General features: G+C 49.2%; 6 protein-coding genes and 1 pseudogene across 16 annotated transcripts; 4 read left to right on the top strand and 3 right to left on the bottom strand.

Moving 5' to 3' along the window:
• Positions 1-1,482: 1,482 nt before the first annotated feature.
• Positions 1,483-3,226, top strand: LOC120367142 (all-trans-retinol 13,14-reductase-like). Its single transcript, XM_039477096.2, has 4 exons — positions 1,483-1,702; positions 1,793-1,959; positions 2,169-2,328; positions 2,584-3,226. Exons 1-4 carry the CDS (start codon positions 1,594-1,596, stop codon positions 2,721-2,723), a joined length of 576 nt encoding a protein of 191 aa, XP_039333030.1. The 5' UTR covers positions 1,483-1,593; the 3' UTR covers positions 2,724-3,226.
• A 2,206-nt stretch (positions 3,227-5,432) lies between these two features.
• LOC120362330 (U2 spliceosomal RNA) lies at positions 5,433-5,561 on the bottom strand (annotated as a pseudogene).
• A 6,667-nt stretch (positions 5,562-12,228) lies between these two features.
• TGOLN2 (trans-golgi network protein 2) lies at positions 12,229-22,052 on the top strand. Of its 2 annotated transcripts, none has more exons than XM_039477101.2 (4): positions 12,229-12,340; positions 12,572-13,908; positions 15,697-15,781; positions 17,533-22,052. In XM_039477101.2, the coding sequence occupies exons 1-4, from the start codon at positions 12,295-12,297 to the stop codon at positions 17,586-17,588; spliced, it is 1,524 nt and encodes a 507-aa protein (XP_039333035.1). In that variant the 5' UTR covers positions 12,229-12,294; the 3' UTR covers positions 17,589-22,052. The 2 variants fall into 2 exon arrangements, with proteins under 2 accessions (XP_039333035.1, XP_039333034.1); XM_039477100.2 differs by having other exon boundaries at positions 12,230-12,340; positions 15,697-15,780; positions 17,552-22,052.
• A 540-nt stretch (positions 22,053-22,592) lies between these two features.
• Positions 22,593-36,382, bottom strand: RETSAT (retinol saturase). The gene is made up of 11 exons (XM_039463807.2): positions 36,124-36,382; positions 32,833-33,015; positions 32,255-32,496; positions 31,511-31,712; positions 30,869-31,066; positions 27,287-27,406; positions 24,968-25,106; positions 24,563-24,672; positions 24,305-24,471; positions 23,936-24,095; positions 22,593-23,680 (listed from the first exon to the last, which is right to left on the bottom strand). The coding sequence occupies exons 1-11, from the start codon at positions 36,293-36,295 to the stop codon at positions 23,541-23,543; spliced, it is 1,833 nt and encodes a 610-aa protein (XP_039319741.1). The 5' UTR covers positions 36,296-36,382; the 3' UTR covers positions 22,593-23,540.
• A 2-nt stretch (positions 36,383-36,384) lies between these two features.
• On the top strand, positions 36,385-69,030 carry ELMOD3 (ELMO domain containing 3). Of its 4 annotated transcripts, none has more exons than XM_039463815.2 (13): positions 36,385-36,620; positions 37,300-37,451; positions 38,733-39,018; positions 44,317-44,394; positions 45,336-45,405; positions 52,236-52,304; positions 53,257-53,348; positions 54,623-54,746; positions 54,983-55,105; positions 60,150-60,280; positions 67,041-67,117; positions 67,427-67,554; positions 68,053-69,030. In XM_039463815.2, exons 3-13 carry the CDS (start codon positions 38,965-38,967, stop codon positions 68,247-68,249), a joined length of 1,143 nt encoding a protein of 380 aa, XP_039319749.1. In that variant the 5' UTR covers positions 36,385-36,620; positions 37,300-37,451; positions 38,733-38,964; the 3' UTR covers positions 68,250-69,030. The 4 variants fall into 4 exon arrangements, with proteins under 4 accessions (XP_039319749.1, XP_074253669.1, XP_074253665.1 ...); XM_074397568.1 differs by lacking the exon at positions 68,053-69,030 and adding an exon at positions 36,833-36,920 and having other exon boundaries at positions 67,427-68,045; XM_074397564.1 differs by lacking the exon at positions 68,053-69,030 and adding an exon at positions 36,830-36,920 and having other exon boundaries at positions 67,427-68,045.
• Positions 65,812-89,716, bottom strand: CAPG (capping actin protein, gelsolin like). 5 transcript variants are annotated; one of them, XM_074397576.1, is made up of 11 exons: positions 86,872-86,954; positions 78,995-79,030; positions 78,659-78,831; positions 78,403-78,557; positions 78,039-78,203; positions 76,350-76,499; positions 75,906-75,998; positions 75,234-75,366; positions 72,786-72,874; positions 72,134-72,201; positions 65,812-67,504 (listed from the first exon to the last, which is right to left on the bottom strand). In XM_074397576.1, the coding sequence occupies exons 2-10, from the start codon at positions 79,015-79,017 to the stop codon at positions 72,136-72,138; spliced, it is 1,047 nt and encodes a 348-aa protein (XP_074253677.1). In that variant the 5' UTR covers positions 79,018-79,030; positions 86,872-86,954; the 3' UTR covers positions 65,812-67,504; positions 72,134-72,135. The 5 variants fall into 5 exon arrangements, with proteins under 5 accessions (XP_074253677.1, XP_003942178.1, XP_010328283.1 ...); XM_003942129.4 differs by lacking the exons at positions 65,812-67,504; positions 86,872-86,954 and adding an exon at positions 89,660-89,716 and having other exon boundaries at positions 72,011-72,201; XM_010329981.3 differs by lacking the exon at positions 65,812-67,504 and having other exon boundaries at positions 72,011-72,201.
• Positions 89,717-110,916: 21,200 nt separating this feature from the next.
• SH2D6 (SH2 domain containing 6) lies at positions 110,917-119,494 on the top strand. Of its 3 annotated transcripts, none has more exons than XM_039460723.2 (16): positions 110,917-111,059; positions 111,421-111,455; positions 111,812-111,882; positions 111,985-112,099; positions 112,660-112,712; positions 113,360-113,420; positions 115,406-115,428; positions 115,883-115,943; positions 116,345-116,423; positions 116,683-116,710; positions 116,835-116,859; positions 117,707-117,762; positions 118,054-118,137; positions 118,307-118,465; positions 119,075-119,203; positions 119,409-119,494. In XM_039460723.2, exons 1-15 carry the CDS (start codon positions 110,968-110,970, stop codon positions 119,189-119,191), a joined length of 1,059 nt encoding a protein of 352 aa, XP_039316657.2. In that variant the 5' UTR covers positions 110,917-110,967; the 3' UTR covers positions 119,192-119,203; positions 119,409-119,494. The 3 variants fall into 3 exon arrangements, with proteins under 3 accessions (XP_039316657.2, XP_074253618.1, XP_074253633.1); XM_074397517.1 differs by having other exon boundaries at positions 115,382-115,428; XM_074397532.1 differs by lacking the exon at positions 118,054-118,137 and having other exon boundaries at positions 115,382-115,428.
• Positions 119,495-121,896: the final 2,402 nt, after the last annotated feature.

The raw sequence follows: 121,896 nt of genomic DNA, 5'->3' as shown, positions 1-121,896 counted from the left end.
TTCGAGACCAGCCTGGTCAACATGGTGAAACCCTGTCTCTATCAAAAATACAAAAATTAGCCAGGCATGGTGGCGCACGCCTGTAATCCCAGCTACTCAGGAGGCTGAGGCATGAGAATCGCTTGAACTCAGGAGGCAGAGTTTGCAGCAAGCAGAGAGCACGCCACTGCATTCCAGGCTGGGTGACAGAGTTTAAAAAAAAAAAAAATAGACAAGGTGTAGTAAAATCTGGTGTATAGGGCCCTTCCCAGGCATGCAGCGTGCAGGACTGGGAGTGGGTCTGAGTGCATCAGTGAGTGGGGAGAGACCGTGACACTGTACACTTAGGCAACACTAATTTTTTTTTTTTTTTTGAGACGGAGTTTCACTCTTGTTACCCAGGCTGGAGTGCAATGACACAATCTCGGCTCACCGCAACCTCCACCTCCTGGGTTCAAGCAATTCTCCTGCCTCAGCCTCCTGAGTAGCTGCGATTACAGGCACGCACCACCACGCCCGGCTAATTTTTGTATTTTTAGTAGAGACGGGGTTTCACCTTGTTGACCAAGATGGTCTCGATCTCTTGACCTCGTGATCCACCCGCCTCGGCCTCCCAAAGTGCTGGGATTATAGGCGTGAGCCACTGCGCCCGGCCCAAGCAACACTAATTTTATAAAGAAATATTTTTTCTGGCCAGGCACAGCGGCTCACACCTGTAATCCCAGCACCTGGGAGGCCGAGGCAGGCAGATCACAAGTCTGGGAGTTCAAGACCAGCCTGACCAATATACTGAAACCCCATCTCTACAAAAAGAAAAAGAAAAAAAAAAAGAAAAGAAATCTTTTTCTTTCCAGCCGGATGCAGTGGCTCACGTCTGTAATCCCACTACTGTGGGAGGCTGAGGCAGGCAGATCACGGGGTCAGGAGATCAAGACCATCCTGGCCAACATGGTGAAACCCTGCCTCTATTTTTAAAAATACACATATATATTTTTCTTTCCTCAAGAATAAATTAACCTTGGTTTACTTTAACTTTTCTTTTTATAAACTTAAACACTTTTTGACTCTTGTAATAACACCTAGCTTAAAACACAAATACTTTGTACAGCTGCGCAAAAATATTTTCTTTATATCCTTATTCTGGGAGCAGGGTGGCCGTCTCTGGCCTCAGTCCACACAGGCAGGTGTGAAGCAGCAGCTGGGGCTGGTGCAGCCCGGCTTGAGTATGATCTCTGAATTCATCTGCCCGCGAGGGACGAAGGAGGACTTGCGTCTGCTGTCCACCAACTACTATGATTACAATGACATGGAGATGGACCAGGCGTAAGGCGAGGGCACACCTCTGTGTGTGTGTGTGTATGTGTGTGTGTGTGTGCATGCGTGCACACGCATGTGTGACCGGTGCCTCCCTGCTTGACTCAGAGACTGAGCAGAGGATATGGAATGGGAGGAAGGAGGCAATTTCCAATTGGCGCCTAGAAGTTTGCCATCCCAAGGCTGTGGCTCAGCTTCACCCATTTGGGGAGTCCCTAGGGATAAGCAGTCCTTGCAGTGATGCTGGGGTTTTGAGGACAAAAGCCTGGAGATCACGGCCACGTTCCTCTCCCACGCAGGATGGAGCGCTATGTCTCAGTGCCCAGGGAAGAGGCTGCACAACACATCCCTTTTTTCTTCATCTCTTCCCCATCAGCCAAGGACCCGACCTGGGAGAACCGATTCCCAGGTAGGGCTGTAGGTCCCGGTGGAGCCTGGAGTTGGGGTGAGGGGGTGGAAGGAAGAGCTGGGCAGCAGTAATACTGGCCCTGATCCCCAGACCGCTCCAACATGATCGTGCTCATACCCAGCACCTACGAGTGGTTTGAGGAGTGGCAAGCGGAGCTGAAGGGAAAGCGAGGCAGTGACTATGAGACCTTCAAAAGCTCATTTGTGGAAGCCTCTATGTCAGCGGTCATGAAACTGTTCCCACAGCTGGAGGGAAAGGTAGGGGGTAAAGTATTTGGGGTGGTGAAGGACCTCATGCTGCCATTTCCGCACTTTCCTTGACACGGGGGAATCAGGCCCCAAGACACCTGAGCCCCAGGGAAGGACGAGGCACCCACCCCTGCAGTCAGCACATGGGAGAGAGAAGAGGGAGGGGAGCCGGGATCTCACATTCCCGCCCACCCTTTGGCTGCCCTCTGTGCCCTCAGGTGGAGAGTGTGACTGCAGGATCTCCACTCACCAACCAGTTCTATCTGGCTGCTCCCCGAGGTGCCTGCTACGGGGCTGGCCATGACCTGGGCCGCCTGCACCCTCGTGTGATGGCCTCCTTGAGGGCCCAGAGCCCCATCCCCAACCTCTACCTGACAGGTACTCACTGCCCCATGTTGTCAGGACCTGAGACCCCGAGCCTCTGTTGCCCAGTGTCCTCTGTTCCTGTCCTCAGGCCCTGCTGTCCCCTGCAGCCTCCCATCCCCTGAGCAGGGCTGCCTGGGCAGGCTATGGCCCTGGTCCTGATCGGAGCCAGCTCTGGGGGTCCCTCATGAGGAGGGAGGAGCACCAGGGCCCCACCCTGGCCTGGGCCTGCCTGGGTGCACACTCAGGGCCTCTGCTCTTGCCTCCTAGGCCAGGATATCTTCACCTGTGGGCTGGCCGGGGCTCTGCAAGGTGCCCTGCTGTGCAGCAGCGCCATCCTGAAGCGGAATTTGTACTCAGACCTTAAGGATCTTGGCTCTAGGATCCAGGAACTGAAGAAGAAGAATTAGTTCTATCAGAGAGGAGTCGGAGGAATTTGCCCAGTGGCTGGGGCATCTCCCTTGACTTACCCGCAATGTCTGTCTGCATTAAATCCTTGCACTCACAAAGCACTCTAATTTGGTTCCGATTCCTCAGGAGAGACCTAGTTTAAATCACAGTTCTGAATCTGGGGCAATGAAACCATTGCTTCCAGCTGGGGCAGGTGACAATCTGTATGCATTTTGTAACATGCTGTCCCTACTAATAGGCTATTGACCTGGATAGGGTGATGTCTCATGATGAGCAGTGCTCTGAATCCCTCACCAGTGATCAAAGAGAATATTCCATGGATCAGGTGGATTGAACCCCTGGCAGCGCTGTTAGCTCAAGCCGGTGGGTTCAGTTCTGTCCTGAGGCTTCTGCTCTCATTCACTTGGTGCTGTGCTGCAGAGTTCTACACTGTCAAGGAAAAGGGAGACTCATGAGGCTTAACTCAAAACCTGGGCATGCTTTTGGTTGCCGTTCCATAGGTTCAGAGTTGTGCTGGGTCCAGTGGCTCTTCAGAGGACAGGAAATGCCTGTGTCTGGCCCTGCGTAGTTCTAGAGCATTAGGGTAACAACAGGATCCATTAATAGTGTGCATGTCAGAAGACCATATCCAATTCATATGGAAGTCCTGGGTCTGTCTTCCTTATGATCAGGGTGGCATCTGGTTCTTGATGTGCCAGCGTCAAGACACCTTCAGAGAGCTCAGGACCTGAGCCTCAATCAAGCCTAATCCTCCAAACACACAAGGAAGGGTGACATCAGGAGTCAGGGTATCGGCTGGTAAGATCAATACTTTGCTGGGCTGAAGCTGGCTTCAGGGCATTCCAGGCAAGGGCACAACAGGGGACAGCTCTGGGAGGTGTGGGGTAAGGAAGTCACATCAGAAAGAGGAAAGCCACAGAATATGTGTAAAGTCCAGAAATGGCACTTGTAGTTAATTAGCACGTGTGAGGGTTAGACAGCTGAATGAAAGCTTAAGATCTGGAAAAATGACTTTTCATTTATGTCTTTGGTATCAAACATACCAAAGGTCTTACTGTAGTTTGTGTTAATGTAACATTAATACATTTATTGATTCCATTTCTTTAACATTTGAAATTTATTTTGGTTTCTGCTCAACAATACTATATTGCAATGGTATTTCCAGAAGCTCAGTGAAATACTATGCACTGAAAAATACCAAAATAAGCCTTAAAAAATAAAATAAAGTAATTAAAAAGTTACAAAAAGTGGCCATCTACTGACTGGGCAAACGAAAAAGGAGAACAGTTTCAACACTCTGTCATTTATTGCACATGGAATCTGATGAATTAAAGGAATACCAACCAGGGTGTGGGGGCTGGCATACTGGCAGTTTGATGTACCATACAGTTCAGGGCTGGGTGCGTTGGCTCACACCTGTAATCCTAGCATTGTGGGAGACCAAGGTGGGTGGATTGCTTGAGCTCAGGAGTTCCAGACCAGCCTGAGCAACATGGCAAAACCCTGTTCCTATAAAAAATATTCACCCCTCCCCCCCAAAAAAATTAACTGGACATGGTGGTGTACCCCTGTAGTCTCAGCTATTCATGAAGCTGAGGTGGGAGGATCACTTGAGCCCAGGAGGTAGAGGTTTCAGTGAGCCAAGACTGTGACACTGCACTCCAGCCTGAGCAACAGAGTAAGACCCCATCTCAAAACAAACAAACAAACAAACAAACAAAAAAACCATGCAGCTCAGGCTCAAATGCTTTACAGAAGAGTTTCTAAATTGACAGATTTGGCCAAGTACAATGGCTCATATCTGTAATCCCAGCATTCTGAGAGGCTGAGGTGGGAGGATTGTTTGAACCCAAGAGTTTGAGGCCGCAGTGAGCTATGATCACGCCACTACACTCTAGCCAGGGTGACAGAACGAGACCCTCTCTCTCTCTAAAAAATAAAATAAAATAGCCGGGCGCGGTGGCTCAAGCCTGTAATCCCAGCACTTTGGGAGGCCGAGGCGGGTGGATCACAAGGTCAAGAGATCGAGACCATCCTGGTCAACATGGTGAAACCCCGTCTCTACTAAAAATACAAAAAATTAGCTGGGCATGGTGGCATGTGCCTGTAATCCCAGCTACTCAGGAGGCTGAGGCAGGAGAATTGCCTGAACCCAGGAGGCGGAGGTTGCAGTGAGCCGAGATCGCGCCATTGCACTCCAACCTGGGTAACAAGAGTGAAACTCCGCCTCAAAAAAATAAATAAATAAATAAATAAAATAAAATAAAATAAATGGGAGCTTTAGTAAACTCATATCTGACCTGTAGAACCACCTGAGTTGAGAGTCACCCTTGGCTCTGGATGTACCGTTTAATTAAAGCTGAAAATCTCTCCCCGGGATTCCTACTGGAGCAAGTCACACCAAGCCCAGCCTTCCTAGCAAGAGTTCTCACAGCGTTCTAGCTCTCCAGACCTGTAGCATTCTGCATCAGGTTACCCTGTACAATTAAGGATAAGAGAAGACACCAGCATCACCAGGAGGGGAATTCCAGAGGTTTAGAATTCTGTCAGCACGTGTCACTGGAATTTATCATGGGGGGAATATGCCAGAGCTTATGTAACTAGCTGTCAGGTCTTCCCCTGCTGCCTCAGCCTCTCTACATAGACTTGTCTTCAACGTCGCCTAAGTCCAGAAGTGGACTCTTTATTTTTCTATTTTTCCTTTTTTTAAAAATTTTTCTTTTTCCCTGCTCCAAAAATCCATTTAATATATTGTCCTTGGATAGAGGACGTATCAGATATTAAACTGATAAGAATGGATACTACATTTGATCATAGCCAAGGGGCTGAGAAGCCATCAGAAGTGGACTCTTTAGCAATTCTACTCAGGAATCTGCAGCAGGAAAACAGGTTCCTCTATTAACTCCATGACTGAAGCACAGATTCATCTAATAGAAATCACCCGTCAACCAAAAGCTGGGTACAGGATCATGCCTGTAATCCTAGCACTTTGGGAGGCCCAGGCAACTAAGGTTGGGAGTTCGAGACTAGCTTAGCCAACATGAAAACCTGTCTCTACTAAAAGTACAAAAATTAGCTGGGTGTGGTGGCGGGTGCCTGTAATCCCATCTACTCAGGAGACTGAGGCAGGAGAATCACTTAAAACAGGGAGGCAGAGGTGGCAGTGAGCTGAAATAGCACCACTGCACTCCAGCCTGGGCAACAAGAGCCAGACTCTGTCTCCAAAAAAAAAAAAAAATTGCCGGGCACAGGGAGGGAGGCCCTTAGCTGACTACAGGAGGTGGCTCTTGTGGCTCCACATGCTCCTTACACACCACCCCTAGCTTCAGCTATGCCTCAGCCAGCTCACCCTCATCTACACAATCTCTAGGAAACATGCTTCAAATATTCTGTCTTTGAAAAGACAACCATGCAGAAAATAAGCTTTCATTTACCGTATAGTATTTTCTTCAGTGCAGTTTCTAAAGGCAAACTTGAATTCAATTGTACCCTTTCTGTACAAGAAATGAAACTTCTCAGAGGCTCAAAAGATGAGCTCTGTGGACTCCATGACAAAATGTACACACCCTCTGCCAACGATCTTGGTTTCTAAAACCAACCTTTCTTCTTGCTCTCCTTTTTAAGAGCAAAACCCAACGTGTATAAGGTCATAGCAAATAGTAGCCGGGAAAAGCTGGGAGACCCCAGTCATATCCAGAGGGCATGAAGAAAGAAAACATCTCCTCTGCCAAAGGCAAAATGGAGTTTGTGAACCAGGCATGGTGGCTCACGCCTGCAATCCCAGCATTTTGGGAGGCCAAGGCGGCTGATCATCTGAGGTCAGGACTTTGAAGCCCGCTTGGCTAACACAGTGAAAACCTGTCTCTACCAAAAATACAAAAATTAGCTGGGCATTGTGGTGGGCACCTCTAATCTCAGCTACTTGGGAGGCTGGGGCAGGAGAATTGCTTGAACCCAGGAAGAGGAGGTTGCAGTGAGCCAAGAACACACCATGGCACTGCAGCCTAGGCGCCAGAGCAAGACTCTTGCAGACCAAAACCAAGACCCTCCTTCATGTTTTCTTGCATAAAGCATGAGCCTGTCCTATTTCAAAAAGTTCCTACTAAGTATGATTGTGTGAAAGATCACATTGTTTCGGCCAAGTACGGTGGCTCATGCCTGTAATCCCAGCCTTTTGGGAGGCTGAGGTGGGCGGATCACAAGGTCAGAAGATGAGACCATCCTGGCTAACATGGTGAAACCCCATCTCTACTAAAAATACAAAAAATTAGCCGGGCATGGTGATGCACGCCTGTAGTCCCAGCTATTTGGGAGGCTGAGGCAGGAGAATTGCTTGAACCCCAGGAGGCGGAAGTTGCAGTGAGCCAAGATTGAGCCACTGTACTCCAGACCGGGCAAGAGGGCAAAACTCGGTCTCGAAAAAATAAAAAATAAAAAGAAAGATCACACTGTTTTAAATCATATTTATTTTAAAAATCTGTGATGGGATAGTGGCCTCACTGCCAGGAAGCCCAAGTTCTGTTTTACGCTGTTTTATACAACCAAGTGGAAGTTGATTCACTTTGTCTCAATTCTGATTCTATCTTTCCCCTACTTAAAATTCTAGCGATATCATTATTGTTAACATAAAATATAAAACCCTGGGCATGGCCCAAGAGTTCTGCATGATTTGGACTCCTTTCCTCTATTGTCTAGTAGTTTGGACACCAGGTCAGGCTTAATAATTTACCATTCCCCTCAGCAGGCACACACCCCCTTGATAAGCCAATATCTTTAAATGTTAGTTAAACAATAATTTACGGGAGATAGAAAGAATTTTCTTTTCTTTTCTTTTTTTTTTTTTTTTTTTTTTGAGAGTCTCACTCTGTCGCCTAAGCTGGAGTGCAGTGGTGCAGTCTCAACTCCCTGCAACCTCTGCTTCCCAAGTTCAATTGATTCTCCTGCCTCAGACTCCTGAGTAGCTGAGATTACAGGCATGCACTAACAGGCCCAGCTAATTTTTTTTTTTGTATTTTTAGTAGAGATGGGGTTTCACCATGTTGGTCATGCTGGTCTCGAACTCCTGATCAAATGATCTGCGTGCCTTGGTCTCCCAAAGTGCTGGAATTACAGGCTTGAGACACCATACCTGGCCACCAAGATTTTCTCTTTTCTTTCCTCTCCTTTCTCTCTCTCTCTCTCTCTCTCTCGCTCTCTCTCTCTCTCTCTCTCTCTCTCTCTCTCCCCCCGCACTCCCGTTTCTCTCTTTTCATTGTTTGGGGCAGAGTCTTGCTCTGTGGGCTAGGTTGGAGTGCAATGTGACCTGATCATACCTCACTGCAGCCTCCACCTACCAACACTCAAGCAATTCTCCCATCTCAGTGCTCCTGGGACTACAGGTGCACACCACCGTGCCCAGCTAATTTTTAAAATTATTTGTAGAGATGAGGTTTCACCATGTTGCCCAGGCTGGTCTTGAACTCCTGGCCTCAAACAATCAGCTGGCCTAGGCCTCCCAACCAAAGTGCTGGGATTACAGGCGTGAGCTACTGCACCTGGCCAGAGTTTTCTTTTAGAAAAAATTAATTTACCAATTCATTTCCTTTAGCCAAGGCGGAGTCAAGGTTCTGAAATAATCTGGTAAAAGATTTCTCACTTCCTGTAATTCTTATTCTCTCTTCAATAATGAGTGTATGTGTGAGAGACATTTTCTTACAACAGGTAAACATACTGAGAAGCATATTAATTGTTTTTTAAATTAAAAAATATCCAACCTGGGCGAGAGACCCTGTCTCAAAAAAATAAAAATAAAAATAAAGCACTTGTTCCTGAAAACTATATGCTGCATACTATTCCTCGTAATTCTGAAGAATTATAATTGATTAGAACTGCATATCATGTAAGCCAAATATTGCACTCAGTAGACTATAGAGGAGTTACTTCCCTTGGCAGCTATAGTTCTTTCTGGCAGGAGTGGGACTAGTTTACATTTCAAGCAAAGTTAACTGACACATGGCCGGGTGTGGTGGCTCACACCTGTAATCCCAGTACTTTGGGAGGCCAAAGTGGGTGGATCACTTGAGGTCAGGAGTTCAAGACCAGCCTGGCCAACGTGGTGAAACACGGTCTCTACTGAAAATACAAAAATCATCCGGGGATGGTGGTGGGTGCCTGTAATCTCACCTATGCGGGAGGCTGAGGCAGGAGAATCATTTGAACCTGGGAGGCGGAGGGTACAGCAAGCTGAGATCATGCCACTGAACTCTAGCCTGGGCGACAGAGGGAGACTGTCTCAACAACAACGAAAACCCACAAAGTTAACTGGCATATTTTCTGTTGTACTTTTTGTGCTTAGTAGATTCATGTTCTCGACAATTCTCAGATCATTTGCTCTTTAAGCTGGCTCTGCTCCAGCCTCATTCCTGCCTTTGTCCCTGTTCTCTATTATCTGGCAATGATAGTCTTTAGATTTACACAAAATACTAGGTCCCTACCTGTCTGCAGGCCATCGTATTAGGTTGGTGCAAAAGTAAACGCTGTTTTTGTCACATGGCAAAACTGCAATTGCTTTTGCATCAACCTAATACATGCTGTAAACTCAGCCACGAACGCCCATCTTCCCCTTCCCTTCATCTTCACCTGGGACATAGCTACAACCTTTGGTCCTCGGCTTACGAGTCGCTTCCTCAATTGATCTCATAGTTTCTGCACTTTTCTTTCTGGCAGTTCTTGGAATGTGCATGCACGCATGCACATTTGTGTAGATATTTAATATTTATGTAACCCACTAGATTACATGCTCCATGAAGTTAATACCTACTTTAAAAATTCGATATAACGTAGTTGTACATACTTATGGGATACATGTGGCATTTTCTTTTCTTTTTTTTTTTTTTTTTTTGAGACGGAGTTTCGCTCTTGTTACCCAGGCTGGAGTGCAATGGCGCGATCTCGGCTCACCGCAACCTCCGCCTCCTGGGTTCAGGCAATTCTCCTGCCTCAGCCTCCTAAGTAGCTGGGATTACAGGCACGCGCCACCATGCCCAGCTAATTTTTTGTATTTTTAGTAGAGACGGGGTTTCACCATGTTGACCAGGTTGGTCTCGATCTCTCGACCTCGTGATCCACCCGCCTCGGCCTCCCAAAGTGCTGGGATTACAGGCTTGAGCCACCGCGCCCGGCTAGACATGTGGCATTTTCATACAGGTATACGATATGTAATGACCAAATCAGGGTAACTGGAATATCCATGACCTCAAACATTTGTGTTGGGAACATTACAATTCTTCTAACTATTTTGAAATTTACAATGTTATTGTTAACTATAATTTTCCTACTGTGGTGTTGACTCCAGGGCTTACTCTTCTTATGTATCTGTATTTTTGTACCCACTAAACAACTTCTCTTTATTGTCCCTCTCCCCTCTTCCCTTCTCAGCCTCTGGTAACCACCATTGTACTCTCTACTTTCATGAGATCCACCAGTCTCAGCTACTTGCAAGGCTGAGGTGGGAGATCACTTGGGCCCACGAAGCGGAGATTGCAGTGAGCTGAGATTGTGCCACTGCACTCAAGCCTAGGTGATAGAGCGAGATTCTGACTCAAAAAAGAAAAGAAAAGAAAAGAGATGGGGTTTTGCCATGTTGCCCAGGCTGGTCTGCAACTTCTGGGCTCAGGTGATCCTCCTGTTTCAGCCTTCCAAAGTACTAAGATTACAGAAGTAGATATCTCTTCGATATACTTATTTCCTTTCTTTTGGATATATACCCAGCAGTGGGAATACTGGATCATATGGCAGCTCTATTTTCAGTTTTTTGAGAAACTCTATGTGTTGTTTTCCTTTATTTTTTTATAGAGACAGGGTCTTGCTATGTTGCCCAGGCTGATCTCGAACTCCTGGGCTCAAGCCTTCTGCCTGCTTCAGCCTCCCAAGGTGCTGGGGCTACAGGTGTGAGCCTCCATGCTCCGCTAATACTGTATTCCATAATGGCTATCCTAATCTACATTCCCACCAACAGGATATGAGCATTCCCTTTTCTTCTCATCCTTGTATTTTTTTTTTTCTTTTGATAACAGCCATTCGAACTGGGGCTGAGATGATCTCTTACTGTGGTTTGGATTTGCATTTCCCTGATTAGTGATAATGAGCATTTTAAAATATATGTGTTGGCCATTTGCATGTCATCTTTTGAGATGTATCTATTCAGTAGGTCTTTGGCTTACTTCTTTTTCTTTTTTTGAGACGGGTTCTCACTCTGTTTCCTAGCCTGTAGTGCCTTGGTAAGATCTTGGCTCACTCACTGCAACCTCTGCCTCCAGGTAGAAGCACTTCTCTCATCCTCAGCCTTCTGAGTAGCTGGGATCACATGCACAGGCCACCATGCCCTGCTAATTTTTTGTTTTTGTATTTTGGTAGACACGGGGTTTCATCATGTTGCCCCGGCTGGTGCCCATTTTTTAATCAGATTTTTTTCCTTCAGTTTCTTATGTTTCTTCCACTGTGTAGGGGGTTTCTTCACTTTGTTTCCTTTGCTGTGCAGAAGTTTTTAACTTGATGTAATCCCATTTCTTACATTGTCTTCAAAGCACCTAGCCTAGCAAACGTTCATAAAGTGATTTCAAACATTTAATGTATAAACATAACAGTAACTGTAAACTGTGGGATATAAAACTGTTTACCTGATTATCCCAGTATGGGGAGAAAATAAATATGTATGGAAAAAAAGGGAAATATACTAAGAAGAGAACACACCTTTTTTTTTTTTTTTTAACAAAACTAGATGGAAACATAATAAACTAATGTAAGCGATAACCTGTGGAAGAGTAGGGAGGAAGACTTTTCTAAAGTCTATTTACTTTAAAATCTGGTTTTGATTTCTGAAACATTGTATTATCTAATCAAAACATTGAATGTTTACCGGGCAGACAATACACTAAAACATTAATAGTGATTATCCCAGAAGGGTGGGAGTCAGATTTTGTTTTCCGCTTCTCTACATTTAAGATTGGAAAAAAGGGACACTTTTTGGAAAAGATGTCTGGCAACCTCGGAGGACTCCGTCTCCGTGGAGTCGGGAAGGAGGAGGACCGGGATGCGAAGGCAGCGCTTTGTAGGTCATCGAACAGATTTGTTCCCACATGGCAGCGACCAGAGCACAGCATGTTTGCGTACTGCGAGGAGGGAACCACGAAAAAGGCAGAGCTTAGAAACGCAAGCACTGGATGGTAGTGGCCCAGAGGTGCCTGGCCCCAGCGACTTCACTCCCGCGGCCAGCAGGCGAGGCGAGGGCGCTCCTGCTCGGCCTGTAAGGTCTAGGAAGTACGAGGCGGAGAGGACGAAAAACGGAGGGCCAGTCTGTCGTGGCTGCGGTGAAGAGAAACAGGAAGAGGCTCGCGCTCCACTCGGGGACCTTAAGCTCCGCAACGGAAGACGGACACAGGCAACCGCAGCAGCCGCTTCCCCGAGTCCCCGCCCCTTGACCCGGCGGAAGCGGGAGGCGGAGAAGCGCGCGCAGCAGGGGCGGGGCTGGAGAGGGACCCCACCCGCGGATCTCGCGGGAGCGTTAGAGGACGGAAGCGCTGTCTGAGCAGGATGCGGGTCGTGGTTGCGTTGGTCCTCCTGAGCATCTCAGCGGCGGGTAAGACCCTCCACCCCGCATCCCACTCTTGCCCCCAGCCCCCCAGTCTCACCTCGGGCGGTCACCATGTAGGCTCGCTTCTTCCCTGCCCGACCCACCTCTCCGCTAGCCATCGGCTCCCGCCCCACCCCGCAATCCCCGTTCGCCCTCTGCCCCCGATCTCTTCCAGCTCTGAGGAGTTCCTTGTTCCGGCCTGCCCTTCTCCGGTGCTAATTTGTTTTTCTATTTCAGGAGCCGCTCCGCTCCCAAAGTCTCAAACTCCCAAGAAAGAAGAAGGTGCAGTTCGGCCTTCTACAGGAGGCGACTCCAACCACCCCACCTCGAGCCAGCTGCTTGGAGGCTCTACCAAGTCGGAACAGGAGCCGCAGACTCCAAAAGACAGCTCTAGCAAGCCGAATTCAGGGGCGCAGACCCAAAAAGACAGCCCCGGCAGGTCAGGTGCGGACACGCAGACCCCAGAACACGGTACCAGCCAGTCTGGTGTGGACACGCAGACCCCAGAACACGGTACCGGCCGATCGGGTGCGGACGGGCAGACCCCTGAACAAGGCACCAGCCAGTCGAGTGCGGACACGCAGACCCCAAAACACGGCCCCAGCCAGTCTGGTGTGGACACGCAGACCCCAGAACACGGTACCGGCCGATCGGGTGCGGACGGGCAGACCCCTGAACACGGCACCAGCCAGTCAGGTGCGGACGGGCAGACCCCAGAACACGGCACCAGCCAGTCGGGTGCGGACGCGCAGACCCCAAAACACGGTCCCAGCAAGTCGGGTGCGGAGTCACAGGCCCCAAAAGACGGATCTAGCAAGTCGGGTGCGGAGGCCCAGACCCCAGAACACGGCAAGTCGGGTGTGGAGGAGCAGACCCCAGAACATGGCAAGTCGGGTGTGGAGGAGCACACCCCAGAACACGGCAAGTCGGGTGCGGAGTCACAGGCCCCGAAAGACGGATCTAGCAAGTTGGGTGCGGAGGCCCAGACCCCAGAACACGGCAAGTCGGGTGTGGAGGAGCAGACCCCAGAACATGGCAAGTCGGGTGTGGAGGAGCACACCCCAGAACACGGCAAGTCGGGTGTGGAGGAGCAGACCCCAAAAGACGGCTCTAGCAAGGTGGTTTCAGAGCAGCCTTCCAGGAAAGACCACGCCAAGCCCATCTCCAACCCCTCTGACAAGGAGCTCCCCAAGGCTAACACAAACCAGCTAGCTGACAAAGGGAATCCTTCTCGGCCTGCTTTCAAAACCGAATCTGGGGAGGACACTGACCTCGTCTCTCCTCCTCAGGAGGAAGAAGGTAAGTCTTCAGAGCGTACTGAGGATGTGGAGCCCAAAGAGGCTGAAGATGATGATACAGGACCTGAGGAGATCTCACCGCCCAAAGAAGAAAAAGAAAAGGTGTCCGGTTCTGCCTCCAATGAGAACCCTGATGGGACACTTTTGGGGAAGGATGACCCTTATAAGGACAGCTCTGAAAGTGCCAGCGCGGAGAGCAGCCACTTCTTTGCATATCTGGTGACTGCAGCCATTCTTGTGGCTGTCCTCTATATCGCTTATCACAACAAGCGGAAGGTAAGTCGAGAGTGGCCTTCAGGAGGGGAGTGGGATTTCCTGCACTCTGGAAGCTTGGGTGTGGGTGAGTAACCCGTCACTTACCTGCCCGTGAGCATTGGGGATTTTAAGACGAACTTGTTTTCCTTAGGCACCGCTAGGCCTCTGTACTCTTGTTTGATGAATCATGTTTTCAACCTGTCACCTGTCCTCTGAGTGTTCTCTGCCGCTGCATTAGGAGCCAAGTTAGGACATTATTAGGATGTGGCATCTCCTCCCGTAACTGAATTTAGGCCCTTCACAGCCTCAGGGGACCTGAGTACTGGACAGTTATAGCACGTACCTTCCATCCTGTTTCCATTCTTGAGGCTGTGCGTCATTGCTAGCTTCCTTTCCCCACATTCTGTCTTCCATCAGCAGTGGCACAAAGAATGGTTTCTATTACTCTGTCTTTGATACCAGCAGCAAAGAACCCAGGGACTTTTCTGCAATCAATAATAATTAGAAGAAAAGCCAGAAAGTGCACAGACATGTACACCTTTTACTTTTTCAGCAGGGTTTGGTCTGTTTCTTAGCAACCACTCTAATGACAAAATGATTGGATTTCTTATTGAGCCCCCAAAATTTAGAAGATAGTTTCTGTGGCTGGGCGCGGTGGCTCACGCCTGTAATCCCAGCACTTTGGGAGGCCGAGGCAGGTGGATCACGAGGTCAAGAGATCGAGACCATCCTGGTCAACATGGTGAAACCCCGTCTCTACTAAAAATACAAAACATTAGCTGGGCATGGTGGCGCGTGCCCGTAATCCCAGCTACTCAGGAGGCTGAGGCAGGAGAATTGCCTGAACCCAGGAGGCGGAGGTTGCGGTGAGCCAAGATCGCGCCATTGCACTCCAGCCTGGGTAACAAGAGCGAAACTCCGTCTCAAAAAAAAAAAAAAAAAAGATAGTTTCTGTAACCTGCTTAAAGTTGGAGAGTTCAATTAATGCTGCCATAAGGCCTGTGGCTATAAAGAATAGAGGGGAAGACCTTTAGTAAAAATGGACGTTCTTGGCCAGGTGCAGTGGCTCATGCTTGTAATCCCAGCACTTTGGGAGGCCGAGGTGGGAGAATTGCTTGAGCCCAGGAGTTTGAGACCAGCCTGGCCAACATAGCAAGAACTCATCTCTACACATAGTAAAAAATTTAGCCAGATGTAGTGGTGCACATGTGTCGTCCCAGCTGGGAGTATGGCTTGACTGTGGGAGGTTGAGGCTTGAGTGGGCCGTGATCATGCCATTGCACTCCAGCCTGAGTGAGACCTTGTCTCAAAAAAAAAAAAAAAAAAAAAAAAAGCATTTCTTATTCTACCTCCAAGTGTTCATTATGCAGGGTAACCTTGGGTGTGAAATGAGAGTGATAAAGAGTATAGCTGTTGATGTAGCAGCGTGGGGTGAAAGAGTACATTTGTAGATAGGAAATTCTGATTATGATTTTTTTTAAAGAAATGTCCTATCCTAGACTTCTCTGGGAAGGAGTTGATAGATCTTTGACTATGTACCTTTGAGTAAATCATACAGACTCCCTCCATATGCTAGAGCTCAGAAAGCTTTTTATTTGTTATCTCCTATTAAGCAATACAAAGGATTCTGATGTAATTAGATTCTTTCTTAAAATTGCTACAGTTTAAATAGACTTCTGTGAGTGTACTGGTCTTTCTGCAGTCAAGGTCATTAACAAATATACTACCAGGTAACAGCCTCTTTTTTCAGAGGCTGAACTGTGTCATTACAGAACCACCTGTTAATCATTTTCTTTTTCCTGTCCTCAGATCATTGCTTTTGTCCTGGAAGGAAAAAGATCTAAAGTCACCCGGCGGCCAAAGGCCAGTGACTACCAACGTTTGGACCAGAAGGTAAGGAAGGAGGACCAGGTCCATGGGAGGGATAGGCAACCTCAGATGGACCCAGTAGTGGGCTTGCATTTGCCATGGCAGCAACAGCCAATTCTGGGGATGCTGTTGCTATTGCATTCGCCCTTTTTAGACCACAAACTAGAAATATCTATATACACATATCTATGACTAGAGCTAGAAGAGACCTTCAAATACTCTCCAGCAGCTCCCTCCCTTGACTGATGAAGAAATAAACCCACCCAGAAACACTCATTTTTTTTTTTTACTGCAAGTTAGTGGCAAAATCAGGACCTGATAGCAACTCCCTAGTCTCCCAGTCCTGAGCTTTCTGCATTCTACCAGAGCTCCATAAACTTTTAACAGGCAATTTGAATCACCTTGGGAATTTTGATCTTGGCTCACTACAACCTCCACCTTCCAGGTTCAAGCAATTCTCCTGCCTCAGCCTCCCAAGTAGCTGGGATTACAGGTGCCACCACCATGCCCAGCTAATTTGGTATTTTTAGTAAAGATGGGGTTTCTCCATCTTGGTCAGGCTGGTCTCGAACTCCCAGCCTCAGGTGATCCGCCTGCCTCAGCCTCCCAAAGTGCTTGGATTACAGGTGTGAGCCACCATGCCCAGCCTATTTCTACATTCTTAAGATTCCCAGGTGAAGCCAAATGCCATTGGATCCACACTTTCTGTGGTAAAGCGCTGGATTACGGTCCCTGGAAACAGACAAGCCCAGAAGCACATAGGCCTCCAGCTCCCACATCAGCCTGGCTTAAGCACTGTGGGCTGGAGTTCTGAGTACCACCAATCCATTACTCTGCCAGGGAGATAAGCCCTCCTTCCACCCCATGGCAGCAGAGCTGAACAAGGCAAAGACAACCTGTCTAAGCAGGAAGACTACTCTCACTGAGTTGCTACCAGCATGCACCCTTCCTTCTGCCTTCAGCATAACAACAGGGAGGACATTAGCAAAGAACCATTGGTGACTCAACTATGAATTGTTCCCAGACTACCTACAGGGAACACAATTCTCTTGTACAATTCATGATTAGCTACAGAACGAGCCACTGAGCTCAGAACATCTTTGCTAACTAGTCCAGTAGGCCAGCTTCGCAATTTAGCTCTGGTCTACTAGCTTTTCAGATAATTGGCTTTAAGGATTTCCTCCTTTTATGATTTTTAAAAAAATAAACATGTGGCTGGGCACAGTGGTTCATGCCTGTAATCTGAAAACTTTGGGAGTCCGAGGCAGGTGGATCACCTGAGGTCAGGAGTTGGAGACCAGCCTGGCCAACATGATGAAACCCCATCTCTACTACAAATAGAAAAATTAGCTGGATGTGGTAATGCACACTTGTAATCCCAGCTACTACACAGGAGGTCGAGGTAGGAGAATCGCTTGAACTTGGTAGGCGAAGGTTTCAGTGAGCCAAGATCACACCACTGCACTCCAGTCTGGGTGACAGAGCATGACTCTGTCTCAAAAAAAAAAAAAAAAACAAAAAACCACCAACCAAAAAACACGTCTAAGTAATTCACAACACTGTAGAAGAGTGTGAAGCTGCAGAAGCCAGGATACCTGTCTCTCTCTCCATCAAGTGTATATCTTTCTAGTGTATGTTTGATCTCAAACTAACTTTAAAAATCATTTTGTGTTATTATTCATTATTAATTATTCTTTTAATTAATTGCTGTTTCTGTGGTGGTGGGTCAGTATATCTTAATTCTGAACGTTTTCCCTGCAGCTCCTAAAAGATCTTTTTTTTTCCCCCCCCAAAGTCTTAACAGTATGGTATATTCCTCTGGAAAAAGATGAACGTCACCAATGGATTGTGCTGCTCTTGTTTCAGCTTTGATTTTTTTGTCCTTGAGAACTTTGTCCTCCCTGCTGATTTGTTTCTAAATCAAAAGAAATGAAGAAAAAAGTACTGTGACCTAAGAGACACCCTCCTCTGGGGTTTGGTGGCAAGTCTGGGCTGACAGAGGTAGGGGGTTGCTTTGGGGTTTGCACCTGCACTTTGGTGACATTGTTCTCCTGTGCTCCCTTTATTTGTGCTGGTGGCTTCCATCCGTTCCTCCTCTGAGTGTGAGCGGAGGGACATGTGGAAACACAGCTATGACCAAAGGGAGATCCTAGCCTAGGCAGGTTGAGCTGCTGGCCGCCCTCCCTGGGGCCTGGGCTCTGTAGGAAAGCTGGCCCTTGACTGTGGGGTTATACTTTCCACTGTTTCTGCAGACCTAGGGGAAAACTGCAGGTAGACGTGATTTTCTACTAAGGCCTCTTACTTTAGGGGGATGTGCCTACAAAAGACATAGAAGGTGGGGAAATGCCAATAGGCAAAGGGCTGCTTTGAACACCTACTTCTCTTCAGAGACTTCAGCAGTGAACGGAAACAGCAGGTTAAAAAAAAGTGCTTTTTTGTGTATGCAAGTCTAAGCTGTCTAGCATGAGTTCTTCTTGGCTTTCTGATTATTTTATGTAGCTTGAGACAAATTGAATCACCTTCTGCTTGGTTGTACTGAGCATAAAACAGAACTTGGGCTTCCTGGCAGTGAGACCACTGTCCCATCACAGATTTTTAAAATAAATATGATTTGAAATAGTGTGATCTTTCACACAATCATATTCAGTAGGAACTTTTTGAAATAGGGCAAGTTCATGTTTCATGTGAGAAAACATGAAGGAGGGTTTTGGTTCTGGTCTGCAGTTTTTCCAAAGGGCTTTTATGAGATACATTTTCCACATTTCCCAAAACTCCATTTTGCCCTTGTTGCCTAAAACAGACAAAATAGACTTACTTTATTAATAGAAACTAACCATACTCTCTGCCCATTTTACCTCAGTGTATTTAATGGTCCTTTCCTCTAAGATGCCAAGGGTAATTGTTAAAAATTCTCCTTCCATGCCATGTCAGGAGTTAATACAATTTAAGAAATTCTGCGGGTTTCCCTGGGATAAGTGAGGGTAGTGTCTTGGACCACGCTATTGTTTGAAGGTTCATCTCTTCTAGTCATGCTCTACCACACTGTAGAGAGCCTAAAGAGAGTTGTTTCAGAGCTGATCTCAGGGAAATACAAATAACTTGGGAGGTGAGAGAAATAAGATTAATTCTGTGCTGTCAAGGCAGTCTGAAGAGAGGACCATGCTTCTTATATTATCTTCCACCTTGTGTAAAACAGCCCATAGCTTTGAGTTGGCATTTTCATTTTTGATAGGTGGCCTACTTTATGGAGGTAAGGAATGAACACCTACCCTTTTTGGATCATTCTCTGTACTGATGTGTCAGTCGTACTTTGTACCAACCTGAAGAATCTTCTTTAAGCCTCCTCTAACATCCCCTAAGACCACCCTCTCCCTGCCTGCCTCCCTTTTCCCTGCCTTTCCCCTCCTCATGTTTTCAGGTTGTGCCCATCTATACCAGCTCCTTTCCTCCCACCTTCATGGGCGCCCAGATTTTTCTGTTCTCATCTGTGCTATTTGTTATCCATCATGCTGCTCAGCTTCTCCAATAAGTTGCTTCCCTGAAGTTGCCATTCATTTCTCTTCATGACTTTTACCAACTCACTTAGCTCTCTGTCAACTATGCTTTTCTAAAGGTTACCAGTTATTCTAAAGGTTACCAGTTATCAGATCACCAAATCATGGCTTTTTCTCAAAACTTAATCCTGTCCTTGATAGAACTGGACACTATTGACCATCCAGATGGAAATTCCCTTCTTGGTATCTCTGACAAATAGTCCTTTGCTTATCTTGTGCTGGTGGGGAAGAGGCCCTCAAAGCCAGGCCTCTGTATACGTTTGACTGTCTGCTCAGCCATTCACCTTCATCCTCCGAGTGAGTGATTCCCAAGTCTTTGTCTTGGCCTTGTTCCTAAAGAACCCAGTCCTGCTGGTGTCGAATAGTTCAACTTGGTTGTCACTGAATGGAATTTTTCTCTTCTACCCATCAGCCTGCCCCTCCCAACTGTCCACTATCTTCAGTCACCTGAATGCCTAACTGCAGACTTTTGCCCTTTTTCTCTCTCATCACCAAAGTCTTACCCATTTTTCTTGAAAAAAGATCCTTAGCTGGCCAGGTATAATGGCTCACGCCTGTAATCCAAGCACTTTGGAGGCCAAGGTGGGCAGATCACCTGAGGTCGGGAGTTCAAGACCAGCCTGACCAACATGGTGAAACCCCGTCTTTTAAAAAAAAAAAAAAAAAAAAAAAAAAGATCCTTAGCTATAATCTTTCCATTTTCCTTGCTTCCCTTGTTGCACACCCCCAACTCATTTTGCTTCTCTCTTGAATTTTGTTTTTTCATATCTACATTAATTGGGTTTCCTATCCAGCTTCTTAGAAGCTCAATCTTGGAAAGACTGATCTTTCCAAAATATTTGCCCTGGTCTGAAGCTTTGGTCTCCAATTCTCAAGGCTTAGAGGATCCAGTTACAGACCATTTGGGGTTCAGGATGCCGTAGACTGACACGCTCCTGCCTTTCTCTGCATCCCAACCTGGCCAAAGCCCCTCCTGTGGGGTGCCCACCTGTGCCTTTATTCTGGCTGTGCCCTCCACTTCCTGGCTTCCCATGGTTCTTTGGTGAGGTTTCTCTCCCTTCTCTTCTTTCTCCTGCCTTCCCCAATCTGCCTGTTTCTTCAGGGCCCAGCTAATTTCCTCGTACACCTTCCTCACTACTCCACCCCACGTTGTCGACTCTTTCTCTCAGTTCCACTAGCTCTTCATCAGGCCACTCATTTTGGAACTTCAGCAAAACAGGGCAGTCAGGATCTGATGTCTTTCTGATCTCCCCAAGAAAACTAAGCTCTTGAGGGACAGCCCTTGGCAGTGCTTTCCTATCTGCTGAGCATGGTGACATTCCTTAGAACTTCCAGAGTTCAGTTCCTTCTGGCAGAGGAGATGTTTTCTTTCTCCATGCCATATGGTTGTGACTCAAATGAGGGGTCCCACAGCTTTTCCTGGCTACCACTTGCTGTGACCTAATACATGCTGGGTTTTGTTCTTAAAGAGGAGAGCAGGAAGAAAGAGGTTGGTTTCAGAAACCAAGAGGGTTGGCAGTTGATGCATACATTGTGTCAGTCCACAGAGCTGAGCTTTTGAGCCTCTGAGAAGTATCATTTTTTATGTGTTGAAAGAATACAACAGGATTTAAGTTTCTCTTTAGAAATTGCACTGAATACTGCACATCAAAGGAAAACTTATTTTCTGCTTGGTGGTCTTTTCAAGGATAGAATATTTGAAGCATGTTTCCTAGAGATTGTGTGGATGAGGGTGAGCTGGCTGAGACACTGCTCAAGCTAGGGGTGTGTAGGGAGCACATGGAGCCACAAGAGCTACCTCCTACAGTCAGCTAAGGGCTTCCCTTTCCCACTCCCAGCTTTTGGTTGAAGTTTGATTTCTGTTCGAGAAATCTGTGCTTCAGTTATAGATGTTAATAGAGGAACTTGTTTTCCTGCTGCAGATTCCTGAGTAGAATTGCTCAAAGAGTCCACTTCTGGACTCAGGGCAAGTTGAAGGCCAGTCTCTATGTAGAAAGGCTAAGGCAACAGAGAAACACCTGACAGCTAGTTACATAAGCTCTGATATAGTCCCCCCACAATGGCTTCCAGTGACACATGTGCTGATAGAATCCTAAACCTCTGGAATTTCCCTGCTGGCGACTTCTGTGGTCCTTGACTGTACGGGGTAACCTGATGCCAGATGCTGTGGGCGTGACGAGAACTATAGCATTGCAGTGTGGAGGAGGCACCAGGCCCTGAGCTTTTGCAGGCCATTTCTGAAAACTCCCGTTAGTGAGGTTGCGTTTGTCATGACTTGCTTGAGCAAGAGTCCTGGGGAGAGATTTTGAGGTTGAATTTGATACATCCATACCCAACAGTGACTTAACTTGGCTAGTTCCACAAGTCACATGTGAATTTAGTCTCCTCTGTGAAGGGTTTGGGTCCGAGATATATAGTAGATCAAACTGCCAGTAAGCCAGCCCCTCACCTTCTGATAGACATTCCTTTAATTCACCAGACTCCATCTTTGATACATGATTGATGATTGAAATTGTTTCTCTTCTTGCTTTCTCAGTTAATAGATGGCCACTGTTTCACAATGTTTTATATTTTCAGCTTTTTGTAACTTAACTGTAAACTTTATTTTTTTAAGGCTCATTGTGGTCTAATGATAAGTATTTTTCAGTACATAATGTTTTTCTGAGCTTCTGTAAATGTCATCCCAATGTAGTTTTGTTTTGTTGAATGGACGTCAAAATAAATTTCAAATGTTAAAGCCAAGGATTTAATAAATTTATTAATATTACATTTAAGACGAACTACAATAAGACTTTGGCATGTCAGTTTAACGTAAGTGAAAGGTCGCTTTTATGCCTCTTGAGCCTTCATTCACCTTCCATCCAACACACACGTACCATAAATTGCCGATGCCATTTCTGAACTTTGCACACTTTCTCTGGCTTTGTGTGTTCTGCCCCTGACCAACTCTCATGCCACCTGACTCTTCCCAGCCTGGTGGCCTGTGTTGCAGTCAGTAGCTGAGCCATTGCTGGGTACATTCTGTTGCCTCCCCGTGTTGTTCCCTGCTGTGCCATTGTCTAGAATGCCTTGCAGCCTGCCTCAACACAATGAAGTCATCTTACCAGTCGATACCCTGACTCGTGAAGTCACCCTTCCTTGTGTATTTGGAGGATTAGGCTTGATTGAGGCTCAGGTTCTGAGCTCTCTGAAGGTGTCTTGATGCTGGCACATCAAGAACCAGATGCCACCCTGATCATAAGGAAGACAGACCCAGGACTTCCATATGAATTGGATATAGTCTTCTTTTTTTTTTTTTTTTTTTGAGACGGAGTTTCGCTCTTGTTAGCCAGGCTGGAGTGCAATGGCGCCATCTCGGCTCACCGCAACCTCCGCCTCCTGGGTTCAGGCAATTCTCCTGCCTCAGCCTCCTGAGTAGCTGGGATTACAGACACGCGCCACCATGCCCAGCTAATTTTTTGTATTTTTAGTAGAGACGGGGTTTCACCACGTTGACCGGGATGGTCTCGATCTCTTGACCTCGTGATCCACCCGCCTCGGCCTCCCAAAGTGCTGGGATTACAGGCTTGAGCCACCGCGCCCGGCCGGATATGGTCTTCTGACATGCACACTACTAATGGATCCTGTTGTTACCCTAAAGCTCTAGAACTACACAGGGCCAGACACAGGCATTTCCTGTCCTCTGAAGAGCCACTGGACCCAGCACAAAAGGAGTCTAGAGCTCTCTGAACCTATGGAACGGCAACCAAAAGCATGCCCAGGTTTTGAGTTAAGCCTCATGAGTCTCCCTTTTCCTTGACAGTGTAGAACTCTGCAGCACAGCACCAAGTGAATGAGAGCAGAAGCCTCAGGACAGAACTGAACCCACCGGCTTGAGCCAACAGCGCTGCCAGGGGTTCAATCCACCTGATCCATGGAATATTCTCTTTGATCACTGGTGAGGGATTCAGAGCACTGCTCATCATGAGACATCACCCTATCCAGGTCAATAGCCTATTAGTAGGGACAGCATGTTACAAAATGCATACAGATTGTCACCTGCCCCAGCTGGAAGCAATGGTTTCATTGCCCCAGATTCAGAACTGATTTAAACTAGGTCTCTCCTGAGGAATCGGAACCAAATTCGAGTGCTTTGTGAGTGCAAGGATTTAATGCAGACAGACATTGCGGGTAAGTCAAGGGAGATGCCCCAGCCACTGGGCAAATTCCTCTGACTCCTCTCTGATAGAACTAATTCTTCTTCTTCAGTTCCTGGATCCTAGAGCCAAGATCCTTAAGGTCTGAGTACAAATTCCGCTTCAGGATGGCGCTGCTGCACAGCAGGGCACCTTGCAGAGCCCCGACCAGCCCACAGGTGAAGATATCCTGGCCTAGGAGGCAAGAGCAGAGGCCCTGAGTGTGCACCCAGGCAGGCCCAGGCCAGGGTGGGGCCCTGGTGCTCCTCCCTCCTCATGAGGGACCCCCAGAGCTGGCTCCGATCAGGACCAGGGCCATAGCCTGCCCAGGCAGCCCTGCTTAGGGGATGGGAGGCTGCAGGGGACAGCAGGGCCTGAGGACAGGAACAGAGGACACTGGGCAACAGAGGCTCGGGGTCTCAGGTCCTGACAACATGGGGCAGTGAGTACCTGTCAGGTAGAGGTTGGGGATGGGGCTCGGGGCCCTCAAGGAGGCCATCACACGAGGGTGCAGGCGGCCCAGGTCATGGCCAGCCCCGTAGCAGGCACCTCGGGGAGCAGCCAGATAGAACTGGTTGGTGAGTGGAGATCCTGCAGTCACACTCTCCACCTGAGGGCACAGAGGGCAGCCAAAGGGTGGGCGGGAATGTGAGATCCCGGCTCCCCTCCCTCTTCTCTCTCCCATGTGCTGACTGCAGGGGTGGGTGCCCCGTCCTTCCCTGGGGCTCAGGTGTCTTGGGGCCTGATTCCCCCGTGTCAAGGAAAGTGCAGAAATGGCAGCATGAGGTCCGTCACCACCCCAAATACTTTACCCCCTACCTTTCCCTCCAGCTGTGGGAACAGTTTCATGACCGCTGACATAGAGGCTTCCACAAATGAGCTTTTGAAGGTCTCATAGTCACTGCCTCGCTTTCCCTTCAGCTCCGCTTGCCACTCCTCAAACCACTCGTAGGTGCTGGGTATGAGCACGATCATGTTGGAGCGGTCTGGGGATCAGGGCCAGTATTAACTGCTGCCCAGCTCTTCCTTCCACCCCCTCACCCCAACTCCAGGCTCCACCGGGACCTACAGCCCTACCTGGGAATCGGTTCTCCCAGGTCGGGTCCTTGGCTGATGGGGAAGAGATGAAGAAAAAAGGGATGTGTTGTGCAGCCTCTTCCCTGGGCACTGAGACATAGCGCTCCATCCTGCGTGGGAGAGGAACGTGGCCGTGATCTCCAGGCTTTTGTCCTCAAAACCCCAGCATCACTGCAAGGACTGCTTATCCCTAGGGACTCCCCAAATGGGTGAAGCTGAGCCACAGCCTTGGGATGGCAAACTTCTAGGCGCCAATTGGAAATTGCCCCCTTCCTCCCATTCCATATCCTCTGCTCAGTCTCTGAGTCAAGCAGGGAGGCACCGGCCACACACACCACATGCACACACACACACACACACACACACACACACACACACACACACGCATATGTGCGCACGCCTTACGCTTGGTCCAGGTCCGTGTCATAGTAAACATAGTAGTTGGTGGATAGCAGACCCAAATCTTCCTTGTTGCCTCGCAGGCAGATGAAGACAGAGATCATGCTCAAGCTGGGCCGCACCAGTCCCAGCTGCTGCTTCACACCTGCCAAGGGGAGTGGTTGATGCCTGTGTGGACTGAGGCCACAGACGGCCACTCCCTGCTCCCTGCAGAACCTCAGGGTGCCCGCTCACTGCATCTTGAGACTTACACTCAACTGCCAGGCTGGGGACCAGGCCACTTTTACAGCTTTTGTTTCAACTTGGTGTTGGCGGGGAACTGCTCTTCTGTCTCCTCCTGCCTGGCAAGGACACCACCCCAGGTTCCTACTCTTCCACCTCCCCACCTCTGCTCCGAGCCCCTTCAGAGACAGGTGACACCCAGCTCTGGCAGCCCTCATGAGCTGGCTCAGCCCCTGCAGGAAGGTCAGGCTGGCTGACCCCCATCTTCCATTTTGTGTCTTGAAGTGGGGAGCGCATGACTGGGCTCCCTCCCATGAAGACCACACACATGAAGAGCAGCTAATTACCAGCCTGATTGCCCTATTAACTTCTATGCAACTGTCAAGTGAGTGAAGATGCATATTTCCTAGTGTGCTGTGAGAACACAAGGCCTCCAGAGCGCAAGCCATGCATGCATGTGAGTAAAGGCCGGTAGCCTGACTGGCGCTTGGCATCTCAGGACTCGGCTGGAGGGAGGAGGGAGGAGGGAGGAACTGCACTATGGGCCACAGTCACTGTGGGGCGCCTGATGTTCCCCAGACCGAAAGAGCTGGGCTTCTCCACCCCTCAGCAGATGTCCTGAGACCGGTGTTCTGGAAACCGCACTCACAGATCCTTCTGTGGTCTTCCCATTCTGGGGACAGCTCTGTCACCTGCCTGAGGGATGGCAGGCCCCTTGGTCCTCTGCTTCATTCATTTAACCAAATATTTTTGAGACCCTCAGATTGTGTTCAGGAAGATTCACATGACCAGGGAAAACTGTAATCGGATGGTGAGAGGAGGGGAGGAGGGACAGGTGACTACAGCAGGGCTGCCTGGCCGGGACAGTGCCAGTGACGCAGTGTCAGTGTCCCATTCTGGGACAGGGGAAGAGGGAGATCAGCATCACAGAGAGAAAGGTAGGAAGTAACAAAAGCAGCGTCTGGGCTAGGCCCGGTGTCTCATGCCTATAATCCCAGCACTTTGGGAGGCCGAGGTGGGCAGATCACCTGAGGTCAGGAGTTTGAGATCAGCCTGGCCAACATGGTGAAACCCCATCTCTACTAAAAATACAAAAATTAGCTGGGTGTGGTGGCGTGCATCTGTAATTCCAGCTACTCAGGAGGCTGAGGCAGGAGAATTGCTTGAACCCGGGGACTGGAAGTTGCAGTGAGCCGAGATTGCGCCATTTCACTCTAGGCTGGGCAAAAGAGCAAGACTTCACCTCAAAAAAAAAAAATCCAAAAAACAAAAGCAGTCTGTCTGTGCATCACGCCCAGCCCCCTGCCCTTCCCCTGGGCAGTCTCTGCCTCACCTTCTCAGCTCCCTGGGTCTGAGAGAAGGGAGGCCCAAGCAGGCTGCAGGCCCAGCCACGTAGGGCAAAGGAAGGAGAGGGTGGTATTGGTGGAACCACCCTATGCCCTGGAGACAATCACAATTCCCATACCACCCAGTCTCATGAGGAAAGCCAGGACCTCGCTTTACCCACCCAGCCCACTCTGCTGTCCCTTTTCCTGGCACGTCAGGGAGCAGCTCCCAGGCCCACCCTCTGGAGTTAGGGTTCCTTCCCCTGCTTTCTGGCTCCTGCACTAGCCAAGGTTTCCGCCCCACCACATCCAGAGCTGCTCCATGCTCTCCACCTCCCGCCCCAGCCTAAGCCCTTCATCTGAGCCCCTCTGTCTCACCCCTGCTGGGTTACTGGTCACGTTTCCTTGGCAGCTCTGCTCCCCGTGGGCTGCCCTGCTCTCCTGATTCTCTTCCTGAGGCCTCTTCTCTGGAAGCCCCCTCAGACCAGAGGGATGGGAGAAGCTTGAGCTTTCCAATCAGACCAGCTAATCTGCTCAGCCCTGCCCCTTTCAGCTGAGTGGCCTCAGGACTGTAATTAATCTGTATGGGCCTCGGTTTCCCCAACTATAAATGCTAGGGTTAGGATGATGTTAGAGGTGGCATTCTCACCTTGCTGCTTAAGGACAATCAGAGGGCCGGCCAAGAAGAGAGGAAGCATCACCCACATGGAGCAAGTTGGCTCCAGAAGGGGACACGTTGGGGAGGCTACAAGAGGGACAGTGCAGACCCGCCTTTTACCTGGCAGACAGCGGGCGTTCTCCGGCAGTAGGTGCTCATAGGTGTTGAACAGTCCTGCGCTGGAGACCACAACGGGGCAATAGATGTTCACCAGCTCATGCCCCTTCTTCACACTGACACCTGCAGGCACAAGAGCTTGGCTGAGGGTCTGTGAGCTCCGGGGCAAAGAGGAAGGATCTCTCGCTGCCTATGCCCATTTTCTCAAACCCTGGAGTCCAGCTACCTAGGCCCAGGCAGAGCAGGCCCCTGGGAAACTGCAAAGTGAGTGGTACGTTCAAGTGCTTTCAGACTATCCTACAGCTGCTTTGTTTGGGCTTCCTTTCCCTAGGTGTGTGTGTGTGTGTACACTCTGTGTTTGAGCCAAATACCAGACAAAGCTCAAGGCCTAAAAAGCCCTTCCACTGGAAATCCAGGCCCTTTTCTCTGCTGCCAGAGTGGTTTCCAAATATTTTTTAAAACCCTTCAAATGGGCCAGGCGCGGTGGCTCACGCCTGTAATCCCAGCACTTTGGGAGGCTGAGGTGGATGGATCATGAGGTCAAGAGATCGAGACCATCCTGGTCAACATGGTGAAACCCCGTCTCTACTAAAAATACAAAAAAATTAGCTGGGCATGGTGGCGCGTGCCTGTAATCCCAGCTACTCAGGAGGCTGAGGCAGGAGAATTGACTGAGCCCAGGAGGCAGAGGTTGCGGTGAGCCGAGATCGCGCCATTGCACTCCAGCCTGGGTAACAAGAGCGAAACTCCATCTCAAAAAGAAATAAATAAATAACCCTCCAAATGGGGCTGGGCACAGTGGCTCATGCCTGGACTCCCAGCTGTTTGGAAGTCCGAGGTCAGGAGATTGCTTGAGTCCAGGAATTCAAGACCAGCCTTGGCAACATAGTGAGACTCTGTCTCTACAAATATATATATATATATATATATATATATATATATATATATATATATTTATAAATTAAGCTATATGGGGTTATGCACACCTATAGTCCTACCGCCTCAGCCAGAGGGATGCCTTCAGCCCAGGAGTTAAAGGCTACTATGAACTATGATGACGCTACTGCACACTAGCCTGGGCAACAAAGCGAGACTATGTTTCTAAAAAAAAAAAAAGAATGAATAAAATAAAATAAAAATAAAACCCTGAAATGATGCCTCATCCTGCATAAAAGAACCTCCAAAATCTTATAGCAGCCTGTGCAATGTGGTCCCTTCTGTGTGTCCAGCTCCATCCATCTCCGGTCACTCTCGCTAAACTCCCACTAAACTATTAGGTAGAACCAATATCAAACAGCTGAGAGTCAACCATTTCTTACCTACAAAATGAGAGTTTCTTATTATTCAACGTAATACTTCTGGATGCCTGAAAATGCTCAGTTTTCGTATCTCCATGCCTTTGTGTGCTGCTTCTCCTTTCTGGAATATTCTCCAACCTCATCTGCTTGCTAGCTTCATCTCACCCTTTATTACTCAGCTCTAATACCTGTGCCTCCCGGAAGTTTCCTATGTTCCACCATGCTGTCTGTTACCTCCATTCTTAGCACATGCCTCCAGATGGCATGTAAATAAATGCTGGGGGTTTTTTGAGACGAAGCCTCACTCCATTGCCCAGGCTGGAGTGCAATGGTGTGATCTCAGCTCACTGCAACCTCTGCCTCCTGGGTTCAAGCAATTCTTCTGCCTCAGCCTCTAAAGAAGCTGAGATTACAGGTGCCCACCACCATGCCTGGCTAATTTTTGTATTTTTAGTAAAGACAGGGTTTCACCATGGTGGCCAGGCTAGTCTCAAACTCCTGACCTCAGGTGATCTGCCTGCCTGGCCTTCCAAAGTGCTGGGATTACAGGCATGAGCCACTGCACTCAGGCTCTTTTATCTTAATCTTTTATTACCTAGCACTTAAAAAACAAACAGATATATCTGGATTGTATTTAACTCTGCTGATAAACCTACCTTGCTTCCTGGACCCCTTTCAGCTTGAAGAGAACTTGTTCACAGGTATCAGAGAAAACCTTTCCCAACTGATAGCCGCCTCTCTCTTACCATCCGGTAACTTATCAGTCTTCTCTACAAATGGATTCTCTGAGATCACTGATGGCCTTTTCTCCTTGATTTTTATTTTGCACTCGGCCTCCCACTTACCACCTCCTTGAAAGGTTTCTCTGATAAATGCACGTCTACACCAGCCCAGTTTTTCCCAGGCCTCTTTTCGTCTCCTTCCTTGGCTTCTTTAAGCACCCACTGGTGATGGAGGGCCTACTGTGTTTAACAGAGTCCTTGCACAGACCCTATCTTCCAAGAGTTCATTCATACTGGGATTCTGAGTCCCTATGCAGGTTACAGCATCAACCTGAGCCACAGATAGAGGGGAGGGAACCTTGCTGGCCTCCATACTGCCCTGTGGAATCCGAGATTACTCATTCATTCAATCCACCACTGAATATGCATTTATTGAGCCTCTAATATGTGCTAAGATTTGTATATAAAGTTAAAAAAGACACACTATCTACACTCAAGAAGACAATCATAGATTACTGGGTAGATAATTTTACCTATTAAATAAATGACTAAAAAGCTGGGTGCAATGGCTCACACCTATAATCTCAGCACTTTGGGAGGCTAAGGTGAGTGGATCACCTGAGGTCAGGAGTTCGAGACCAGCCTGACCACCATGATGAAACCCCATCTCTACTAGATACCAAAAATTAGCCAGCTGTGGTGGCGCATGCCTGTAATCCCAGCTACTCGGGAGGCTGAGGCAGGAGAATTACTTGAACCCAATGGGTGGGGGTTGCAATGAGCAGAGATTGTGCCATTGTACTCCAACCTGGGCAACAAGAGTGAAACTCCATCTCAAGCCAGGCGTAGTGGCTCACACCTGTAATCCCAGCACTTTGGAAGGCCAAGGGGGGTGGATCACTTGAAGTCAGGAGTTCAGACCAGCCTGGCCAACATGGTGAAACCCTGTCTCTACTAAAAATACAAAAATGAGCCAGGTGTGGTAGTGGGCACCTGTAATCCCATTTATTCAGGATGCTAAGGCAGGAGAATTAATTGAACCCAGGGAGCGGAGGTTGCAGTGAGCCAAGATCGCAGCATTGCACTCCAGCCTGGGTGACAAGAGCGAAACTCTGTCTCACAAAAAAAAAGAAAGAAAGAAAAGGAGTGTAACTCCATCTCAAAAAATAAAATAAAATAAATAAATACTGTTTCTTGGGGACCATGCAATTCCTTATCTTTCTTTTTTAACTTTTTTGTTTTAAAGAGATGAGGTTTAACCATGTTGTCCAGGCTGGTCTCAAATTCCTGAGCTCAAGTGATCCTCCAATCTCAGCTTCCCAAAGTGCTGGGATTACAGGCGTGAGCCACCATGCCTGGCCAATCTTTTATCTTTTCTGCTTCCTTTTTAGTTTTGAAGTAATCACTATCCCTGGACCCTGCTGTGGAACAGATTCTCACCTTTAGCCCCCATGAAGAAGTCAGTTCCCCTACTCATTCTGGTCTCAAAAAGACCCCAGGTCTCACCCACACCAACCCAGGGACCCAGAAGGGCAGGATAGGGTAGGGTAGGGCAGGGCTCTCACCACAGGCTTTCCCAGCTGAGTCCAGTAATATGCTCTGCACAGTGGCCTTTGTAAGGACAGCACCCCCAGCCCGCTGAATCACAGGAATGGTGTGAAAGGCAATTTCACTGGAACCCCCTCGGGGATAAAAGGCTCCTTTTAAATAGTGGTCAACCAGCAGGGCATGCATGGAAAAGGCCGTGTGGCTGGGGGTGACACCTGCAGAAGAAAGGAAGGGTGGTGAGCAGGCAAGAGCAGGCACCAGCACCATTGAGAAAGGGACTTGGATAACACACAGCCCAGTCTATCCGAGGATCCACATGTTCCCCAGGGTCCAAGGCAGCCAGAAGAGCCATTTCCATCCAGACGTGGGTTCCTTAGAGATCTTGGGGCCAGTAGGAATATCCTCCCTGCAAAGTACCATGCTGCCAAGAGCAGGGAGGACAGTGTTGGTTGAACTGAGAAATCAATCAGGGCATGGATCAAGAGAATCTTTAACCAGGAGTCCAGCAGGTGGCCAGACTTATTCACAAGCTCCAGAGGGCCTGAGGTTTATACTGCTCCATATCAGTCAGCCAGGCAGGGTGGAGAAGAAAGATTGAGAGGCAAAAGGGCAGCCCTTCCTCCTCCAGAAGCTGCCCAGAGCCCATGGCCAGTACCCACCGTAAGTGGGGAAGATGTAGCTGAGCACTGCCTGGAGCTCAGAGGAGGCCCCCAGCTGCTGCAGGACCTCAGCCAGGCTCTGGGTGGATGCGTGAAGGAATGAAGAGAAACGAGTCAGCAGCCCACACCTGTCGAGGAGCTGAACCACGGGCAATGGAAGGAATTTCAACAGAATGGCATGAGGGACTCCACTGGATACCACCTAGAGAGAACGAGGAACGAGTACAGGCCTCACTCCTGGGACTGCTGGGACAGAACTGCTATCCCCATAGCCTGGACCAGCCTGAGGATCCAGCAATACTTACCCCTGACTGAACTTTGTTGAATTTGGATTTTTTAAAAAATCTATACTCTGTGAATTTTTCCCATCCTACACTCAGATGAGTCCTTTTCTGCTTTCTTTTCCAGCTCAAATTCCTTTTCAAAAATCCCAATCTGGTCTCGGATGAAGTAAAAAGGAGCAGTGATCTGATTATCATGGAAGCCAGCCTAGTCAGGGAGGAGAGCAGGGCATCCTGCTCTCCAGAGGCTAGGGTGACAGCAGCAGCCGCGGAGCCAAGGCTCCAAAGAGAGAGAGACGGAGATCTGGGTGGACGCGGGTGGAGGCTGAGCTGAGAACAGATATGACCCTTCCTCCCTTCCTGCCTCCTCCATTGCACTCTCCACCCCCAGTGACTCCACCAGCAATGAAGAAAGTCAGCCTCGTCGGGAATAACCTCTGGGTCCTCAGCATGTCCACGTTACCTTAACCAGCTTTATATACTTGTCAATGATAGCTTCCTCCTGTGGAAACTTCTCCTTGAGGCCCTGAATGTAGGCTTTCTTTCCACTATACATAGGGTACTCCTTTGGGCCATTGGGCCCTTCCAGTACTACGATGTCAAAAGGAGAGGACAGTGGAGCCCAGTCCAGCTGCCCTTCAGTGATCTGGTCCAAGATAAAACGGCCAATGCTGCCCTCCTCCATGCGCCCAATGTAATGGATTCCTGTTGGGATATGAAAAACAAGGTGGTAAACAGATACGGGGACTGAGCCCTGAAAAGGTGGCTGAGGAAATAAGGTGGAAGAGGTTATCTGGCCTAGCCTGGCCAAGCCCATGCCCAGAGCGAGCTGCCCACCCTGTCTATAGGGAGGTGTCACAGCAGAAACCACCAGATCCCCACAGCAGAAACCACCAGATCCCTGCCCAGTTCAGCTCCTGGTAGCTGTACTGTCAGATAAGAAAAGTGCCCAGAGGCCAGGCATGGTGGCTCAAGTCTGTAATCTCAGCTCTGCTCCCAACATACAGCCATGCTTCCAACCCTTTTCCACACAAGCCTTACCTGTATCAAATTCAAGGCCATTCTTTCCAAAGGTATGACAGCAGCCCCCTGCCTTGGTATGTTGTTCCAGCACCAGGACTCGCTTACCAGCTTTAGCCAGAATTGCAGCTGCAGCCAAGCCCCCAAAGCCACTGCCAATTACCACCACATCCAGCTTCTCCGGCACTTGGCTGGTTGAAAAAGCTACAGCAGAAGGGCAAAAGGGTGGGTTTCTCAGGCAGGGGCAGGGAAACCAAAGAAGACTTCTCTAGCTTGTACAGTGCAAGAAACCTCTAGAGAAGCTGGCACAGACCTCTTGACTAACATGTTTCAAACATTTTACCTGGGAATACTCAGAACCAGCCAGGCAGATTTTGGGATTTTTTATTTGTTTGTTTTGTTTTTTGAGACAGCGTCTTGCTCTGGCCCAGGCTGAAGTACAAGTGGTGTGATCACAGCTCACTGCAGCCTTGAACTCCTGGCCTCAAGCAATCCTCCTGCCTCTAGCTTCTGAATAGCTGGGACTACAGGTGCATTCCACAATGCCTAATTTATTTTATTTTTTGTAGAGACGAAGTCTTGCTATGTTGCCCAGGCTGGTCTTGAACTACTGACCTCAAGTGATCCACCCACCTTGGGCTCCCGAAGTGCTGGAATTACAGGTGTGAGCTACCACGCCTAGCCCAAAAGCTGGGTTTCTTTGGAAGAAGCAGGGTCTGCAAGTAACAGTAGAGCAGCTGGGTCTTATGGTGGTTCTTCCAGGTCCTGATGGAAAGTCTTGGGCAGGACAGAATGGTTCAGAGGCTGCAGCTCTGAGAAATCACAGCACCAGCCCTTCCCATAGGGAAGGTCTGGGGGCAGTGCTGAGGGAGGCAGTACCTTCGCAGAAGACAAAACTGCACAGCAAGGCCAGGGGCGGTGGCTCATGCCTATAATCCCAGCAATTTGTGAAGCCAATGTGGCACGGATCACAAGTTCGGGAGTTTGAGACCAGCCTGGCCAGCATCGTGAAATCCTGTCTCTACTAAAAATAGAAAAAAATTAGCCGGGCATGGTTGTGTGCGCGTGTAGTCACAGCTACTCGGGAGGTTAAGGCAGGAGAATTGCTTAAACCCAGCAGGCAGAGGTTGCAGTGAGCAGAGATTGCACTATTGCATTCCAGCCTGGGCAACAGAGCAAGACTCCGTCTAAAAAAAAAAAGACAAGAAACAAAAAACCACACAACAAAACTGAATAGCCACTGGTGCTATATGGGTACTTCCAACATGAAATCTATTCTTTAACAATCACTAGCAAAGAAATGAGATCTCTAGAATGTTTCAAGATACAAGAGAACTTGACAAACTGCTTTTTTTGTTTTTAAGTTTTTAGAGAGATCAATAGTAAAAAAATACATTTCAGGCCGAGTGTGGTAGCTCACGCCTGTGATCCCAGTCCTTCAGGAGGTGGAGACCAACATGGCAACACCCCGTCCCTACTAAAAATAAAAAAAATTAGCCAGGCGTGGTGGCAGTTACCTGTAATCCCAGTTACTAGTGAGGCTGAGGCAGGATAATTGAACTGGGGAGGAGGAATTTGCAGTTAGATTGCACCACTGCACTCCAGCCTGGTCAACAAGAGTGAAACTGTGTCAAAAAAAAGTAAATTTCATATGTAAGTATATGAGATAAATATATGAAACAAGTTTCACAATGTAATATGTACTAGAACCATGTATAATGCACTTGGATATTTTCTTTTTTTTTTGTTATGGTAAGTTGCATAATTATTTCATTATTCTTTTCTTTTTTCTTTTCTTTTGAGATGGAGTCTTGCTCTGTTGCTCAGGCTAGAGTGCAGTGGTGCGATCTTGGCTCATTGCAACCTCCACCTCCCGGGTTCAAGTGATTCTCCTGCCTCAGTCTCCTGAGTAGCTGGGATTACAGGCACGTGTCAGCACACCCGGCTAATTTTTGCATTTTTAGTAGAGATGGGGTTTCTCCATATTGGCCAGGCTGGTCTCGAACTCCTGATCTCATGATTCACCTGCCTCGGCCTCCCAAAGTGCTGAGATTACAGGCATTAGCCACCGTGCCCGGCCAATATTTTCTATTCAACTGCATTCTAAAATGCTAGTTGTGGCTGGGTGCGATGGCTCACGCCTGTAATCCAACACTTTGGGAGGCTGAGGTGGGCGGATCGCTTGAGGCCAGGAGTTTGAGGCCAGCCTAGTCAACATGGTGAAACCCCATCTCTACTAAAAGTACAAAAAATTAGGCACGCACACCACTCGGGAGGCTGAGGCACAATAATCACTTGAACCCAGGAGGCAGAAGTTGCACTGAGTGGAGATCATGCCACTGCACTCCAGCATGGGCAACAGAGCGAGACTCTGTTTCAATAAATAAATAAATAATGCTAGTTGCAACTCACTAAATTGATTTCATAACCCACTAATAGATCACAACCTGGTTTGAAAAGCAGTTAAGCTAGTCATCTCATTTTTAGACCAGCCCAGGTAGGTGCTAATGGTTATGCAGTGAATTAGTGATGGAGTCCAAGCTAAAACTCAGTTCTCAGAAGTCCAGATGATTAGTCCTTCCACTTAGAACAGTACTGTCTCTGACTGTGGAGCAAGACATGACACGCAGAATTCTAAAATTTACAAGTGAGAGGGACTCTGTAGATCAAACAGGCGATCCATTATTATTTTTTTAAAGCAGCAGGACCCTTTAAGCCCTGGAAGCAACCACAAAATATGTTTTAAAGATGAGAGTGGAGAGCAGGTTCTGAGCCTGAGGCACTCTGTTGAACATCTGCCAAAGTTTCAGAACTAGCGTTCAATCCTATGAGTTGGGACCATACAAAGCCTGTTAAAATCACCTGACAGGCAGAACGCAATTTCCTATGCAGCTCGGGACACATTTCTGTGCGGCTCTCCCACACCCCTGAGCTTGCATGGGAGGGGAGGTGAAAAAGTTAAGGTCCTGGAACCAAGTGGAGGAAAGGTCTCTTATCTGTGCCGTGAGCCTCGGAGATTACAAGTGGCGGGGGTGGGGGTGGGGGGTACCAAGACTTTGCACACCGAGGACAGTGCCCGCGCCCTTGGGACTACTATTACTATTCCGGGGCCTGCCTGCTAGGGCAAAGGCTACTTACTGACAGTGTTGGACACTAAAGCGGGGCTCCTCCACTGCAAGGAAGCCCTCCCAGCACTCTACGTATGGGGAAACTGAGGCCCAGGTCTGGCAGCGGCTGCCTTGTCAAAATGAGAACGCAAATCTATGAGAATACCTGAAGCACACCCCCGGACCCCAGGGTACCTCGCGCTACCTTGTTTGAGAACCTTCTTCCTGGCCTCCTTGTCAGTCACCAGGGGTGCTGGTGGCCGTTTGACATCCTCGAAGAAGGGATTCGGGGAGCTGCCAGGGAACAGTCCCAAGTAAACTTTGCAGAGACCGGCCAGCAGCAGCACGGCCAGGAGCAGCACCAGCAGAAGCCACATACCGCAGGCGTCGAGTCGTGGAAATGGGCCAGCTGCGTCTGCGCTCAGCCTCTCTAGACTGTGGCTCCGCCCCGGCTAGTTCCCTTTCCAGTCCAGAGGCGGAGGCAGCTTTGAGCACTGATTAGCCACCCAGCCGGTAGCCAACTGTCCGGCGCCGATTGATCCTCTCGGCTCTCCGTACTTATTTTGCAGCAGGGCGTTTCCATTGCCTGCTGAGAAATGTAGTTCTCGGAGCCAGGGGAGACCGCACGGGAGAGGCTGTGCGCATGAGCCGATGAGGCCCAGCAGAGGCTGCGGGATCCCAGTTTGGAAAGCTCCGTTAACGGTAGGATCGCGTCGGGCTAGCAGCCGACCTGAGGAGGGAGGGAGAATATCGGGTGGAAATGATCCCTATGGGGCGAGACAAGGCCGAAAGTTGTAGGACCGAGAGAGAATCCCGACTGGGAGACAGGAGACCTGGGTTCCGGTCCTGGCTCTGCCCTGGACTCGTTGCCCTGAGATGTTAAATTGCTTTCCTCCTCCTACGCCTCCAAGCAGTGCGAATGTTTCTGTCCGAAGTCCGCACAGCCCGTCTGACTGGCTGTCTTCATGAATTGAGATCTCTGTTATCCGCGCATCACAGCCGGTGAGCGTCTGGCTCTGTGCCCCTCAAAGTGGACCATAGTTTTGTCCTGAGCGCCCGCCTGGGACGGGGTCGTCTGTGTGTGGGGGGGATCACACCTCATCTCTGGGGAACCTGGGGGACAGGGAGCCGCCCAGGGACAAGCCTGGTGAAGTGGTCAGCGAGGGGCCATTCTAATTTAAATTCCTATGCAGAGTCTAAGCTCCAGCAAGCAGTTGAAGAATCCTACGCCCTCCTTGCCTAAAGTAGGAGCATAATGAATACTTAACTTGAGAAGGATCCATTTTATAGGAAGGCCATTTCCTTAGGCCCAACTATCAGGAGCTGCCTTTGAGTACTTGCTTGTTTTACAGAGCTGTTGCTCTTTTCTTCTCTGTTACAGATAGTAACTGTCTCTACTGAAGGCCCAGCAGTGCTCCAGCCAGGTGTGGAAAGCTGGTCCATGCTTCTATGCTGCTTGGTTCATTTCCTACACAGCAACAGAAGAGCCATCCTGAGACTGCTGTTACCATACCTGCCTGTCACCTTGCCAAGGTTGGCCAATGTGTGTTTTGTTAGAGACCGCCATGGAGGCCATGGTGGAGGAAAAGGAAAGGGGGTTGGGGGGGCAGATGCTGAGGCCCCACAGGCCACAGTGAGAGCAGTTTAGTTCCTGAGGTACCAAGACTAACGGGGCACTGACTACCGTGCCCTCAGGATTACAGTGAGCCACATGTCCAGACCAAGAGCCAGGAGGTATTCTTCCTCTCAGTGTTAACAATCAAAGCATCCTTACAGAGATTCCAGCTTGTTACCAGCAACCAGTTCTTATGGAATCAAGATCATTACCACAGTGGAGGGCTGCCCTCAGAGAGGCCACCCTCCTTCTTTAGTCACCCAAGCCTGTGAACTCTGATTGTCAGTTGTATGTGGGCCATGTGCCCACTTAGGAGCAATTTTTGATGTGGCAGACATCCAGGATGTCCAGTTCCCCCATGATGTGGTATGAGCCCTGTCCAGCCCTTTTCCTGAGGCAAGCAATGTCAGATGAAAGACTTAGAGTTGGCCGTGGCTCACACCTATAATCCTAGCACTTTGGGACGCCAAGGTCAGAAGATTGAGACCATTCTGGCCAACATGGTGAAATCCCATCTCTACTAAAAATACAATAAAAAAATTAACTGGGCATGATGGTACACATCTGGAAGTCTCCAGCTACTCAGGACACTAGGCAAGAGAAGTACTTGAACCCAGGAGGCGGAGATTGCAGTGAGCCAAGATCATGCCACTGCACTCCAGCCTGGACAACAGAGCAAGCAAGACTCTGTCTCCAAAAAAAAAAAAAAAAAAAAACAGACTTAGAGTTGCCCAAACTGGCTAGGCAGCTGCCACGTGTACAGTATTGGTGATAACTGAGAAAGGTTAGAACATTGTGTTGCATTTTGAATTTCTACCATCATTGGAACCAGGTCTAGTATTATAAGCCCCAGACCCAACCTGTGTCTGAGGCCTAAACAAAGCCTGAGCACTTCAGCTAAGACCCTCCAAAGTGCCACCTTTAGCCTCACCCCTTTGATAATCTGACCCAGATCCCAGTAACTCCATTGTCAGAAACAGACTCCATCCCTTCTAGTGGTGCTGCTGCCTTTTGGACACAGAATCCAGCCCACAGTCCCCTGTGTGAACCCCTTTTTTCCATCCTGTGGCATGGGTAGCAAGAGCATTTGGCTGAGACAACTTGTTCATTCAGAATAAATTCACAGCTTCTTAAATTTTGTCGACAGGCATAACTGAATGATGAAACCAGTTTTCTTTTTCACTTTTTCTTTTGGGCAGAGCTGAGGCTTCAAAGACCTCAGGGGACTACGACTTTCAAAACTCACAGAAACCTCCTACACGCTCAGGATGGCCCAAAGGGACTATTTTCTTACTCTTGGTCTGAGTGACTGCCAAGAAGGAAGGCAAAGGTAGAGCAGCTGGATCTCTGGCTCTCCACATGGCTTCTGATCGCAGTCCTTATTAAAATCCTTTCTGGGACAAAGCTCACACAAACAAATGATTTTGAGTCATGAATGAAAAATCTTGCTCTTTCCATAATGAGGAAGAATTAAGAGATGGACAGGTAAGCATGCATTCTTACTTGGGAAAGATGGTGTTGGTTTGAGATACATCATTAAGTATAGTAAGAATACATTAAGAGAATGTGAGGCTTTGGAAAAATTTAGAAACCCTCATTATAGTTCTCTTTGTTCTATAAGAAGGAGTTTTGATTCACCTCAGGGTCAGTTGCTTTTCCTGATAGCTTGTTTTCTAAGTGAGTTATGAGATTTTTTTCTTTTTGCTTGGGTAGTGGAGAGACTTTCAATGAGGAATCACCCAAGAAATCTGTATTTCATTAATTTGAATCATTTACCTTGCTAGCCTCTTCCCTGTAAAATGCCTGCTTTGGCCTGATCATTCTCAGGACTCAGTTCAATGTGGTAGGTCTTTGTATGAGCCAGGCAGCTAATCCTACATGCCTTACCTTTCACACACTACCTTGCCCACCAGAGGCTGTGGGATTCAGTGGCCCGACTGGGACAAAGCCTTTTCTTTGGGTCTCCGGAAGGATTTCTTCACTGTAGTAAGATGTGAACTGTTCCAAAGAAGGAAGTCTTTGGACACTGGAGGGAACTGAAATGGAGAAGGAAAGGAAGGATGAAGTGAATCTCAGGTACACAGACCCCCGCAGGAAGTTGTTCAGCACGATGAATCGCCAAATATTTTAGAGAGAAAATTTCAACGAAAATTTGAGACAAATATTTTTATGCTTAGTACTGTGCCAGTGGATGTGAAACATACAAAAGAAATACAAGAGGCCAGGCGTGGTGGCTCATGCCTGTAATCCCAGCACTTTGGGAGGCCGAGGTGGGCAGATCACCTGAGGTTGGGAGTTTAAGACCAGCCTTGCTAACATGATGAAACCCTGTCTTTACTAAAAATACAAAATTATTTGGGTGTGGTGGCGGACACCTGTAATCTCAGCTACTCCAGAAGCTAAGGCAGATGAATTGCTTGAACCCAGGAGGTGGAGGTCGCAGTGAGCTGAGATTACACCACTGCACTCCAGCCTGGGTGACAGAGTGAGACTTCATCTCAAAAGAAAAAAGAAATATGAGAGAAGGTCCTTATACAGGCCTTTTGCAGAGGAACTTGTTCTGCATACAAGGGCTATTGGACTTAGAGGCATGAGACAGCACTGTAGCCCCAGCTAATAAGATAGGTTGTCTTGAGTAGGTGGAACTTATCTTGATCAGAGACAAAGGTGGAGGTGTATTCTGGAGGAAAACTACATGAATCGGGATGAAAGTAAGGAGAGGAACTACAGCAGGTGTGTTCATTGGATTACAGTGAGAAATAATAATCCTTGGCATCTTGAGGTCCATTACCAGGAAATTTGGGCTGCTGTGGGGTGTTTTGGCCTCCATTCTTGCATCTGGAACATGAAGAAATGAAAGCTGTGTTTAACGAGCATTAGTTGGAGAGGGAAAAATAAGCAGAAGGATTAGAGTAACAGGATGATCTAGGATTCCAGGGCCTTGCATAATACATTCACATGGTTCAAAATCCAAAAAGTGCAGAAGGATGTATGTATTGTGAAGAAACTGCCTTCCACCCTTGTCCCCCAGTTTTTCTGCTGGAGACAAAGCTACTGATTCCTTGGGTATAACTCTGAAAATAGTCTCTGCAGAGACAAGCAAATGTGCTTATGTACTTTAAAAAAATAAAATGGTAAAATAGTGTGCAGAGACAAGCAAATGTGCTTATGTACTTTAAAAAAATAAAATGGTAAAATAGTGTATAGACTCGGTCCTTTGCTTTTTCACTTAATACATCATGAAGATTGTCCCATATTGCCCGTAAAGCACTTTCTCATTTGTCTTTATGACTATATAGTATGTCACTGAGTGAACGTGCTTTTATTTATGTAACCAGCCTATTAGTGAACATTTAGGTTTTTCTAGCCTTTTGCTATTATGAACAGTGTGACAATGAATCACACTGTAAATGTAAACATGTCATTTTGCACATGGATGAATATATCTGTTAGATAAATTACTAGAATGCAGTATCAGACCCCACATATACAAAACATATGTAATTAGGTACTGTCAAGCTATAGAGGTGGTAACAGTTTACTCAGCAGTGTGTTAGCCAACGTACATGTTATCAGCATTTTTTTTTTTTTTTTTTTGATACGGAGTCTTGCTCTGTTGCCCAGGCTGGAGTGCAGTGGAATAGTCTCAGTTTAAATCACTGCCTCCCAGGCTCAAGCAGTTCTCCTGCTTCAGCCTCCCGAGTAGCTGGGATTACAGGCATACACCACCACACACGGCTAATTTTTTATATTTTTAGTAGAGACGGGGTTTCACCATGTTGGCCAGGTGCTCTTGAAATCCTGACCTCAGGTGATCCACCCACCTTAGCCTTCCAAAGTGCTGGGATTATAGGCATGAGCCACTGTACCCGGCCAACTTTTTATTTTTTTTAATGAGTGAGGTTGAGCATTTGTTCATATGTTTAAAATCAATTTGTGGGCCAGGCATGGTGGCTCATGCCTGTAATCCCAGCACTTTGGGAGGCCGAGGCGGGAGGACATGAGGTCAGGAGATCGAGACCATCCTGGTCAACATGGTGAAACCCTGTCTCTACTAAAATACAAAAATTAGCTGGGCGTGGTGGCGAATGCCTGTAGGCCCAGCTACTGGGGAGGCTGAGGCAGGAGAATTGCTGGAACCTGGGAGGCGGAGGTTGCAGTGAGCCGAGATTGCGCCACTGTACTCCAGCCTGGTGCCTGTCAACAGAGCAAGACTCTGTCTCAAAAAGAAAAAAAAAAAATTGTGATTGTGCATGATGGCTCATTTCTGAAATCCCAGCACTTTAGGAGGCCAAGGTAGGAGGATTGCTTGAACCAGGAATTTGAGACCAGCCTGGGCAGCCATATGTAGACCCCATGGCTACATGGGCATGGTGGTGTGCACCTGTGGTCCCAGCTACTTGGAAGGCTGAGGTGGGAGGATCGCTTGAGCCAAGAAGGTGAGTAAACCATGATCGTGCCACTATACCCCAGAGTGAGACTCTGAAAAAAACAAAGGAACAAAAAAAAAAAACCACCATTTGGGTTTTGTTTTGTGTAAACCGTCTATATCCTTTGTCTAATGTTTCCAGTGGGTTCGGTCTTTTTTTTTTTTTTTTTTTTGAGACAGTCTCACTCTGTTGCCCAGGCTGGAGTGCAGCGGCGTAGTCTTGACTCACTGCAATTTCCACCTCCCAGGTTGAAGTGATTCTCGTGTGTCAGCCACCTGAGAAGCTGGGATTATAGGCACGTGCCACTACACCCAGCTAATTTATATATATATATATATATATATTTTTTTTTTTTTTTTTTTTTTTTTTTGAGACGGAGTTTCGCTCTTGTTACCCAGGCTGGAGTGCAATGGCGCGATCTCGGCTCACCGCAACCTCCGCCTCCTGGGTTCAGGCAATTCTCCTGCCTCAGCCTCCCGAGTAGCTGGGATTACAGGCACGCGCCACCATGCCCAGCTAATTTTTTGTATTTTTAGTAGAGACGGGGTTTCACCATGTTGACCAGGATGGTCTCGATCTCTCGATCTCGTGATCCACCCGCCTCAGCCTCCCAAAGTGCTGGGATTACAGGCTTGAGCCACCGCGCCCAGCTCTAATTTTTATATTTTTTAGTACAGATGGTGTTTCACCATGTTGGCCAGGCTGATCTCGGGCTCCAGACATCCACCTGCCTTGGTCTTCCAAAGTGCTGGGATTACAGGTGTGAGTCACTGCGCTCAGCTGGTTTTTCTTTTTTTTTTTTTAATTTTTTTTTTTTTTTTTTTTTTTTTAGCAGTAGAGACAGGGTCTCCCCATGTTGCCCAGGCTGGTCTTGATCTCCTGGGCTCAAGGAATCCTCCTGCTTCAGCTTCCCAAAGTGCTGGGATTTTAGCTGTGAACCACCTCACCTGGTGATATTTAGGATTTTAAACACATTGGAAAATTAGCTCTGTATCTGTGAAATGAGTTACAAACAATTGGTCGAGCATTTTGGTCATTTTTTTGTTTGTTTTTATTTTATTTTTATTTATTTATTTTTTTTTTATTTTTGAGACGTTTCGCTCTTGTTACCCAGGCTGGAGTGCAATGGCGTGATCTCGGCTCACCGCAACCTCCGCCTCCCGGGTTCAGGCAATTCTCCTGCCTCAGCCTCCTGAGTAGCTGGGATTACAGGCACGCGCCACCATGCCCAGCTAATTTTTTGTATTTTTAGTAGAGACGGGGTTTCACCATGTTGACCAGGATGGTCTCGATCTCTTGACCTCGTGATCCACCCGCCTCGGCCTCCCAAAGTGCTGGGATTACAGGCATGAGCCACCACACCCGGCCCTGTTTGTTTTTAATCTCTATCAGGGGATAGGTTTGGCTGTGCAGAAAGGCCATAGGAAACTGCTTCATTAAACTTCAGTTACTCAGAACCCTTAGACCTTTAAAGAGCCAGAAAATCGTTAAAAATTTTTGAGATAACATTAACTAAGCTTTTTTTGCAGCTTTTCTTAGGACCAGATTAAACAGAAGTTTTCCTTTACAGTATTCATTATAGTTGACATCTCTGGAGTTCATCTTTGTGTGTGTGTGTGTGTGGTACTGAGAAAAGGTGCGACATTTATCTTTGCAGGGACATGGATGGAAGTGAATGCCATTATCTTTAACAAGCTAACACAGAACAGAAATTCAAATACCACATGTCCTCATTTATAAGTGGAAGCTAAATGATGAGAACACCTGGACACATAGAAGAAAACAACACACACTGGGGCCTGTTGGAGGGTGGAGGGTGGAAAGAGAGAGAGGATCAGGAAAAATAACTAATGGTTAGTAGGCCTAATACCTAGCTAATGAAATAACCTGTATAACAGACCCCTGTGACACAAGTTTACCTATGTAACAAACCTGCATATGCTCCCCTGAACTTAAAAAAGGTACAACATTTGGGCTGGGTGCGGTGGCTCACGCCTGTAATCCCAGCACTTTGGGAGGCCGAGGCGGGTGGATCACGAGGTCAAGAGATCGAGACCACCCTGGTCAACATGGTGAAACCCCGTCTCTACTAAAAATACAAAAATTAGCTGGGCATGGTGGCACGTGCCTGTAATCCCAGCTACTCAGGAGGCCGAGGCAGGAGAATTGCCTGAACCCAGGAGGCGGAGGTTGCGGTGAGCCGAGATTGCGCCATTGCACTCCAGCCTGGGTAACAAGAGCCAAACTCCATCTAAAAAAAATTTTTTAAATTTAAAAAAAGGTGCAACATTTAAACTATTATCTTTGGGGAATTAATATGTACCTGGAAGATTGACCCTTAACTGTTTTACAGGGTGAACCAGTGTCTACTGAGTATTCTCCATCATATGACAAGGACAAGCGTGTTCTTCTGGCTTTCAGAGGAATCCCTGTATGTATCACCCACATCTTCCTACCTTCTGCCAGGGCTTTTGTTGTGTGCTACTGTGTGATGCCAGAACTGTGCTAGGCACTGGGACACAAGGGTGGCATAGACCTTAGCTTTCAGGAGCTCACACTTGAGGGGAGGGTGTATCGGATACAAACATGCAAAACAGCTTCTATTTGGTAAGATAATTGCTATAATGAAGCAGGCTATAAAATGCAGAGAGAATACCAAAGACACACCATAGTCTGAAATGAGTGTATGAATTTTTGTTTGTTTACATTCAAGGTGGACATAACTTGAATCACCCAACTTCCATATCATAGTTGAAGTTTTCCAGATACCTCAATTTAAAATTGACTTCAAGGCTACGTGTGGTGGCTCATGTCTGTAATCTCAGCACTTTGGGAGGCTTAGGCATCTGGATCACTTGAGGTCAGGAGTTCAAGACCAGCCTGGCCAACATAGTGAAACCCCATCTTTACTAAAAATCCAAAAATTAGCTGGGTGTGGTGGTGCTGGTGTACACCTGTAGTCTCAGCTACTCAGGAGTCTGAGGTGGGAGATCACTTGAGCCAGGAGATGGAGGTTGCAGTGAGCCAAGATTGGGCCACTGCACTCCAGCCTGGGCAGTAAAGTAAGACTCTCTGTTTTTAGAGAGTCTTAAAACATAAATAACTAAAAAGTTAAAAAATTAAAAATTTTCAGAGCATCTCAAAAAATAAATAAATGAAAAGTAAAAAAATTAAAACTGACTTCAGTCAACCCATCAGGGCACACTAGATTCTTTTGGTCTCCAGTGTCAAGGACATTCAGTACATGGATGGGAACTGTTTGTGTATACGTGGGTATGTGGATTGGCCTTCAGTAGAGTGGATGGGAAGCATTTGTGTATATGGGAGGTATGTGGATTCCATCCTCACGCTAAAGGTCAGCTGCCCCTACAGATCTCAGAGTTGAAGAACCATGGCATTCTCCAGGCTCTGACCACAGAAGCTAATGGATGGGAGCCACATGGTAAGATTCCCTTCAGGGCCCCTGGAGTCTGGATGGGACCCAAGTCAGACCTTCCCATGGATCTACTGTTAATCATTTGAATTTCTCTCACTCCTTGTCTTTCAGAATTTTGTAGATTTATCATTCCTTGGGGGAAAATTAGAAACAACACTGAATTAGGAATCAAAAGACCTGAGTTCGATCTTCCTCTGCTGGTGGTTTACTGTGTGCCTCTGGGCAAGCCATGTGACATCTAGTATTAGTATTTCCCTTATCCTCAAAGGGATGCCATGAAAATGAGACCTCAAATGGGAAAAGACTTTGAATGTTCTACTTTATCTGCTTTACAAGGAGCTTCCCCATGCTATATTTAAAGCTCACTCCACTTGCCACGTGATTACAGAGAAAGGTACACTCCAGTCTGGCCAACATGGTGAAACCCCATTGTAGTAGTACGTTTTCATGCTGTTGATAAAGACATACCTGGGACTGGGAAAAAAGAGGTTTAATGAACTTACAGTTCCTCACGCCTGGGGAGGCCTCACAAATATGGCGAGAGGCAAGGAGGAGCAATTCACATCTTACATGGATGGCAACAGGCAAAGAGAGAACTTATGCAGGGAAATGGCTATTTTTAAAACCATCAGATCCCATGAGACTTATGTTCTTATCATAAGAACAGCACAGGAAAGACCAACCCCCACGATTCAATTATGTCCTATCAGATCCCTCCCACAACATATGGGAATTATGGGAGTTACAAGATGATATTTGAGTGGGGAGATAGAGCCAAACTATATCACCCATCTCTACTAAAAATAAAAAGTAAATTAGCTAGGTGTAGTGGTGTGTGCCTGTAATTCCAGCTACTCTGGAGCTGAGGCACAAGAATCACATGAACCCAGAGATGGAGGCTGCAGTGAGCTGAGATTGTGCCACTGCATTCCAGCCTGAGTGATGGAGTAAGACTCTTGTCTCATTAAAAAAAAAAATGGTATACTCGCTAATTCAGAAGCACACTTCTGGAGTCAGATATCTCTAGTTCAAATACTGGCTCTGTTACCCACCAACTACTTGATCTTGAGCAAGTTACTTTTCTAACCCTCGCTTTCCTCATCTATAAAGCAGGGATTGTATCAGAACCCATATGATGGGAATTCTGTGAGGACTAAATGAGATAACGTAGATAAACTTTTTACACAAAATAGAAATCATAGTGAGTGCTCATTGTTGTGTATTGTTATGTTTAAATTCTACACACTGCCTGCTCCCCCACCCCACAACCATGTTTGACTAGCTACACACTGAAAATGTAATCTGTCAGCTGGGTGCAGTGGCTCACACCTGTAATTCCAGCACTTTGGGAGGCTGAGGCAGGCAGATCATTTGAGGTCAGGAGTTCAAGACCAGTCTGGCCAACATGTTGAAACCTCATCTCTACTAAAAAATATATAAAAATTAGCTGGGTGTGGTGGTAGGCACCTGTAGTCATAGGTACTCTGGAGGCTAAGGCAGGAGAATCGCTTGAACTCAGGAGGTGGAGGTTGCAGTGAGCTGAGATCATGCCACTGCACTCCAGCCTGGGCAACAGAGTGAGACTCCATCCCAAGAGGAAAAAAAAAAAAAAACTTTGGGAGGCCGAGGCAGGCAGATCAGTTGAGGTCAAGAGTTCAATTGGCCAACATGGTGAAACTTTGTCTACTAAAAAAAAAAAAAATACGAAAATTAACCAGGAGTGGTGGCTTTTTTTTGAGACAGAGTCTCACTTTGTCACCTAGGATGGAGTTCAGTGGCATGATCTCAGCTCACTGCAACCTCCACCTCCTGGGTTCAAGTGATTCTCCTGCCTCAGGCTCCCAAGTAGCTGGGATTACAGGCGTGTATCACCATACCTAGCTAAGTTTTTTATTTTTAGCAGAGACAGGGTTTCACCATCTTGGCCAGGCTGGTCTCAAAGCCCTGGCCTCAAGTGAGTCACCTATCTTGGCCTCCCAAAGTGCTGGAATTACATGTGTGAGCCACTAGAAATAATGAACTTTTAAAAAAATACTTTATTTTTTTTTAGATGGAGTCTTGCTCTGTCACCAAGCTGAAGTGCAGTGGTGTGATCTCGGCTTACTGCAAACTCCGATGCCTGGGTTCAAGCGATTCCCCTTCCTCAGCCTCCTGAGTAGCTAGTCTACAGGCATGCACCACCACACCTGGCTAATTTTTGCATTTTAGTAGAGACAAGTTTTCACCATGTTGGCCAGATGATCTCGAGCTTCTAACCTCGTGATCCGCCTGCCGCAGCCTCCCAATGTGTTGAGATTACAGGTGTGAGCCACTGCATCCAGATATTACTCTTTTTTTTTTTTTTTTTTGAGACAGCGTCTTGCTCTGTCCCCCAGGCTGAAGCGCAGTGATGCAATCATAGAACTTATGGGTTTAAGCAGTCTTCGTGCCTCAGCCTTCTGAGTAGCTGTGTGCCACCAGGCCTAGTTTGTTTTGTTTTGTTTTGTTTTGTTTTAAGAGATAGGTTCTTGCTGTGTTGCTCAGGCTGATCCTCACCTTAGCCTCCTGATTATCTGGGAATGTAAGTGTGAGCTTCTATACATAGCTAAAAAATATTCTAATATATGAACATCATTTGGACATCTATAAAGTTTCTTTTAATGGAACTTTGTCTTTACTATATGATGAGAAACCTAGTACTACTACATTAATAGGTTTTACTTTAAATGCATATATATATATGTATTTTAGAGACAGGGTCTCACTTTGTTGTCCAGGCTGAAGTGTGGTGATGTGATTATGGTTCACTCCAGCCTCAAACTCCTGGGCTCCAGAAATCCTCTCACCGGAGCCTCCTGAGCATCTGGGACTACCATATGCACTACCATGCCTAGCTATTTTTTAAAATTTTGTGTGGATTCCAATGCAAGACACTCAAAAAGAAAAAAAAGAGATAAAAAAGAAAATTTTATGTAGAGACGGTCTCAATATGTTGCCCAGACTGGTCTCAAACTCTTGGCTCAAATGATCCTCCCATCTTGGCCTCTCAGAATGCTGGGATTATAGGCATGGTGGCATGTGCCTACAGCCCTGGACAACTAAAAAAAAATAAAGTAAAAAATGAATGTAGGCTGGGCGCGGTGGCTCACGCCTGGAATCCCAGCACTTTGGGATGCCGAGGTGGACGGATCACAAGGTCAGGAGTTCAAGACCAGCCTGACCAACATGGTGAAACCCTGTCTACTAAAAATAAAAAAATTTAGTCAAAAATGACTGCCAAGGCCGGGCGCGGTGGCTCAAGCCTGTAATCCCAGCACTTTGGGAGGCCGAGGCGGGTGGATCACGAGGTCGAGAGATCGAGACCATCCTGGTCAACATGGTGAAACCCCGTCTCTACTAAAAATACAAAAAATTAGCTGGGCATGGTGGCACATGCCTGTAATCCCAGCTACTCAGGAGGCTGAGGCAGGAGAATTGCTTGAACCCAGGAGGCGGAGGTTGCGGTGAGCCAAGATCGCGCCATTGCACTCCAGCCTGGGTAACAAGAGCGAAACTCCGTCTCAAAAAAAAAAAAAAAAATGACTGCCCACCCCCCAAAAAAATTATCCAGGTGTGGTGGCACCCACCTATAATCCAAGCTACTCAGGAGGCTGAGGCAGGAGAATCGCTTGAACCCAGGAAGCAGAGGTTGTAGTGAACTGAGATGGCATCACTACACTCCAACCTGGGCAACAGTGGGAGACTCCTTCTGAAAAAAAAACCAAATAAATAAATAAAAATAAATGTTAAAAAGAGTTACTTAATAAGCTGACTCAATTGGTAGTACTTTTGACTATATGAGAAAGTAGAAGAGAGCTGAAATAAAGGAGACAATTATAAAAAGAAAAAAAGATAAAGAGCCGAATTAACGTGAGCTGCATGAATCATCCTAAATATTTGTCCTTTGCCCTCATGTTCTTCTGTTAGTCAGGGGAAAACAGTATTTATGTCACAGGTAGGAGGCATCTGCCTGGTTCCAAGAGAAAAGGAGAGGCTCTTACATGGTTTCAACATTCGTCTTGAGTTTTTAAGCACCAGCTTGCTATTGCTGGTGAAAACCTTGTTGACTAACCTGTTTGGATAGCATATTTCCACCAACTTGCTGCTGTGGTTTCTGCTCTTGCCTCACAGACTTTAATCAAGCTGTTTGTAGGCGAGCGTGTGTAGGGTTGGGAAAGGATTAGTTAAGTTGCTGGTAGATAAGGCTCTGACAGGTGAAGAATCGATAAATCAGTAAAACTGCATGAAGGTGAGAAGCTGAAGGATCCTGTTCAGCTTCATAATAAGCGTTGCTTTCCGCTGCTTTCTCCCCGCTCAACCACCCCCGCCCCCAACCCCCCAACCCTGCCGCCTGCTTTTTTTTTTTTGAGACCAAATCTCACTCTTGTTGCCCAGGCTGGAGTGCAATGGTACAATTTCAGCTCGTTACAACCTCTGCCTCCTGGGCTCAAGTGACTCTCCTGCCTCAGCCTCCCAAGTACGTTGGATTACAGGTGCCTGCCACCACACACAGCTAGTTTTTTGTTTGTATTTTTAGTAGAGACAGGGTTTTATCACATTGGCCAGGCTAGTCTTGAACTCCTGACCTTAGGTGATCTGTCCACCTCAGCGTCTCACAGTGCTGGGATTACAGACATGAGCCAGCATGCCCAGCCTACTCTTCCCTTTTTGTTCAGCCACTTTGTCCCTCCTTTTCAGCTCCTATGCGGAAAGCGAGTTTTATTCTATCATCTAAGTTCGAATATTCTGTTAAAGTTGTGTTAGAAGCTCCAAGGCTCAGTGTCTGCTACTCCAGACTGGAGCTGGTGAGATGGAATTTCCTAGAGGACCCTGGAGACCCATCTCACCTGCTGCCACTGTCCATTGCCCTGCTGGACCTGAGCCCACAACTGTATTGATAATAATAGTTTACCTGTGGGCCGTGTGCCCTCCTAAGAAATAGAGGAATTACCTCATCCTCACAACAGCCCCATGAAGGGTTACAGATGGCATACAGCTAGAAAGTGGCAGAGATGAAGCATTCACATGTAGTTTGACTCTCAAGTGTGCTTTTCAGCAACTCTGCTGCTTCCCAGTGGCTTTCTCTTCCTCATTATTCATTAGCGTCTGGTAGTATTTCATTTAATCTGCAGGTAGTCTTCCAACAGTTTATTGTCATATGATGTTCTCAGCCAAGATTGTAAGGCAGAGAAGAGCTGTCCTAACCTACTTTACTACTGAGGCTAGAGAGATCATATTTTTGATATTAAACTAGAGTCTCTCCATCTTTCACATTGTTGATGTTCTCTGTAGCAACCTGGAAAAGTCAGTGACAGAAGATGCCACTAGCGGTATGAGCCAGAGAATGACATGTCTGGTGTGGAGAAAAGGACTGGGTGGAGACTCTAGCAAGCCCATCCTTCTGCTTTTTTTCTCTCCCTTGTATTGTGCTTACTTGCTTGCTTGTTCTTTCTTTCTTTCTTTACCTTGTATTGTGCTTTCATTCATTCATGCAATCATTCATCCATCTATCCATTCATTTATCCATCAGATATTTCTTGAGCACCTATCATGTGTCAAGCCCTGTGCTAGGCTCTGCAAAACCTGCCCTCACATAGCTCACTGTGGAGTAGGAGAAACAATAACTACGCTGTGATAAGCACTGGTTGTCAGGGTCTCACAGAACAGTGGCTCCTCATCCAGACCGATGAGGTCAAGGAAGGCATCCAGGCGAGGATAGTGCCAGAGCTCACTGAAGAATGAGAAGGAGCTGCGCCAGGAGGGGTTGGAACTGCAGGTGGCAGTACCTGGAGTTGATTCCAACAGAGGGAGAGCAGTGTGCAAAAAGGCACTGAGGGTGGGAGAGGGCAGAGCGCGTGGAGGAAGTTCAGGTAGTTCTGGATGGCCCTGGGGCAAAGCTGGAGAGCTAAGAAGGATCTACAAATGTTCCTTGAGTTACAATGAACTTCCATCCCAGTAAACCCATTGGAAGTAAAAAATATAAGTCGAAAGTGCTGCTTTATTAGGCAAAACTAAAAAACAAAAACGAAAGTGCATTTAAGGCTGGTCCCAGTAGAGTGAGGTTTACAATGAATTGATCACAACCAGTTACAGATTTCTTTGTTCCTTCTCCACTCCCACTGCTTCACCTTATTAGTCTTTAAAAAAAACAAAAATAAAAGAAAAATGCATGTAATACCCTGATAAATCCATCAAAAAGTCAAACAATTGTTAAGTGGGGCTGTTACGAGTAGGGGAACCATCTGTAGATTGTGAAGTTATGTGGATACTGTGCTGTAGAGTGTGGGTTTTTTTTCTTGAGGACTATGGAGAATCCCTGGAGGGTTTTGAGCAGGTGGGTGATGTCAGATCTTTTCAGAAGCTCACTCTGGCAAGCCTATGAGGAGAGGATCAGAGAGTGTTAAGACCCAAAGCAGCCAGATGTGGTAGTAATGCCTGCCTGTAGTCCCAGGTACTCAGGAGGCTGAGGCAGGAGGATCGCTTGAGTCCAGGAGTTCTGGGCTGTGGTATGTTATGCCAATAGAGTGATGCTATGCCATCAGTATGGGGACCTCCCGGGAGTGAGGGACCACCAGATTGCCTAGGAAAGGGTGAACTGGCCCAGGTCAGAAAGGGAGCAGTTCAAAAATCCTGTGCTGATCAATGGTGAGATCATGCCTGTGAACAGCCATTGAACTCCAAACTGGGTAACATAGTGAGACCCCATCTCTTAAAAAAAAAAAAAAAAAAGGCCCAAGGTATGCATACAAGGCTGAGGTCTGCAGTAGAGGCCCATGCATACCTAGATCTCAGAGGGTCTCCTTTTCTCACTATTGCAGTTGCGAGTACAGAGGTGGTCAGAGCCCAAGAAGAATGGGAAGCTGTGGACACCATCCAGCCGGAAACAGGTAACTGCAGGAATGCTGCTGTCTCCCCATTGCCCCTCTGCCAGCAAAGGCACCATCCATACGTGTGGCAAATGTTTCTGTGACTCTGCGACTAGGAGATAGAATTATTGAGAGTGCTCATTTTAACTATATAACATAGGTTACAGTCTCTTTCAAATCCTAAGATGATGACATCCTACCTCTGGAAGAAACCAGAGTGAAGGCCATGGAGACAGGGCTACCATCCCCGTCCATCGTCCACACAACTCTGAGAGAAGACAGGGTTGACCTTGGTTAGGGCAGCTTCTAAAGAGTGGTGAGGTTGGGCAGGAGGATGGAGACAGGGCCCCTGTGTAAGGCTGCTCAGGTTGTTCACTGCACAAGGAAGTCCCTGGGGTTGGAAGCTAAATTGTCTCCTGTTTCTTTCTAAGAGGTTTGGATGAAGCTACAGGAGGATAGAACTAGGAACTATACCTAGCCTGAGCCTCTCTTGAGCTCCTGGAGCCCAGTGAATAATATCAGCCATCGCCTAAGTTGCTAACTGATCAGTTAATTCCCTATGGTCTGTAACAGAGGTATGTGGTTGGGGGTTCCTATATGGGGTGTGAGAAGGGAAGAGTGGAAATTAGGAAGGGCCCCTAAACACACTGGTTGTGTGCTCTTACGTGGGTACCCACCCCAGGCAGTGACTTGCCTCCTCACAGGTAAGAGAATTTAGGGATCTCTTTGTGGGACAGATCTATCCCGTATTCATCACAGAGGTTAGCCTAGCAAGACTGAGTAGCCTAGTCCAAAAAGAGAGTCAGCCTTGCAGATAACGCTAGCCTCTTGAAAGAAGATTGTAGCTATAGGTGTCTGATGTTCAACTGGAAGCCAGTGCTTGGCTTGGAGGTGTCAACGGAGAGGCCCTCAGTAAATGTTTTCCGACAGAATGATTCCTATAAATCCTAGCATGTCTTCCCTTTTGCCACAGGGAGCCTGGCCAACTCAGAACAGCCTGGGCAGCTAATCTCCTTCACTGAGGCCCTACAGCACTTCCAGACTATGGACCTTTCCTCCTTCAAGGTATGATGGTAGTGGGGTTTGGGGTCTCAAGCAAACTGCCGTTTCCCTAGGAGCCAAGCGTCTATCCCACCAGGATAGGGCACTGGGCAAGCAAGATGGAAGCCTCCAGCTGAGGGCCCTATCTCCCCTAAGACCTTGGTGTCCAGGATCATGGGTGGCCTAGGACCCATGCTTCATCTGGGGCCTTGGTAGCTTTTGTGGGACTATGCCCTTAGAGCTTCTGTGGCCCTGTCATTCAGGGGCCTGTATAGCTGTTTCTCTACTCTTCCCTTTTGGTATAGGGACATCTAGAATCAAGTACTAGGTAGCTCCTTGCAGAGGTAATGCAAACTGTTCAGGGAGGTGAGTAATTCATGGCCAGGAAAGTCTTCCATTCCCTCAAGGAACCAGAAGGTATTTAGGAATTTAAGAAGGGTATAAGTTGGAAAAACAAGGAATATTTGAGGGAATACATGCTGGGGGTGGGGTGGAGGCTGGGCATAGTGGCTCACACCTGTAATACCAGCACTTTCAGAGGAGGCCGAGGTGAGGGGATCACTTGAACCCAGGAGTTCAAGGCTGCAATAACCTATAATCACACCTGGGTAACAGAGTAGGACCCTGTCTCTATAAAAAAGAAGAAAAGCTGGGGAGCTTTCTGTGACATATTGAGTGACAAGTAATATGTTTAGAGAAATGCGATTTCAGGTCTTCAACCTAAAACCTGGCTTAAGGGAGAGAGACTAAAAAGATAGGAACCAGGTTGTTTTCTAGGACACAGGGAGCCAAAAGCTACCTAAATCAGAAAATTCTAAGGCCTGCAGTAGTGACCTTGAGCCATGAGAAGCCAGCATGGCCTCATTAGGAAGTGCTGGTTGTGACCAAAAGATTCCAGCTACCTCTCAGATTCATCTAACTCCAGTGAGTCCCCACCTCTTGGGAAACCTGTCCTGGCATTTGTCTGACCGCCTGGGGGAGCTGGGGAGGTATAAGTCTGTGGGAGTCAGTGGAATAGCTAGTTCTGGAAAAGCCCAGACGACTAAATGCAAATAATGGCTGATAATACCTAGCTTGGGGATGTCTCTTTCACCTTGTAAAAAATCTGGGAGCTGGAAGAGCCTGGCTCTGGAGACTCAACAGGTGCCTCGAAACTTTTGCCTCCTTTCCCTGGCCCGAAGACCAGCTAGATAGGGGAATTACTTTCTGCAAGCACTGCCCCTGGTCTGAGCCTGATGGGAAGTTAGTTAAGGCAGATGAACCAGCACTCTACCCATTGCCTGCAATTTCTTCTCCAGAAAAGAATCCAGCCAACTATTCGAAGGACTGGGCTTGCCGCCCTCCGACACTACCTCTTCGGGCCTCCAAAGCTCCACCAGGGCCTTCGGGAAGAAAGGGACTTGGTCCTGACCATTGCTCAGTGTGAGTGCAGTGTGAGCCCACAGAGCAGTTGCTGCATATATGGTCAGGCAAGACCCTGTTTGCTGACCCTCTTGCTGAGGCTAAACCAGGAATCTTGAATGTACCATGGTTGGTGGGTGAGAGTGGGAGCTGAGAACGGGGTGTCTTGAGCTCAGTCCAGATCTCACATTCTCTGAAAAGCACCCAGTCCTCCCCTGAGGGGCAATCTGGCAGAGTGTGGGTGTGTTTTGGGGCAGGTGGCCTGGATAGTCAAGACCCAGTGCATGGCCGAGTCCTCCAGACCATCTATAAGAAGCTGACTGGCTCCAAGTTTGACTGCGCCCTCCAGGGAGACCACTGGGAGGACCTGGGCTTTCAGGGTAAGAGGGAGGAGTAGCTCATCTTTTTCATGCCTCTGATTCCAGGACTAGAGTGAGAGGTCAGATCGTCCTCTTCCAGTGCCAAGAGGGGGATGATCTCGCGGGAGCATTCCAGGAGGATGGTGCGGCAAATGCAAAATCCTTGAGGGGGCGCTTGCTTGCTCTGCTTGAAAAATAGAGTAGGTCAGGTGCCGTAGCTCACGCCTATAATCCCAGCCCTTTGGGAGACTGAGGAAGACAAATCACTTGAGGTCTGGAGTTCAAGACCAGCCTGGCCAACATGGTGAAACCCCATCTCTACTAAAAATGCAAAAATTAGGGCCAGGCGCAATGGCTCACACCTTGCCCAGCACTTTGGTAGGCCAAGGTGAGTGGATCACGAAGTCAGGAGTTCTAGACCAGCTTGGCCAGTATGGTGAAACCTTGTCTCTACTAAAAATACAAAAATTAGCCGGGCATGATGGTATGCACCTGTAGTCCCAGCTACTCGGGAGGCTGAGGTGGGAGAATTGCTTGAACCTGGCTTGAACCTGGGAGGCAGAGGTTGTAGTGAGCGGAGATTTTGCCACTGCACTCCAGCCTAGGTGACAGGAGACTCTGTCTCAAAAAAAGAAAAGAAAAATAGGGAGAGTGTGGCTAAGGTAGAGACGAAAGTGACAGGAGAAAAGATCACTTTGTGGCCTTTTTAGGCTGTTATAAACATTACATGATATGGAAAACACTGATTTCGAATCCGGCTTGTTTGGGTTTTTTTCCTCTTTTTAAAAAAATTTATGAAAAGTTTATCATATTATTTTACTTTCTGAGTGAAACAATGATTTCACCAGTTTTTGGGTTGTTCTATTTTTTTCAAAACCATACCAAATTATATTTGTATAGAATAGGAAAAGGTCTTCATTTTGAAAGGAAACTTTAATAAGGCCAGGCACAGTGGCTCACACCTGTAATTCCAACACTTTGGAAGGCCGAGGCAGGCGGATCACTTGAGGTCAGGAGTTCAAGACCAGTCTGGCCAACATGGTGAAACCCCATCTCTATTAAAAATACAAAAATTAGTTGAGTGTGGTGGCATGCACCTGTAATCCCAGCTACTCGGGAGACTGAGGCAGGAGAATCGCTCGAACCTGGGTGGTGGAGGTTGAACCCAAGATCACACTACTGCACTCCAGCCTGGGCGACAGAGCAAGACTCTGTCTCAAAAAAAAGAGAAAGAAAGAAAATATGCTACTTCCTTCTGGCCTGCATAGTTTCCAATGAGAAATCCACTGTCATTTGAATGATCTCTTTCTTGTAAGTAAGGAGTTCATCTTCTCTTTCTGCTTTCAAAATCTTTTCTGTGCCAGGCATGGTGGCTCACACCTGTAATCCCAGCACTTTGGAAGGCTGAGTCAGAAGGATTGCTTGAGACAAGGAGTTCCAGACCAACCTGGGCAACATTGCGAGACCCTATCTCTAAAAAAAAAAAATTTTTTTTTTTTTTTTTTTTGAGATGGAGTCCCTCTCTGTTGCCCAGGCTGGTGGGCAATGGCACAATCTCAGCTTGCTGCAACCTCCACCTCCCCAGTCAAGTGATTCTCCTGCCTCAGCCTTCCAAGTAGCTGGGATTACAGGCACCCGCCACCACACCTGACTAATTTTTGTATCTTTAGTAGAGATGGGTTTTCACCGTGTTGACCAGGCTGGTCTCGAACTCCTGACCTCAAGGGATTCTCGGCCTCCCAAAGTGCTGGGAGTACAGGTATGAGCCACCATGCCTGGTCAGAAAAAAAATTTTTCAAAGTGAGACTCTGTCTTAAAAGAAAAATATTTGCTTTGTCTTTAGTTTTCAGGAATTTAACTGTGGTATATCATTGTATGGATTTCTTTGGGCTTCTCCTGCTTGAGGTTAGCTCAGCTTCTTGAGTGTGTGGGTTTGTGTCTTTGGCCAAATTTGGTCAATTTTCAGCCATGATTCCTTTGAATACTTTCTTCAGCTCCACACTTTGTCCTCTCTTGTGGGATTCAGATGATATAAATGCTATCTTTGTTCATTTTTAAAAATCTTAGTTATAGCCTCATAGATCTCCAAGGCTCTGTTCATTTTGGTTTTTGTTTTTCTAGAGCTCTGTTGCTCACATTGAGTAATTCTATTGTTATTGTTCATATTCAAGTTCACCGATTCTTTCTTCTTTTGTCCTCATTCTCTGTTGAGCCCATCCAAAGAGTTTTTAGTTCTAGTTATCCTGTTTTTCAGTTCTAAAGTATCCATTTGGTTCTTCTTCATATCTGCTGTTTCTTTACTGAAACTTTCTATTTTTTCACTTTTTTAAAGTGTATTTGTTCATAATTGCTTGCCAAAGGCATTTTATGGTAGATACTACAGTCATTTTCTATCATTTTTGTAACAATGTACCACAAACCTAGTGGCTTAAAATAACACAAATTATTATCTTACAGTTTCTAGTTCACAAGTCAGACTCAGGTATCACTGAGAACCTGTGGTCAAGATCAAGAAATAACTATCTGGCCGGGCACGGTGGCTCAAACCTGTAATCGCAGCACTTTGGGAGGCCGAGGCGGGTGGATCACGAGGTCAAGAGATCAAGACCATCCTGGTCAACATGGTGAAACCCAGTCTCTACTAAAAATATGAAAAATTACTGGGCATGGTGGCGCACGCCTGTAATCCCAGCTACTCAGGAGGCTGAGGCAGGAGAATTGCCTGAACCCCGGAGGCGGAGGTTGCAGTGAGCCGAGATCGCGCCATTGCATTCCAGCCTGGGTAACAAGAGTGAAACTCCATCTCAAAAAAAAAAAAAAGAAAGAAAGAACTATCTGGCCAGGCACAGTGGCTCACGCCTATAATCCCAACACTTTGGGAGGCTGAAGTGGGCAGATCACGAGATCAGGAGTTTGAGACCAGCCTGGCCAACATAGTAAAACCTCATCTCTACTAAAAATAAAAATAAAAATAATTAGCCTGGTGTGGTGGCCGGCACCTGTAATCCCAGCTACTTGGGAGGGTGAGGCAAGAGAATCGCATGAACCCAGAAGGCAGAGGTTGCAGTGAGCTGAGATTGCACACTGCATTCCAACCCAGGCAACAATTCGAGACTCCATCTCAAAAAAAAAAAAAAAAAAAGGAAATAAAGAAAAAAACTATCAAGAGTCACGGTGCTCTTTTTGGAGACTCTGGAAGAGAATCCATTTCCCATTTCCTTCCCTTTTGCAGCTTCTAGAGGCCACCTCAAAGCCAGAAACAGCATCTCTCTGAGCCCAATTCCTCACATCTCTTTCTCTAGCTCTGGGCTTTGCCTTTCTCTTCCACTTTTTTTTTTTTTTTTTTTTTTTTCCTGAGACGGAGTTTTGCTCTTGTTACCCAGGCTGGAGTGCAATGGCGCGATCTCGGCTCACCGCAACCTCCGCCTCCTGGGCTCAGGCAATTCTCCTGCCTCAGCCTCCTGAGTAGCTGGGATTACAGGCACGTGCCACCATGCCCAGCTAATTTTTTGTATTTTTAGTAGAGACGGGGTTTCACCATGTTGACCAGGATGGTCTCGATCTCTCGACCTCGTGATCCACCCGCCTCAGCCTCCCAAAGTGCTGGGATTACAGGCTTGAGCCACTGCGCCCCTTCCTTCCGGCCCCCCCTTCCACTTTTAAGGACCCTTCTGATGACATTGGGCCCACCCAGACAATCCAGGATAATCTCCCTGCCTGCTGATCAGCAACCTTAATTCTACCTGCAATCTTAATCCCCTTTTTCGTGTTATATAACACAGTCATAGCTTCTGGGGGCATGGTCATTGTGGGGCAGGGGGATTATTCTGCCTACCATCGCTACTTTAAAATCCTTGTCAAATAATTCCAACATCTGTGTTATCTTGGTGTTGGTGTTTGTTGGTCATCTTCTCTCATTCAAATTGAGATTTTCCTAGTTCTTGGTGTGACAAGTAATTTTTTTATTGTATCCTAGACATTTTGGGTAATCTGTTATGAGACTTTGGATCTTATTTATATCTTCTACTTTAGCAGGCCTCCTCTGTTACTGTGCCAGCAGGGTAAGGAAGGATGTCACCTTGTTACTGCCAGGTGGGATGGAAGTCCACGTATCCCACTTGGCTTGTGCTAATACCAAGTTTGAGACCAGCCTGGCCAACATGGCTGGTGGTGCAGGGATGCCTCATTTCTGTTCTCACGTGACTTCTACGTCGCAGAGGAGGCAAAGGCAGCTCCTTAACACTGGGAAAGATAAAGTCCTAGCTCCCCGCTCGGCCTTCTCTGACACTACCCTAGTGGAGCTAAGGGATGCCTTGTGGAAGGCACCCCTTCCAAGACAGGGTAGAAGGCTAGGGTCCCCACTCAGCCTTTGCTGCAGAAGAGTGGGAAATGTGGCCACATCTTTATCTGTGATGTTTAGCTGTAGTAGGGAGGACGTTGGCTAAAGATTTTTGTCTTGCTGCACTGCCCCTTTCCCCACCCTTTGACTAGAGAGAGCAACTTTCCTTGGGGCTTTTTGGTCTGCTCCCATTGGCATTTCTAGGTTGCTGTCTTTTCCAGCACCAGTTGGGATGTATTAGGCAAAAAGAAACCCAGGAATTCACTAGAGAGTCATTTCTCAGCTCTCAAGTTCCCTAGCTAGTCTGTCTGCCTTCCTTTCAGAGTCTTCTGTTTGTTTTATATGTTAATGTCCAGGGCTTTTAAAAGCTGTACTTAGTGGGAGGAATAGGCAGAAAGTGCATTGTTCATCCTGTTCCAGAACCATAAATTCAGCCTTTTTTGTAAAGGATCACTCCGGTTGTTTTGTGGAGAAATGGCTATCGAGGGTCAAGCAGCAGCAAGAAAACTGACATGGGAGACTGTCCCCAGGGTGCTGGGTTCACCATTTGGTGCATAGCCCCGCTTAGCTCATGAGAATGAGTCCCACAAGTGTGGCAGAAAGTGGACCTGTGCTGCTCGTTCTCCGCTAGCCTGGGAAGAGGCCAGTGTCAGGGCAGTTTCTCACAAGGAGCCCTTAAAGCACTGCTTGCTGCCACACCCTGTTTCCTCATGGTCTTTGTTACAGGAGCAAATCCAGCCACAGACCTGAGAGGCGCAGGTTTCCTTGCCCTCCTGCACCTGCTCTACCTGGTGATGGACTCAAAGACCTTGCTGATGGCACAGGAGATTTTCCGCCTGTCTCATCACCACATCCAGGTGAGACTTTGGTGGAAAACTAGAGGAAAGGTAAGGGCTGTGGAGCTAGGACCCGAGTGGCCCAGAGGGCTCCTAGGACAGCTGAGACTAACCAGGAATGGCTTCCCCATCAGTCTGACCTGCACTGAAATATTAGCTCTACCACTCATGAGCTGTGTAGCTCAAGTGGGTTCCTCAACTCCTCAGAGCCATGGTTTCCTCATCTGGAGAATAGAAATCATAGTGTGAACCCTAAAAATCTGAGGTCTCAGTTAATTTAGAAAGTTTGTTTTGCGCCGGGCGCGGTGGCTCAAGCCTGTAATCCCAGCACTTTGGGAGGCCGAGGCAGGTGGATCACAAGGTCAAGAGATCGAGACCATCCTGGTCAACATAGTGAAACCCCGTCTCTACTAAAAATACAAAAAGTTAGCTGGGCCTGGTGGCACGTGCCTGTAATCCCAGCTACTCAGGAGGCTGAGGCAGGAGAATTGCCTGAGCCCAGGAGGCGGAGGTTGCGGTGAGCCGAGATCACGCCATTGCACTCCAGCCTGGGTAACAAGAGCGAAACTCCGTCTCAAAAAAAAAAAAAAAAAGAAAAGAAAGTTTGTTTTGCCAAGGTTGAGAACATGCACCCATGACACAGCCTCAGGAGGTCCTGACGACATGTGCCCAGGCTAGTCAGAGCACAGCTTGGTTTTATACATTTTAGGGAGATATGAGACATCAATTAACATATGTAAGATGAACATTCATTCAGTCCAGAAAGGCAGGACAACTAGAAGCAAAAGCAGGAGGACTCGAAGCAGGGAAGGGGCTTCCAGGTCATAGGTAGATAAGAGATAAATGGTTGCATTTGAATTTCTGATTAGCGTCTCCAAAGGAGGCAATAAGATACACATTTATCTGAGAGAGCAGAGGGGTACTTCGAATAGAATGGGAGGTAGGTGTCCCCTAAGTAGTTCCTAGCTTGACATTTCCCTTTAGCTTAGTGATTTGGGGAGCCCAAGATATTTTCCTTTCACATTTCCCCCCTTTTATTTTTAAAAATCTTTTGAAGAAAACATTTTTTTAAAAAATGAGTCTCTGGTCTTAGGTTTCATCTGATCAGTCATGGCCAGGATGGTTTATTCCTAGATGGTTATGTCCAGAGTTATTAGGAAAGTTCATTTTTAGAAGGTTGTGAAGTCTCATATCCTATGAAGAGAAAATACAGAGAGGGAGAGAAACAACAGCAAACAAAAGAATAATCCTGGAAAATCAATATAGGCCACATTACTCTGAAGTCTATACATCAGTAGGTAGGTATGAAAGTGGCTTAGGTATGTAAATAGGTTGCTGTTATTTTCTTCTGCAGTTGTCTGGCTTCAGTTTGCAGGGCTTTAAGAAAGCACAGCTTAGTTTTCAGTGACTCCAAATTAGGAAAATGGGGGAAAGAAAAGGAGGAAAATAAATTGAAAACATTATTTTGAAGACTTGTAACCAAGAAAAATTAAGATTCAGCCCTAACTGTAGAAAATTATAAAAATTAAAAAACATTAGGCAAGACTAGGATCTAACAACAGGTGTACTATGGTTTTTGAAACATAATTTTTCTTTCACCGCACAACTGGAGAAACTGGTTATTTTACCAAACAACCGTGATTCACTCTGGAAACATGAATTTTCTCTTCTCTTGAGGTTTCAAGATAAACCTGGGGCTCCTGGGCCTGTCATAAAGTGACATTCTTTACTTAACACAAGTCAGAAACTCTGTTCAGGGACTCTGTACAAACAATATGAGGCCAGTTTTCCAAAGGCTTTATTGGTTCCATAAATCAAATTTGATTTTTTAAAGGAAAACACACCATTCTTTCCTTTAAGGAATAACCGTTCTTTGGCAAAATAGACAGTTTCTCCAGTTGTGTCCTGTTACAAATGAAAACAGATTCTTATTGCATGTATGCAAATAACTGTACTACCTTAAGAATACTCACAAATGGTTTCCAAATTCTGGATAAATCAGGTAGAGAAAAACAAATATGCTCCAAATTTTGTTCTTCAGAGCGTACTAATTTGTTAAAAACTATCAATAGTTCAAAAGAAAAGTTTCAAGACTCTGAAAAACAAAACAAAAGATCAGCAATGTTTTAAGCAAAAAGTCAGAAAAATCCGTTCAGTTCACGCAGTTAATTCCTGTTCTGCTTTGATATTCATGAACATTTTAGCTCTCCATGAGTCTGAAAGTTTTTCCTCTATTCTGATGTCACAGTCTCCAAAATTATTAGAAACCTGCATTCAAAAGCCTCTGTTGGAGTTTTATAGCTGATTGTTATTATTATTTATTTATCTATTTTTAGACTAGTCTTGCTTTATTGAACAAGTTGGAGTGCAGTGGTGTGATCTTGGCTCACTGCAACCTCTGCCTCCCAGGTTCAAGTGATTCTATTGCCTCAGCCTCCTGAGTAGCTGGGATTACAGGCACCTGCCACCATGCTCAGTTAATTTTTTTTTTTTCTTTTTTTGAGACGGAGTTTCGCTCTTGTTACCCAGGCTGGAGTGCAATGGCACGATCTCGGCTCACCACAACCTCCGCCTCCTGGGTTCGGGCAATTCTCCTGCCTCAGCCTCCTGAGTAGCTGAGATTACAGGCACGCACCACCATGCCCAGCTAATTTTTTGTATTTTAAGTAGAGACGGGGTTTCACTGTGTTGACCAGGATGGTCTCGATCTCCTGACCTCGTGATCCACCCGCCTCGGCCTCCCAAAGTGCTGGGATTACAGGCTTGAGCCACCGCGCCTGGCTCTAATTTTTATATTATTAATAGAGACAGGGTTTTGCTATGTTGGCCAGGCTGGTCTCAAACTCCTGACCTCAAGTGATCTGCCTGCCTCAGCCTCCCAAAGTGCTGGGATTACAGGTGTGAGCCACCATGCCTGGCTTTTTATAGCTGATTATAAAACCAGAAAGAGGACCAAACAACACAACAATTGTCCGTGGATGACAAAAAGTGTTAAGGCAGCCATAGTCAAAGACACAACTGACAATGAAATTTGTTACCTCTATGGCACACAATATTTTAACATAACAATTATAATTATTACTGATAATGTACACTAAGTTATATCAGAATTATAGGAGTCTCCTGTAATTTTGGAATACATAGCAATAACATATTTATACATATATAGCCCAAAGAAAACTATACACCATTTCATATTTGTTTTTTGTTTTTTTGTTTTTGTTTGTTTGTTTTTTTGAGATGGAGTTTCGCTCTTGTTACCCAGGCTGGAGTGCAATGGCGTGATCTCGGCTCACCGCAACCTCCGCCTCCTGGGTTCAGGCAATTCTCCTGCCTCAGCCTCCTGAGTAGCTGGGATTACAGGCACGTGCCACCATGCCCAGCTAATTTTTTTGTATTTTTAGTAGAGACGGGGTTTCACCATGTTGACCAGGATGGTCTCGATCTCTCGACCTCGTGATCCACCTGCCTCAGCCTCCCAAAGTGCTAGGATTACAGGCTTGAGCCACCACGCCCGGCTACCATTTCATATTTGACAATGCTTTCTATAAATTTTTATACTAAATAAGCCAAATTATGTCAATTTTGGACTTTAAGGAGCCTAATATCTTAAAGGATTAATTAGGTCAGAAAAAGACATAATTTATGATTTGATTTTGGAAAGTTTGTCAAATATCAAAAGTTTAAAACTTGATATCACAAAATAGGATCACAGGTCATTGTAAAATAAGTCATTCTTTTAACAAATGCAGTTAACTCAAGGATTTCAAAAACAAGGTGAAAATCTTTACTCTTGAGAGAAGAGACTTGATTTTTTAAGCAGTAAGCCCTAAAAAAACAGCATGAGTGCTCACTTTGGCAGCACATATACTAAAATTGGAATGATAGAGAAGATTAAGCATCACTTGTTCTCATTCATAAGTGGATGTTGAACAGTGAGAACACATGGACACAAGGAGGGGAGCATCACACACTGGAGTCTGTTGGGCAGGGTGGGCTAGGGGAGAGACAGCCAGGGGTGGAGAGGTTGGGGAGGTATAACATGGGGAGAAGTGCCAGATACAGGTGACGGGAGATGGAGGCAGCAAACCACCTTACCACGTAAGTACCTATGCAACAACCCTGCATGATCTGTACATGTACCCCAGAACCTAAAGTACAATTTAAAAAACTGTAGTAGTAGCTATTGTATTCCTCAATGCCATGCACTAGCAAGTTTTAAAAATGCCACTTTCGGCCAGGCACAGTGGCTCACGCCTGTAATCCCAGCACTTTGGAAGGCCAAGGAGGGTGGATCACAAGATCAGGAGTTCAAGACCAGCCTGACCAATGTAGTGAAACCCCATCTCTACTAAAAATACAAAAAAAAATTAGCAAGGATGGTAGCATATGCCTGTAGTCCCAGCTACTTGGGAGGCTAAGGCAGAAGAATCACTTGAACCCAGGAGGCAGAGGTTGCAGTGAGCCAAGATTGCGCCACCGTACTCCAGCCTGGGTGACAGAGTGAGACTCTTTGTCTCAGGGAAAAAAAAAAAAAATCTCTCTCATAAAGTTGTAATGATTAGTGACTTGACTCCACCTAGCGAGGCACTAGCACTGGATTTCCAAGACCAACCCCAGGTTCAGTGATTCCTGAGAGACTCAAGGGACTCCATGTATCCACATGTAGTTTTTGGTATTTACAGTTCTGATTTAGTACAATGGAAGCAAAATCAGCAAAGGGAAGAAGTGCATGGGACGAAGTCCATAGGAATCCAGGTGCTAATGTCCAACAGGCCTCTCCCAGTGGAATCACACAGAATGCACTTCATTCCTCCACTGCCAAATTATGCAACACATGTCAAATGTTGCCAGTCAGGGAAGTTTATTATTTATTTATTAGAGGTACCCAGTACTCATGGTTTTCACTGGGTGCTGGTCATGTAGGCACCCTCTGCCAGCACATAGCAAAATTATAGAGTCAAAGAGGGAAAGCTGGTGTTCAGCATAAAGTATCTTTTTTGTGTTTGTTTTTTGCAAAAAAAAAATTTGTAGAGACAGAGTCTCACCATGTTGCCTAGGCTGGTCTTGAACTCCTAGACTTAAGTACTCCATCCACCTGTAATCCCAAAGTGCTGGATTGTGAGTCCTGGGCTCAGCCAGCATAAACTATCTTGTTTGCATGAGCAGTTGAGTAGCAGTGTTAGGGAATGATGGGAACCAGCTCAAAATCCAAGTTCTCAGCTGTCAGCCATGGCGTGATCTAAGAATTTTCTGAGACTGAGGCTCTAAGGAGTCTCAGGCGTGCGTGTTAACTTTTTTCTGCACAGTACTCAAAGTTTATTTCCTTTTTGCTTTTGAGAGATGGAAAGGCTGAAATTCTTAGAGGTTGGCTCTAAGAATTACACCTGAATTCCAGATCTTGACCTGGCTACCTGGTAGCTTTGAGAAGGCCAAGGACACACAGCTACCAGGTAGCCAGGCCAAGATCTGGAATTCAGGTGTCATGGAAGACCCTGAGAAAAATCTGTGTCTTGAAGTATCTGCTTTCTTTTCTTTTTTTTTTTTAAAAAAAAAAAAGAAGAAAAGAAAAATCTCTGTGGAGCCAGAAGACCTTCTGCAGTCTAGCATTGTCTAGAGGAACCTCTGCAATGACAGAAGTGTTCTAGATATTGGAAATGCACTATACAGTACAGCAGCCACTAAGCACCTGTGACTACTGAGCACTGGAAATGTGGCTACTGTACCAAGGTAGTAGCTACCACCACTAAGCTGGACTTTTATAATTGTTTTTAATGTAGTTCATTTAAATAGCTATATGCAGCTGGTCACCACCATACTGGACAGTGCAGTCTATACCATAATGTAATAGATTTTTCTTCTCTTGGGAAGCAGGTGGGATAAATAGACCTTGGCTCTTGTTCTGTACTAAGGAATGCACTGGTCTATGTGCTCCTCTCACTGGGTATCCTTGTGTATGTGCAACGGGGGAAAATAACATGTCATGTCTGCAAGTTCCCTGGAAAAAAGCTCTTTCCATTCAGAGATTATGCAAGCTTGGTTTCATTGTTATTAAAGAAAGGAGCTTGCCTGACTGAAAATAGAGCATTAACGCTGTCCCTGTAAGGGATTCTGAGGCCTGTCCTGGTGAAGCTCCCCTGCTGGACTCAGGCCCGTCCTGGTGACGACCCCTTGCTGGACTCAGGCTGTCTCCTCTCGGGGTCTGACCTGCACAGCCCACTCAGGCCTCTGTGTTATGGAGAGATGGGGTGTGCCCATAAGTCAGGTTGACCTTCTACCCACGTGTGTCTTCTCTGTCTGCCTTAGGATGAGATGCTCATGAGCCGTCAGAAAACCAGAAGCCCAGAAAAGGGTAGAGGAGACTTTAAGAACCTGTAGGGCTAGTTAGAGCACTGAGCTCTCTCTTCTGTCTTCATCCTGATGCCAGGAGGTGATGTGGGCCAAGGGGTTGAGTCTGCTGCAGGCCAAGGAGAGCTCATGGGTCAGGATGATGAAGAGGCTGGAGAGCTAACATGGGTGTTATACACAGCAGCTCTGGAGCAAATAACCTCAGTTGGTATCCTAGTTCCCATGCCTTAGGAAAGTTACTTAAGGTCACTGAGCCTTAGTTCCTCATCTGTATGATGGGAAGAAGATTATTGTGAAAATTAAGTGGAAGCAATAATAATATCGGCTTTTGCCTCTGGAGCTGTGCTTGTCTGTGAGCCACACCAGGCTGCAGATGACAGGAGTCATGGTGAGAGCTGGAGTTGCTGCTGACTGGGTGCCCCCTCCGTTGCAGCAATTCCCTTTCTGTTTGATGTCCGTGAACATCACCCGCATTGCCATCCAGGCCTTGAGAGAGGAGTGTCTCTCCAGGTGAGTCCCCAAATGCCAGCTGGTTAGAGTGACCCAGCAGAGCCTGGTTCTTCCCCACTCCGGCTTCATTTTCCATAGCTCTACTTCGCCTGCTGGCTCCTGGAGGGCCTGGACAAAGTCCCCATGCACCATTCTCCCTAGGACGTCTCTCCTCCCACCCCTGGCCTCAGATGTCAGGCTCCTGGGGAATGGTGGGGGCATCCTGGGTTTGGGCTGGCTTCCCTGGGGAAATGGGGAGGGAGGGTGGGAGGGTACCCAGCTCTCAGCCTTCATCCACTGCTGAGCAGGTCACCCCCGCATGTCCTGCAGAGAGTGTAATCGGCAGCAGAAAGTCATCCCCGTGGTGAACAGCTTCTATGCCGCCACGTTCCTCCACCTCGCACATGTCTGGAGGACACAGCAGAAGACCATCTTAGACGCAGGCTTTGTCCTCAAAGGTGTGCTCTTTCTTCTGGGGTGGCCTAGGCTCCCAAATGCACAGTGTCCCTGGTTCACAGAGCCCAAGGTGGTTGCTAGACTGGTTTGGGCTGCAGTTCTTCCCCATCCACACTTTCTCAAATTCCAGCTTACCAAAGTATTCATCCCCCACCCCCTGGAGCCTGCTGGGTCTCCTTTCTCTGCCCCCACTGTCGCCCTTTTCTGGCCTTATACTTAGGAAGAGCATATATTCTGATCAAAAATTGGGAGCCAGGGTCCAATAGTTGGACTATTCAAAGTTGCAATTGTCCAGATAAGGTAGTGTGTGTGGCCCTTGTGGATGTATCTGGCTCCCTGGCTGACCTCTCTGGTAATCTCTCCATCTGAGGCTCTTTTACATTTTTCTCTGTGGAATAGGGGTTGGGGGTCCTCCCTAGAGCTGCTAGGCTTGAGACCCTGACTATTGTGCCACCCAGAGCCCCCTCAAGCCGTCTGCTCCCCAATTCTCTCTGTTGCAGACTTGGAAGTATTGGCCAAGAAGAGCCCACGGCGACTGCTCAAGACCCTGGAGCTGTATTTGGCCAGGGTGTCAAAGGGACAGGCCTCCTTGTTGGGAGCACAGAAGTGCTACGGGCCAGAAGCCCCTAACTCCAAGGATCTCACCTTCACAGGTGTATGTGACCTGCAGCCTCAGTCATCTGAAGGCACTGGCTGATATGACCCCCGAGACAGATAGTGGCTTAGGCTGAGCTGCAGGGGTTTTCAGAGGGTGAGTGGAAACCATGTCAGGAGCCTGGCTGGGCCACATCCCTTGCTGTCTTAGCAGATGCGATATAGGAAGCTCCTGGGCTTAGCTGCAGAATGCCAAGTACCAGCATGAGACAAGAGGGGCAGCTGGACTTCACCCCCTCCCCGCAGACCTGCCTCCCAAGCAAGGAGAACTCTGCCTTCATCTGTTAGGCTCCAGTCTCCAGGCTTGAGTTCCAGTGTATCTCCCTGGGAGTGAATGGATCATGAGGTCGTATGGCCCCATCTGGATGTTCTGCAGATCCCCACAAGGAAGGAGATTCCAGCAGAGGCAGCCAGAATTCTGACTCCTTGGCGGCAGCAGGGCTTTCAGGCACCAGTATCTATGTCATTAGAACTCAGAAGAAGAGGGCAGTGGCAGCAGCCAACAGGGGGCAGCATGACCCAAGCAAGGGGCCTGAGGCCTCAGTGGGGGTGGAGCACAGAGGTGCCTCACCAGGCGGGTGTCAGGGCCCCTCTGGAGTTTCTGGCCATTCACTTACCCACCCTTTTCTCCCTCCTGTCTCTTGCTCCATTGTTTGTGATAGAGAAATGGGCATTTGGCTACGCATCTTTCAGAGCTGCTCCATTCTAGCCCCCAGAAGCTGGGGCTTCCTCCTCTAGAGGTGGTGCATGCCCCATGTTTCTGGCCTAACTGAGGGAAGGAGGTAATTCACACCAGCAGTTTTCAAATAAAGGAATTGTTCTAATTAAGTGTCTGGGGTATTTTCTTCCAAGACAAGTCTTTTATCATCCTGTGGCCCTATTGTTCTGGGACCTGATTAAAGCCAGGCACACCCAAGGGTGAGGGCGCAGGTGGGTTCCAGCCTGCTCATGGGCTCCAGGAGACAGAACGTTGCCTGTGCTGTGGCAAACCCTGCTGAGTTCATAGGATGTCCATCTTCCACTATGCTTAGAAGCCTAGAGACTCATTGCAAGCTCTAGCCAGTGGATGAGGTAGCCCAGCTGTTGTTAAGATTGACTGGTGTAAGGCATCCACACAGCGTTTTTCCTGTGTTTGCTTCTGGGGAAGGCTGACACTTGGTTCCTTCACAAAAGAGCCTCCAGGCCAGGGTACCTGAGCTGGGGAGCAGGGGGCAGGTGAGAGCCCCACTATGCTGCCTTCTGTCCTCTGGACTCCCTCAAGTGGAGCTATGGAAGACTACTATCTACCTTGCGGGCCTCTCCAAGTCTGACCCACTGCAGGAGGAGCCATCACAGAGGTGGACAAGAGAGGTGGCCACCCAGGTGTGGAGGGGAACTCCTGACTGCTGCCAGCGGGGTGCCTCAAGGGTGGGGCTGGTAGCCTACCCCATAGTTTGCCTTGTGTTGTCTGCCTGACCTGAACTAACCTCCCATTCCTGACACTTCCTCTAGTCTGGTCCTCAGCTAACCAGCAGAGACAGCAGGGAGATTGCTGAGCATAGCATGGCCGGAGTTGGAACGTAGGAAAGAAAAGCCGCAGCTCGGCCTCCACTTCGGAGCATCAGGTTGGGTGGCTCTTCCCTCTGCAAGGCCCTTTCTTCCCACCTCCCACCCTGTTTAGTTTCCCCTAGATGACGAAATACAGCTTCAGACCTTGGAATGTTAGCAATATGTAGTCTGGCAAGTTTTAATTCACAGTTCTGTTAACGAACTGGTTGTGAGGCGTACCTGAACCATATGAAAGTAGATGCAAAAATCTTTTTTTTTTTTTTTTTTTTTTAAGAGGTGGGGTTTCACTGTGTTGGCCAGGATGGTCTTGATCTCCTGACCTTGTGGTCCAACCGCCTCGGCCTCCCAAAATGCTGAGATTACAGGCATGAGCCACTATACCTGGCTGTAAAATCTTTTTTTTTTTTTTTTTTAAACAGGGTCTCACTGTGTCACCCAGGCTTGAGTGCAGTGATACGATCTTGACTCAGTGCAACCTCTACACCTCCCCAGCTCAAGCTATCCTCCTACTTAAGCTTCTCAAGTAGCTGGGACTACAGGTGCATACCACCATGCCCAGCTAATTTTTGTATTTTTGATAGAGATGGGATTTTACCATGTTGCCCAGGCTAGTCTCAAACCCCTAAGCTCAAGCAATCCCCCTGTCTCTGCCTCCTAGAATGCTGGGATTAAGGCATGAGCCACTGTGTTCAGCCACAAAAATCTTAATTGGTGTATATTTATTGGGAAAGGGCCTAGGCCTTTCATAGGAGACCTAAAATGCTCCCTAACTCTACAAAGGTTGTCAGAACCACTAATGGAGTGCAACCTGTATTCTCTCCCCTTTAAAAAAATCATCCCTGACGCCTGTTCTTTGTGTAGATTGTCAGGTAGGGCTGAGAAGTCTGTGGAGAGGACAGGAGCAGGGCAGATCCACAGAGGAGCTCTTTTCTTTTTATTTTTTGAGTTGGAGTCTCACTCCTTGTCACCCAGGCTGGAGTGCAGTGACGCAGTCTCAGCTCACTGCAACCTCCACCCCCTGGGTTCAAGCGATTCTCCTGCCTTGGCCTCCCAAGTAGCTGAGGTTACAGGCATGTGCAACCATGCCCGGCTAATTTTCTGTATTTTTAGTAGAGATGGGGTTTCTATGTTGGCCAGACTGGTATCAAACTGCTGATCTCCAATGATCTGCCTGTCTCAGCCTCCCAAAATGCTGGGGTTACAGGCATAAGCTCCCGTAATATCTGCTTCTTGGCACAAAATCAGCAAGTTAAACTTGCTGATGGATCAGAATTTTTGTTTTGGAATGGAAGAATCTAATTTCTAGAGCTCAGAAGCAACATAACCCAGAGAACCCAGGGGTGAGGGGGAGTCAGGGTGGCTACAGCCCTGCCAGGCCTCACAGCCTCTGCTCCAGGCTGACACAGGCCCACTCATGCCCTGTGCTTGGCCCTGGGCATGCCTCCTTGGATGGAACCTCTTTTTAGCTACTGCATTCTCCCTGCTATTTAGCTCTGTAGCCTCTGACATCCCAAAACCACTTATTACACAAGAGAATGAACCAGGTCATGCGTGGTGGCTCATGGCTGTAATCCCAGCACCTTGGGAGGTCAAAAGTTCAAGACCAGCCTGCCCAACATGGTGAAACCATGTCTCTACTAAAATTACAAAAATTAGCCAGGCATGGTGGCAGGCACCTATAATCCCAGCTACTAAGGAGGCTGAGGCAGGAGAATTGCTTGAACCCAGGAGGCGGATAAGAACCAGAAGGAAGACTGTCCATGCTACCCTGCTGCTTTTCACATAGCCCTGCAGTGGCCCTGGGCTCACCAGCCAAACACGCAGTGTGATGTGCCTATGAAGTCACAAGCATGCTCGGCACAGTTTTGAAAAGCTGTCCTCTCTTGCTGAGTAAGCATGTGTCACTTGAAGCTGCCTGGCAGTGCTTTATTAGGGCATCTGAGGAAATACTGGTTTAAATGGAGCTGCATCCGAAGCCCATTACCACAACCTTCTCCCTGTTGGGAATGTGAGACTGAACTAAACCCCCAGCTGAAAGTGATCCTGAGGCTTGGCGCTGTGCCACCTCCCTATTGGGTTCACAGAAGTTCCTGCAAGCCTGGCTGGGACTCCTCAGTCATGCAAAGCAGCTCTGGCCTCCAAGGCTGTGCAACTGTCATCTGTGTGCTACTCCACCCCCAGCATGGGGATGAACCCAGATGAATAGGTGGATGACAGTGAGAATCAGCCCCAGGGCAGGCGGTGCAGAAAAAGAGCTGGGAAAGCACTTGTCTCCTTTATTGAATATCTGCAGGAGGCACCTCTGCACTGACCAGGCAGTCAGAGAAGAAAGCAGGCATGCGGTGGGGGGCAGGGGTGCATGGGACAGGAGACACCCACCCTCATTTCCAGTCCTTGAAAAATTGCTTGAAGATGGGAGTCTCACGGCCCTGGGGCAGAATCTCCACCTGCAGGGACAGCGCGGGAGAAGTAGGGTTCACAAAGTTGCCACCTCTGCCTCTGCCAGGGAGGACTGGAAGGGGCAAGAGCCAGGGAGGAGAGCGTGGGTGCCTGGCCTGAGTCCATGTGCAGTCCAGGCCGGGAAAGCTCCTCTGGATGAGCCACAAGATGAGAACCAAGATTTCAGGGATACAGACTGAGGCAACAGACTGCTTCAAGGATGTGTGTGCACAGTTCGATAAACGCCACCAACTGTAGCTGAGCCCTGTCAGCTCCCCGTGGGATAACTTGTGGACACTGTGCTGTGGCTGGAGGAGTGGCACCAGCCAGGGACAATGGCCCAGAGGAGGAGCACCCAGTTCTCTGAGTGCCCAGGGGAGTGCTGCCCAACATCCTCTTTGAAAAGAAAAAGAACAGGTATTTTGACATTTTGAAGGATTGCGATGGGCTTTCCCATGTGATGGGTCTAAAAGGGAGGGCTGATTGTTCTGACAGTGCCCGAGTCTCTCCTGCCCTTCCTGGCCAATCTGAGGGCTCAGAGGCCACAGGAGGAGCCCTAGGAGGAGGGCTAGGGGCATGGGCATCTCCTCACCTGAGTGTTCGGGGCGTACCGCATGCGCGAGATGAAGCCCTCGGCCACTTGCAGGGCTGCCTGCCGCTCCTTCTCATTCGCTTTTCGTCCTGGATCATAGGAGAAGATTTTTCAAAACAGCAGGGACCCTCCTTAGCCCCCATCCCATTTTTCTTGAGTAAATTTAAGGGAGTCCACAGAAGAGCCAGCAATTTTTACAATAAATGGACCGGGGTCCCAAGAATGCTGAGGGGCTCTTGGGAGATGTGGAGTCAGTCCTCTAAGAATTTTCCCAAACTGGCAGCACCGAGGTAGATGAAAACCCCTCTTTTGTCAGGGTCTGATCATGCAAACCTCTGCTCTGACCTGGGCCCCAGGAATATTTCAGGGAGGGAAAAGGTGTTCTCCCAGCATCAGACTGTGAGGCCGCAGGTCTCCTTTTCCCCCAGGACCCCTCACCTCTTGAGTTCATCAAGTCTCTTCTGAAAAACTAAATAAGACAAAGGGTGCACTTTATTATAGATGTGAACTTAATCCCATAGTGCCCACAGGGCTACACTGGCCTAACAGTTATGCTAACTTAGAGCTTATAAAAATGAAGACCCTAAATAACCCAGTCATTCTTGCAGGAAGTCCTGAGAACTCAAACTGTGCTCCATTCCAGGCTTTTTTTTTTTTTTTTTTTTTTTTTTTTTTTCCTGAGACATAGTCTCCTGTCACGGCTCACTACAGCCTCAACCTCCCAGGCTCAAGCAATCCGCCCACCTCAGCCTTCTGTGTAGCTGGGACCATAGGTGCACGCCACCACACTCAGCTAATATTTGTGTGGGTTTTTTTTTTTTTTTTTTTTTTTTTTTTTTGTAGAGGGGGGATTTTGCCATGTTGCCCAGGCTGCCAGGCATTTTTCCAAAAATTTTTCCGATGCCACAATGATGCCGTGATGTGGTTGGCTCTCTATACAGCTATAAAACGCCATAACTACAATGCGCCTGAAATTAATATGCTGGATTCCTTCCTCTGTCACTGACCAGCTGCCCCCCTACCCATGAGAGCCTTCTCTTCCTGGCCTCCCAAGTTTCCTGTTTCTCCTCCAGTTTCTCTTTCCATAGTGGTTGGGTTCTTTGCTCCGGTTTATACACACTTCTGTGGGCCTCTGGGAACCCTGCTTGGCATTGGTTCCATGGGATATGCCCTCTGGCAGGAGAGAAGAGGCAGCCTGCAGTGCACACCTCTCTCCTGTCACTCTTTTGCTGCTCCCAGCTCCTCCCTTTCACCTCTATCTCTGCTGAGTTTCAGAAGTAATGCTGTGAAATGCCTGGTGGTGGCTATCTGTAGATACCCACCTACTTATCTACCTTCCTGACCAGGCTAGGGGCTGGCATTTTTCCCTGTCTTGGTTGACCCTGTAACTGGGTGTTGAACAAATGCTATTGGCGAAAATTCTCAGACCCTAGACAGAGACTCAGAACAAGTTTGTTTCATTTTTAGTCAAACCAAGCAGAACAAGCTCTGCACAACAGTGTTTCTATTTCCAGAAGATAGAATCTCTTGGAAAAACAAGTTCTACAGGTTCACCACTGGCTGCATAAAATGTCTCATTTGTTTGAAATTCATTTCTGTCAAATCTTGAGGCAGAACCCCAGGACCAGGGGTCCCAGCAGCCCCGAAGGTCTAGGGTGAGGCTAGGGCAGTGGTTCTCAAACTGTGGTCTCTGGAGCCAGCCGCACAGACATGACCCGGAAACTTGTTAGAGATGTCCGTTCTACCCTACCCCAGACCTAGCAAATCAGAATCTCTGGGGGTGGGGCCAGCCATCTAAATAGGCCCTGGAGTGATTCTGAGGCTTGCTGCAGTTTCAGAGCCATTGTCTAGAATTTAGGAGGTGGGAACAGCAAAGAGAAAATGGCGAGGCCTGGCCAGGTGCAGTGGCTCACTCATACTTATAATCCTAGCATTTTGGGAGGCTGAGGCAAGTGGATCACCTGAGGTCAGAAGTTCAAGACCAGCCTGGTGGCAAAACCCCGTCTCTACTAAAAATACAAAAATTAGCCAGGCATGGTGGCACACGCCTGTAGTCCCAGCTACTTGGGAGGCTGAGGCAGGAGGATTACTTGAACCTGGAAGGTGGAGGTTGCAGTGAGCCGAGATCATGCCACTGCACTCCAGACTGGGGGATAGAGCAAAAAAATAAAAAACAGAAAAATAAAATGGCGAGGGCCATTGTGAAGAGGCCAAGGTGAGGATCACTGGAGGCCAAGAGTTTGATACCATCTTGGGCAACATAGAGAGATCCCATCTCTATCTTTTAAACAAAATTTTTAAAGAGAGAGAAAATGGCCACCACAAGCATGCAGGCTCCCTGAGAAGCTGTCTTTTACAAGCAGCTAGGCAGGCTGAGCCCTATACAGGGAAGCCTGCCCGGTCAGAACAGCTCCAGGCATCTCAGGCTGGTACAGAGGAGCCACGTACCCTTCCAGATATAGATCTTGCCACAGAGCCCATTGTCCAGCACGAAGCAGTCATCAGATATCAGCAGTTCGAGGGCAAAGGGGCTGGAGTCAGCCACCTTGGTCAGGTTCATCTGTCCGGTGGCATCAGAGACCTGGGGAGGAAGGGTAGTGCCTGATCTCATTCCCCACATATACCAGCCCTCACCTCAGCCTGAGGAGGGGAAGGCTGGCCCTCCCTAGCTCCCTCCCACACTGCCCCCCTGCCCATCACCCAGGCCCCAGGAGCAGACAGAAGAGTGAAGACCTGAAAAGCAAATCCCAGGCAGCCCCACTGCCTCCCATTACCCCAATCCCTGCAGCACAGGGGCCCCGAACCCATTTGAAAATTAGGTGGATTCCAAATTACAAAGAAATGCACAGAATTCAAGACAGAAAAGCTCAGCATTGGTTTCAAGCCTTCACCAAGCATGGGCTGGAAGTGAGGGGCACTCATATTCTCAGGAGGGCCTGCCATCTGCCCACTTCCCATCCTCCTCTCCCTCCAAGCCCTGTATAACTCTCCACCTCCCACCTGGGTTCCAGCCCCACCTTCCCCCTGCCTTCCTCCCTCCACCCTGCTTGCGTGCAGCTGTCCTGTGCAGGCTCCCACCCTCCCTGCTGCCAGGTCCCAGGGCAGGCTTGAGGGGCCCACCTTATACAGAGCCGCGGCTTGGGAATTTGTCTGGTCAGCTGTCAGGTCTTCCTCGGGGTTGCCCTCCTTCAGAGCAGGCCTGGGGCCCAGGACCTGCAGGGGCCGGGGCAGGCCAGGTTTATAGGAACCCTTGCCCTGGAACTTCCCAGCCCATCATGCCCAGGGCCACTGCTTCTGGTGGGGCAAACCACACCCTGAACTAGAGTACCCAGCAGAGAAGAGGTGAGTGAGGGCTGGGTCCAGCTCACCCACCAGCCAGGCTGCTCAGCCTCAAGGATGAGCATCTACCCAAAGGGGCACCCTGTGAGCTGGCCACAGCCCTGGCTAGTACCCAGACGCCCCCTGCCACCCTCCACTGGCCACCCTCAGCCCTGAGCTCATCACCACCTCTTTTGGCCACTTCCAAGCAGAGGCTCCCAGCCACCCACTCCAGTGTCCCCCAACCTGGATCATCTCAGCAGGCTCCTCCCCATCAGTGACAATCTCCACCTGGGCCTTGCCCTGTCGCTCACTGTCCCGGATGGCCAGGGCCAGGTCTCTCGCCTTGTTGCGTTCCAGGATGTTGGACTTGCCACCACACCAGGCAAAGATGTTCTGCAAGGAAGCAGGGAAGCCCGGGTCAGAGCCAGCTGCCTGTGTCCTGCCCCCTGGCCCAGAGGAAGAGCCCCTAGCTCTCCCTCTGTCCTTTCTCAACTGTCCCTGAGGCAGGACAATCAGGAAGGCAGAGCACGGCACAGAAGTCTCTCTGAAAATGGCCAAGACCATCCTCTGCAAGTGTTTCTCTGCCCACCTGCCATCTGTCTTCCTTTCGTTTTTTTTTTTTTTTTTTTTTGAGACAGGGTCTTACTCTGTCACCCAGGCAGGAGTGCAAGGATGTAATCATGGCTCACTACAGCCTCAATGTCATGGGCTCAAGCAATTCTCCCACCTTAGCTTCCTAAGCAGCTGGGACTACTGGCATGTGCCACCACATCTGGCTAATTTCTTAACATTTTGGTCACAAAGTGCTGGGCTCAAGCCTCTTTATTTCTCTTCCCATCACGTATTTCCTGTGTTTAAACGTCTCTTACCACCTATCTCCACCTACTAGAAAGTGAGCTTCATGAAGGTTTTGTTTGGCTCTGCTCCCTACTGTGGGTCCACTGCTGAAACAGAGCCTGGCACGGATTTAGGCACAAAAGAAATATTGACTGACTGAGTGAAAACTGGATGGGTGAATGGCTGAAGGGCGTCCTTGAGCGCAGCTTCTCACACTCCTACCTGCAGCCTGCCGGGCAGAGTCCCTGCCGCCTCTCCTCTTCTGGTAATGGCGAGGTCTGTTCACCCATGCCCTTGCTTGTCTCACCGCGTGTAGTCCTCCTCACCAAGAGCTCCTGGATTGATCTCCCTGCCCTGAATCTTCAGCGCCACGAGACGCAGCCCATCTCGTCAGCCAGCCAATTTCCTCATGACCTGGGCTCACCTTCCACCTTCCTTGGCAATTTCCCTCCCCCTGCCCCTGTCTCCCAGCCCCTGCCAGGTCCCAGTCTCACTAGACCCCTGATGTGTGCATGTCTGCACCCTTCCCCCGCTTGGTGGCTCGGCTCACCTCCCCCCTTTGCCTAGAGTGGCATCTCCCCTCCTGTAGGTCTAGTTCAATGTCACCTTCCTGGGACAACTGGCTTCAGCTCAGGCTAAAGCGCTCCTCCCTGCCCTGAGCTCCCCCAGCACATGGCAGCTGTCCCCCTTAAACCCCTCCTCACATCCTGCCTCAGGTTATGGCAAGTGATCGGCCCATCTTGGCTGCCTCCCCAGAGTGAGCTTTTATGGTCCCTGTACTGGCTCAGAGAGGGCATCATAGTTTCACAGAATGAAGAGATAAACGACTGAATTAATGAACAGTTTGGCAGGTAGCGAACACAGAGTCTTCCAAGAGGAGGAAGAAAGCTCCAGAGCATCAGAGGCAATGTCTAGATGGCAGGAGGCTGGCATCAGTCCTTACAAGTATAGGGACATTCTCCAATGGTCAGAGGGGTCTGACTTGGAATAGGCTACGGCTTCTCAGCTTCTTTCCCTCTTTCATGGCTTCCTACCCCTCTGTCCTTGTAAAGGATGGTGCCAATATAGAGTGTTCAGTCTGGCCAGCCTACCCACCTGGCCCAGGTCCAGGATGAAGCAGTCCCCTGTGTTGAAGCTGTCCCAGCTCAGTGCCCGCTCAGTGGCACGAATGTTCTTCTTCCCCTTCACCTGGTAGAGTTTCTTGATGGCAGCTGGGGCTCCTGAGGAGGTCTTATGAAATGCTGACTCCACACCACCTTCCTGCAGCCCAGATAGCCCATCTGAGTGGACTGACAGGAGATCTGGAGCCCACTGCACCCAATTCCACTGGGAGACGGGCAGAAAAGTGGGGACCCAACCCCAGGGGCACCCAGGTCTTCTGCAGGGTAAGAACCATCTGGAAGCGGGGCTGGCTCTGAGAGAGGCTGCAAGGTAGGGATGCCTGGAGGTGGGCTCTGACCTGGTACTTGAGGCCCCGTGGGAAGTAGCTCATGAAGAGATCGGACTCATTGCCCTGCACCTCACGGTGCTGCACAGGCCGCTCTCCCAGCAGCGTGTTGAGGTGCACAGCCAGCACGGCGCAGGCGCCCTGCTCATCCCGGGATGACTGCTGGCCTGGGACAAGCGGGAGAGGGCAGGGCAAGGCCCTTGAGACCCATGCCAGCCCCCTTCCTCCCATGACTGGGCCCGACCTTCCCCCATCTCGACCTCCTTACCTATCCACAGGTGCAGATGGGAAACCTCTTCTGGGCCATTGTGCAGCACTAGGTAGGAGTCCCCGGAGAAGAAGATGCCCTGGTTCTCCCGCACCACCGGCACGGGCTTCAGCTTCTCCACCCGCCACACATGCAGGCCTGGATCCTGCACTGAGGCTGAAAATGGAGAGCCACTGCGGAAAGAGAGAGGGTTGACAGCAGCCAGCCCACTCGCCCAAGCACAGCCCTGGGCAGGCCTGGCAACTGCAGTCTGGGGATAAAGAGAGCGGTGGGGAGGAGCAGCCCTTGGAGGTGAAAAACGGGAAGTTGTGAAAGGAGCTGGGGCATGCAGCTTACCTCTGGGGAATGGCTGTGTACATGCTGTTTTCAGATCTAGAAAGAAAGAAGCCATTATTATTACAAATGCCGTAAGAAGCACCTCTCACATGGGGCTGGAGACGCCCTTCCCAATAGCCAAGTACCTTCATATTCATCAACTACTTCATCTCTAGGAGCCCTAGTTCCATCATGCAGACAAAGAAAATAAGGCTCAGAAATTCTAAGTCCAAGGCCACACAGTGGCTCGTGGAAACCAGGTCTCTGACCCCTGGGCCAGGGTCTCCCCTATGCTGAGATCCCACAGAAATTAAAATAAGAGCAGAAAGTCAAGCACAGTGGCTCAAACCTGTAATCCCAGCACTTTGGGAGGCTGAGGCAGGCAGATCATGAGGTCAAGAGATAGAGACCATCCTGACCAACATGGTGAAACCCTGTCTCTACTAAAAAAAATACAAAAATTAGCTGGGCATGATGGTGCACGCCTGTAGTCCCAGCTATGTGGGAGGCTGCGGCAGGAGAATCACTTAAACTCGGGAGGCAGAGGTTGCAGTAAGCTGAGATCCTGCCACTGCACTCCAGCCTAACAACAGAGTGAGACTCTGCCTCAAAATAAATTAAAAAACAGGCTGGGCATGGTGGCTCAAGCCTGTAATCCCAGCACTTTGGGAGGCCAAGGCAGATGGATCACGAGGTCAAGAGATCGAAACCATCCTGGTCAACATGGTGAAACCCCATGTCTACTAAAAATACAAAAAATTAACTGGGCATGGTGGCATGTGCCTGTAATCCCAACTACTCCAGAGGCTGAGGCAGGAGAATTGCCTGAACTCAGGAGGCAGAGGTTACGGTGAGCCGAGATTGCACCATTGCACTCCAGCCTGGGTAACAAGAGCGAAACTCTGTCTCAAAAATTAATTAATTAATTAATTTAAAAAATAAAATTAAAAAAAGAAAAAAGAGCAGAAATTAACAGAAAACAGAAACAAGAGAGAAAAGCAATGAATTTTTTTTTTTTTTTTGAGATGAAGTCTCACTCTGTCGCCCAGGCTGGAGTGCAGTGGCATGACCTTGGCTCACTTCACCCTCTGCCTCCCAAGTTCAAGTAATCCTCCGGTCTCAGCCTCCCAAGTAGCTGGGATTGCAGGCACCCACCATAAAGCCTGGCTAATTTTTGTATTTTTAGTGAAGATGAAGTTTTGGCATTTGCCCTGGCTGGTGTTGAACTCCTGACCTCAAGTAATTTGCCCACCTTAGCCTCCCAAAGTAATGAGATTACAGGCAGAAGCTACCGCACCTAGCCTCAAGATGGTTGTTTCCTTTTTTTTTCTTTTTTTTTTTTTGAGAGAGTCTTTGTCACCCAGGCTGGACTGCAGTGGCACGATCTTGGCTCACTGCAACCTCCGCCTCCTGAGTTCAAGTGATTCTCGAGCCTCAGCCTCCCAAGTAGCTGAGATTACAGGTGCATACCACCACGCCTGGCTAATTTTTGTATTTCTAGTAGAGATGGGGATTCACCATGTTGGCCAGGCTGGTCTCAAACTCCTGACCTCAAGTGATTGACCCGCCTCGGCCTCCCAAAGTGCTGAGATTACTGGCATCAGCCACCACCCCAACAAGTTGTTTTTTTAAACCAATACCATTGATAAATCTTTAGACAAACTGATTAGCAGAAAGAGAAAACACAAATATCAATATAGAAATGAGAGATGTGAGGTCACCACAGATTTTACAGATACTAAAAGAATAAAGGGAATATTATAAAAAGTTTATGTCAATATATTCAACCACTTATATAACATGGGCAAATTCCTTGAAAGATACAAAGTATGAAAGCTCACTCAAGAAGACAGATTATCTGAATAGTGGCCGTAGCTATTAAAGAAAATAAATTTGTAGTAAAAAATTCATTCTCCCTTCAAAAAAAACCCCAAGCCCAGATGGTTTCATTGGCAATTTCTACCAAAAATTTTAAAAGGCTATAATACCCATTGTACACAAACTCTTCCAAAACAGAGATGACAGAACACTTCTCAATTCCTCCTATACTGCCACCATTCTCCTGATAACAAAACCAGATAAATATATTACACAGAAAGAAAATTAAAGATCAGTATCTCTCATGAACACACACATTAAAAAAATAACAAAATTTGGCCAGGTGCTATGGCTCGTGCCTGTAATCCCAGCACTTTGGGAGACTGAGATGGGAGGATCATGAGGTCAGGAGTTCGAGACCAGCCTGGCCAACATAGTGAAACCCTGCCTCTATTAAAAAAATACAAGAATTTGCCGGGTGTGGTGGCACACGCCTGTAGTCCCAGCTACTCGGGAGGCTGAGGCGGGAGAATCCCTTGAACCTGGGAGGCAGAGGTTGCAGTGAGCTGAGACCACGCCATTGCACTCCAGCCTGGGTGACAGAGGGACACTCCATTTCAAATAAATAAATAAATAAAAATAAAAAAATTTTAGCTAATGAAATCAAATAATATATAAAAAACAAACCATGATGACCAAATGAAGTTTAGTCTGGGAATGCGAGATTGGTTTAATATCTGAAAATCAGGGTGACAATAGCTAATAGCAATGCAGTGTATATTTCAACATAGCCAGAAGAGAGGATTTGAACGTTATCATGACAAAGAAATGATAAATGTTTAAGTAATGGATATGCTAATTACCTTGATTTGATCATTATACGAGGTATATATATACACCGTACATGTACAATAAAACATCACACTGCACCTCCTAAGTATGTACAATTATTACCTGTCTATTACAAATTTAAAATAAATTAAGTAAAGCAGTTCACAATGCCAAAAAAAAAAATCCCAAAATTTGAAAATAAATCAGGTTCATATCCAAGTCTCAGCAACAACAACAAAAAAAAGAATAAGAAGAAAGTAATGTATCCACATACATGATTACACGTATGTGTAATCACCTCAACAGATGCAAAAAAAGCATTTAGCAAAATTCTACATTCATTCCTAGTTTAAAATTTTTTTTCAAGCCTGGGCAATATAGGGAGACCTCAAACCTACAAAAAATGTAAAAATCAGCCAAATGTGGTAGTACAAGCCTGTAGTCCCAGCTACTCAGGAGGCTGAGGAGGGAGGATCAGTTGAGCCCAGGAGGTAGAGGCTGCAGTGAGGCAAGATCATGCTGCTGAATTGCAACCTGGATGACAGAGTGAGACCCTCTCTCAAAAAAAAAAAAATTTTCTCCCCACGAACTAGGAATAGAAGGAAACTTTCTTAACCTGATAAAAAAACATCTATTAAAATAAAACAAGCAAACAAACAAACAAAACCCTGCACTTAACATTATACTTAATGGCTGCTCTAATTCTAAACTCCCTCCCGGGGAAATTTCACCCACTCCCAGGCATCAGCTATCACTTCCGTACGCCCAGCTTCCCTCAAATGCCAGAAGGATGAACACCATCTTTATTCTGTGGGCCAATGGGAGCAACTTTTTCTGGATGAAAGTCATTCCAAAAAAAAAAAAAAAAAAAATGCGGAAGGCAAGCATTTTTAAGGAATATATTATCTTCTTTAAAATTCAGAAAATACAGTAACCACAGCTCCACTCACTGTCACTTTCATAGGTTCCCATCACTAGAGGATTTCTTTTTTTGGCTCAAAAGGCAGAGACCACAGAGCCAGCATGCACATCATATGTAATACAATTCATGCTGTGCATCCATCCAGACAGAGTTTGAGCCCCAGTGGCACAGGGTAAGGGCTTGGGGAAGTGGAGGGTAAAAATGCAAGTTGGCACCATTAGGAGATTCTCGGGGGCTGGGGCAGCAGGATCAGGAAGTGAAATCTGTGGCGGGCCCGGGAAGTCAGGGTTCGGGGGAAGGTGGATGGCAGAGCAGAGGGTTTTGAGTCTGAGTAGGAAACAAAGAGGGACGGGTCAAGAGCAGTGATAATAGATGTGAAATGTTGTGTGAATTATGACTTTCTTTTTCCTTTCCCAACCTACAAAACAGTGGAAGGCATTTTTTGGCACCATGATTCCGGAAGAGAAGCAGAGAACAGAGGTTTGCAGAGGAAAACGTTAATGTTTCTCCATCCCACAGAGGATCACATGCTGTGCCCACATCCCCTGCAACAGGCAGCCCAGCCTGTGACTCAGGCCTGAGATGGTGAAGTGGCTGCCCCAACCTTAAGCCATCGAGAGAGCTCAGGAATGAGACACAAGAGTACACCAATTGTCAGCTTTACTGTTTTCCATTCTGTGTTTAACTCAAAATCAGACAGCCCAAATGCCAGAGAGCCACATCAGAGTTTTGATAAAACGGGTTTGGCAGGCAGGGTGCAGTGACTCACACCTGTAATCCCAGCACTTTGGGAGGCCAAGGTGGGCGTATCACTTGGGGTCAGGAGTTCAAGACCAGCCTGGCCAACATGGTGAAACCCCATCTCTACTAAAAGTACAAAAATTAGCCAGAAATCGCTTGAACCCGGGAGGAGGAGATTGCAGTGAGCCGAGATGGTGCCACTGCACTCCAGCCTGGGCAACAGGGCGAGACTCCATCTCAAAAAAAAAAAAGAAAAAGAAAGAAATGAGTTTGGCTGCCTGTTAGAATGACCTTGGGACCTTATTAAAATGTTGGTACTAATGAAGATCCTTTGCTTGGCCAAAGTTTAATCAGGCTTCTGAACCTCCCCTTAGGCCCATCTGTACATGCGCTTGTAAAATCCAGTTTTAGCAAAAGAACCCTGCTAAGACCATTTAGCCAGAACCCCCTACCCTTGATATCTGGTCAATCTGATCATCATAGATATCTGATTGGGTTCCTCATTCCCTTCCCCTGCCCCTGCCGCCCCCACCCCCTTGATGTCTGATCACTTTGGCCTGTATTCAGCAAGAATCCGGTTAGGTCAGTCTAGCCAGATTCTCCTTACCCCTGACTTTCTTTCTTTCTTTCTTTTTTATTTTTTATTTTTGAGACAGTCTTACTCTGTCACCTAGGCTGGAATGCAGTGGCACAGTCTTAGTTCACTGCAACCTCTGCCTCCTGAGTTCAAGCAATTCTCCTGCCTCAGCCTTCTGCGTAGCTGGGATTAGAGGTGTGTGCCACCGTGCCTGGTTAATTTTTTGTACTTTTAATAGAGATTGAGGTTTCACCATGTCGGCCAGGCTGGTCTCGAACTCCTGATCACCCACCTCAGCCTCCCAAAGTTCTGGGATTGCAGGCATGAGCCACTGTACCCGGCTCATTTTTTTCTTTAACAGTGTCCAAGCCCCTGGTCTGGAGATTCTGACTCCACAGGTCTGGAGTGGAGCTTGATCACCCATATTTTCAACATATGTTCCAAGAGATGATAATACTGCCAGTGAATTCTGTCCAGAACAGTGTCAAATGCTTGCCTGCACATTAGAATCATCTGGGGACTTTTGAAAAACCCAATGCCAGCCAGGCATGGCAGCTCATGCCTGTAATCCCAGCACTTTGGGAGGCCGAGGTGGGTGGATTGTTTGAGCTCAAGAGTTCAAGACCAGCCCTGGCAACGTGGTGAAACTCTGTCTCTAAAAAATATACAAAAATTAGCTGGCCATGGTGGTACATGCCGGTAATCCCAGTTACTTCGGAGGCTGTGGCACAAAAATTGCTTGAACCTAGGAGGCAGAGGTTGCAGTGAGCTGAGATTGCACCACTGCACAACAGCCTGGGTGACAGAGCGAGACTTCATCTCAAAAAAAAAAAAAAAAAAAAAAAGTAATTTTCACGAAAATAAGAAAGAAAATCCCCAGTGCCTAGCTTCCATACTAGACCCGTTAAAACCAGACTCCTGAGTGGAGCCTGGATGTCAGTGTTTGACAAGCTCCAGATGACTCTAACGCTTGGTCAGGGCTAACACTCCTGCTGCCTCATCAGATCTCTGTCCCAAGACATTTTGTTTCAGTCTCTCCTGGGGAAGGGTCCACCCTGACCTCTGGCCTTTCATTATTTCCTCTATCCCAGCCCTCTGCCCAAGCACACAGCTCCTCGAGCTTCCTCAGTGTCCACGTTCATCCTTACATCCATTAAAGTCCCTTCATTCTTCCAGGCACATATCAAGCCCCAGCTGTCCAAGGAAACTTCCAGGACTTTCAGCAGCCTCCGCCTTCTCTGGGAGTTCTCCCAGCCCTCTGCCCTGGGAGCACACACTTCAGCCTGTTTTACAGCAGGACCTGACTCCTTTGTGTCTCGACTGGAGCAAAGACACACATGATGCCTCTGCTCCTCAAGCAGCCCAGGAAAGAGTCTGTTCAATTCTACTCAAGGTCTGTGCTGGACGCTTGGCAGTGGGCGTGAGGTGCACAGAGACAAAGAATAGCCCACGTCTCATGGTTTAGCTGCAGGGTGCAGTGAACAGGGAGCCATCATACCCAGTGAAACCGCAGACAAACTTCCTCTGGGGGGGGAATGCCACGGAATCACAGATGTCAGCATTAGAAAGTGCTAAAGTTCTTATCTAGTCCTGCTCTGCCTGCAACGCCCTACACATACCCATACACAGATAACGCAGAAATCTCTTCTATAGCATCCCTTATCATCCTCTTCTTCAAGGCTTCCAGTGATGGGGAACTTACCACCTTACCAAACAGCCTCTTCCACGCCTCTTAAAGCCTTTACTTTTCCCCACTCTGTTATAGTGTGGTGAGTTACGGAGCTGCTCATCTCTACTACTACACAGTAGGGTCCTGTAGGACAGAAGTGCATTTTGCCTCTGGATCTAGCCGGAACCTCATGCAGGTGCTCGAAGAATGTATTCGATTAACTGGACCTGCTGGGCTCCGATTATTAGATGAGGTGGCCCCTGAGGGATAGCCCAGGATTTCAAAAGGCTGGGACAGGCTGGAACAGCACCGGGAGGCAGAGAGCAGGGCTCGGGGTCTCATGAGACTGCTGTGGGCCTGGAGGTGGGGAAGAGGCAAGCCCTGCTGGCTGTCCCATGGTCATGACTTAGGCTGTCTTTGAGGACACACTGGGGGACCTGGGAGAGGGGGGTCACTGTTACATACACCTTTAAGGAAAGGCTTGACAGCCATCAGAGGGACAAAAATCCTGCCAGGGTCCAGCAGTGCCTTTGCCTTCCTCAGACCCTGATTCCACTAACCCCCAAAAGGTCTCTTCCCTTCACAGTCCCTGCTTGCCCCTAGGTGTGAAATGAAACGGCACATCCCCTTCTCCTGGAGAAGGGGTGGAGAGGTAGTTGTCCACACTAGAAACCACTCCGAATCCCCCAGCCTGGGACATGGCATTCTCAGGATCTGGATCCAGAGGCTTCATTTGGGGATTCTGAATGGTCTTTCCCCGATACCAAATAGGTCTCCTACCCTGCCCCAGGCTCCGCCCCTTCCTCCCTTCCCACACCCTACTTCAGGCAGTCCACCTAGACCCCCGGCCAAGATCTTCCAGAGTTTGCAAAATAATAATCGAATGCGCCACTTGGATTTGAATTCAAATGGCTAAGACTGCCCTGCCCCCTCCCCAAACCACTCCCACCCAAATAGCCAGTCCACCACAGTCCTGTCTCCGAGGCATGCAGCTTCTAATCTGATTTCAACTCCAGTTTGGCTGAGGGGCTTCAGGAGCAGTGCGGGGGCCTCTGTAAGGAGGTCTGGCACAACCGGGATAAGCCCTGTCCCAAGAGTTACTCCATCGGCAGGGTGGCACAGCCTACAATCCTCCCGGGCAGCTTCAAAGCTGCCATCAGATCATGTGCCTGGAGCCTGGCATAAGACTGGCAGCACAGCAGGCTGGTGGAACACCACTCTGGCACAAAGTGGCATCCGGAAATGTGGGTCTCTGTTCCCAGACCGCAACAGCCATCCCTTACCTGCCCACCCAGGAGGGTCCCGGCCAGCCTCGCTGGCAGCCACCCTCCCACCTTCACCTTTCAACACTCCTACTTTCCTTTCTTCCTCCTACTTCTGCTTCTTAGGTTCGTCTTCCTCCCGGACTGCCCCACCCGGCTTCTCACTTCCCTATTACTTCTCTGGCTGTCCCACCCACCAGCCCCACCCCTGGGCTCTTTCCCCAGCCGGTGTGGAGGCAAGGTCCCCTGAAAGGGAGGGGCAGCAGGCCTGAAGCAGAAGAGCAGGCACTGGGGTGGGCAGTGGGTATGCGAGGCCATCTCCACAGAGGGGCACATAGGGAGGCTGGAGGTCCACCCAGCCCCACCACAGTGGCCTCAGCCAGCTGCAGGTCACAGCCAAGGCAGATCAGGGAGGGAATCTCTGAGTCTGAGACCAGCAAGGAAAGCCACACTCTCCACTCAGGGCCTGGGGCAGGCACTGCACAGCCCCCACCACTGCTGGGTTAGTCACATTTCCTGGGCAGGGTCACTGGCTCCGAATCACTTTTTCCTCCTCCCTCAACTTGTCTTTCTCCTTGCCCTGAATGCAAGTATTTGATTTTGTTTTAAGATCAGTCTTTGGGCCAGGCGCGGTGGCTCAAGCCTGTAATCCCAGCACTTTGGGAGGCTGAGGCGGGTGGATCACGAGGTCAAGAGATCGAGACCATCCTGGTCAACATGGTGAAACCCTGCCTCTACTAAAAATACAAAAATTAGCTGGGCATGGTGGCGCGTGCATGTAATCCCAGCTACTCAGGAGGCTGAGGCAGGAGAATTGCCTGAACCCAGGAGGCGGAGGTTGCGGTGAGCTGAGATCGCACCATTGCACTCTAGCCTGGTTAACAAGAGCAAAACTCTGTCTCAAAAAATAAATAAATAAATAAAAAGATCAGTTTTTTGGGGGTTTTTTGTTTTGCTTTTGAGACTGGGCTCACTCTGTCACTCAAGCTGGAGTGCAGTGGCATGATCACGGCTAACTGCAGCCTTGAACTCCTGGGCTCAAGCGATCCTCCTGTTTCAGCCTCCTGAGCAGCTGAGACCACAGCCCTGCACCAACACGCCCCACTAATTTTTTTATTTTTTTATTTTTTCTAGAGACAGAGTCTTGCTATGTTGCCCAGGCTGGTCTAGAACTCCTGAGCTGAAGGAATCCTCCCACTTTAGCCTCCCAAAGTGCTGGGATTACAAGCGTGCGCTACTGCGCCTGGCTAAACTAAGTTCTCAGGGAGTGGCCATAAAACACTCTTTGGGTAATGAGAGCGAAACTCCTTCTCAAAAAAAAAAAAGGGTAGATTGGTAGATTGGTGGAGGGTAGGAGGAGGAGGGAGAGAATCAGGAAAAATAACTAATGGGTACCAGGCTTAATATCAGGGAAACAAAATAATCTGTACAACAAAGCTCCATGACACAAGTTTACTTATATAACAAACTTGCACAGGTACCCCTAAACTTAAGATAATCGTTTAAAAAAAAAAAAAAAAAAAAGGATAGTCTGGGTTGGAATCCCAGCAGGGCCTTGTCCCTACGAAACCAGAGGCTGGGTGGTTAACCTGGTCATGTGATAAGAGCTAGACAATTTGGCTCCTTACTAACTGTGCAAGTGGCTTAACCTCCTGGAGCTTCCCTGTGCCCAACCCATAACATGGGCATACAGTTAAATGTGAGGATGAAATGAGATTCTATGATTAATGAGCAAATAAGAGATGCTCAATAAATCCAGACTTCTCTCCTCTTCCCTCTAGTTTGCAATCCATCTCAACAATGGGAATGTACTAAAGGACCCCAGTAAATGTGCCAGCAGCACCAAAGGCATCAGTGTCCCCGGCCCCTCCCCTAGTTCCGGATTTATTCACAGGAGGAAAGAAAGTTAAACCACAGAGCACTCTCCTCTTCCCATCCCCAGCCCCAGCACTGGAAAGGTTCTCTGATTTTGGTTGCACCAGCGCATACCTTGGGTGGCTCTTAAGTTCTGGATTCAGTGACCCACGGACGGGACAAGGATGAATGGGAATCACTTCCTCACACTCAAAGCCTCTCTGGGCTAAAGGTGGTCCCATCACCGCAGAAAAAAAAAGGGGAGAGGTTTACACATTAACAGAGAAACACTAGGCTGGGCACGGTGGCTCATGCCCCTAATCCCAAACTTTGGGAGGCCCAGGTGGTCGGATCACCTGAGGTCAGGAGTTCGAGACCAGCCTGACCAACGTGGCGAAACACCGTCTCTACTAATAATACAAAAATTAGCTGGTCGTGGAGGCGGGCGCCTGTAGTCCCAGCTACTCGGGAGGCTGAGGCAGGAGAATCGCTTGAACCCGGGAAGTGGAGGTTGCAGTGAGCTGAGATCCACCACTGCACTCTAGCCTGGGCAACAAGAGCAAAAGTCCTTCTCAAAAAACAACAGCAGCAAAACAAAAGGGCCGGTCACTCAGCCTAGGACTCTGGGGAGCCGCTAGGAACTCAATGCACATGCTAATGAGTTAGCTAGTAACTAGACTCTAGAACTAGTTTTTTTTTTTTTTTTTTTTTTTTTTTTTTTTTTTTTTTTTTTTTTTTTTTGCCAGATGCACAGTGTTCTACCCTTGTGGTCTCCCCTGAGCACTACTGCTTAGTTTGTCCCAAATGAAGTAAAATAAAGCATTTCTTCAGCACGGACCCACCCTCTCTCGCCTCTTCTTACAGGAAGCCAGGAGACTGCGCGCCCCTAAGAGCGGCCCCCGGCTGTGGGAGAAGAGGAGGGAGCGGGGCGCCCCCAACGGGCTAAGCCCGTTCGATCGCTACAGGGGGAGCCCGGGTCCCCGGCGACCGGACCCCGAAGCGCGCTACTTGCCTGCCAACGCCTTGATCCGACGCTCTGGGCGCTGTCTCAGCCGCCCCCCGCCCCCCGCCCTCCACTCCCTGGAGATGCGTGGCCGGGAGCCGCCCCCAATGAGTCAGAGGGAGGGGCCCGCCGGTCTGAGGTGGCGGGGGCGCCCCTACCGGAGACTGGAGCGCCCGAAAGGCTCCTAGAATTGGGGGTGGGAAGGAGGATATTGGGGAAACTAAGGACAAGCTTCCTATGCTGTAAACTTTTCGAGAAGATTGCAGTGTTCACTTCCATCCCATCGTTAGGCCCTGGCGTCAATCACCCGGTGAGCAGCTACTGTTCTGTGAGCGCCCACTGTATCTACCATCATTACTCCTGCTGGAAACATGAAGTCTTGGGGAGGCTCAGAGAAGGTCAGTAATTTGTCCAAAGTCAAACTGCTAGTTCGGTAGCAGAACTAGGATTCTGGGGGTTTTTGTTTTTGTGTTTTTGACAGAGTCTCATTCTGTCGCGGGACCTGGAGGGCAGTGGTGCGATCAGGGCTTACTACAGCCTCAACCTCTCAGGCTCAAGTGACCCTCCCACCTCAGTCGCCTGAGTAGCTGAGACTACAGGCAAGCGCCACCACACCCAGCTAACTTTTTTTTTTTCTTTGTAGAGACAGGGTCTCACTCTGCTGCCCAGGCTGGTCTCAAACTCCTGGGCTCCAGTGATCCTCCAGCTTTGGCCTCCCAAAGTGCTGGCATTACAGATGTGAGCCACCACACCTGAGTGCTGAACCAGGCTTCTAACCCAGGCTGATCTGACCTGCGACACCTGACCCTTCTCTTCTTCATTCGGAAGACAACAGGCCAACCAGTGGCTGCACCAGGAAGCCTGGCCTTCTGAAACATGTTGGACAGCAAAGGGTCCACCCTTCCACCTTGGCTCCTGAATGTGGCATGGCCAACCCATGAGAGTCAGTTGACAAAGAGCATGAGGATCAGGCCATGGCCTCGTGACACAGCGACATGATCCTTTTCTGGGAGGCAGCTTCAAAAATCCCAACAAGAATGAGTTTCTCTGAAGCCAACCGCAGGTGGGAGGTGGAGTAAGGATACAATCTTTTGGTGTGGGCGACCTCAGACAAGCACATTCCACCAAGGACTGCTCGGAAACCACCCCCTCTGCTTACTACCTGCCTGCCTTTGACCAACTGTGTTCACTCTGGAGACTCAGCTTAAATAGCCCTCCTCTGAAACTCTCTCCTCAGTGCTTCCCAGGTATTCTGGGCATCAAGCCACTGGGCCACCTGCGTCTCCACCCCCATGGGAAAACTTCTCAGCCACACCTGATAGCAGAAGTGGATTTGGATCCATGGGCAACCTGGCTGCTTCCAGACAACTGGGCCTCTCCAAGGTCCTGCTAGGCATAGTCCTTCCAGAGCACTCAGTTTGGTTTGGTTTGGTTTAGGTCAAATTTATAGTGAAATGCACAAATCATGTGTACATTTAAATGAGTTTTGACAGATGCAACACCCATGTAACCCGAATCCTGACCAAGAGAGAAAACCCTTCTATCACAGCAGAAAATGCTGTCCCCCTACCCCGTGTTTTATTGTCTACCACATGTGCCTCCTCCACCACAATGTCAAGTCATCCTTGCAACCCCAGCACCCTGCATAGCAGCCAGCAGGTAATAGGCACTCAAAAAATTTTTTACTGAATGCATTCACAGATTAAACAGCAAAACCTCCACATTCTAATAATGCCCAGACTCTGTTGCCTTGGGATAATCCCTTAAGCCTTCCTAGCCACAGATTCCTCATCTGTGAAACAAGAACAGAAGCCCCAGCCCTACTACCACCACCTTAAAGGGTTGTGAGGATTCAGTGAGAGCCTGCTTTTTTCCTTTTCTTTTCTTTCCTTTTTTTTAAGAGACAGGGTCTCGCTCTGTCACCCAGGCTCTGGAATGCAGTGGCATGATCATAGCTCACTACGGCTTTGAACTCCTGAGCTCAAGTGATCCTCCTGCCTTGGCCTCCCAAAGTGCTGGGATTACAGGTGTGAGCCACTGTGCCCAGCCGGGAGGGGCTGCCAAAAAGAATAAAGGCCTCGACGATGCAAGGACCCATTACCATTATTAATCAACTTTTACTTCGGGGGCCGGGCACGGTGGCTCAAGCCTGTAATCCCAGCACTTTGGGAGGCCGAGGTGGGTGGTTCACGAGGTCAAGAGATCGAGACCAACCTGGTCAACATGGTGAAACCCCGTCTCTACTAAAAATACAAAACATTAGCTGGGCATGGAGGCGTGTGCCTGTAATCCCAGCTACTCAGGAGGCTGAGGCAGGAGAATTGCCTGAACCCGGGAGGTGGAGGTTGCGGTGAGCCGAGATCGCACCATTGCACTCCAGCCTGGGTAACAAGAGCGAAACTCCGTCTCAAAAAAATTAAAAAATAAACTCCTACTTCTACAATGAATGTCTGGCTGAAGAAAACCAGGGAAGAGCCAGGTGCAGTGGCTCACACCTTTAATCCCAGCACTTTGGGAGGCCGGGGTGGGTGGATCACAGGATCAGGAGACTGAGATCATCCTGGCCAACATGGTGAAACACCGTCTCTACTAAAAATACAAAAATTAGCTGGATGTGGTGATGCAGGACTGTAGTCCCAGCTATTCGGGAGGCTGAGGCAGGAGAATTACTTGAACTCGGGAAGCAGAGGTTACAGTGAGCCGAGATCACGCCACTGCACTCCAGCCTGGCAACAGAGCAAGACTGTATCTCAACAAAATAAAAAAACAAAAGAAAACTAGGAAAGAGGCCGGGCGTAGTGGCTCATGCCTGTAATCCAAGCACTTTGGAAGCCAAGGCGGGCGGATCACCTAAGGTCGGGAGTTCAAGACCAGCCTGACCAACATGGTGAAACCTTATCTTAAAATTAAAAAAAAAAAAAAGAAAACCAAAAAAAAAACTAGGGAAGAGAATCACTGGACACTGGTTTCCGGGCTTGGCTGTTTGGGCTCTGGCCAAGGTGAGGGGATGTCCAGGACAATAAGCTTTCTGCTTCTGTGTCCATAGACTCGGGGTATGAACTCATTTCCAGCACTGAGAAGTTCTGAAATTGCAAAAGATTCTTCCCAGCAAGTTCCTGACTTGTTTTCTAACTGCCCTGCCATGTGGCCCTCTTTGGCCTCAGTTTCCCATCTGTGAATGAAAGCACCAGACTCGAAGGGTCCCTTCTGGCTCCTCTGATTCCAACCCAGAGGCACAACTCAGGCTGAGCCGTTGCATTTCCTCATCATGGGGACTGACAGGATCTTTTGCAATGCTTAATTCCAACATCAAAATTCCCCCAAATATTTCTTTTTTTCTTTTTCTTTTTCTGAGATGGAGTCTTGCTCTTAGTTTGTCCCAAATGAAGTAAAATAAAGCAATGGCATGATCTCGGCTCACTGCAACCTTCCCTTCCCGGGTTGAAGTGATTCTCCTGCCTCAGCCTTCCGAGTAGCTGGGACCAAGAGGCATGTGCCACTATGCCAGGCTAATTTTTTGTTTGTTTGTTTTTTGAGATAGAGTCTCATCCTGTTGCCCAGGCTGGAGTGCAGTGGTGTGATCTCAGCTCACTGCAACCTCAGCTTCCCATGTTCAAGCAATTCTTCTGCCTCAACCTCCCAAGTAGCTGGGACTATAGGCACCCATCACCATACTTGGCTAATTTTTGTATTTTTAGAGATGGGGTTCCACCATGTTAGCTAGGCTGGTCTTGAACTCCTGACCTCAGATGATCCACCCGCCTCAGCCTCCCAAAGTGCTGGGATTACAGGCATGAGCCACTGTGCTCAGCCATTTTTTTTGTATTTTTAGTAAAGACGGGGTTTCACCATTTTGGCCAGGCTAGTCTCAAACTCCTGACCTCAGACGATCCAAACTCCTCGGCCTCCCAAATCGCTGGGATTACAGGTGTGAGCCACCTCGCTGGTCCCAAAATAGTCCTTTGAAGACATTGATTCAGGATGCTTCTAGCCATTAAACTTGATTTGCAAATAAAATTTTCTGGATCATTTCACAGGCCCTGGGGAATGGCCAGGGGTGTGGACGGCTGTATTTTCTGAGTAAAGCTCAAAACTCAAAGTTTTGCCTTGTTTTTCTTAAATCACTGCCAGGTGCTCAGGGGCAACCAGAACAATGACATGCTGGAATTCCTTGTGAGTTATTGGGAAAGTAGGACTGTCCAGTATAGCAAGAGTGGTCTGGGGAGGACACTAGGTGCCTGGGATGGGAGGGCTAGTCCCCCAGAAGACAGGTTTACCCCTGTACAGCCAGTGTCACACTAGGTACTTAACATAGTAACAGCTAACACTATTGAGTGCTGCCACTGTGTGCCAGGTGCTATCCTTGATATGATTTTCTCATTTAATGCTTGCATTTACTCTCTAACATAAATCCTCTTATTATCCTCCTTTGACAGACGAGGAAACAGAGGTAAAGTAGGTCAAAATCACTTGTTCTAGGTCCCACTTAGTGAGTGGCAGAGGATGAATGGGAAGCCATGTAGTGGAAGCCCACGCCCTCCCCACTATCACCACATGCCAGTGCCAGCTGTGAGTTCTTTCACGTACAAAGAGCTATCTCAGCTCTTTTTTTTTTTTTTTTTTTTTTTTTTAAATAGAGTCTGGCTCAGTCACCCAGGCTGGAGTGCAGTAACATGATCTCAACTCACTGCAAACCCTGTCTCCTGAGTTCAAGTAATTCTCCTGTCTCAGCCTCCCAAGTAATTGGGATTACAGGCGTGTGACACCATGCCTGGATAAATTTTTTGTATTTTTAGTAGAGACAGAGTTTCACCATGTTGCCCAGGCTGGTCTCAAACACCTCACCTCAGGTGATCCACCCACCTCGGCCTCCCAAAGTGCTGGGATTACAGGTGTGAGGCACCTCGTCTGGTCTCAGCTCTTGCTCTAGACACCTTGCTTAAAAAAATTTATTTCAAAATAATTATAGACTCACAAAAAGTTGCAAAAACAGTACTGAGTGCTGATACATGCTACAGCCTGGATGAATTTTGAAAACATCGTGCTAAGTGAAAGAAGCCAGTTAAAAAAGAGCATATATTGTATGGTTCCATTTATATGAAATGTTCAGAATAGGCCAATCTATAGAAAGTAGATTAGTGGTTGCCTAGGGCTGAAAAGGATAGAGGGGCTGGGGAAGGACCGCTAATGGGTACATGTTTATTTTGGGGATGATGAAATATTCCAAAATTAGATTGTGATAATGGTTACACAACTCTGAATATACTAAAATGCTGAATCATACACTTTAAACGGGTGAATTATATGGTATACTATATCTCAGTAAAGCGAAAGGGCTCTATCACCTTTGAGTTTCCTAACCCATCTGCACCCCATTTAAAAAATAAAACAAGGGCCGGGTGCAGTGGCTTATGTCTGTAATCCAGCCCTTTGAGAAGCTGAGGCAGGCAGATCACTTGAGGCTGGGAGTTTGAGACCAGCCTGACCAACATGAAGAAACCCCGTCTACTAAAAATACAAAATTAGCCAGGCATGGTGGCACATGCCTGTAATCCCAGCTCCTCAGGAGGCTGAGGCAGGAAAATCGCTTGAACCCGGGAGGCAGAGGTTGTGGTGAGCCGAGATCGCGCCATTGCACTCCAGACTGGACAACAAGAGCAAAACTCCGTCTCAAAATAAATACATAAATAAAATAAAAAAGATCTAGGGAAATCCTATCACCCAGTTTCTCCCAAAGGGGATTTGTTACATAAACATAGTAAATGCACCTTCCCTTTCTAACCCCCTCCTTTTTTGTTTTTGAGAGAGTCTCACTGTGTCACCCAGGCTGGAGAGCAGTGACACAATCACACAGTCTCTCCTGGGTTCAAGCATATCTCCTGCCTCAGCCTTCAGAGTAGCTGGGATTACAGGCATATGCCATCATGCCTGGTTAATTTTTGTATTTTTAGTAGAGATGGGGTTTCACCATGTTGGCCAGGCTGGTCTCAAACCCCTGACCTCAGGTGATTCGCCCACCTCAGCCTCCCAAAATCCTAGGATCATAGGCATGAGCCACTGCACCAGGCCATACCCTCCCTTTTAAGGTAAGGCTCTTGAAGGCCCAGACCTTTTCTCCAGTGCTTTTGAGGTCTGATCCTGATAATAATAACACCTCACTCATACCCTGGGTTTTGCAGTTTACAAAACACCCCTCCTCCCCACCCCCTCCCAAACTCTGTTGATTTTTATCCTCAAAGCAGACTTGTAGGCTAGGGTGGACCATAGGTTTTCTTGGTCAGGAGAGACTTCCTCCCTCCCTGGGCTTCCCTCTATAGTGATGCCAAATAAAAATTTGATCAGTCAAGCCTGTAAGGTAACCAGCACTGATGTGCGGAGTCAGTCCCGGGCAGGCCTGTTTATTATTTGAAACACTACTGACCGCACATTCTGGCTGACATCCTCGCCTGGCCCAGCCTTGCCCGCCAGGCCTGGGCTGGGTCTCCTAGGTCAAGTTCTCACAGGAGGGCAGACCACAGCCAGAGCGCGTCCCTCTTTGTGCCTCGGTTTGCCCACGTGGAGGTTAGTCCCGCAGGCGTGGCGGGTACATCTCAGGGTCGGCGGAAAGTGCCACTGGGAGCCCAGCCGGAGTTGCGGGCCTCGCGTCGGGCCCACTGTCCAGATCCGGGCTCACGAGAAAATTGAGGACACGGGAGGGCTGCACGCCTCGCTGCCGTTGCGGCCACAACCCAGCCCTAACCTGGGGCCTAGACCCCTAAGAACTACAAATCCCAGCTTGCAGTGGGCTGCGGGGCGGGGTCTCGGAAGATGCGGCCTGCGGTGCCTTTGCTGAGCCTAGCTCCCGAGGGGACGGGAGCACCAGAACAGATCCTCGGACACACTTACACACCGAGTCTCTCACACGCGCGCGCGCACACACACACACACACACACACACGCTCGCGCGCGCCAGGACCTCCTAGCCCCGCCCCTACAAACTACAAATCCCGAGAGGCAGCGGGCCGCGGGGCGGGGTCTCGGGTGCTGATCAGGAAGCGAAGATTGCGCCAGGCCGGGTGGGATCCGGTTCGCTAGCAGGGGGCTCCCGTGCTGGGAAGGAGATGCCCTTCTGTCCTCGCAAATCCAGCTCCCCTCCCGTGCACGCGCCGCTCTATCCTGGAGTCGCTGGTCCGACCCCTCCTTCTCTGCGAACCTGAGCCCCACACTGCCCTCCCTACAAGGTTGGGGCCGTTGTGAGAAGAGGATGGTGGGTGGGGGGTTGGGCTCACAGTCTGGTAGGTACGCAGAGTGACCTCCTGAACCCATCCTCCATTGCCCAGAGCAAACTCGCATTCCTGGAGGAGGAGCAGCACAGACCCTAAGGCTGAACTAAGTCTGTTAGGGTCCCTGTGTGGCCTGCAGGACTCCTGGAGAAGCCCAAGGAAGGCCTGGGTCCTCCCAAGTCCGACATGTAGGTCCCAGGGTTTTCAGGCCACGGTATCTGACCGTCGTTGGCGTCTAGCTCCCAGGTATTAATTTTACATGGCAGAATCAAGGTGAAGGTTAGGAGGCTGCCAGGAGGTAATAACCAGGGCACTCGCATTCAGCATCCTCTCTCTCAAAGCACTCTTCTCACACCTCAGGGTCAAATGTCTGAACTCTTTTCCTAACTTCCCAGGTTACCCAAGGAGCTTCTGAGACGCTACAGAAGGGACTTACCCAGACCCTTCAGTGCAAACCAGGAACTCAGGGTCCGCCTGCTCGGTGGGATGAGCTGTGCCGAGGCCCTACTTCATCCACCCTCTGGGGCCTGGGCAGCCTCTTTCCAGAGGCCTCTTCTCAGCTGATTTCTGGCTCCCAAGCAGGGGACTCAGGTTACACGTGTATCGGGAGCAGTGACACCACAGTGGCCAGCAACACACTGGACTTCCTGTCTCCAACTCCATTTTCAGCTTTTACACTTCTGATCTAGGCATACATTGCTACATCTTGGATCATCAAGGAAGGAGGAGAATACCTAGTCAATGAAGGTTTCGCATGACCCTGTATGTCAGTGAAATTTCATTCTTGCTTAGTTAGGTCGAGGCGAGCTACTTCATAGAAATATTTCATTTAATCTCTAAACACCTAGAAACAGCTCTAGAAGGGATATTCAAAGTAGACTGTGCAAATTCTTTTGGTAGCAAATGTGGGTTTCATGTTAACTGGTCGAGTGGTCTCTAAGCATGCCCATTTCTGCCTGGGAAGTTCTCAAAGGCTTGGTTTTGTGAGTGTTTCTGTTAAGACAACCAACCTTTTGTTGAGTAGCCCTTCTACCCCTAAAGACGAGAGATAGGTACCATAGAAACTTGGAGACAGCTATTGGCTCAGTCCCTGGACTCTTTAATAAGAACCCATTCTCTCTCTCTCTCTCTCTCTCTCCCCTCCCCCTTTCTCTCTCCCCCCTTCTTTCTTTTTTATTTTTTTTTAATTTATTTTATTTATTTTATTTATTTATTTATTTATTTTTTGAGACGGAGTTTCGCTCTTGTTACCCAGGCTGGAGTGCAATGGCGGGATATCGGCTCACCGCAACTTCCGCCTCCTGGGCTCAGGCAATTCTCCTGCCTCAGCCTCCTAAGTAGCTGGGATTACAGGCACGCGCCACCACGCCCAGCTAGTTTTTTTTTTTTTTTTGTATTTTTAGTAGAGACGGGGTTTCACCATGTTGACCAGGATGGTCTCGATCTCTCGACCTCGTGATCCACCCGCCTTGGCCTCCCAAAGTGCTGGGATTACAGGCTTGAGCCACCGCGCCCGGCCTTTCTTTTTTATTTTTGAGATGGAGTCTCAATCTGTTGCCCAGGCTGGAGTACAGTGGCGCAATCTCTGTCCACTGCAACCTCTGCGTCCCGAGCTAAAGCAATTCTGCCTCAGCCTCCCAAGTAGCTGGGATTACAGGCACACACCACCACGCCCGGCAAATTTTTGTATTTTTAGTAGAAACAGGGTTTCACCATGTTGGCCAGGCTGGTCTCAAACTCTTGACCTCAGGCAATCAACCTGCCTTGGCCTCCCAAAGTGCTGGGATTACAGACGTGAGCCACCGTGCCCAGCCTAGAGTCCAACCTCTTATTATTAGAAATCTTATTATCAGAATGTGAGCTTCTGCATTTCAGGGCTTAGCACCAGACCCCCAAGTCAGTAATGGCCCATGGGACGTGCAATGTGCCAAAAACCATTTAATACCCATCCCTGCTCCCTGAAGATCCAACCAGCAACCAGCAGGGTGCAGTTAAAGTTAGGTCATTACAGGGAATGTGGTTAAGGAAAGGCAAAGCCCGAGAAAAGTTGGGTTCTTTTGCTTTATGGGCCATTTCTTTATTTTTTTTTTTCTTTATTATTATTATTTTTTATTAGAGATGAGACGGGGTTTCACCATGTTGGTCAGGCTAGTCTTGAATTCCCACCGCAGGTGATCCACCCGCCTTGGCCTCCAAAGTGCTTGGATTACAGGCGTGAGCCACCACGCCCGGCCAGCTATTCCTTTATTTTACCTTCCTGATAACTAAAGCCTGGGTCGGTGGTCCTCTAGGCAACGCCCCTTCCACCATCAGCCTCTGGGCTCAGGAAATGAGCGGTAGGCTGCCATGCTCATCCTCACCACCAGGGGTCGCCCTCTCCCTTGGAACGACTGCTCAGGTCCCCATAGTGGCCTGGGACAGGGTGAGGGTCGGTGGCTTTGGGTCTTTGTACATCAGATGACCTTGGCCAGCATCCATTCCTCTTTGGCCTCAGCTTTTCTGTTGGTAAAAGGGAGGAAGGGTGATCTCAGGGCCCTCCAGGCCCATCAAGGAAGGAGATGGGGATGGAGACATCCGAGAGCCACCGAGCCCAGTCTCTCCTAACGCGGAGGGTAGAAGGCCCGCTGGTTTTCCAAACCCTCTCCCATTCCCAGTCCTGGGAGAAAGGAACAAGGAAGCAGCAGGCACAGGAGAAGCTTGGCTCCCAGGCTCTGTGCTGAAGAAGAAAGCCTCTCAGGCAGGGCCATGCTACATTTGGTGGGAGAGGGAAAAGGTGGGGAAGGAACGGACGCCCCACCCCCTCAGGAAAGCCAATAGAGGAAAGGACCCAGTGGGGTGGGGAAGGTCGGTCAGAGATATCCAGAGAAGACAGTCCTTGTTGATCATCTGCACTGGGGAAAAAGGAGTTGTTTTCAGCAGGTAAACACAGCTGGGGCCTCAGGGCGTTGTGCCTCAGCCTAGGCCTGGTAGTCCATGACATATGGACAGGAAAAGAGCCTTCCAGAGAAGAGAGACCAAAGATGTTTGCAGAGAGGCAGGCTTTGCGCAACCTGTAAAGAATGAATAAGATTTGAATAGCAGCTACAACAAATATTGATTGAGAGCCTGCTGTGTGCCAGGCTTGGAATTTGGCCGTGAACCTAACAGACGGAGTGGCTGCCCATTTACATAGCGTGCAGTCGAGTGTGGGAGTTTACAGTCTAGTGAAATAAACCTGTAGATTTAATTATGGTGAGACCTCAGAGAGTGGGGTAGGGGACTGCCCTGATCTGAGACCCTCGCTGCTGAGGGAGGATCACCTAAAATGGGGCCTGCAGGAGGAGGGAGGAAAGGGGCCAGGATGTTGCAGAGGAGGAATAACAAGTGTACACTCCAGATAAGAAGGGCCTGGTGAAGATCAGAAAGGGTGGAGAGAAGCCATGTCACACTGTTTGCAACAGCTCCTCCCAACACCCAACCTCACCAGAGTTTCCTGTGCACTTGGTCACCTCCTGGGCTCTTTTGGGGGCAGAATCTGGGCAGCAGATGACTGGATCAAGCTGAAAGACAGCTAAAGAGGCTGTGGTGGCCGATGCGGTGGCTCACACCTGTAATCCCAGCACTTTGGAAGGCCGAGGCAGGCAGATCACCTGAGGTCAGGAGTTCAAGACTAGCCCGGCCAACATGGCGAAACCCTGTCTCTACTAAAAGTACAAAAATTAGCCGGGCGTGGTGGCAGTTGCCTGTAATCCCAGCTACTCAGGAGGCTGAGGCAGAAGAATCTATTGAACCTAGGAGGCAGAGGTTGCAGCGAGCCGAGCAAGATTGTGCCACTGCACTCCAGCCTGTGCAACAGAGCGAGACTGTCTCTCCAAAAAAAAAAAAAAAAAAAAAAAGAGGCTGTGGCTGAGTGCAGGATAAAGAGCTGAGGTGGCGGTGAGAGGGCTGGGCTCTGGGAGACAGAGCCTCCCAAGTAGCTGGGATTACAGGCATCTGTGAAGAGGGTATTGGCATTTTGGGGATAACGTTTTTTGAAGTATGATATACATTTCAAGAGTCCTTTTTTCTTTAGTTTTTTTTTTCTTTGTACTGTTTTGCTGCTATTAAGAATGCCCTTGGCCAGATGGGATGGTTTATGCCTGTAATCCCAGCACTTTGGGAGGCTGAGATGGGCAGATCATCTGAGGTCAGGAGTTTGAGACCAGCCTGACCAACATGGAGAAACCCCGTCTCTACTAAAAATACAAAATTAGCCAGACATGGTGGTGAATGCCTGTAATTCCAGTTACTTGGGAGGCTGAGGCAGGAGGATCACTTGAACCCGGGAGGTGGAAGTTACAGTGAGCTGAGATGAGGCCATTGGACTCCAGCCTGGGCAACAAGAGTGAAACTCCATCTCAGAAAAACAAAAAACAAAAAATGCCCTCTTGGCCAAGTGCAGTGGCTCACGTCTCTAGTCCTAGCACTTTGGGAGACTGAGGCAGGTGGATTGCTTGAGCCCAGAAGTTCAGGACCAGCCTGGACAATATAGTGAAATCCTATATCTGTTTTAAAATTTAAAAAATTGAAACGAGTGCCTTCTCTCTTTGTCATATTCTTTAAGGATTGAGTAAATATCTAGAAATTCCACTAAAATTTCCTTAAGTCAACAGGATGCCGAATGGTCCGCCTGGACCTGTCACTTTGGAAGAGCAGAGAGAAGGTGAGTGTGAGAGAGTCCTTGGGCATCAGTGGAGGGACTGGGGCTATGGAGGTAGGATGGCCTGATCTTTCCAGGCAGCAAGAAGCGTTTGATCTCTGTTCAAGGAGCCATGAGGAGTCACTTAAGGGTTTTAGGCAGAGCCGTGACACAACCAGAGCTACTGTGAACAAAGGTTCTGGAACAGGGCAGGGCAGGACAGGTGAGTGGGACAGAGGCACACCACCTTGGGGGGACAAAGGGAAGATAAGAAGGTGCTGCTGGCTGGACGCTGTACCCTAAAGTCTGGCGAAAGCTGACCTCAGCTCTCAGCCTGGGCCTAACCCTTGGAGAACCTGAGCAGAGCTAGTGGAATACCCTCTGGGAAAACAGAGACAAACTACACACCAGACTTTTTTGTTTGTTTGTTTTGTTTTGTTTTGTTTTCTCAGGCAATGTTTTGCTCTTGTCGCCCAGACTGGAGTGCAATGGAGGGATCTTGGCTCACTGCAACCTCCATCTCCCAAGTTCAAGCAATTCTCCTGCTTCAGCCTCTCTAGTAACTGGGATTACAGGCACCCGCCACCACGCCTGGCTAATTTTTGTATTTTTAGTAGAGACGGGGTTTTGCCATGTTGGCCAGGCTGGTCTCGAACTCCTGACCTCTGGTGATCCACCCGCCTTGGCCTCCCAAAGTGTTGGGATTACAGGTGTGAGCCACCACACCCACCTGTTTTTTTGTTTGTTTGTTTGTTTGTTTGTTTTTTGAGATGAAGTCTTACCGTGTTGCCCAGGCTGGAGTGCAATAATAGCACAACCTCGGCTCACTACAACCTCCACCTCCCACATTCAAGTGATTCTTCTGTTTCAGTCTCCCATGTTACTGGGATGATAAGTGTATGCTACCACAACCAGTTAACTTTTTGTATATTTAGTAGAGAGGGATTATTAAATGTTGGCCGGGCTGGTCCTCCTGAGTAGCTGGATTACAGGCACCCACCACAATGCCTGGCTAGTTTTTTGTATTTTTCAGTAGAGACAGGGTTTCTCCCTGTTGGCCAGGCTGGTCTTGAACTTCTGACCTCAGATGATCCACCCACCTCGGCCTGCCATAGTGCTGGGATCACAGGGGTGAGCCACCGTGCCTGGACAACAAACTACACACCAGACTTTCTGCCTTCTCCCAGGGGAGACAGAGAGAGGGTCTCTCACAAAGCTCTGAAGCTGTGGCAAGAAATGATTGTGCACCAGGGAGGGATGAGGCAGGGGCCTCTTTTAGGGAGCCATCTGTCCCTCACTCTGTCAGCCCTTCATCGCCCATCACAGCTGTCCCCAGAGTCAGCTGAGTCAGCAGGCCTATGACGGCAGCAGGCACGGGAGGAAGAGGGGACTCAGCCAGCTTGTGCTCAGCCAGCCCCATCATCCGTTGGTCCAGGACACCACCGTTCCTCCCACTGCAAACCACTTTCCCCTGGGATTGCCCCAGCTTCAGCTTGAACCCAACCACAGATAGAATTCAGGTGGCTGCAGAGCCTTCCACCAGGAACTCCTGGGCCTCTAACCTGAGCACCTGCATTGGCAAAAATGTCCTGAGGACTCCAGGCCCCCTACCCTCGTGGGCTTCCTTCTCCACTTGCAGCTCCCTACCCCACCACGGCCCGCTATGTCCTCAGCTCCAGGTCTCTCTCCACACGCTTAGCCCTAACCTCGTGTTCAGAAAGTTCTTCCTTCTCTACCCCACCTACACTTCACTTGTCTTTGTGGGTTCCCATTCCACTGGGAGAGGAATCCTTGTGTTATCAGCAACTCTTCTACTCCCCTCGCGAAGGGAAACCTGGCTTTCCCGTGGTGGCCCGCACGTAATCTCCCATTGGCCTGGCCTTCTGCTCCCTGGATCTCCCTGCTCCGAGTGCCTCTGCCTCCTAGTGCTTCCTCACATTTGAAGTCCAGGTCACATTTCCCCGCCTCTTTCCCTTCCTCCCTTCTTTTTCTTTCTTTCTGTAATGATTGATTTTTTTTAAATTATAAAAATATTTCATCATTGGGCACAGTAGGTCACATCTGTAGTCCCAACACGTGGGAGGCTGAGGCAGGAAGATCATTTGAGGCCAGGAATTTGAGACCACCTGGGCCACATAGCAAGACCCTATGTCTACAAAAAATGTTTTCAAATTCGCTGGGCCAGCTGAGCGAGGTGGCCCATGCCTGTGATCCCAGCACTTTGGGAGGCCAAGGCAGGCAGATCACAAGGTCAAGAGATCGAGACCATCCTGGCCAACATGGTGAAACTCCGTCTCTACTAAAAATACAAAAAATATTAGCTGGGCGTGGTGGCATTCGCCTGCCGTCCCAGCTACTCAGGAGGCTGAGGCAGGAGAATCATTCGAACCCAGGAGGCAGAGATTGCAGTGAGCCAAGATCACTCCACTGCACTTCCAGCCTGGCAACAGAGTGAGACTCCATCTTAGAAAAAAAAAAATTTAGCTGGGCCTGGTGGTGTGAGCATATAGTCCTGGCTACTTGGGAGGCTGAGGCTGGAGGATGACTTAAGTCCTAACCTAAACTTGAGGCAGGAGTTTAAGACTGCAGTGATCTATGGTCATGCCACTGCACTCCATCCTGGGTGACAAGGTGAGACTCTATCTCTAAAAATAAACAGACCCAGCCAGACATGGTGGCTCACGCCTGTAATCCCGGCACTTTGGGAGGCCAAGGTGGGTAGATCACCTGAGGTTACGAGTTTGAGACCAGCCTGGCCAACATAGTAAAACCCCGTCTCTACTGAAAATACAAAAAGTAGCCAGGCATGGTGATGCGCGTCTGTAATCCCATCTACTCAGGAGGCTGAGACAGAAGAATTGCTTGAACCTGGGAGGCAGAGGTTGCAGTGAGCCGAGATGGCACCATTGCACTCCAGCCTGGGCGATGGAGCAAGAGTCCATCTCAAAATAAATAAATAAATAGTCCCAAGAGTATGCAAGTATAATGCCATGAGACTTAGTTCTATCTGGTTCCGCCTTCCTAGGAGGCACACACATACCTGGGCTCACTGTTTGGGTTTCTTGGCATTCATTTGGTGATCCCACTGACTCTGAGGTTTCATCTCCAGATTAAAGGGTTTTTTTGTTGTTGTTTTGCTTTTGAGGCAGAGTTTCACTCTTTTTTTTTTTTTTTTTTTTTTTTTTTTTTTTTTTGAGACGGAGTTTCGCTCTTGTTACACAGGCTGGAGTGCAATGGCGCGATCTCGGCTCACCGCAACCTCCGCCTCCTGGGTTCAGGCAGTTCTCCTGCCTCAGCCTCCTGAGTAGTTGGGATTACAGGCACGCGCCACCATGCCCAGCTAATTTTTTGTATTTTTTAGTAGAGACGGGGTTTCACCATATTGACCAGGATGATCTCGATCTCTTGACCTTGTGATCCACTCGCCTCGGCCTCCCAAAGTGCTGGGATTACCGGCTTGAGCCACCGCGCCCGGCCCCAGAGTTTCACTCTTATTGCCGAGGCTTGAGTGTAATGGTGCGATCTCAGCCATATTGCAACCTCCACCTCCCAGGTTCAAGTGAATCTCCTGCCTCAGCCCCTGAGTAGCTAGGATTATAGGCACCTGCCACAATTCCCAGCTAGTTGTTGGAAACCAGCCCAACTCCATACGTGGATGCCCTGAGTCCCTGCAGTGACGAGGGATTGAGAAGCGGAAATAAAGACAGAGACACAAGAATAGAATTTACAGCATGGGTCCAGGGGACCAACACAAGCATGGGAAAAACGTGTTGGCCCTGAGCTCTGGGTTCCAAACACTTTTATTATGTGTATAATCTCATTGATTTTATGGGCATGGAAGGGGAGGGTGAAGGAGTAGGTAAGATAGCTGGTTGGAGAGCACTTGAGATCCTCCTAAGACATGCTAAACTAGTACTCTGAGTTTACCACTGATTGTTATCAGAGTGCAGTTGCATGGATGAGGAGCCACAGGGTCTGACCATACCCAACACCCAACGTATCAAGGGGCTTTTATCTCCCAAGCATTGAGGACGTAGAGCAATTCAAATCACTCCATATTCCCAGAACCTAGGCAGAGCCTGAGGCATTCTGTTCTGTGATCTCTGCCTTGCAAGGCTTTTCTCCTCCTTGCCAGCTCCCATCAGCAAAGATCCTCCCAGATCTTGTGAGCAGAGGTCGCCTCCCTCCTCAGAGATCTTTGCATAAGCCCTCTTTAAGAGGCCCTCATGCAGACTCCATGTTGAGAAGACATTAGTGGGACCACAGCAGTATTCCCTGCTCTGCAACCACCCCCACGTGTTCCCAGGTGTTACTGTGCTCTCGGATGGTCTTCACCTTAGGCCTCCTGTTACCCCTTGATTTCTAATTAGCTGCACCAATAATATAGTTTAGTTTGGTGTATAAACTTCAGTGTACTCTGAGCCAAGCAAGCTTATAATTATTTAGCTAGAATTAACATAGGTGTCCTTCTGGCCATCTTGACCCACAGTAGTTTTTTGGTTTTTTTAGTAGAGACAGGGTTTTACCATATTTGCCAGGCTGGTCTTGAACTCCTGACCTCAGGTGATCCACCCATCTCAGCCTTCCAAACTGCTGGGATTACAGGCGTGAGCCACCATGCCCAGCCAGATTAAAGTTCTTACTGAAAGTAAGAGAAATAGACCTGGCTAGAAAATAATTTATTAAAACTATTCTGTAGCTCACAGCATCTCCAGCAGGGCCAGACAGCCAGGAATAATGTCCCAAAGGTCACAGCCAAGCCAGCCTGCCAGAGCCACCCTGGGCGCTGACACCACTGTTTGCCAGTGCCACTGATTTGGGCCCTGGATGGTGGCACTAAGGGCTCAGCCCCCTAAGCCTCTGGAAACAGGATTTGGCTGTCACCATCCTCCCAGGGTGTGTTCCTCTTGATGCCTGCTTCAGATCCACCTCTGAGACCTCTGACCACGGCCTGCCTACCTGTCCCCCTGCAGGTCTTCAGAGCCACCCCCATCCTTCTCACAATGAATCCACTTCACTCACACCCCAGGTCCCGACTATACTTCACCATCTTCTGACGGTGTCTGCTGATGTCTGCTGGCAACAATGACCTCGAGTATTTATTCTATTTGTAGGTTTTCGTTCACGGTTCCAGGCTTATAACTCCCATAGCCCTGTTTAGAGGCTTTTTAAATTTTTTATTTTTGAGACGGAGTCTCTCTCTGTCCCCCAGGCTGGAGTGCAATGGCGCAGTCTTGGCTCACTGCAACCTCTGCCTTGCAGGTTCAGGCGATTATCCCTCCTCAGCCTCCCAAGTAGCTGGGACTACACGTGCATGCCACCAGACTTGGCAATTTTTTTTTTTTTTTTTTTTTTTTTTGAGACAGAGTCTCACTTTGTTGCCCAGGTTGGAGTGCAATGGCACGATCTCAGCTCACTGCAACCTCTGCCTCCTGGGTTCAAGCTATTCTCCTGCCTCAGCCTCCTGAGTAGCTGGGACTACAGGTGGACACCACCATGCCCAGCTGATTTTTGTATTTTTAGTAGAGACAGGGTTTCACCATTTTGGCCAGGCTGGTCTCAAACTCCTGACCTCATGATCTGCCCTCCTCACCCTCCCAAAGTGCTGGGATTACAGGCGTGAGCCACCGTGCCAGGCATTTAGAGGCTTTTGTCAGGATGTTAGCTGTTAAGCCTCGGGAAACAGACTCTCTCTGGCCTTCTCCTGTCCTCCTTTCAACCACCCAAAGCAGGACTCTGATCTTCCTCCACCTTTCTGATTTGGGAACCCTAATTCCAGAGAGGGTCCTACCCCATACTCTGCGGGAAAGAATGCTGTGGTCATGAATTTTCCATAAAAACCCAAATGGGGCTGGGCGTGGTGGCTCACTCCTGTAATCCAAGCACTTTGGAGGCCAAGGCAGGAGGATCACCTGAGGTCGAGAGTTCAAGACCAGCCTGACCAACATGGTGAAACCCCGTCTTTAAATATATATATATAATTTAAAAATTAAAAAACCCAATGGACTGGTTCAAAAAGCTTCCTGATAGCTGGCCACGTGGAGGCTCCTGGAGGGTGGTGTGCCCAGGGAGGGCATGGAGCCTCCACATCGTTTCCCTCTATTCCTGCCCTACTCATCTCTTCATCTGTATCCTTTGCAATATCCTTCATAATAAATCAGTAAACCTAAGTAAATGTTTCACTGAGTTCTGTAAGCTGTTGTTCCAGCAAATTAATCAAACCCCAAGAGGAGGCTGTGGGAACCCCAGCTTGAAGCCAGTTGGTCAGAAGTCCTGGAGGCCTAGACTTGTGCCTGGTATCTGGGGTGGCAGGGAGTCTTGGGGACTGAGCCCTCCACCTGTGGGATTGACTCTGTCTCCAGGTGGGTAGTGTTGGAATTGAATTGGAGGATATCTCACTGGTGTCCGTGGCAGAACTGATTGCTCACTTGATGCTGGGGAGAACTGTCCACCCCGCCACCACCACATTTGGTCACAGAAGTCTCCTCTGGGTTGATTGTTGCATGTGAGAGCAGGGGAAAATCCATCTGAGTTTTTTCTAAACACCACTATGTGTTTTCATAGGGTGGATTTAGACTACTTGAGCCCATGGCCCGTTCTCAGTAGCTAAGACCTGAACAATTTGGAGAATCACTTTGCGCTATGGAAGGATCATAAAACAGGCACTCAGGTGCTGCAGACAACGGGGCATGAAAGCTTCAAAATGTGAGTTTCTAGTAAGTCCGCTTCCAGGAATTCATACCCAGGGAATACCTATGGTGTGCACAGAACAATTCCGTACCAAAGAGGGATAAATAGGATGTCCCAATCTGCCTGTGTGACAAGACAAGGCCACTGAGGCAGGCCTCTTTCCTTCCCCTTCTCCTAGATCTGCCCAGGCCAGCGTCCCCACCCAGATAGGATGGACTCCACCCTCTGCCTGTGCCTGGGGCCCTTTCACTCACCCAGGCCTTGGCATTTGCCTATGCAAAGCCCTGAACAGAGCAGGGAGGTGGCTGGAGTGAGGGCAGCATGGACTGGGAAACTCACTCAGGCTGAAGTTTACAGTGGGGTGGTGTCCAGAACCTCTCACTGACCCTGATTCCAAAGGAGGTTCCCTTGGGTGAGGGAAGTTGCCCCCTGCGTATGGTTCAAAGTGTGGAAGAAAGGTCAGCTGGGAGTGGAGCACAAAGAATAGACCCAGCAGGACCAATTCTGGGTGAGGATTTGTTCTTTGTGTTTTTTCACTTTTTCCCTCTGTACCAAATGGCTCCCTGTGAAACTACCCAATGACTCTTCTATTTTTCTTGGGTGCCCTTTTGCCTGCAGATCCCAGGAATTGTCTGGTCTTCTTCTCCATCCCTGGGTGTCTGCCTGGTGTCCCCAGCCTGGTGGCTTCCAAAGCTGCAAGCACATGGGCTTCGTTTGTCCTTTGTGCCAACAGCCATGATGCCACCAAAATCATAAGCACAGGAAAGCTCCATGATCATCATTCATGACTGTGATCTGTATTTCCTCATTCCCTGACTTAGAGTCAGACACCAGGCCCCAGCCCTCCTTTTTATCATAACTCTTCTCAGAAAGTCAAGGTTCCAAAATTCACTCAGGTAACAGAGCCCCTGGAAGTCATGAGCTCCTTAAGAAAGGTCACAATTAGCATTGCTAATTCCATTGTAGGAAAAGAAGGTCTTTTTTCTTTTTAACTTTTTTTTTTTTTTTTTGAGACAGAGTTTCGCTCTTGTTACCCAGGCTGGAGTGCAATGGCGCGATCTCGGCTCACCGCAACCTCTGCCTCCTGGGTTCAGGCAATTCTCCTGCCTCAGCCTCCTGAGTAGCTGGGATTACAGGCACGCGCCACCATGCCCAGCTAATTTTTTTTTTTTTTTGTATTTATAGTAGAGACGGGGTTTCACCATGTTGACCAGGATGGTCTCGATCTCTTGACCTCGTGATCCACCCGCCTCGGCCTCCCAAAGTGCTGGGATTACAGGCTTGAGCCACCACGCGCGGCTCTTTTTAACTTTTTTAATAGAGATGGGGTTTCTCCCTGTTGGTCAGGCTGGTTTCAAACTCCCTGAGGTGATCCACCCTCCTCAGCCTCCTAAAGTGCTGGGATTATAGGCGTGAGCCACCATGCCGGCAAAAGGAGGGTCTTGACCCAATCCTGGAGAGATACAGGACGTTTAGCCTCTAGGGCACGGGTTCTGGGGCAGACAGAGCTGGGGTTGAATCCCACCTGTAACACTTGCTAATTGCATGACGTCAGGAAAGCTATTCCACTTCTCAGAGCCTCGGGGTGTTAGGACTGAATTGTGTTTCCTTAAAATTCATATGCTAAAATCCTAACCCCCCATGTGACTATTTAGAGATAGGGTCTTTAGGGAGGTCATTAAGGATAAATGAGGTCATGGGAGTGGGGCCCTAATCTGATAGTGTGGGTGTCTTCATAAGAAGGGTTACCGGAACCGCCTCTCTTTGTGCGTGCACAGACAAGAGGCCATGTGAGGACACAGAAAAAGCAGCTGTTTACAAGCCAGGAAGAGAAGCTGCATCACAAACCAACCCTTACGGCACCTTGATCTTGGACTTCTAGCTCCGGAACAGTGAGAAAATCACATTTCTGTTGCTGAAGGCACACCATTTGTGGGTTTTGGTTATGGCAGTCCCAGCTGACTAATCCATTCAGTTTCCTCATTTGAAAAGCAGGGATAAAACTAGTACTTGCAGCATGAGGTTATTGTGAGACTCTGATGAGGAAATACACGTCATGCCTCCCCGTTTCGTTTTCCTACGGCATCTTCAGGGCCTGGAACAGTCTCTGGCAGACAGTGGATGTTCAATAAATACCCACTGAATGGATAAATACATCCATCGAAAAGTGAAGCTGCCTCACTAAATATGAGAGCCTTTGTCTAGGTGCTTCCCTCACCTTCATTTCCCTGACCATTGGTCACCACTCACCAGCAAATGACAATAGTAGTAAAGGTTTAAGAAAACTGCAAGCCCAGCCTGCTGTTTTTAATTGGATCTGCCAGATAATGTAATGTCTATGAAGTGAGAAAGGCGACACTGATCAGAGAGCTGAAGGAAGCCCGAGAACCCTGATCCAGCTTAGCTCTTCCTGCTGTTGGGCAGAGGGGCTGGAGACCACAGCGTGGGGAATGGCCCACCTAGGGGAGGCTCAGAGAGCTGGGGCTGGGCCCTGGAAGTGTCCTGGATGAAGCTGGTCTGGGGTTGGAGGCCACAGCAGACCCATCTTCCTGGTGATTAGGAGATGCAAATGATGGGAACAATGGAGCCCTTGTCCCCAGGCCATTTGTGGCAGATCCCAGGCTCCAGGGAGGCAAAACTCCTCTGCCTCTGCCATGGTAAGATGTGGTCCTCGGACAGCCCCAGGGACACCAACCTGCCCACCTGGGATGCCCAGGACTCAGCCAGGGAGAGGCTACACTGACCCCTCTTCTCCCCACCCTGGCTCTTTCCAGGACAAGCTCAGTGGGAGCAGGTCCGAGTGAGTACTGGGGCTCCTCTCTCCCCCGCCTCCTGTCTCTCTCTACCCCTCCTCTCCTGGGTACAGCTATCCCAGGAGCCGTGCTGGCTCTGCCAGGACCTTCTCTGCCCAGGGAGACCATTCACGTGCCTCCATCTCTTAGTCAGCCCTAGGGCTCCCCGACTCCCGGCTTCCCCAGGGCACTAGCTCATGCAGCTGTGCGCCCACAGGCGCTAGCTCTGCCCCCAGCCTCCTTCTCTGCTGCCCTGGTCCCAAGATCTCTGTCAGTCACACTGTCATAGATATGAATGTCCCAGAACACAGTGTGTCTCGTACAAACTCAAGGGTCCCTTGGGCAGAGTTGACTAGAGTGTGCTTGCAGGCTGGGGCCACCGCTTCCACCCCCCAGATGTGTGGGTAAGTGACACAGTGGGCAAGAGGGGCCCAACAGATGGGGATCCCTTGCAAGTCAGGTCCCCCCAGTGACTCTGCACACCTCCTACCTCCCAGAGCCCAGCACTGCTGAGTCACAGGGGCCTAGCTCTCCCATCTATCTTGGCCAGAATCAAGGGGTGCAGAAGGCAGGGGATGGGCATAGGTGGAAAGGCCCCTTGTTTCCAAAATGCCTACCTCAGTGGCCCTGAGGCAGCATTGAAAATGCCTGTGATGAGTGGTTCTTTTGAGCTGAAGCACCGGCACTGTCAAGGGCAGGTGGTTTATTATACTTGGGGAAAAGTGGGCAGGGAGGCGGTGAGGCTAGCCTGTCTGTGCAGACTCCCCAGGTTGGAGAGAAGATGCCCCCAGCCCATCCTTTCTGCCTGCCCCAGGGACCTGGAGACACAAGGTGAGTCTGGCTGCTGAGGCTGGGGTGGGGGAGCTGCGGCCAGAGCCTGTGCTGGACACCCTCTCCCCTCCATTCCCACTCACTGAGCATCCTTTCCTCCAGGCCCAGGAGGAGGACGAGGAGGAAAATAAGTATGAGCTTCCCCCCTGTGAGGCTCTGCCCCTCAGTCTAGCCCCTGCCCACCTTCCTGGCACTGAGGAGGACTCCTTGTACCTGGGTGAGGGCTGGGAGGTGGGAGGCAGGGAGGCTGGGTGCTTGGGCAGGGCAGGAGGGTCCCCACAAGATTAGAGCGCACAGGCCTCGCCTCTCCTCCCCTGCCTGTGCTGAGGCAGCAAGGGAGGCCTCAGCTGGCAGCCATGGGGCCTCTTGGCTGGGCAGAGAGAGAGAGAGATGAAGGAACGGAGGGAGGGAGGGCGGAAGGGAGGAAGAAGAGTGGGAAGGGAAAAGGAGGGGTGTTGTAACCAAGGCAACAGCCGGGGCCTGGCATTCCCCTTCTGAGATCCCCACACTTCTTCAGGCCAAGGGCGGGGGTGCTGGGAGAGCCCTGGCTGCCGCTGGCATCCCACCCCCACTGCTCAGCTCCTGGGCCAGGTGGAGGCAGGGAAACTGCCCGCCTCCAGTTGCCATGGAGACCGGGCTGTCAGGAAGCCAATGAGCAAGGGGAGCGAGGGAAGGAGGAGGAAATGGAGGCTAGGTGGGTGGGGCGGGGGGGGGAAGAAAAATGGGAACCCGCCTGGGAGGAACCCACCAACTCACAACACATGCGATCTTTTCCAGATCACTCTGGCCCCCTGGGTCCATCCAAGCCACCCCTGCGTCAGCCCACCATGGTGAGAGGCCTCCCCAGAAGTCCCTCCTTCCTCACTCACCCTACCCCAAGCTGCCATTTCCTAGTGAGTGAATCTTAGAGGCATCTCATTTGCAAGATACCCCCACATTTGCATTCAAGAGGCCCCTGAAAAATCAGATGCCAGACGCAGGAGAAGCCAGAGCCCTGCCGCTGTCAGTCACTCCTCCAACTCCTGGCCTGGTCCTTCCACCCTCCCCTCAGCTTCACCCAGGGTGTCCTTCTCACCTGCCTGAGGGGGAGGGAAGGGGCTCAGCTGCCCTTTCCCTGGATTCTGGGACCTGAGGACCCCTCTCCACCTCCAGACTGAAGAAGTCCCTACCTCAGCTGCCAGTCACTGCCAGCTCTCATTCCCACCTTGATCCCAGTGGGACTTTTTGGATTTTGAAAGCTACCACCTTTATCATACATTTCACTAGAATTTTTGTAAAAAGCAGGAGTGATTCACAAAACAAAGAGCCACAGAGTAGAAGCAAAGACAAGTCATCTGTTTTGTACACTTTTAAAGCTACTCAGATGCAAGTGGTCCCATCCTGTCCCATCTCGCCCCTTCCTTGTCCTCCTGGAAGGAAACTGGTGCCTCAGTTTCCTTCTCCTATCTGCCCTCACCGGCCCCCATTGTACCCACAGCTGAAGGAAGGAGTGAGCCTGCCGGTGACCGGGAAGCAGGCACCTGTCTTCGGAAGGCGAGGTAATGCGATGTCCTGTCTTTCCGTGGCTCCATCCCTGGGACAGGGAGTCCTCCTGCCACAGGGTAGAGCTGTGCTTGTCTGACATGGATCTCATACTCTGCCCCTTCATGGCACCAAGGGATGTGCCATGAAGGGGCAGAGTATGAGAACCAGAGTATGAGACCCACATGGCTGTGCCCCTTTTTACCTAGTGATTTCTAAGGTAGACAGGCAGTTGGCCTTGCCCCTAATGAAATAAATGAGGAGACTGAGGCCCAGGGATATGAAATGCTATGCCTAAGATCACACAGAAGCAGAGACTGGTCTACTTTTTTTTGGCTCGGCTGGGCGTGGTGGCTCACACCTGTAATCCAAGCACTTTAGAGGCCAAGGCGGGTGGATCACCTGAGATCGGGAGTTCAAGACCAGCCTGACCAACATGGTGAAACCCTGTCTTAAAAAATAAATAAAAATAAAATAAAATAATGCCGGGCGCAGTGGCTCAAGCCTGTAATCCCAGCACTTTGGGAGGCCAAGGCAGGTGGATCACGAAGTCAAGAGATCGAGACCATCCTGGTCAACATGGTGAAACCCCGTCTCTACTAAAAATACAAAAAATTAGCTGGGCATGGTGGCACGTGCCTGTAATCCCAGCTACTCAGGAGGCTGAGGCAGGAGAATTGCCTGAACCCAGGAGGCGGAGGTTGCGGTGAGCCGAGATCACGCCATTGCACTCCAGCCTGGGTAACAAGAGCGAAACTCCATCTCAAAATAAATAAATAAATAAATAAATAAATAAATAAATAAATAAATACAATTTTAAAAATAATAAAAATTAAAAAAAATTTTTTTTTTGGCTCGACTGCTTGGCTTTTTTTTTTTTTTTTTTTTTTTTTTTTTTTGAGACGGAGTTTCGCTCTTGTTACCCAGGCTGGAGTGCAATGGCACGATCTCGGCTCACTGCAACCTCCGCCTCCTGGGTTCAGGCAATTCTCCTGCCTCAGCCTCCTGAGTAGCTGGGATTATAGGCACGCGCCACCATGCCCAGCTAATTTTTTGTATTTTTAGTAGAGACGGGGTTTCACCATGTTGACCAGGTTGGTCTCGATCTCTCGACCTTGTGATCCACCCGCCTCGGCCTCCCAAAGTGCTGGGATTACAGGCTTGAGCCACCGCGCCCAGCCTTTTTTTTTTTTTTTTTTTTGAATCAGAGTCTCACTCTGTTGCCCAGGCTGGAGTGCAGTGGCGTGATCTTGGCTCACTGCAATCTCCACCTCCTGGGTTCAAGCGATTTCTGGCTAATTTTTTTTTTTTTTTGAGACGGAGTTTCGCTCTTGTTTCCCAGGCTGGAGTGCAATGGCATGATCTCAGCTCACCGCAACCTCTGCCTCCCGGGTTCAGGCAATTCTCCTGCCTCAGCCTCCTGAGTAGCTGGGATTACAGGCATGCGCCACCATGCCCAGCTAATAATTTTTAGTATTTTTAGTAGAGACGGTGTTTCACCATGTTGACCAGGATGGTCTCGATCTCTTGATCTTGTGATCCACCCGCCTCGGCCTCCCAAAGTGCTGGGATTACAGGCTTGAGCCACCGCGCCCGGCAGTCTGGTTAATTTTTATATTTGCGTAGAGAGGGGGTTTCACCATGCTGTCCAGACTGGTCTTGAACTCCTGACCTCAAATGATCCACCCGCCTCGGCCTCCCAAAGTGCTGGGATTATAGGCATGGGCCACTGTGCCCGGCTGCTAATGATTTTTTTGAACAGTCCAAAGTCATTTGGAGCCAGGCCTGGCAAGTCATTTGGGAGGTCAGGACAGGTGACACCATAGGCTGTGCAGAGAATCATCAGGAGATAAGGAAAGCTTTCTCCTGGGGCTTCAAAGCTGACACTTAGACGCCCTCCTCGGAGACGCCCCAAGGAGACTGCTCTTCTAGCCTCAGTCCCACTGAATTCCTTTCTTCTCCCTGCTGCGCGTGACAGGTGGTTCTCTCCTTTTCCTTCCAGAGCAGGGTGCATCATCCAGAATGGTGAGCAGCCCCTCCATCTCCACCTCACATTCCAGGGTTCTGGTTAGGAGACTGGCAGGGGTGGGGTAGAGTGGGGGGCTAGGGAGGCCCAGGAAATATCCCTGAAACCAAGGGAAAAGACCCAGAGCAGAGCCCCTGCCCCTCAGCCGCAGGCCCCTGGCTGGCGTGAGCCAGCTGTCCTGAGGGTACTGCCTGGGGCTCCTCCTCACACTCTCTGAGAGCTGAGGCCCATGGGCACCTCTGAAGGGGAAGGTGCCTGTGGGATGCCCCCTCTCAGGCAGAGGAGAAATTGTAACCATTCAAGCTGGCTCCCAGAAAGAGGGTCACTGTGTGAGGCAGGAGTGGGGTGCCTGCCACGCCTCCAAATTGATGGCTCCTCCCCCAGGACCGCTAGTCCTAAATGAAACCCCAGGACTGGGCAAACCATGGTCCCACATACCCCTCCCTACATTAGGTACCAGACCTTCCAAAAAAACCTGATGAGAACCTCTACTTGGAATGTGAGCCTGATCCAGGTGAGCCCCTCCCTCAGCTCCAGACCCCTCCTGCCCGAGGCCCTCAGCTGCCCACAGCACGACACACTCTCCTGGCTCCATCTGCTTCCCTTGCCACCTCTCACCACCCCCAACAACATGCATTTGCCTTCAGTCACTGCATGGACATCACACTTTTCTGCCTGTGGTTCAGGTTGACCCATGCTGTGCCGGCAAGGGAGGTGCCCCACTTAAAGCATGGGTTGGGTGGGGTTCCCCAGCTGCTGTGGCCAGGACAGCATCTGCCTCTGGTTGGAAGCACTCCCAGGAAGTCCAGGCTGCAGAGAAGCAGCAGGCCCTGCAGCTGTCCTCCGCCCCGCCCCGGCCAGCGTGGGTTCCCTGCCTGGTGCCCAGCCTAGCCCAGCCTGCCCTCTCTGTTTCAGTCCTGGCTTTGACTCAGACTCTCAGCCCCCAAGTCCTGATGCCTTCAGGGCTTCTGCCCAGGGCATCGGTGGTGCCCAGGTAAGTGCCCCAACCAGGTGAATGTGCGCGCGTGTGTGTGTGAGAGACTCACACACACACACACGCACGCACACAATTTACACAGAAACAGCACCCCAATTCAGCCTTCCCCAGCCCTGACCCTCGGATGGAATCTCCTTGCACTGTCCCAGGGCCATTGGCAGTGGTGGCAGGGGCAGCTTTGATGCTGGATTCACTGGCTCTTTCTCTTGAAAAACATAAAGACCCTGAGCTCTATCCCCCAATTTTCTTCCCACAGGCCCACAGCCCCCCAGGAAACTTGGAATGTAAGAGGCTAATGGTCAGGGGAGAAGAGAGGGAGGCAGGGAGGGAGACTCAGGGTGGGACCTGGGGCCCAGGCGGCAGGCCTGCAGGGCCCAGCCTCTTCTGATCAGACCTCCTGTGTGCCAGGGCGCAGCGGATGCCACCTCTAAAGGTGAGTACAGGCTAGTCCAAAGGTAGTTAGTTATCCCAACTGATTGTTCACAGTCAGTTACAGATGGAACTCCTTCCCTGCTTCTCATGACTGCACTTGACTAGTCTTAAAAAAAAAAAAAAAAGTAGGCCAGGCGCGGTGGCTCAAGCCTGTAATCCCAGCACTTTGGGAGGCCGAGGCGGGTGGATCACGAGGTCAAGAGATCGAGACCATCCTGGTCAACATGGTGAAACCCCGTCTCTACTGAAAATACAAAAAAAAATTAGCTGGGCGTGGTGGCGCGTGCCTGTAATCCCAGCTACTCAGGAGGCTGAGGCAGGAGAATTGCCTGAGCCCAGGAGGCGGAGGTTGCGGTGAGCCGAGATCGCGCCATTGCACTCCAGCCTGGGTAATAAGAGCGAAACTCCGCCTCAAAAAAAAAAAAAAAAAAAAGTAGGTGACTGCAGGCATCTTCCGCATGAATGTAGGTGGTCCTGCCAGGGCCTACCCCCAGCCCTGCAGGCCAGACTCCCTCAGGCCTCACTTTCCTGAGGATGTCCCTGAAGCTCTGACTCCAGCTGAAATCAGGCCTGAGGGGACCCTTGGGGATTTTCAAGGGTCTGTGCCAAATCAGGAAGCCCCTAGTCTGTGCCCCAAGATCACACCTCATTTGGAAGTCACACGAGGCCTGGCTGGTGGGTCCTGCCAGGGCACTGGACCTGGACAGTGGGAGAAGCACTGGGTGCCTGGGTTTGGGCTCAGGCCCATACACGCCTCCTTCTGCTTCCCACCCCTGCACCTGTCGCCTAGAAGCCTCCCTTGTCCACCCCCACGCAACCTCAGCTCTATAATCTGATTCTTCTAACAGGAAGGAAATTGTCTCTTCCCTCTGTAGCCGCCGCTGGGAGCGCCTCAGCTGTTGAGGTGAGGAGGGGCTGGGAGCAGGCTGTGGGGAGAGGTTCAGGGAGCAGAGCCCAAGGGTCTTCACCCAGGAGTCTTCTTGGGCTGAAGGGTGCACCACTTCAAGAACACATGTTGAACACACATGTGCAACACCCCACCGTGCCCCAGACAGGGACGCCTCTTTGTTCTGCCTGCCGGGGACTCAGTTGAGGAAAGGTGATGGGAACACAAATAACTGCACCCTGGGTCCTCGGCACCCCATGCCCAATCCAGTGCCCTGGCACATCTCTGAGTGGCTGTGTGTATGCACAGGATGGCGACCTGCTGGCTCAGCCTTGGTACTCAGGGAACTGTGACCGCCATGCTGTTGAGAGTGCCCTGCTCTGCTTACAAAAGGTGGGCAGCCACGGAGCCCGGGCCTTCTCCGAAACCCCTTCTGCTCACAGGCTGTGGCCAGCCCAGCACTGGGGCACAGGAGAGCCAGGAGGGTTCTGGCCCCATCATGTGTCAGGGCGGTGGGAGGGCCATTGGAAGATGAGTTTGATGGCTGGGGTCTCCTCCACAGGACGGGGCCTACACCGTGCGCCCCAGCTCGGGGCCTCATGGCTCCCAGCCCTTCACTCTGGCAGTGCTTCTCCGAGGCCGGGTCTTCAACATTCCCATCCGGCGGCTGGATGGCGGGCACCACTATGCCCTGGGCCGGGAGGGCAGGAACCATGAGGAGGTGGGAGCTGGAAGGAGGCAGGGGCCTAAAGAGGGGCAGCAGAGCAGTACCCAAGGCCCAGCCAAGAGCATTTTGTGTTTCTGGGGTGGGCGGAAATGACAGAGCCCAGGGCCCTGAACTCCTTCCCAGACACCTGGCACTCTGGGAAGAGGCCCGCCCTCTGGGGGGCTCAGTCTGCACAGGGCCGAGGTGGGGGCCTTTGTGTCTCTAATGAACCCAGTTGGGAGGAGGGCAGTGTCCAGATTCTTCAGAATCTTGTCAACCTCCCCTGAGGACTCTACGTCACACCCAGCATTTGCTGGGGTGCAAACTAGAGACAGTCACCCACCACTCAGCTCCCCATGCTGGAGGACCCGGGCAGAGGCATGCCCTAGAGTCAGTTTGATCTAGCCTTGGGCATAAGGGTCTGGCCAGCGGCGTGCCCATGGGTGCAGCAGCAGGAAAGCTGCCTGAGGCCTGGTACCAGGCAGCAAAATGGCAGTGGAGCTGCATGGGGCAAACATCTAGAAAAGTGTCAAAAGCCACCTTGCCGGAGTCCCACAGTTGCCTCAGGAATTTGCTCCCAGCATGAGGGTCACGGGGCTCACAGATGCCCTGCCTCTCGGCCAGCTCTTCCCCTCCGTGGCCGCCATGGTCCGGCACTTCACGAGGCACCCCCTGCCCCTTGTGGACAGACATAGCGGCAGCCGGGAACTCACCTGCCTGCGCTTCCCCACCAAGCCCTGAGGCCACAGCAAGGTACACAGCGCCTTTGGAGTTTGCTTCTTGCCCCGCCCCATCTTGGTCTGTCTTCCTCTCTCTTCGTCACTCCTTACCCTAGCCTTTCCCATGCCCACAAGCGGCATTAATGGAGAAAAGCTGCCTGAAGACCCAGGGAAGGGTCCTGAAGACCCACCCCATGCTCACCTAGAGCCTGATGCCACCCTCCCTGTTGCCTCTCCAGGGCTGACACCTCTTCCTGGCCTCCAGGAATGCAGGTATCCACCCAACTCACTAAGTCCTGGATGAAGGAACCGTGGTGGCCTAGACTAGACAGCGGACAGCACAGGCACTGCTGGAACAGCAAACGATCCCCTCACATCCACTTGGGGTCCTAGCGTACCCTGGGAGGGACTGGCCTGCCTTGCACAAGTGTTTTGCTTCCAATAAACATTTGTGGAATGAATTCTTGAAGCTGCTAAATGAAGCAGAGGTGGCCTGCACGAGGAGGCCCCATGGTTCTCAAGTGTCACAGGGCAGACTAGCCCGCAGTTATGGAGATGCAGGAGCCAGGCCAGGGCGGAAAGGGCCAGTCATTTCTACCTCGGATTGGGACTTTTACCTTTAGATGCTCTGTGCCGAGAGGCGAGGCCGTATGGCTGATTTTTGTTTTGCTTTGTGGGGGCTGAAGTGGGAAAGAGAGGGAGGCTCAGTGCTGTCTCTGACACACTATTAAACGAGGAGAATGGGGTCCATTACCGACTCCTCCAACACCTATCTACTGTACAGCGCTCCCGGGGGAGTGATGAGCCTGATTTTGGGAGCTTGGTGCTGTCCAGAGCAGCGGAGACAGTGGGCCCGGGAAACATCTGCATGTGATGTGCACTCAACAGTGGCGCTCAGAGAAGACAGGACGGCGGGCGGGAGCTTGGGGGTGGTGGGAGGTGGAGGGGCGCCCCAGGTCCCCAGGCGGCCAGGCGGAGCTGCGAGACAGGGTGCGGACCCCGAGGCCCGGCAACACCGGGTGGCCGGCGGCCTGCAGGCGGGCGGGGGCGCCTCGGCCCTGGCGCGGCGCCCGGAACACCCCGTGCCGGAAGCGCCATGTGACCGTGACTCCGCAGAAGCCGCGAGCGCCGCGAAACAAAGGGCGCCTCTGCGGCCTCCTCGAGCTCGGGCCGGCACCGAGGGCCCGGACCCCCTACCCCATTACGAACCCCCGGACTCCCCGGCCCTGCTTGCCGGGTTCTGGCCGGCCGGGAGGCGCGGAAACCCCGCGGTGATGGGGCGGGCACCAAGGACGCGGAGATGCCAGCGCGAGGCGGGAGGCGGGAGGCAGGAGGCGGGAGGCGGGGTGCGGGGTGCGGGGCGGCAGGGCGTGGACGGTCCCCTCCGTCACTGCCGGCTCCTGCGGATTACCGCCTCGGAACCTTCATTTCTTGCCTGTAATAAGGGGAAGATAATCATCCCTACGTCATCGTCCTCCGGTTAGGAGGCTTAAGTGAGACATGCCACGTAAAGGGGTGCCTGGGGGGGCACGGAAACACTCTCCGAATTCGGGCCAATTAGCTGCCACTATCAAAATCGCTGCACGGACACACTCACCGGCCAGGGCACTAGGAGGGGGCGCGAGCTGGGGCCGGCGGCGCCGTTGGAGGGCGGGGAGTGGACACCAGTGTGTGTATGTGAGGAGGGGACCCACAGCGGGGGCTTCTAGCAGAAGCCGCAGGATAGGAGACCCCCCAAGACACGCTCAGCCCCGCTGGCCCAGGCCTGGCTCCCTCCGCCCTCCACACTTTCCCCAGCCTCATCCCGCAGGCACGCAGGGGCTGTGGAGGTTGCGGAGCTTGGCACCTTGGGCTGGGCCTCAGGGTACAGTCAGACCCCCAGTATACCCACCTACGGCTTGGCAGGTTCCACTTCCCTAGAGCAACTCTCCACTCCGGCCACAAAGGCCCGGGGCTCAGAAGCCTATTGTTAAGTGAGCCCGGCAGCCGCGAGGCCTGCGGTGGGGGAGTACAAGTTACAGCTCATAGATCCTGAGTTAATGGCCCAACGGGGAGTCTTGATTTTTCCCAGCTCAGGGACTAACCTCAAGGAACTAGCCTGTGTTCCTCCCCTCCCCGGGGAGAAAGAGAGGTGGAGCAGCCAGGCAGTGGGACAGCCTCTAACTGGGGCCTGAGGGCAAAAAAAAGGAACGTCCTGCCTGCCCAGTGCCTCCTCAGCTTGCAGGCCTGCGCAGACGGCCCGGTGTCCAGGCAACCTTGACCGCTCCCCCAGCCTGGGCCCAGGTACTTAAGCCATCGCCTCCTCACTCCCAGGACAGACCGGCTACTACTGTCCACTGTTGTGTATTCAGGGCCTGGAATACAGTCGGTGGCGAATATTTATTGAAAGAGTCATCAAATAGGTCAAGTCTATTCTGGATTCCTCTAAAGCTGATAACATTCCTTTAAAAGGGCCTCCTTTGTTAAGAGAAAAGTCCAATCCAGTGCTGTCCAGTGGAACTTTCTGTGATGATAGAAACGTTCTGTATCTGCATTATCCAGTACAGTAGCCACCAGCCAATGGGGGTCATAGAGCACTTGGAATGTGACCAGTGTGACTGAGGAACTGAATTGTTCATTAACAATTTAATTAATTTTAAATAGCCACCTATGGTGAGGCTTCCTAGTCTCATGCCTTCCCAAGTGTAAGGGGCAGCGGTGAAAGCTGGCGAGGTCGGCAGCGGCTAG

Source organism: Saimiri boliviensis, chromosome 1, assembly GCF_048565385.1.
Source record: "Saimiri boliviensis isolate mSaiBol1 chromosome 1, mSaiBol1.pri, whole genome shotgun sequence".
NCBI lineage: Eukaryota > Metazoa > Chordata > Mammalia > Primates > Cebidae > Saimiri > Saimiri boliviensis.
This window is presented reverse-complemented; position numbering and strand designations above follow the sequence as displayed.

Coding starts and splice junctions, on each gene's coding strand:
- LOC120367142 (XM_039477096.2), top strand. CDS start 1,594: ATGGAGCGCTATGTCTCAGTGCCCAGGGAAGAGGCTGCACAACACATC. Junction 1,960..2,168: donor TCCCACAGCTGGAGGGAAAG/GTAGGGGGTAAA, acceptor CTGTGCCCTCAG/GTGGAGAGTGTGACTGCAGG. Junction 2,329..2,583: donor CCCCAACCTCTACCTGACAG/GTACTCACTGCC, acceptor CTTGCCTCCTAG/GCCAGGATATCTTCACCTGT.
- TGOLN2 (XM_039477101.2), top strand. CDS start 12,295: ATGCGGGTCGTGGTTGCGTTGGTCCTCCTGAGCATCTCAGCGGCGG. Junction 13,909..15,696: donor CTTATCACAACAAGCGGAAG/GTAAGTCGAGAG, acceptor TCCTGTCCTCAG/ATCATTGCTTTTGTCCTGGA. Junction 15,782..17,532: donor CCAACGTTTGGACCAGAAGG/TAAGGAAGGAGG, acceptor CTAAAAGATCTT/TTTTTTTCCCCCCCCAAAGT.
- RETSAT (XM_039463807.2), bottom strand. CDS start 36,295: ATGTGGCTTCTGCTGGTGCTGCTCCTGGCCGTGCTGCTGCTGGCCGGT. Junction 25,107..27,286: donor GAACGCCCGCTGTCTGCCAG/GTAAAAGGCGGG, acceptor TCCCCTTGGCAG/GTGTGAAGCAGCAGCTGGGA. Junction 24,096..24,304: donor TCCCACAGCTGGAGGGAAAG/GTAGGGGGTAAA, acceptor CTGTGCCCTCAG/GTGGAGAGTGTGACTGCAGG.
- ELMOD3 (XM_039463812.2), top strand. CDS start 38,965: ATGAATGAAAAATCTTGCTCTTTCCATAATGAGGAAGAATTAAGAGAT. Junction 54,747..54,982: donor GGTCCTGACCATTGCTCAGT/GTGAGTGCAGTG, acceptor GTTTTGGGGCAG/GTGGCCTGGATAGTCAAGAC. Junction 60,281..67,040: donor TGTCTCATCACCACATCCAG/GTGAGACTTTGG, acceptor CCTCCGTTGCAG/CAATTCCCTTTCTGTTTGAT.
- CAPG (XM_003942129.4), bottom strand. CDS start 79,017: ATGTACACAGCCATTCCCCAGAG. Junction 78,832..78,994: donor TACACAGCCATTCCCCAGAG/GTAAGCTGCATG, acceptor CTCTTTCCGCAG/TGGCTCTCCATTTTCAGCCT. Junction 72,875..75,233: donor CAAGATCTATATCTGGAAGG/GTACGTGGCTCC, acceptor CCTATGATCCAG/GACGAAAAGCGAATGAGAAG.
- SH2D6 (XM_074397517.1), top strand. CDS start 110,968: ATGCCCAGGACTCAGCCAGGGAGAGGCTACACTGACCCCTCTTCTCCC. Junction 111,060..111,420: donor CTCAGTGGGAGCAGGTCCGA/GTGAGTACTGGG, acceptor GTGTGCTTGCAG/GCTGGGGCCACCGCTTCCAC. Junction 117,763..118,053: donor GGAGCGCCTCAGCTGTTGAG/GTGAGGAGGGGC, acceptor GTGTATGCACAG/GATGGCGACCTGCTGGCTCA.